This window comes from Zosterops lateralis (genome assembly GCF_965231275.1).
Source record: "Zosterops lateralis genome assembly, chromosome: 5".
Taxonomy (NCBI): Eukaryota; Metazoa; Chordata; class Aves; order Passeriformes; family Zosteropidae; genus Zosterops; species Zosterops lateralis.
The window spans coordinates 24,997,940-25,142,118 of NC_139766.1; the positions used below are offsets into that span (position 1 = coordinate 24,997,940).

General features: G+C 37.4%; 3 protein-coding genes across 7 annotated transcripts; 1 reads left to right on the forward strand and 2 right to left on the reverse strand.

Annotated features, from left to right (window-relative positions):
* Positions 1-5,664: 5,664 nt before the first annotated feature.
* On the reverse strand, positions 5,665-19,887 carry YIPF7 (Yip1 domain family member 7). 2 transcript variants are annotated; one of them, XM_083860720.1, is made up of 7 exons: positions 19,795-19,887; positions 18,209-18,325; positions 17,425-17,591; positions 15,361-15,506; positions 10,743-10,924; positions 8,413-8,510; positions 6,568-6,665 (listed from the first exon to the last, which is right to left on the reverse strand). In XM_083860720.1, the coding sequence occupies exons 2-6, from the start codon at positions 18,322-18,324 to the stop codon at positions 8,429-8,431; spliced, it is 693 nt and encodes a 230-aa protein (XP_083716846.1). In that variant the 5' UTR covers position 18,325; positions 19,795-19,887; the 3' UTR covers positions 6,568-6,665; positions 8,413-8,428. The 2 variants fall into 2 exon arrangements, with proteins under 2 accessions (XP_083716845.1, XP_083716846.1); XM_083860719.1 differs by lacking the exon at positions 8,413-8,510 and having other exon boundaries at positions 5,665-6,665.
* Positions 19,888-38,434: 18,547 nt separating this feature from the next.
* On the forward strand, positions 38,435-58,001 carry GUF1 (GTP binding elongation factor GUF1). Of its 2 annotated transcripts, XM_083861241.1 has the most exons (17): positions 38,435-38,593; positions 39,779-39,890; positions 40,796-40,944; positions 41,131-41,211; positions 42,753-42,830; positions 43,643-43,726; positions 44,163-44,227; positions 45,856-46,059; positions 47,510-47,649; positions 48,833-48,956; positions 49,336-49,468; positions 50,831-50,974; positions 51,945-52,078; positions 53,561-53,662; positions 55,650-55,769; positions 56,635-56,671; positions 57,673-58,001. In XM_083861241.1, the coding sequence occupies exons 1-17, from the start codon at positions 38,450-38,452 to the stop codon at positions 57,808-57,810; spliced, it is 1,989 nt and encodes a 662-aa protein (XP_083717367.1). In that variant the 5' UTR covers positions 38,435-38,449; the 3' UTR covers positions 57,811-58,001. The 2 variants fall into 2 exon arrangements, with proteins under 2 accessions (XP_083717367.1, XP_083717368.1); XM_083861242.1 differs by lacking the exons at positions 38,435-38,593; positions 39,779-39,890; positions 40,796-40,944; ... (2 more) ...; positions 43,643-43,726; positions 44,163-44,227 and adding an exon at positions 46,402-46,547 and having other exon boundaries at positions 45,951-46,059; positions 57,673-57,997.
* A 1,636-nt stretch (positions 58,002-59,637) lies between these two features.
* Positions 59,638-67,270, reverse strand: GNPDA2 (glucosamine-6-phosphate deaminase 2). Of its 3 annotated transcripts, none has more exons than XM_083861245.1 (7): positions 67,125-67,270; positions 65,621-65,788; positions 65,226-65,323; positions 64,578-64,760; positions 64,081-64,265; positions 63,819-63,993; positions 59,659-60,635 (listed from the first exon to the last, which is right to left on the reverse strand). In XM_083861245.1, exons 2-7 carry the CDS (start codon positions 65,746-65,748, stop codon positions 60,577-60,579), a joined length of 828 nt encoding a protein of 275 aa, XP_083717371.1. In that variant the 5' UTR covers positions 65,749-65,788; positions 67,125-67,270; the 3' UTR covers positions 59,659-60,576. The 3 variants fall into 3 exon arrangements, with proteins under 3 accessions (XP_083717369.1, XP_083717371.1, XP_083717370.1); XM_083861244.1 differs by having other exon boundaries at positions 59,665-60,635; positions 65,226-65,327; positions 65,625-65,788; XM_083861243.1 differs by having other exon boundaries at positions 59,638-60,635; positions 63,819-64,265.
* Between the last annotated feature and the right edge of the window lie 76,909 nt (positions 67,271-144,179).

Here is a 144,179-nt window from a genome sequence, read left to right on the forward strand (position 1 = left end):
CAAGCAATAAATCAGACTGGTGCGCTGGAATAAGAGAATTTAAGTATATAGGCAGGGATGGTGGTGAAGGAAACTGCAAAGTGCTCCATTAAACATATCACCTCAATGTCTGCCCTCAGAAATTCACATCTCCAGGGTGATCTTCTCTTTTGAGAAGTGTTCCTTTTTATAAGGCAGGAAGAATTAGGTATGCTCATATCTCAGTCAAAGAGTTTCCTATGCCGCGCCAACAGTTATTCAGCAGTACTCATTATGCAGGTGAACTACATCACAGTGCTGCTACTCTGCAACACTCTGCAGATCTCTATGCACCATGTGCACAATGTCTGAAATACAAGCAAATTTATGCTGCACTCATCCTTTTTGTGGTTATTAGTGTCACTTAGTATCATCTTCCTCCAGCAAATTGACTCACCAAGCAAAATGCACAAGTGCACTTTAAAGCGGATCACATTAGCATGCCTACTTCTGAAGAGCCAAGTGTCATTACTACTTTTCACAAGGAATAACTGCCTAAACTGTTTCACATTCTGCAGTGCATCAACAGTGCTCTTCCTCCACTCAGTTTGCAGTTTAGAAGAGTGATGGAATAGTAATGCATGTCCATCCCATTGTTCTACATGGACAGATAAAATCTAGTGCTCACTTTATGCCTCTTTAAAAGTTAGGGTATTTGTTTCTGGACTCTTGTCATCAAGATATGCAGTTGTATATCACCTCTAAGGCCCTGATCATATTTCAGGTGTCAACAAGGTATTTGCATTAAAATTACTCTGTTTACTCAAAAAGGCTATTAGAAGTTTCTCTCTCAAGAGTACTGATTAGATGACATATCCCAACTGCAGAGTCAGGTGTAGACAAAAAGGACTAACGATGGCTAAGTGCTAATTTTACTTCCAAAATATTTTCACATTATTCACTAGCACTTTTTCTTCCTCTTAGTGTATTTTCTAGAAGGTAGATGGAGCATCAAAGGATGTAGGGTGCAGACTGTTAAATAGAAAGATTATGACTAAAACCATGAACTTGGAACCAGAAACCAGGAGATAAAATATCAGAAAGAAGAATTTTGGCTTAGAAACAGAGCAAGAAGAGATGCTACAGGTCAGAATTGAGAACAACCACCAATTTACTAAGCTGAAGAGCAAAGCCAGAACCCAGCAAAACTCCATATTATGCATTTAAAGCTGAGATGAGAAGCTGCCAGTGCTTGAGCTAGACAAATTATGGCCAGTCAATGTCCAGAGATGAGGGTTAAATAAACTAGAAAATAATCAAAGGAATAAAATTGTAGCCAGAGTTTACGTTATGCAACCACACATTGAGAGGTCTTCTTATGCTTGATTGGTACCACTGTATATACCCAGAATCTTACGTGGGCGAACAGCCTTCTGGGACACTGCCTGTGGTAGCCTGGTGGCTTTTTTGCACTTCGCACAAGCTCAGGAGTGCTTGTCAAGAGGTTGTCAGGAAAACAAACAAAATAGACATTGAGCTCAGACCTCAGTGGCTTTTGTTGGGATAGACTGAACTTTGTGCTCTTAAAAATCTCTGCAAAGTGGTGGCTTCCCACGTGGTCTGTTATGTTTACAACTATGAGTGTTTGGTGTTTTGTGACCTCTTCTCACTCATTACCACTTCACTTAATGTCCTGGCAAAGGAAGGGTAATGATTCTTTTTTTTTTGCAATTGTAACTGAAATGTTACCAGAGCAGAGAGTACATGTTGGCCAAGGTCTTCATTATGCAACTGTATGCAGATCACTGTGAATTGCATCGTCCATCTAGTTCAGTGATGCAGCACCAAGGTCACTGGGCAGCTTTAAGCTAATGATGCGACCATAAGTCTAATAAATGTGCTTGGTAATCACAGCAAATGTATTGTCATTGTCGCAGATGTTATTCTTTCAAAAGCACTTGGCAAACAACTAAAACACAGCCCTTGCGTTTGCTGTGACCTCTCCTAAGAATGCACCATCAGGAACGTTGAGGAGATGAGACTGTTTAAGAAGACAAGACAAGGCCAACAGCTACAGAAGGGGTACTGCTCATAGCACATAGCATAGTTTGCTTAGAATAAACAGGCAAGAGGCTAACACAACATGAATCAGTGAAATTTGGATAGAGAGTAGATTTTGGAAAGGAACTCATATCCCTGAGTGATAGCAACACAGGTAGAGATCAATTTCTTATTTCAATGATCTAGGCAGGTTGACATTAATTATGCAGTTGATTTTTTTAGCCATCATGCTTCAGTAACCCATTACTTGCTGATGCAGTAGCCTTTTGTTATCTTTCAGGAAATACATTAGCCAGTAAATGCATTCTGTCACCATGAGCTTTGTCATTACGTGCAGTGATTCCCCACAGGGCTTATCAAATGCTGCAATTGCTGTTTCTTTGGAAGGATATACATCATCTCACAGCCTGAGTTCAACAGATGGTTGATACAACGCCCTGAAAAGTGGAAATCTACTGTTCATAACTTGTTGCAGCTCCAGTGTCTTGCACCCTATCATATATATGCATATCTCTATTTTTACATATGTATGTGGATATTATATATTCTTTTGTACTTCATGTATTATTTTCTGCCAGGCATGAAGAAGCCCACAATGGTCTGACCACTAAATACGCTCTTGAAAATAAGGGGGGAAAAGGAACTTTAAAACTGGCACAGTTTCTTGAATTCTTGCTTCTTTTATATCGATGGTTGATAGAAATAAAGATGAGTAATTCAGCCTTACTGTAAAATTCACTTAAGATCATTCAGTGAACAGAAAATGCCAATATGTGAAGATGGCTCTTTAGCAAGGCACTGAAATGAAATGGTGGCAAGAGAGGTCTGAGTCAAGACACAGAGCTGTCTTTTCTCATTCTCAAATGACATAAACAACACAGTCATGAAATGAGGTCACTGTTTTGTAAATAAGCCTTCTGTGGCTTGTAAGCTAAAAACACTGGAAAAATATTACCCTTTGCTAATGGAACTTTTCAACAAGAAGCACAACACGTTCCCAATTCAATGTGTCAGCAGCTTTCTGCCCTCAATTCAGCTTACCAACAGTTAAACCATTCAAGGTCATATTATACCCTATTAGAGATGACATGTGACAAAATGATTTTTGATAAAGAGAGGAACTTTGGTACTACAGAAGTGGCCAGAGAGAGGAGGTCTCCGGATGCAACCTGACATTTTGTCAGCAGCTGCTAGTCAGATATAAAACTATTTTATTGCCCTTGCACAGTCAGCCATATGCTATAGTTTCCTCTCACCTGGAATAAGTTCACTTTCATACCCCCCTGCATTTAGTTGCAATAGAACAGCAAAATGTTTATATTACAGCAGAATGCTGCATGCTTTTTTCTGTGGATGACCTTGAGTATGCCTAGCATACAAGAAGTGCAGTGCAAGGCAGGCAAACACTTTTTCTCCTACACCTGTGCCATACTGCCTGCATCCAACACTTATATCATCCTTTGAATTAAAAGAAAGGGCCTATGTAAATGCCCATTTTTGTGTGTGAATGCACATTCAGAATATTTAATGTGCATGAAATGAAGAACAAGAAACCAAAGACAGATTAGAAAACGTCATTCTCCAAAACCAAATTATTTTTCCCTTTATTTTCTGAAAGTTATTGGTAAGTCTCATGATTTTTTTTAACTCTTTGGGATGGGAAGCCTGAATTAAAAATCAGTATGTGACCATTACTATTTTGTAATCCTCTCTTTTCCAAGTTGAAAGCAACAGTTTGTCAACCTTGTATTTAAAATATCATGGAAAAAGAGGAGGCAATTAAATATGAGGGCCCAAGCAAGAGAAAATTCAAGAAAACTAGATGGTGTTGGGAAAGTCTGTCCAGAAAGTCAGAACAAGAGCTTATTACTAAATATACATGTTTTAAAGTGATCTTAGATCAAAATTACATTTATTTTTTGATGAACTAACAGTTTGTGATAGTGACCATAATATTTTTAGATTTAGGAAGTACACACAAGACTAACATGGTCAAAACGATCACCATGGCTATGCTGACCTTCAGAAAGGAGAGCTGGGTAATAATGAGGAATCTTATTTCAAAGAAGTAGGAGGACATCTAAGACAGTTAAACCCTCCCAGTCAGCATAGAGACTCCTGAAGGACACCATATGGGAGCACAGCACCAGCATGTACCACTTACTGGAAATCCCTTGGGAACAGTTAAAAGGAAATTGGCACAGAAAAACAGTAAAGCAAGGGAAGTTACTGGAATTAAGATCTTAGCATTCAAAGTTATGAAGATGTGTCTCAGTGAAGAAAAGAAAGAAGTTACAAATTCTAAGATAATAAACATAAAACTATAATTAGACTACCATTTGCTTTGCAAATGTTGTGGCAAAATTTCAAGGTGTTCATTTTTCCCATAAATAGTTTGACTTGTCTATGACATCAAAAGAGAAATTGATGACTCAATTCACTGCTTCTCCTGTCACGCAGATCAGTATGAAAACGAACATAAAGTGCTGCAGAATAGAGCTATTTTATACTTGTTTTAGACAGTATGAATGATAATGGGAAGTGTATGACAAAAATGGATCTAAATGTTTCTAAACCATCTTTTCTCAACTCTACAACTAGTGCGACCATATGAATCTGTCCCCATTCAGACATGAGAATGCCATTAACATATGGTAAATCAAAGTGCCTGATCTTTATATCCATACCCTGCAGTCACTTGACATGTTTATCTGTGCCTTATTACTGTCAGATTTATTCCCTGATACAGCAGGGCCAAATTTGTCATGTTTACAATTGCTGATCTTCCAAATTCACACAATTCCTGCTTACATGCAACTAGATCCTGCCTAGTTATAGCCACAATCTGCTCCAGGGTCATGCCTCCAATTTGGCCTCTCTGTTCCCATTTGCATAGCCTTGCAGTAAAGAAATGGATAAATGCAGAATTTTTTTTTTTTCCATAAATGAGTTGTGATTTTTTAAGGAATTAGCTAAGTATATGTTACCTTTTGTTTACTCCTCATGACCTCTACTCTGAACTAGTTCCACTGGAATTCAGTAAAATGAATTCCAGAATGGCTTGCATTAGAGTTCTTAAAAAAACCCCAAATATGACAGCAATGGGAGATATTTTTACCAAAGGCTCTTGCAATTCAGAAAGAGAGTCACTAACTTGAGGACAAACTGGTCATCTAATTTACCTCTGACCTGAAAAGGATTAGGAATACAATTACTTTTATGTATCCTTGAGCAGCTTTGCCATATTAAGCTTCTGCCAATGTACTTGCAGCATCAGGACCCTCTGTCCCAGAATCACTGGCCCTCTGTCTAGGAAGAAATTATTTTGTAAACAATTCACCAAAGAGTTCAAAACAATCAATCGAGGATAATCAAAATCATAAGAATACGCATCAAAAAGACAGACACCATAAGACACTTCATTATAAGAAACAATCTACTACCATTTATTTCCCTCAATTTTCCATTTATTTGATCTATTTACTTTTCCTAGCTCGTTCTGCATCTACCTTCATTTTCTCTTCTACTTCAGACTTAGACTTTTTCTTGTTGTGACTGCACCCATCTCCAATTCCTCTTGATGGCTCAGTATTTCTAATATTATATTTTATAATATCATCTTGTACATTCTGTCCTTTATTTCCATTATATAAATGTTTGGTTCCCCTAAAAATAAAAAAAAAATCTAAGAGATTTTTGAGGGGCAGATAAAATTATGGAGATTTTTGTTTTGCCTGTTCAAATACAATTCTGTCTTTCAGGATACATTTTTATGGATTGCCTTTACTTTGTGTGGTGCTTTCCTGCAGTTACAGCAGGCAGTGTTTTAGTGAAAATTTTAAAATATAACATTACTGTGCATTAAAAACAGTACAATGGTGTTTTGGACACCACCACCTCTTAAAAAAAAAAGAAAAAAGAAAAAACAAGACATCATTTCTAGGTTCCCTCTGCTGTATCAGAGTCAATTCTTCAATGTCACAAAAGAGGGTCATTCAGTCTTCTGTCACAAAAAAATCCCAAACCCAAAAATATAAATTCTGGATATTAATTAGTAATTATATGAGATGGCAAGCTGTTTTTTTTTTTTAACAAATAAATATGCATTTTCACTTGATTTACTATGTCCATTAAATATTTACATAATTGCCTCCTAGTTACTCTCAAGCATATGTATTATAATATAAATACTCAGGACAGGATTTTTTATTTTAATTATCATTTATTTCTTTTTTTTCACTTTTACTGCCTTCTCAATACAATTTCTTTTCTTTAAGCTGCAAGACTGTCAAAACACCATTATTTTAAGGCCATCTACCTGTTAGCTTGATTTTTTTATTTCATTATCAGCCATTAGAAAAAAAAACAGTGAGTCATCGAATCTAATTTTGTTAATGGAACTTAACACAACTCTAGGCAATCTGAAAATAAGTAAATAAGCCCTTGTCCCTCCAACAATGATAAACAGACTGTAAGAAGACTATCAGAAAACTGTTAGAAGTGCAAAAAGTCCATAAAGTAAAGCACATGGGTATGCAATCAGGAGCTGCTGTCCTTCCATAGCCAATGCAGACGTAAAAATTTTGGAGGCTGATAAACTGCACCATCCAATAATAAACAGAGCTAGCACAGTTCCTGGGATCCCCCTAGGAGAAAACAAAAAACACAAAAGAAATGTGACGGAATCCACCTCTTATTAAATGTAACATCAAATCTTACCAAACCCAAGTTCATGTCTGGCACCATGTCTTTGATAGGTAACACCCAATGGAAGAACCAAAAACTAGAACTAACTGAACTAATGAAAGTCAAGCATGAAAGCAAATTAAAATTGTAACCATAAACCAAAAAGTAATATGTTCAGCATGGATAAAAGCTTCATCAGAACTATTGCTAAAAGGACTATATATTTACAAATAAATCTTCTGGGTCTCCAGCAGATGCAGCTGCTAAAGCTTAATATTACTTTTAGCCAAGTTCCTATTTTAGCCAAAATCATCTTACAGGAATTGCTAGGTTCTAAAACGACACTACAGACCTATCTGATGATCTGGAGGAGTTGCATTTTTGTAACAGAGAGAACAGATTTTAACAGTGCCTTAGATACTCAGAGAGGCTCTGAAAGACTCACACCAGCTGGATGGGCAAAAAGGTCTCCCAGGAAAAAGCTTGACTGGCCTTTTAAAAAAGGGAGCACACTGAGCATAAAGTAAGGAGCAAGAAAAGAACCACCAAGGAAAATATTTTGCTTGTCTTGGCATCCTTCTCTGAACACTGAAAGGACTGTGGCTTTCCACCTTACTTCTTAGTGACAGCTGAGCCCTTTTGAAGTTATACTGTACTCCCTTTCAAGAGCAGGGAGGCCTGGAGAACTGATGATTACGGGACTACAGTTAAAAGCCCACTGAAATACTCCTGCAGATTATAGAGGGCTTACTATTAAACCCTGTGGGAACAAAATCTTGCCAATAAATAATGTTTCACATATGCTTTATTTGCACTCCATTTGCAGCCTGCTTCTGTAAAATGCATGAGATCATGTGCATAATACACTGCTGAAGTACATAATAAGATAGTACTTTACACACTTTTTGCTGTGTCAGTCTCAAGGACTTTGAGAAAGAATAAACCTCTGCCACTTCCTAAAGGCCTTCCTGGTGCCCCACTCTTCCAAAGCACCAGCATAATAGAAGCAGAAGGGAAAAACAGACTATGCATACATACTCAGGTAGTCCTTTTATCAGATATTATCTCTACTAATATAATTATTGCATCTAAACCATGATAAATAAAGCTGTCCTCATATAATTGACTTAGTTTACTTAATGCATTTCCATCACATAAAATAGTTGATTTCTTAGCAATCCAGTCACCAGGCCGATAAGGTACTTGGGTCAGCTCTTGGGCCTTTAAGGGAGGAAGGAAAGAAGTGATTTTATGGTGACTCAGCACCACATTGCAACTTCAACAAGTTAAAAATAAAACATTATAGACCATGTGATTTAATATTTTAAATTTAAGTGTTATTTAAACCTATATAGTGATATTTAGGAAAATCTACTGGGCTTTGCAAAGCAAATTCCTGGCCTCTCCTCCAAGAAGAGATGCTAAGTTGCTCACCTAAACAGACCCAGAAATTCAGAGCTGGTATGGATGGCTCTTTGAGCAGGTGCCCATGCTGGCAGAGGCATGGGATGCAATAGGAACATACTGTGCAATGACAATTTTCAGCTAACATAATGACTCTTTAGGGGGCTATCACGATGTGGCAAAACTCAGAGCTGTGGCTGCTCTGCCTTGCACTGAAGTCCAACGGCCTCTCATGGTTTGTTTCACGACTGGCAGAGAGCAGGATGGAAAGGTGGCATAAAATAGGAATCGCTGTGCACTTACAAATTCAGTCTTCCATCTAACGATGTGTTACTGCTAAAAAGAATGGTTTGGCAGAGAGCTTTGTGTCTGGCATGTCCATGAGGGTCAAATCCTCTAGCCTGGGAGAAGGGCAAAAAGCACATGTCATGCTTACAGTGACCAAGAGGATTGAGGCTGTATTGGTGTAAGTTTGAGATGAAGGGACACGTGAGCGGACCCTTTCCACTTCTCTTTCTCTCACATCCTGCAGATGCTGTCACCAAATGAGTCCTTTGATTCACCTGGGTCTAAGAATTTCTTCCTTCATGCTTACATTCATTTCCTTCACTCTTTAGTTAAGGAAGTAGCTTTACCACCCTATTTGGTAATTTCATATTAAAGAATTGTTGCTTTCTGCAGGAAAAAAGTCTATTGAAGTTTCTCCCAGAAAGATGGCCTAATAAACTTAGGCTCACACATGATAACAGCATAGATGGGCACAAACAAATCTAGTTCCATGCAAATTTGAGTAAGAGAACTGATTTTCTCCTTGGTACTATTCAGTAGCCCAAATGTCCCATATTTTGCTTTATTTAGTTACAGGGAAATAGATAATCATGGTAATTGAAAATCATTAGATTACTATGTATCTTTGCCATAGATAAGTGCATTATCTTATGTATATTTTTAGTGAAAAAATTTCAGATTATTTCTTTGAACTTTGAAAGAGAAGTAATGTTTTTCATAAATATTTTTTTAAATTGTGAATGTATTGCTCTTTCTTTTATAATTTAAAAATTAATTTAAAAAAATAAAATGTATGTTGGATTTAAAAGTTGCCACATTTTTAATAGCATGTTTGCAATAATTAACCTTGGTACTTTCTGTGTTCAAGAAGTTTCATATACCAAATGAAAAAGGACTGCAGATCCCTGTCAATAGGTACTTAAAGTTATCAATTCATTTTAAAAACACCAGTTCAATTTTGTAAATCTATCACATTTTAGCATTTATAGATTTTCAAAAGATGTGCTTTCTGTAAATTCACAGCATTTTACAAATGTGTAGTGTATGCTTGAGAATTCCATGTAACAGAAAACCGTACCCTGCGCAGTAGTAACAGCTGGTTTGGAATTCATCCATCTGTCTCATGATTATGTATCTGCACATTTTATTAGGCTGGATTATTAAACAGGTTAATCAAAAAAATATGGGAAGTGTAGAAGAACAAAGAATAAGCAGCTCCTTCAGTGTCACTATCATCCATCTTATCAAGGACAGCTCAGAAACACTTTAATACATGGAATACGGTCAGGCTAAGCCATCATAGCTTCACAGAAACATGCAATAAGAATTTTGTCAAAACTTCATTCCACCACATGATTTCCTTTTAAGAAACCCTATCTATCTATCTATCTATCTATCTATCTATCTATCTATCTATCTATCTATATGGAAGAATTATGTTTTTCCAAAGAAAACAAACAGGGGCATTTTCTCGTTCATCAGCTGCTAGGTTCCATATGTTACAGATTGGAGAGTTTAAAATATGAGAGAACAAAAAAGACTAAGGAGAGAAAGCATCATTAATAACATGTCAACAATAGGTAAAAGCACTGCTCAGGGCCTTCAGGCAAGATCTGGAACTTGCTTGTACTTTGCTGTGTGTGAACAGGGAGATAAACACTGTGTCTCAAAGAGCTTACTGAATGAGGAGGAATGAGAGGTTTGCCAAAAACGTTTCCTATTCAGAGAATATGACTGAACAACCCCCTACATATGCACAGATAAATACACCACTACACATTTGGTTTTTCACAGTATTCAGTTATTTTCAGTGGTGCAATTGCACCAGAACTATACCTCAAAATATACAAGTCTACTGTATCTTAAACACTTGTCCTGATTCTCCACATCATTAAGGGTTACTTGGCTATTTCAATCTGTACCATAGAAGTCAGTAGGAAAAGAAACATAAAGATAGGAGGGCCTGATGCTATGAACAAAAAAGAAACAAGAGAACCAGCTGTATCAACCCAAAGTTTAGCAGTTGCTTTCCAAATTGATACCTGAGTTTGGCCACTGTTGCCTCTGTAAAACAAAAGTCACAACTGAGGCTGCTGCAAAAATCAACAGCACTCTCAGTCCAAGTGTAGAGCACTGGAATTAAAGTCTTGAATCAAATTAATGTATGCCAGCCCTCTCAAATACAGTCCAGTTTTGTCTATTTCCACCTATACATACAAACAAAATGGTGTTACAGTTTCAGAAGCCAAAATTTACTATGTGACCATTTATAAAATGTTTTGCACAACCAGTCAACTGACTTACTGTCCTTCATAGGACTCCTGTTGCCATAGAGTGGTACTTACTGTAGTGAGAAGACAACTGCAGAAGAGGACAGGATGACCATGGGCAGCAGGCAGTAGCCCAGGACACTTGCAACGCAGCCGTGCGAGACTCCCGAGGTGCTCATCAGGTTCAGCAGGGCGTGCATGGCCAGGCACCCGATGGCACTCATCCCATACACGTAGCCAAAATGAACTTTTCCTGCCTGGAATAAATACAAGGAAGCATGAGGTGACAGGAAGTGAGCAATGATCACGAAGTGCTAGCAGAAGACAGATTTAGGTTTAGGTTTATTTCTTGTTATCGACATTCTCTCTGCTTCACCTACCTCAGTTCAGTTGTGAACCACAGATGATACTTTTGGGTGATTTTTGCATAAAAATAATTCCAAGGAGCAATTGACAAATGTGCTTGTTGGTAACTTTTAAGTCTTACTGTCATTGGGCTCTGAACACAACTGGAATTGGTTGGGAGACTTGGGAAAGTTTAACAGGCAACAAACTAAGAAGACATTATGGAAAGAATATTTTAGTCATTAAAAATCAGTTTAGGCTCAGGAAATATCTTTTCAATAAGTGTATATGGGGTTGTAAAAGAGTGTCCTAAGTAATATGATGACCCAGATTACCTGATATGCTTCACATTTTATTACAAACCTTCAGCTTTAAGCAGGTCTGCAAAAAATCTGGAAAAATTTGTTTAAATTATGGTGGTTTTCAGGGCAAATGTGACTGTTCTTCCTCATGACTACTATGAGAAAAAAACATCTCTGTGCATAGACCAATGCAACATGTTCATTTCAACATAAAACTCAGTAGTAACTGTCAGCTTGTGTTCTTTTTTTGTTCTAATGAATAAAAAAAATCCCACATTTTTTTCCTTCTAGGTTTTATTCCTTTGTTTGAATTTATTGCCTATGAAAGGTACCAGCCTGGCAGCCTGGAGCTTGATGTTTTCTAATTTATACACAAAGCTAGTAAAACAGGCAACTGTGGCCACAGCACCACCAATTCCTTCATCTCCTGCCATCATTTTGAAGGATCACCTCCAGGCATAAGGGCATTGTTCACTCCCCAAAATAAACAGTCACAAAAGACTTAAATATGTTTTTGTCTCTCTTCGAGCTCCTAACAAATTAAATACTGAATTTTGGCTATGCAATACTGTCATTTCACATCTGTACATCAGAAAAACATTCATAAATCAGAAACCTGGTTTTTTTTTCTTGGAACTTTGTATCCTAATTGTAAAATGCACCCGTGAAGGAGAAATTTCAGACCTGGAACTTGACCATTAACTCAGAATCATGGAGTAAACTTCTCAAATGAGGGGCGACTATGCATCACCTTCATGATACATAATAAGGTATATGTACATGCATAAAACACAAGTGTGTTTGTTCATACACACACACACACACAGAATCTATATGTTGCATACACACTATATTATATAAATATATATATTTCATATGATAAACCACATAAGACTCAAAACTAATAGATAGTCTCAGTTTCCTAATAATGTTGGAGCTTACGGTTGGACTCTGTTTTTTGGGATTAGACAGAAATTTTGTTGAAGCTTTTACCATGTTTTGTGATACTTGCTAGTTTATCTCCCATGAGGGCTAAGGAGGATTGAGAACACCTCTGACTTTACTTATCCATACATTTTAATGAAATCTGGGGCAAATCACCTTTGAGGACCCATCTCTGCCCTCTCTTCCTGTATCTGTGCATGTTGAAATTGATCAGTGGATGCCAGCAGTATTTCAGTTGGACAGACATAAAGCAACACTACAGGGATGGCCTCACCTAGTGATAACACAGCTTGAAAGTCCTGATGCTGCAGGTTGGTGGCAACTCACCAACTCTCATTGGAGAGCAGTGCATGAATGTGAAAGGCAACCTGAGTGAGTAAGGCCTGACTTTACATCAGCAACATTATCTTGCTGCAGACTGACCTGGCTCACTGCTGAGCTCTCCTCTGGTCCCCATCCCCAAGGTTGCGCCAGGTACAGTCAGGTTGCCTATATCCTTCCAGCATTCTGGCCTTTTCCCCATTACTGTCTTCTACCATAAAGAATAATCTATTCCTGAAATAACAGGATAAGAAATCTTCCTATTTAAGTACAGACTTCTTTTGCTGGCATTTGCATAGTAGTGGTATAAAATAATCAGGAAAAAATTGCTTGAACAAATAAAATTAATGATAGCTAGAGATAGTGTGGGACAGCAAGACTATCTCAGATGATTACCAACTAGAATTTCTATCATTAAGGATATGTATTAAGTTTAACATCCATAATGGTTTGGGGCAGCCTTTGCTATGTACCAACTAAGTAAAGTTCTGTCTCAAAACAGATGCATCAACTACAAGCTATATTTTAGACTGTTTCAGTGTATTTAACTGTTCTACAGCACTATTTCTTTATTAGCTTAGTTTAAGATTAAAAAATTCCTGAGCCAGAGATAAAGGGGGAACTAGCACCAGCAGCTAGCTGAGAATTATGGTTGGTGAAATATTGGATTTGTGGTGCAAGGATACGAGAGAAGAAGAAGAAGAAAAAAGGCAGCTGAACACGTTGGTTCTGATTTTAAGTCTTACTTAACATATGTAAATATATTGACTCACACACACAGGAATACTTCCAGTTCACAGCGTTGAAAGTAAAAACCAGAATCAGGCTTGATTAGTCTGACAGGCTTTGATGAATGGAAAGAGCTAAATTTGTCCTGCAGAAGGAGCAAGGTTAGGAGAAAATCAGACTTTGCATTCTTGTTTGCACCTGCTTGGAGTGAGTACCACTACCTTTAGCTGAAGTGGATGAGGAAGTCTGATTTCATACAAATGACAGTGTAAAATGCAAAGTAGGTGAGACTTGGGCTTCTGCTAAATTTTGTTCTGCCATTGTTTCTCTATCTATAGAGCTGCCCTGTTTTATACTAACATGAGGAAGAACAAGTCCTGCTGCCAGCCTAGCAGCCCTTTCCTCTTTTTCTCTGAAAGAACTGCTACCCTTTGAAGAATATCTTTGCATAATTTTCCATAGCTAAAAGGCTGAAACTAAAGAAAATGTATACATTATTTTTAGAAACAAGCTCTCAACCAAATTATGTTCTTGGTACTTTCAGAAGATACTTATTTAAGTAGAGAAGGATATCATAGTTTACACAGCTGAAGAGACACATTATTTAAATACATCTGAGATAAAATGGTAGCCTGAATTTCTAAGATAAACCCATAGACTTACTGCAGTGAAGTTATGAGCAAAATCTCTGGATTGTATCAGAGGTGTTCTGCTGCTCTAAAACTGGAGCATTGAAAATACTTGGTTTTCTAATGACATCTAAAATGTGTAATATCTCAGAAAACGTATGATAATTAAAGTAATTTATTTCAATAATAAGAGTTTATTATTCGTTATAATTGTTTTCTCCCTGTTTCTCAGGGAGAAAAATCAACAGGAAACATTTTTACCATTCTTTCTTTTGGCTTTCCTTTCATTTTATTGATTATAATTAATTCAACTTTCTCTTCTTACTTCCCTCATACATTTATTTCTCCAGGTGGAAAATAGACTGTCTTCTCTAGCTTGCCACCTTCTTTTCCTTTTATTCCCTCTCCTTCTGCTCCTTCCACCCTTTTAAAAGATTTTTATTTTTATAGGAACATAAATAATAATACTACTTGCCATTTATATTGCAGTTTGCACATTCAAGGTACTGCACTGACATTAAAAATTGAGTAAGATCTTTCAAAAATCTTCTGATTCAGCACTATTTGTCACAGAGGAAATGGAGAATTAGAGCCCCTTTCCTCTCACCTCAGTTGCAGGGCAGTAAAGCCCTTCCCAGAATGGTCCCACCTTATCTCTGTCTGATGAATTGCTGTCGGCAGTCAGAGCTGTACTTCAGCAACACTGGAGAGCCCCTGTTGCCAGTGATATATGGATGAATTTGGAGCTCTGTACAACCCTGTTAAACTTTCCTCCTGAAGGAAAGCTATGTTCATAAAGAAGAAGGAGGTCAAATACAGGCTATTATATTTTGTTAAGCAGACAACATGGAACAAAGAATACAAAATAAGAAAGTACTAGCAACATTTATAGGAAGGTATTGCAAATTTAAGGGGGTGCGGGGAAAAAGACTGTTTCCATCTCTTTTCTCTAATTATTCCAGTTGTGTAAAGATTTTTTTTTAAGTCTATGTGTCTCTTCACTCTCTAAAATAACATTGAAAGAAGCTAATTTCAAAAAAGTAAACAAGAGTGTTAGGAACACAGGGCTAGCCTGCTATTCCTTTTTATTCCCTCCTTTAAAGCCTGTTCAGAGCCTCTCCAGATTATATATGGCGCAGATCTGCCCTTTTGTTCATATTAAATCCCACCCCAAAAATGGTGTGATCTCTTCTTTCCACTGGAATCAATACATCACTTTATCTGTGTCACCTTTACATTACATTCAAATTTTATGCAGGTACTTACAAAGTAGGAAGAATTTTTAATACATAATCCCAGAACAACTGGCAGCAAATTACTTTTTTTATGCCAGTACTACATCTTCTGCAACTTCACACTCATTATCACCTAGGCAAGAGCTTGTCAGAAAACAAATCACTGAAGATTTCTACAACATCCTACCATCAGCAATGTTGCTCCAAGGGCCAAACAGAAAACCATAGGTCCGGTGAGGTCTGTCTCATTCATAATGCTGCCATCTGCAGGCTTCATTGGGTTTAGAACTGTTAATGTTTTTTGCCATATATGCTCAAAATTGATCCCAAGTTCTGCAAAAAGAAATTTCAGGAGTTTGTGAATTCTCACAAGAAAATGCTTTTACAAAAACCCATTAGAAACCACAAAACTACAAACAAATGCTTCGATGAATATAATATTGTAGGATGACATATTCTGTAGTAGGAACATAATGTCCCTGCTATATACTGAGATATATTTGAGAGTCAGTTCTCACACTAAATTGGAATATTAATTTATTAAATCTGATTTTAGGCAATGAAAGAAAAAATGGCCTCATTATTTTTGAGTTATTATTTGCTTTTCCTATATTTAAAACACACGTATCTAATGCCACATGCCACACCAGCTTAGATGTTGGAAACCACGTTAATTAACAGTAACTGCAGAATTTAAGATACTCTGCAACACTGAGGACAGATACGTATGCTTTAATTCTGGAAAATCTGACAAGAAATGTGTCTTAAGCTTGCACTGCCAAAAGCACTTAAAAATTACATTTGTCCCTGCAAGGCAAGTTCACACTACTTTTTATGGTGCTTTATAAGTTTGGGTGGGGTATTTTGTTTGTTTGTTTGGGGTGGGGTTTTTTTTGTTGTGTGGTTTTTGTGGGGTTTTATTTGTTTGGTTGGGTTTTTTTGGTTTTTTGGTGGGGTTGATTTGGTTTTTTCTTTGTGTGGGTGTTGTTGTTTTTTTGGGTTTTTTGGTTTTTTTTTTTTTTTGTTTGGGTTTTTTGGGGGCTTTTTTTTGTTTGTTTTTTTTTGGAGGGGGAATATTTGGATTTAAAAAGTAATTAGTGAAATCCCTGAAAACAGAACAAAATTCTGTCCCATTAAATGTGATGGGAATCCTGCCATTAACTTTGATCGGACGAAGCTTTATCTTATAACTTCTGGAGAAACACTTCGGCCTGCACGAGTAATCTTCTTCCCTGAGATTCTGCAGTAAGGGCAAAGTTAGGTTCAGATTTGCTGCCAGAGGGAATGAGACTGACAATGTGCTAGATCTGTTTGGAAATTCAAGTCTTTATCTTGTTCCACCTCTCTATCATCTTGACCTCAACCAAAATATTGTAAATAAAAAGCCATTCTGCATTAAGATGTGGGGTTTTGGTCAGATTTATGTGGTACACAGATAGGAATATCTCTGAAGCCTTGCAGATCACAAGCAGTAGTATTACAACATCCTTTTCCCAGGGTGAAAACTTCCCACATGGGGAGTTAAATGGTTGGAGGTCTTAGAGGTAGAGATCTAGCAGTTATCTATATCAAACAGAATGATCTTGCTGGCCTTAAGCAGTAGTAGTTGCTTTTGGGTAGTAAAAATTCCAGCTGCCTTCTCGTATGCCAAACTAGCAGGCTAAATATGCTCGTTTTACATCATGCTGAAATAATTACAGACAAATTCTCTTTTTTTTTTTTTCCCCTAATGTAGCACAAGTATTTTGCTAGCGACAAAATCAGCCACTAGCATTAGAATGGTCAATCATCATAAAGAATGACATTGCTCATATAGTTAAATGATCAACTAATTGAAAGTGAAAGCAGCTTTCTCAATTCCTTTCCCACTGAAACAAGAGACTTAGCATCTGCAAAATACTAAATCTATTACTAGATATGCAAAAAAAGAGATGATTATCCATCTTTATTAATCATAGATTTTCCAATATATATGCAGGATAAACACGAGAGGAAACAAATTTGGCAAGGCGAATGCAAAGCTATTGCTGTGCTGCCATCTAGCGGTAGCACGGTGTGCCTGCTCTGCGCCGCAAGGCTGGGTCAATCCGTGGACAATTCGGAGGAGAAAATAAATGCAGGTTTGGGGGCCAGGAGTTTGGCGAGGCTTGGCAGCTCTGCTGCAGTTTCCCCAGTGAGTTACACTAGCTAAAACAGAAAAGTTAGAGGCGCCCCCAGGAATCACGCATGTCGTCTGTGGGATTAGTTTTACCTTCTAGCAAAGGAGGTTCCTCGTCAAGGCCGTCAGTATAACCAAGCTGAGAAGGGGTGTCGGGACTGTACGCTGGCTGCAAAATCTGCCCCGTGTAGCTCTGAGGGGACGGAACCATGTCTGGTGGGACAAAAGCCCCACCTGCAGGTTGCTTTTCTGTCTGGCTCCTGGGACAAGAAGCAAAGCACAGCCAAACTCGTAACTACAACAAGAAACCTCTCAGAGTTACTCACCACGTACCACCTACACGTATCTGTTTTCAGTTTGGGGAACCTGAGGGTTTTCTGGGTACAATCCTCACTGTGGGTAATGAGCTGCTGACCGTGCCCTGCTCTCCATCACTGCAGAGCTCCTTGCCATCCTGCCAGAGCCCTGCAGCCCGCGCACCCACTGCCACAGTCAGGCATTCCGACCTTCTGCCCAGCAGTCTGCTGTCAGCCCTCACATAAATCCATACTGCTAGTGAAAGAACCACACATTCAGATTTTTTCTCGAATCTCAGAAGGATCCTAAAGAATTTCCTGTAATACGCATCCTAAATTTCACATTAATGACATGAAGCTCGGTTAGCCCTGTCAGGTAAACAACCAACCTGTAACACCTATACTAATAAAAGTAGCACAAAAATCAGATCCTTTAAAAAGAAAAATTCACTTACAAATGTCCTGCCTTTCTGAAAGTCTAGATGATATCTTGAACCTCTTTCCTGCCCCTGCAAGCCCCAAAGCCACCCCTACAACCATCATCTGTTGAAGAGGGAAGCTGAAACAACACCCACACTTACCTTCTCCTGTCACAGAGGTTTTTATCTGAGCCATAGCTGTTGTAACCTTCTTCCTGGTCCTCTATGGTATAATTAGACTGGTAAAAATCGAGGTGAAACTGCTCAAAATTTGACATTCTGGGTGGAAAAATTATTGCAAATATCAATAAAAAGCCCTTACAACAAGTCAAAATCTATTTTGAACTGTCCTAAACTTATATTAAAATCGCAAACTGTAAAGCCACAAGCTCCAGAGAGTCTTTCTGTAGAAGCTCATGATAATTTGAAAGAGAAAAAAAAAAAAGACCATTTACTTCCTTTACCTGAAACAAGAAGAATTAATCTGCTGTTACTGTAAATGACAATCTATAATAATTTAAAAGTGGTGTACAAGACTTCCTTTCTTGTTACTGTGACCAAAAATAATGCATTTTGGAAAGAAATGTATCGATAAACTATTGTTTTAAACAGTTCATTTTCCTACTTTCAATAAAAAAAATAGTAACCATATCTCACTGTTTAGAAATTAAAGTTTTAGCTATTTATGTTTTACAATATTATATCTGGCTCTCATAAAACAATAGAAAAAAGCCAGACATGTTCACAAAACCTGTGATTTCTGTTCAAGGGCACAGCTGGCACATCAGTGGTAGCAGAGAAAGATTCTTACTGGCTAGCAACATGACTGGTAAAAGACAGCATACTGGATGATTGAATTGGATTGATGATTGGATGATTCCTTGGTGAAAGAAAACATGTTAAAGAGTATCTTTCCTTCCTACTGCGTGTGTTTCACCACTTGGCTCAGGTAGTTAAACCCTTAAAACCCTTAAAACTTACCACTTGGGTAGTTAAACCCTTAAAACACACAGAGAAGTTATATAACCTGACTGATAACCATAGCCATATCCACTTTACTTAGATTTTCATGTGAGATATTAATCTCGCATAATATTTCCCATTTTTAAACTTTTGTCCTCATTTCCAACTTTCCAAATGCCATTGGCAAAATATGCAGTTGGACCTCGCAGTTATTCTTAGAGTTATATCAATATTTATCAAGCATACTCTACTTATTGGAAAGATCTTTGCAAATCTCTTTGTAAGATAAAAGTGATAAAGATTAGTATTTCATCAGGGACCTTGAAATGCTGCAAATTAGAGTTTCTGATTTTTTTCCCGTGATCAGACTAATCTTTCGGGACCTATTTCCAGATTTTACTTAGAGTTCAAAGTAGAAATTTCTCTTATATTATTTTCTTAATTGCTGATCAGTTGTGTAGGTTATCCAAATTTAGAAGAGAAACAATTTTTACATTTTGAATATGAATTAATAGAAATTAATTGTACCAAGCCATTTACTGTGCCTTTATTTTGAATTGCACACCACTTAGGCATTCGTTCAATGAAGATTTCACACGGAGCATGTTTGAAGAAACTTTAGTTGGTAGCTCTACTTCAATACTTCAGTTCCAGTAAGTATTTAACGTCCTTTGCTGTCACTATACAGAATGAAATAATTGTTTAATCAGGTATGGTTAACTCTGTATAACAGAGTTCAGAAAAGATAAATATTTTCCAAAAAAATTGGAATTAAGGTTACTTACTTTTTAAGATATTTGGTGAAAACTCCAGTCTGTTGAATTTACATGTTGGAGAAGACCTAAAATATCCTCTTGCTTCAACAGGGATGAGCTTAGTGCTATTTATAAGGTTCTAAATTTGATATTTGAACAGATGCACATGAAGGAAAAAACCTCACAACCTGTCAATATCACGGCTAGCATTTAACAAGAGCTAACAACAGTGGGCAGAGAAGGGTAGGAGCCTTCAAGGAAAACTGAAGAAAATGAACAAATATTGTTCCATATATTACAACTGAGTAATCTATATTCCTCCTTAAGTAGGTATTTATGAAGGTCTTGGTGGAGCACTCATTAGCTGACCTGTTAGACACTAAAAACTTTTAACAATGTGTAAAATCACCTGTTAAATTGGTGAGGGTAAGGGTGTATTTCCAGCACTCAGAGCCCCAGAACTGCTGTGGGATGCTCCCTGGGAACACCACGGCAGAGGGAGGGAGGGAGGCTGATGCCCTGCTGGCCCAAGTCCCCCTGCTGGTTCAGTGCCAGGGCCCTGTTCTCCAGGCATATCCCCCTGCCCCATTGCTCCTCCAGGAGCTCTTGTCCATTTCCAAAGCTGTCTCCTGAAGGGCAGTACCCACCATGCAGGACTGTTCCATAGTCCCGGCTACCAGGAAACAGTAGCACAGTACTGATTTTTAAATAGATTTTAAACTTCAAAGATGACTTTTCAATTTACACCTGCTTTTGTTTGACATACTTAACTAGCCACAACAAAGGCTGCTTTTTCCACTTCTTTATTTATTGGATAGTTTCCCAATAAACACTTGGGCTGTTAAATTTAAGGAATGGGACATGAAGTTACATGTATTATCAGGTAATAAATCTATGCCTCAGGTGCATATTCAATTCTGTGATGTTGAAGACCAAATAATTCCATTTCATTAGCAGAACAATGATGCGTTGTTAGCACATGACTTACAATGTTATAGAAGAGTTATAACATACGTGCATTTTAAAATAACTTAAAATGAACTTTACCAAGTTTTTGCTCAGTAAGTATGCCCAAGAAAGAGTACAGAAGTAAAGAATGGTGAGAAGAAAAATGTAACATTTGATTCTGCAAATTAAAGGTAATCTAACTACAGTATATATCACAGTTATTGTTAAATCTACCTCATTTACCTATTTCTAGAGTAACAGTTCATGCTGCTATTTCCACCAAGGTGATTTTCATTTTCAACTCTTAGCAAACTGCTAATCTCTATAATGTCTAATCATCTCTATTTAGATAATATGGCTTCATCCTTTTTATACTGAATCAGTGGGGTCAATGATACAGGATTAACTTCTGTCCCTCAGGAAGATAATTCAAAAATTTCTTTTCAGGAACAGAAAAATCCTGATTTGCTAGGTTTTTGCCTGTTTATTTAAACCATAAAAGTTATTTGATTACTTTTCCTGCTTTCTGTTAGAAATATAAATATATATTGTATTTCTGTACAAAAACTGGGAATAAATATCAGATAAAAAACTTCAGGGAAGGAATTTAAATAGAAAAAAATACAATGAATAGTAGTGGAACATGGTGGAATAATACTTTAATAGCCATTCAGTATACCACAGTTAGGCAAGAAAGCCACCTGTAAATTAAAACAAAAATAAAAAATGAAACTTAAAATTGAGCCAATATAAATTTCTGTCCTTTTAAAAAGAGTATTATATACCTTATGATACATATTATACATAAATTATACACATATATTACATTACTATCATTATGTATATACACATATAAATGGTAAAATACAAAAATGGAAAATAGTTTTAGTTGGAAATGAGAAGTAGATGATTAAAAAATAAAAAGAAGGTAAGTTTAAGTAGTCAATAGGAAAGTGACTGATAGAAATATGGACTGCCCAAGTGCATTAAAAGCAGATGAAATGTTAGTGGTACTGCCATGCTACCATCAGACGTAAAAACAAAAGTATCAATAAAATAAAAACCAGAAGGATTTAATTAGAAATACTAAAATCACCTTTTTAAAACTTTCCATCTAAAACTTTTAGAAGAAATGGTTAAAAACTTTCTATTTTGTTGAGTAACAAAACAACAGGAGTTTGAGAAGATCAAAACTAAGTAAATATGCTATCTTGTAAAAGGTTAAATAAGATGCCTTGAGTAATTATTGGCCTGTCCCCGTGAGATTGCTCCTAGCAAATTATGTGCTCAAATAATAACTAACTGCATTGATGAATCCAATCAACCTGGGCTTTTGGAAACTAGCTCATTTCAAAGTAATTAATTTCCTAACAAGATTTGTAGTTGGGAAAGGTAACCATCAATGACCCATATTTATACAAGGCCTTTAACTTTATTTTGCTTCAATAGATATAAAATCATCACTGCTTGGTGTGACACCCGTTATACTGATTAAATAAGTGCTACCTGATGTGTCCCAAATGTAATTCTGAAAGAGGGGAGGATTTCCACTGATGCCTTACAGGACAGAAGCTTTTCAAAGATCATCTAGCAGACACCACAGATCCGTCACAGGTACCTGATGCTCAGCCCATCACTGAGAGACCACACCAGACAAGGCTGTCACAGATGCATTAATGTAAAGAAAAATAAATAATTGCATTTGATAGTTTTGGAACAGTTTGAATATAACTTTACTTTCTTTGAATGGCAGGTACAAAGGATGCTAATAATATATGGGGAAGATAGTTTGGATGAGGTGTAATCCTCAAAAATGAAAATAAGAATCAAAGCTAGGGAATGCAAAAGAAATGAAAAAAAATTAATGAAAACTGAGAATTTCTACAAGAATTCAAAACTTTTCCTTAAAGTTAACTCCTAGGTTTTCATTTACCTACTTTTTTTCCATCTTTCCTGCAAAGGAAAATAGATGCAGTGAAAAGTGAAATGTCATCAGTTTTCATAAGCTTCATACATTTTCATCTTCAGGTTTTTTTTTTTATGAAATGGGATGATACTTCAACTTTTTTAAACTTTTGTGTGAGCATTTAAAAAAAAATTAAATGAGATTAAATAGGAAAAGATAGAAAATACTATAGAACTCTGGCTTTAGACTCAGCTATGTAACCCTACATTTATTATTCAAAGTAAACTGATGAGTATGGCAAATCCATTATAATAATTAGTCAATTATTCTATAGTTTTTTGAAATGTAAAATTTGATCTTATTAAGGATTAATTCAGCAAGCCTTAACCTTAATTACTTACATTTACAGGTCCCATTAATAATTTTTAAGTGGATTATTAAAATATGCTCCTAAATAAGAGAGGAAAATTTAATTGCAAAGAAATATACCATTTACTATGAAATAGGGTTTTTTAACCAAATTAATTACTTGCATTATATAAAGTGGCTGCTTAGTGAATTTTATGTCTAAGACACGTCTATTGGAAGAGATTAATTCTCTCCTGTAACCAGTCTTCAGAGGGTGGATAAGATGCAAAAAAAAAAAAAAAAAAAAAAGTGAAATCCAAAGCTATTAGTGTTTTCTTTTTTATGCTTAACAAGTTTGCTAGACTTGAACAAACAAGTGAGAAGTTACAGGTTCCTGCATGAATAATTGTACCTATCAATACCCATTACAAATCAAACACATGATTCTCCTGCTAGTTATTATTGGGAAAAGACAGCAAAACAGAGGCATCATTATATCTATGTATCTGTGATTCACTGACAAGTTGAATATTGTAAGCAGTTCTAGCTGTGCTCCATCAGAAAGTGTTTGGGAGGATGGTGACATGCTGAGAGAAGACCAGGGGGTTGTGTGTGGAATAGGCTCCATGTAACAGCAACCAGGTCAGATCCTCGGGCTGGAGAAGCAATGATTATATTGGAGTTTATGAAACCGTGGGACAGGGACTGGTGGGGAGGGAAAGGCTGTTGTCTCTTTCTTCTGTAGGACAAAAAAATTCATAAAGTCTTCAAAACTAGGATAAAAAGGGTTCATGGGTGACAGACTGGTAGAAATCCATGTCAAAGGAAGTTAGGCATGTTAAATATCTATATGGATCTGGAAAAAGTCCATGAAAGTTAAAACAACCAAGAATAACTGAATGCACAGAAACAGTACGCAGCTCAAGAAGCCAATAAACAAGAATTAGTAGAAGACTAGAAAAATATTCATGGAAAGAATTCATGGTCATCCTTATGTATTCAGTCATTGTCATTGTTAAACAGGGACTTCCTCTTTTGACTTATATGACAATTCAAATCCTTTATGTTTGTGAAGGAGGAATGCAACGCTAAAGATTACACATTCAAATCTAAGAAAAGGGAAGAAACTCACTACATAGGACCATAACATCCTTAATGCTACATGGGCTGGATTTCTTGACTTCCAACAATTACCAAAAGACAGCTTTGTATGACTTCAGTGACACCTTTCCTTCCACTCAGTTTTTACTTCTGATTGGAGCCCTTGTTCTCCCACCTCTGTTGTGAGTTAACTGACTTCCAGCTTCGGATTCATAATATATATCTTCCCCATTCAGACTTTTTTTCTGTCTGAAGCATAAAAAAAAAAACCCAAAACTGAAACCAAACCAAACAATCAACCAACAAAACCAGAAAAAAACCCAAAACAAGCCTAAAAAAACCCACCAAAAAATCTCCTTCAGATGAAGGTTTTTTGATGTATGAACCACACATAATAGCTGGTTCTCAGGTTGATTGTTTGGTGTCAGATAAGCATGAGTGATGTTTTCATGTTTTGCTCAGTGTAGGTACTTACACGATTTCTTACCTCCTAGTAGTTGCCTATTTTCATGAAATGTGTAGAAACCTTATTAGCATTAAAAGCTCTCCCTCTCTGTTCAACATATTCAAAATTACCCACCAAATTCAAAATTATTGTGGAGAATGCCAAAACAGGTAGATAAGGGGCATGATGCAGCAATATTTTGTCCTTAAGAAATTAAGGTTTGTATGTAATAGAAAAGATAGAAATAAATAAATAAATAAATCTTTTTTCTCCTTTTTTCTTTGCTTATATCCTTTCTGTTGCATCACTCTAGCACAGTTTCAAATCTTCCTTTTCTTGTGAGGAATCAAATTATACAGGCATATAAAGTACAGTATGTATTTACTTTGCAAGAGAACTCAATATGAAAAAAAATACTATTAAGGATATAGAATAGAAAATTTGTTTCTTGAGGTACACTTGTTTGAAGTGAAAGTATCTAATTATATTGGCTTATCCTTGCATCAAATAAATTTTCAGCAATACTGAGCCAACAGTCAATGTACAGAAAATGATTTTTTTTAACAAAATTGTTGTTGCTGTTGTTGTAGGACTTTTGCTCAATAGAATGTGAAGGGTTTTATGTAGGAAGTAGGTATCACTGGTATACAACTGAAAACAGAGCTTAGGCAACCTTATTAACTATTTATTTAAACATTCACAATAAAGATATTCAGCATTTCAGAAACGTGTTGCATGTCTGTTTTTCATGGGCCTCTTGAAGTAACAAAACTGCAACACTGCATCCTGCAAAAGCATATTTATTATTCCAAAACTGAACTGGGAACAGGAGATATGGCAACATTTAAGAAAAACAGTTTCTTCTCTGTGGAGGTCACAAAGCTTCTAAGGATAACTGTAATTATTTCTTTAGAACAAGCAGATACGAACTGTGTAAGCTATAAAGGTTTCAAAAGTGCAGTTACAGCACTTTGTGTCAATAATCGATGGATCACAAATTGCCTTAGGGGAGTGTTAATTCCACAAAGTGAGTTTTACTTTTTTGTAAAAAACACATAAATGAATTTGGCATCCTTAAACGGCTTCTCAGGCAAAATTTCAGCTTCTTGTCTGTGCCCAGAGTAATTATGTACATACCAATATAGCCAGGCTTGGGGCCAGATGAAGAGCAGAAAAAAGATGTTGGTCATTTGTAAAATCTGCAGTAGACCTGTGGATATATATGCTGCTTTGTATGATTTTACCTACGAAGTGGTCTCATAGGACAGAAATGTTAAACTAAGAGAAACCCATAGATTAAAACCCTATGTTACCTGTTTCTGTTTTGTTCTGACAGAAGAGGAAGAAAGGAAGAAGGAAATAAATCCAAATCTTGGAAATAAACCTATATCAACAGGGAAACATTTACTATTAACTAAACTGGGCATCCTGATGAATTTCTATTTGGCTGAATATATTTTGACCTTGCCCAGACATCAGACAGATGCCACACATATCCCACAGGCTACTGCTAGGAAGGAAGGGGATAGAGGCACAGGGTCTATTCCCTTGAGTGGCCAAATCTGTCATAGCAGGCAGATTTCCTGGGCCCAGCCCAATTTGAACAGGAAAAAAATATAGGAGCCACATTTGTTTAGAACCAAATTCCACAAACTCTTAGAATGCTGGATGCCAAAATGGAGTGGCAGGGATCTGTGAAGCCAGGATTCATCCCAGCCAAGGTCATCCAGGGTGCAGGCTTGCTATGACACACAGTGTACACTCAGTTGTAATCCAAGCCAGGGATTAGTGCCACAGTCCACACTGTAATTAAAGGCCTAATATAAGGACCTTGCTGTTTATAAATTTGCAAAGTCTTAAGTATCTGGGATGAGACTCCCCATATGTTTTATTTTCAAGGTGAATTAAATTTGTTCTAAAAAATGCTTGCTGTTTTTTTAGAAACATTTTAGAAATAACAAAAAAATATGGTTTATAAAATTAAAAGTATTTGATCAAGAAAGAAAATGAATGAGCAGTATAATTCAAATTATATTTGTACGTAGGATCTCACTCCTAATGTTTTCAGACTTCATAGATAGCATTTCCTTAGCCCCAGTTTTATGTGTTGTTATTCTATATCGCAGTAGCCATTGTAAGATACAGATGCAGAAACAAGGAAAAATTTAGTGGCTAAAAGCCAACAGCAGACATTACACCAACAGGGAGGCAAAGTAATTTTTTTTCCTCTCAACATAGAAAAGATTGTCAGTGGAACAAATAAAAGAAAGTAAATACTACAACTATACTACAACTATAGGTGTAGAAACATGAGAGTCGAAATTCGAAAAAGTGAATTGTTTTTGAAAATGCTTATTAAAATGATCGCTCTCTACTGTTATCTTTATTTTAGCATTATGATAATTAAGAGAAAAAAAATCCTAAAAAACAGTTCTGCTGAGATAACTAAGAAAGGAAAAAATGCAAAAGTTGATAAGATTTACTAAAGTGCTTGCTGCATTCCATTTTACTCCTTTTAAAATTCCTTTCTGGAAGATAAAAACAAAAAGACTCTTATGTATTGTACTATTAAGCAATTCTTATTTATTGATACAGAAATATATAACGTAATTTTGAAACAGAGACAACAATTTATTGGGCTGGACAAGTCATAGAATATAGATACTGCTAGTGCACAGGAAACTAATATAGACCAAAAAGGTAAGCACAATGGTTCAGAAGATGTGTATCCTTCTATTGCCATTGAAAATAAAAAGCAGGAATACGATTATCATTCAAAAGATACTGTGTTTTGAAAATCAAATCCTCAAAGCTGTCCTTTTGGAATACCTTAAATACATAGGTCCAATATGAACAATCCTATCTCTTCTACTCAGAAATATTTTCTTTACTTGCAACTCTTTTCAGGCAATAACCATCAAAAAGATTTTAATTGTCCTTTTTCTACAGCTGGATGGATCTAGTTTCTAACACAGTCAAGTTAATGAGAGAGAAAAGCAATTAAAATTGGGATTAATGACCTTGGCCTGATCTATGTCTGGAGGGAAATGAATCACAGCAAGGTACATGGATTGTGTTCCTCCAGACATGGTTCACACGCCTAAATGAACTCTGTTGTCATCCTCAGGACTGTCCCGGTCATTGGGACCTCATTTTTAAACAATGAAGTGCTAAATTATCTTTTCTGTTTCCAAAACTAAGTTCTTAAGAAGAGATGGCAAGCAAGCAGAATTAAAGAGGATGTAATGAATGTCAAGAATAATGCTGAAAAGGATGGAGGTTGGAATTCATGCTGGAAAAAAAGAAAGGAGATATGATTGAAGGCAAGAGGAATGCACTGGAGGCTTTGCCCAAGCCTGTGTGTTCCCAGTAAGTAGCACCCCATGCTTTAGTGCTGAAGGAAATATACTGTTCTAGGCAAAGCATTCATCTCATCCAGAAAGGCATTTTCTTATGCTCTTACTGTTTTCAGCTACAGTTGCAAGTTATCCTAAAGTATACATTTAATCAGTGGAAAGATAGAGGTGAGTCAGGTCTGATGAGTTTTGTAAGGTTTTTTTCTATTATACCTATGTAGAAATTGAAGTGAGGCTATTTTTTAATGGATAATGAAATTACTCATATTAAGTTGTATATACCATCTTTGATTTTTTTTGACTTTAAGAAAGGCTGGTATTCCATCAATCTCCATTCTCCTGCTACCCCTGCACAATGTATTGCAAAGTATGCATTGGGCTGCCAGAGGTGACCAATGCTTCCTTGAGAGAAAGCTTAAGACTAGCAGCTCCCAGCCCACTGAAGTGCTGAGAGCTATGATATAGTTGTGAGGGCAGCTGGGATGGTAGGAAGTTGATGATGGAACATGGCTTTTGCCCTGTGCAAGCCCATCAGATATGGGTTCTGCATAGGCAACTACATTGCTAAGTACACAGGTCACACAGTCACAGGCTGGCTAACTTTCCTTTTTCTAGGACATTAGAAACTTTTAACATTTTGTTTATGTGTTTTGTCTATTTTGTAAATGTCTTTTAACATTTTGGAAAATTTATTCTCTAAATACCCTAGTTTTATTGTCCCTATACTCTGGAGTTCCTATATTTAGTCAGAAACTTCTTGAAGCTGGCTGCACCAAACCATACACTAGCTTTAAGACAATGTTATTTTTTTGCTAGGCTATGACTCAGTACTCAGTAAGTACAGAATCCCTGAGACACTCATACTGAGAGAAGCAGAATGATTGCAGTATTGCATTCCCACAAATATTCCCAGTTAATACAATTGTTTCATAACTACGAAATGTAAAGAAAGGGTTAACCTCAGGTAGAAGATGGGCAGGAAAATGGAATGGATCCAACCACAGAAGAGGAAAGACGTGAGGGTGGGGCAAAAGGTGGACATGACATTATGCTAAAGCATGCCATACTTCATGTGGCACACAAGACATTTTGTTACAGCACAAAGTCAAGGAAAACATAAAATGAGTACAGACAGCAGACATCTGCCTTGGAAGGAAGCCAAATGGACTAGATACTGCAGCAGACAGTGACTGACTTATTTACAGCAACAACAAAGGAAATACCTATTTCCTTGAAGTGCTTAGAAGCAGGATTTCTTCAGACTTCAAACAAATCAGGCCAAAAGGCCTAGGTCTTAAAAGAACCTAAGAGATGTCAAATGTTCAACAGGCTGGAGTCGTTCAGAAATTGTCTTTCAAAGGTGGAGCTGGACCAGGGCCACTTCACAGGATTGCTGTCAATATAAACTCTAAATACACGAGCTCATGGAAACAGGGGGAGTAAGTTCCCCACCTGCTTTCAAACCTGAGATTGGGAATCATTGCTTTTGATAATGTAGCTGCAGCGTCTTATAAGAAGCTGGGATTGTCAAAAACCTTGCTGAAGTTGAAAGCTGTATCCTTTGGTTTTTTTTCTTCTGTATTCATCAGGTCAACTAGTCTGTAAAAAGACAGTTTTCTAACCTGAAATAACTTTTTCCATGAATCCACCTTTTTTTTTTTTTTTTTTTTTTTTTTTTTTAATGAGCATTATAAATTAAATCATTAGCACTAATGTTTTTCTGACTACCAAACTGAGTGACTACTGGGGCTTCCTTTTCTTGCTGTTAGGTCTGTCCTTCTCTAAGGAGAACTGCCTGTCTTCTGTGACATCTCAAGGACAAGTAATAATGCAAATGAGCTATGTTCCCCGTAGACTCTCATCCTTCATAACCTTACTCTTTCAATGCCATGGGAAAGGAATGGGTAAAATGGCTTGACCAATACATCACTGAGCAGACCTCTGGCATCCTGAAAACGCATCTCCAGCCCTCATATAGAATAGACAAGGCAAACAGCATATTATGGTTTAGCAGCAATCTTTATTCTCACTGAAGCAGAGGTAATTAAAATAACCGCATGTACAGAGGCACTTGCAATTTTATATCAAAGGCAAACTTAGGACACACATACCCCTTCCCACTCCAGATTTAGTATGAAATAAGATAAAAATGTGGAAATAATTATCACTTTGATGCTGCAGGCGCTGTATTGCTCAAAACATCTATAACTAGTAGGTAGTCATTCTCATGTACTGCTGGTAATTTTTTTTTGCTGCTTTCTAATTATCATTGAATCACTTGATTTCCAGTCACCTGTTGTGATGATGTAGACATAAAATAGGTTTCATACAAAGAACTGAATTTTGTTCAAGTTAGCTCACACTGAGTTAAGTTTTAAAAGTCCCCATGAAAAAGCAGATTCAGAGCCACTAATCTGGGAAAATTCAGGTCCATTGTAAGTAGTCTAAAAAAGTAATAGACTTCGTCAACCTGGAGGATGTGTAAGTGGTGGATGATAAGTAAAATATGTGAACTATGAAAAAGATAGTATTTTTTAATGTTTATGAGCCCCATTCTTAAAAAGGTTTTTATAATTCTTTAAAAGTTTAAGCAGCATATTTATTAAATGATTAAAAAAACCACTGGTGATAGACCAAGGCACATTTTTATGTTCTATAAACCAGGTATCCATGCACAGAAAATCATTTTTTTATAGTAACAAGTCAATCTCTTGCCTTTCAAGCTCTGTTTACTCATCCTTAATTACAGAATGTCTCTTGCAGTATTCCTATTAAATATTTACTCAGATAAATAATGGCTGTACCATAGAAAGAGCACAACATTAACTGAAACAGAATATATTTAACAAAGGGAAAGAGGAGAAATGGTTCTATACTAAATAAGTTACAAAAGTGGTCAGTATCATATAGAAGGAAGAAAATACAAGGTAAATATAATATTCAATAATTGTTTTGTCACTTACCTAGTCAAGACTGCCTAAACCATAACAATTACTCATCTGCCTGCTAGGATTTTTAACTAGTTTTATTCCACTATACCTGCAGATTATGTAACTCATACATATGGCCTTACAACTATTAATGGCTTTTTAAAAACAAAACAAAGTGTAGAGATGATGTTTTCATGAGGCATTTTTAGATGTTCTTGAAAAGTACTTTGCTGACATTAATCTACTTATACTAACAGAGGACAGAACTACAAAGTTAATCAAACTATGTCTTTTTCAGCATGACTCAATTACTAATGGTCCACATGGTGAATCTGGGTTCATTAATTCTGTCATACCACTTATGTTTTGCTAGACGAAAAAGAAAATGGCTTTAGGGGAAACAAAAAGTCTTTTTATACCTTTTTGGAAAGGATGGGGAAATGAACAAATGCAGAGTAGCATTCTACAGCTGGGATTCCTTGGAGAATGGCTAGGGCTGGGCTGCCTTGACATGGCAATTCCATACATTTGATTTGTTTTTGAGAGAATAAGACAACTGTTAGTATTTTAAAACAAAAGTAACTTGTAGTGTGCTATGCCTTTAATTCCTCTAAAAACCAAAGGACAGAAGCATGGCCTAGGATACAAAGCTTCAACTTGAGTCCAGAACACTGTCAAGAGCAGTGCCCAAAGAGCCACAGGGCACTCAGCGAAGACAGAGGCCACACTGGTTCAACAAACTATTAATCTTAGAAAGTAAGAAGAGGTATCAGAAAAAAAATGAACAAGAAATTAAAGAAGGTGTAAGGTGACAAGAATTACTGTAAATAAGGAGATGAGAACTACAGATCCTTGGTAAGAAAGTTTTTTAGGAAATTTAAAGTTGATTCATTGCTGACTCCAATATTTTCAGGGAACAAAATCCATTCCTCTGGAGAAACAACCTCCAATCATATTTATGCATTGGGTGATTCACTTTTTAGAAGAAAAATAGTATTTTTTTAGAGAACACTTACCTTTTGTCAAAATCCTCTCCCACAATCTTTATATATGTATGTCACACAATAGGGAGGGTTAATTTTGTTACATTCTAATAGCAGTATCAGGAAACTGTGCAGTTCAACTTTAAAATAGCTGTATCCCGATAATTTGCATACAAAACTTTTAATACTGCTGCCCGACAAGCTCTGTGAACCATTAACATGACTTTCCAGCAACTCTTGAAGCACTCAGTTCATGAACAGTGACAGAGGGGAAATGTGTTTCAGTTTTTAAAGACAGCAATTACAGACCTGTCAGCTACATGCCAGTCATATGCAAAATAATGGAACGGATGCTACAGAACTATAATCAAGAATTAAAGAAGGATAACATTATTGCCAGTCAGCTTGGATATGTGAAAAATATAACTGCATCAAAATAATTTGATTTCTTGTTTAAAATAAGGTTACAAGTTAAGTTGACAGCAGTGGTAAATAGCACTCTCAGTACAAAATATGTAGATTTCTATTTAGTATGTAACATTAATAACATGCTAATTTTTATTATAAAATTGCAACAAAACTTTTAAACTGAACATCAAATGGATTGGTGTACTTGCTAGGTCTCAAAGGTTTGGTGAGAGGAAATGACCATCATGTACTTATGTGTCTACCGAAGTCTAGGAGAGCTTTTCTTTGCTTATAAACTTTTTAACAATTTTGTTTATTATTTCTAGGAAAATAATTTATAATACAATTAAAACTAACACAAAGATTGAGGATTATTTAGATAATGAGAAGCACAAGTCACTGATACAAAGCAATCTGAATTGTACTGTAGGATGGGCATTATCAAACCTGGCATTTGTAACGGGGCCAAATGTAGTTACCCATCTTGGTACAAAGAAAGTGGTTTCTGTTTCTATGGCAGCAGCTTCAGCTTCAGAAATTTTGTGGCAACAAAATTACCCTTGAACACATAAATAGTTCAAAAATGAGAAAGGGAAAGCTATGCTACTAGCCTTTTCTCATTAAAAAATCATTAGTAGAGAACAGTACATATGTGATTGGAAAATCAGTTAACCAGGAAATAAAGGAAAACAATAAAAGAAATGTAATTCCTTCAATCAAAACCTTAAGGAACTTAGTCTGACTTACAAAAAAGACCTTAAGGAGGGATTCCTAATCAGGTAAGAGCTTTTGTAAGAGAGAATCTTTCCTGATGGTCTTTTCAGTCCTGGAACAGGCAGCTGAGTAATTCAGAATAGAAAAAAAATTCCACTTTTTTAAAGTGGATTTAAAACTAGGCAGCTATTAGAGTAATCCAATGTTAAGTATTCTACATCGCTAACTGCCTTCTAAATTAAGACTCTTCAGTTTTTATTAATAATTGTATTATAGTGCAAAGAAGAATTAAATCCAGAAAGTACTAGAAACTCTCATTATGTGCAGGCGAAACATGAAGGACGTTTTTTTTCCTTCTTTGTCCAGATATATATGATGCTTTTTGAATATTTTGAAATGCCTAGAATGAACTTTGAATGAGTTCAATTTACTTAATTAACTTAATGCTTTTTCTATTCACAATGCTCTAATATATCCCTCATGAAGTATCCTCTAAGATTCAGAAGATTCTCAACAAAACTGGATAATAGAAGGGTAAAAACATATTTTAAAGTGCTGCATTTCTATGAAAATGCTATTTCATTTGGAAAAAAAGAAACAAACCAAACCAGTTTTCTCAACATGTAGTTTGCTAAAATAATGAAATCATGGAATAGTTTGCATTGGAAAGGACCTCTGAAGGTCATCTACTCCAATCCTCCTACAATAAGCAGTGACATCTTCAACTAGATCTGGTTGCTCAGAGCCTTGTTGAACCTGACCTTGAATCTTTCCAAGGATGGGGCATCTACCATCTCTCTGGCTGACCTGTTCCAGTGTTTCACCACCCTTACTGTTAAAAACTTCTAATCTATGTTGGCCCTCTTCAAATTTAACATAACTACCCTGATAAAAAGAAGTTTGTCTTCGGTCTTTGTTCAAGACCCCGTTTGAGTACTGAAAGACCACACTGAGGTCTCCCTGGAGCCTTCTTTTCTCCAGGCTGAAAAATCACAGCTCACTCAGTCTTTCCTCATAGGAGAGGTGCTCCAGCCCTCTCATCATCTTCATGGCCTTTCTCTGGACCCCTCTCCAATAGGTCCATGTCCTTCCTGTGCTGGGACCCCAGAGCTGGATGCAGCCCTGCAGGTGCAGAGCAGAGCAGAGGGGCAGAATCCCCTCCCTGGCCCTCCTGCCCACAGGGCTCTGGATGCAGCCCAGGACACGTTTGGCTCTCTGGGCTGTGAGTGCCCATGGCTGGGTCATGTCCAGCCTCTCAGCTCGCAGCACCTCCACGTCCTTCTCAGCAGGGCTGCTCTCAAACTGTTCATCCCCAATCTTGTATCAACAGGGATTAACCTATTAAATATGTTCAAACTATTTTGTAAACAAAAATCAAGCTAATAGGAACCCATCTAATATTAATCAAGCCTTCCAAGAAAATCTTAAAATATGCAATTTTCCGTTAGACTGGTAAAGGCATGCAAAGCTCTGAATACTAATAATATAATATAGAGGATAGGAAAGGAAAGAAACTTTCCTAATCACTGCTTATTAAAAAATATGCTCAAATTACAAGCCAAAAGAAGTAAATAGAATGTAATTCTAAAATATTGTCTTTCTGGTAAGTAGAATATAGACGATACATGTTTAAAGTAAAAAAAGTTTCCAATTGCAAGAAAAATAGTGATTATTCTGTTATGTATTTCACTATAAACTATTCTTCCTCTGTAGGCCATGGCCTAGAAACATGCAATTTGTCATTATTTATAGAAACAAGGATAAACGCATTTCTTTTCTTTTTATTAGACAAACATGAATAATCTCAGATGCTTTCTTTCACAGACTAAGACACTGCCGTTTCCCCCAGCTTCTGCTGTGACTTTTGAAGATTAGACAGGAAGATGCTAACTACCTTTTCTGCTTATTTTTAAGACAAAAATTATATATGTCTGCTACTTTTGTCAGCTTGGCTATAACAGAAGTATTTGTCCATCAGCATCACGAAGTGCCAAAAAATAAAATATAAAACTGCCTTTTCAAGCACAACTGGAGAAAAACTTGATATATTGCAGCAACCTGACAGATCAGTGTCAAGGAAAGGCTCCAAAATGGAAATTTGTCCCAAGAGGCAAAATATTAACTCCAGTCATTGCTGCCCCTTTGTCCATCATTACTTTGGTTAAGAAAGGTGTAGAGCAGATACAACGGCAAGTGTGAACATTGCACAGGACACTTTTTCATGACAAAAAAAAGGAAGAATAGAAGAAAAGATAAGGAATTGCTAGGTTTTGTCCTCCCAAGAACAAGGGCCTGTCAAACTGAAATACTCTGAGGAAAACCAGGTGACCACTCCAGTTAAAAATCTGGCAGACCATGTTAGTTAATTAAGGTGTCTGTTCAAGCACCTTACTCTGCCACATAGACAGTCACTTAGAAGACAAATGTTAGTGACCTGTCCTCATGTGTTTAGTTTTGAGACTTTAGGTTTTTTTCAGGGTACACTTTGTCCTTTTAATTCAGGTCATTACTATGTAATATAAAGTCTCTGAATTTGGCTTAGGAGAATGTATTTTACAGATGTGGAAGTTTCTGCCAACATTATCTTTTAGGTAGTAATTCACTTTTAGCAGCTGCTGGCAGCATTGCTTCCCAGTGACAAGAAAGGCTTTTGTCACGCCTGTATTTGCACAGTAAGTACTTGTGGAGAATATAAATCTGTTACAGAAATCCTCAACAATGAAATAAAGAAATATTCTCTTTCTTTTTACTACAGCTATTGAATGTTGCTTTGTTCTTATTTCTGCTTTTCCACAATCTCACAATGCCACCAAAGATTGCTTCCAAATGAGGTTCACATCAGTGTAGAAAGATTGAGTAGAAAGTGGTGCAGTGTCTGCTGTGTTTCACAGCTACCACTGATTATGGATCTGTTTGGCCTTCTGCATGCATATACACTGCACTATGAAATCCTAGTTGCATTTTATCAGCTCATGCTTTACTATCAGGGAAATGCTTCTTTACCTTTTATATTATTCCTTGTATTAGGGCGTGCTATTTCACCCTGTGTGACTGTCACAGAAGTTTAGCAGATGACTCTGATCCCTGACTGGGTAAAGGCTTAATTTTGCCATCTTTTCACTTAAAGGGAAAACACAATTCCTGTTAAAACTCAGGCTATGAAACCATGTCAATTAGGGAGCGTATTTGTTTCTATTGAATACAACTGCCAGGAAATAACACATAACACAGACTGCTTTGCATTTATGGCAATCCCATTATGTCTTCAACTTAAATGATTACTGATAGGACATTCAACACCTGCATTCAAATGTAGCTGAAACAAGATACTTGGGAATCAGACAAGAAATTCATGCTTTTTTTTTTTGTTTTCACCTTTTCAGTCATGAATCTGTAAATATCTGAATTTATCATACGGTTGGCTTCAGTATTAGGAAATGCAGCAAGTCACAGGTACATTTAATTTACCCTCATTACAATAAATGGCTTTTAAAGTCCAGGAAATATGTGCATCCATCCATCATATTTTGACATGTAAATGATCACTTGAAAATTAATCTTTCTTGCTTCTGGCTTGCTGTCCCATAAATAATTTAATATTTATTATTCTGCTGAACTGTACATCTTTCTTTAATATTTCCAGTGAACGTGTTCTATTGCATGTAGAGCTCAAATTGATCAAAAATTTTAATATTTGATGCATATATTTATCTGAACTGAAAAGTGAAAATAAAGACAGATGACAGTAATTCTTACTGTGCTCTATCCTGGCTCATGATGGACCTCCAATATGTACTTCTAGTTAATATATTTTGCTCATATGATCAGGAGTCATGCTTGAAATGCAGCTCTGTTCCTGCTTTTCTTCATTTCTCTCAGAACTCTAAAACACATGGACCTGCAAATAGCTTTACATTAGGGACTGCTGTCGCTCTGCATGGACCAGCAGTCACTCCACAGATATTCACTCAATGACAAATGGACAAGAACAAGTTCCAGGATGAAGGTGCAGCACATGAGCTCATTCAGTTACTCCAGCACAGCTCCTTGAATCCAGCCAGTTGAGTGTGCATGTGGTGCATGCACACTAAAGTGTAGATATGGACTGCAGGTGCAACCTATTTTGTTTGAATTATGCTTTTTCCGTTATTTTTGAACTGCGTGATTTTGCATTTCCCTACATGTCCTGCTAGTGTGACTATGTGGTTTAGCTACCGCTGCTGCTGCTCTTCTGGAATTGCTGAAATATGACATCTATATAAATTGCTCAATGCAAGAGAGTGCTCTCTCTTTAATACAGTATATAAAGCATATTAGTTTAATTCCTCCTAATAGAGCACTTTCCTAGATTTTTTGATGTTCATGTACCTTAGGACAGTAAAGACAATTATCCCTTTAGGAATGACAGGATTGCTATGTGTTTGTGTTCTCTGCTATTGCACACAGCTAAGTCAATACCTACAGTGCAACAAACTTTATCTGTGTGTAGCAGGGACAATGTTTTTTCTCCAAATACAACTGCTATACTCATACACCTGCTCTGGATCATTGCTTTGGATTCTTGGTTCCTGTTGCATTCATTCACCATCAAGGACATACTTCTTCTCTACACATTTTCATGAGTTTGCCAAAGGATTCTCTTTGTCCATTACTACCCAAATTCCATGGGATCAGCTCAGCAGTGAACTACGTCAGCAAATTCATTACTGCACAATCCCAAGTCATTTTAAATGGAACTCATACTGTCTGCACTACCCATCACTTTTATGCAGCCGTTTGAGAGCAAACCCTTCTTACTTAAAAAGGAGTATGAATTTCATGCTGATGTCCCAAAATTAAACCTCCTTTAAATGATTTTACCCTCAAAGTTTACTGTCTTCCTTTATTTGGCACATGTCTAGATTGTAAATCTGATTAAATGTTTGCAGTTTTCTTAGCTAAGTGCTCTGCTGGCATTTCTGAAATATTTAACATAGCTACAGCTGAAATCTTATTTCGGTTGAGCAAAAGAGAAAGGAGCCAGTATATGTAAACAGAACATCCTTGCCCGCATGTTTCCGCAGGTCCGGGAAACCTTAATGCAAAAATGTCAAGAAAAAAAAAACAAACAGAGGAACACGCGGCCACTAATAAACACCAAACCAGGAAAGATACAAGCTAGAAAAGTATCTGAAAAACCCGCAAAGGCTGTGATGAAAAGGAATACACGAAAAACGTATCTGAGAATACCACATTCGTCTGCTTCTAGAATTTACCAAAGCACAGCTGTGAGGGCCACAGCAGCCCTATGCCAGCAGAGCGGCGGGCAGGCCGTGCAGCAGACCCCTCTGCAAGGCCAGGCCAGCAGCACTTGGCGGCCCCGCAGCGCTTCCGCCGCGTCACGGCGCGGCCGCCGCCTCCTTCCCTTCCCTTCGCCCCGCTTCCCTTCCGGGGCGCTGTGCCCGCTCTGTGCGGCGTGCCCGGCCTGCCCGAGGGCAGCGGGGCATGGCGGGCTGGGTTGGGCTGAGCTGAGCAGGGCTGAGCTGGGCTGAGCAGCTGCCAGCGGCATGGGCATGGCCCTGTCCGGCAGGGCGGCGCTGCGCTGGGGGGCACGGCTGCCCGGCCCTGGCCCCTGCCCCTGGGCCGCCCCGCTCTGCCGTCCGGCCGGGCGGCCCGCGCCGAGCCAGCGGCCCTACAGCGCCCGCGGCAAGGTGAGTCCGGCCCTGCCCCCGGGCCCTGCCCCCGGGCCCTGCCCCCGGGCCCTGCCCCCGGGCCCTGCCCCCGGGCCCTGCCCCGGCCCCGGCCCCTGCCCCGGGCCCTGCCCCTGGGCCTCGCCGGGCAGCCCTCGCTGCCGTCCGGGAGTGGGAGGGGACTCGTTACTCCTGGTAGAATTGCCTTGCCGAGTTTCGGGCTTGACGTGTTTCAGTGATCTCAGTTCTAGGAGAGGTTAACAAAGCTTGGAGAGGGGATGTGCTGTGAGTAGTGGACACAAAGAATGCAGAATTCACGGGCCAGAAGGGTATCTGACAGAACTCCCAGGATAAGGAAGGAACTAACAAAGGCAACTCAGCAAGTGTGCTGAAATCGGCTCTAGCTGAGTAAAAAGATAATTCTGGCAGGGCAAAAAGGTAATTCTGGCAGGGCGAGATCACGACCACAGACCCCAGCAACCCACCGACTCAAGAGAAAAATTCCGTGCTGGCTAACTAGCATGAGACGTGAGGGAATCATTCAACCAATAGAGTACTAGTTAAAAGACAACTATGCAACTTTTAGGCAGGGGATATTAATGCCTTTGTTTGCTAAAATGTGTAAATAGTATAAAGTTATGATAGTTGTTTACTGGCTTTGCAGATTTTCCACTAAGTGTCCCTTTCTGCACAGAACTGTAAATAAATAAAATACTTTGACTTTTTTGTGTGGATTGGCTTCTTGCACACTCTAGCATCCTTTTCCACTGCCTGCTTTCTCCTTATGATAGCTGAGTCTCTAGGTAATGGCTCTGTATCCACATCATGCTTGTGAAGAATTATGTCATTAATGCCCCCCTGTATCCAGTTCTCTTAATCCCTAAGTCTAGTAGTTTCACAAATGTGAAACTGTAGAACAAAGTTTTCCAGCTCCCTATACACATAGTAAGAACCTAGTACCTTTCACACACTTTCCAGCATAGTTCATGATTGTTTAGTGATAAAAAATGTGTCTTATGTCTATATGGCTAAAGTGAAATAGTGACATTTTAAGCAATGGTGACAATTCAAATTTTTATATCACTGTTCAACCTGTGCTTCTTTTGGAGAAAAATTATTAAAATAATAAATTTTTTTTAAAGGTCAGGTCATATGGTACATAGAGACTGCAACCTTGATTTATGAAAAGAAATTTCTGTTTTTCAGGAAAAATTAGATATGTCGACATATCCTGTTGAAAGCATTAGAAACTTCAGTATTATAGCTCATGTAGATCATGGCAAAAGTACACTAGCAGACAGATTGCTGGAAATTACAGGTAAGCGTTCTCATTTTATACTACCTTTCCTTGACATGGAAGGTGGCATCTAAAGTTTCTATACCTTTAATTATTACTAAAATTTCTAATATTTTTTGCTCTTTTAGTGTTACTTGTGCTTTTAGGTTCTCAGTTGTGTAGTGTTACAGATATATGGGCTTTGTGGTTGAGATCTGCCTATGCATAGACATAGGGAAGTAGGCATAATTAATTTAAAGAAATACATACTTTGGAAAGAGACTGAAAAGGAGTTTACTGCATTGTTCAAGCTGTCATTCCAATCAGTCATCCATTAAATCAGTACATGGCAAGTTTATGATCTTTACTGCCAGTGGTTAAAGTGGACTGAAGGGGTGGGACTGTCATGACCTGGGAGTTCTGGACTCTCATTTAAGGATGAGTGAAACAAAACTGAGGAGAGAAACTTCTGATCAAAGTTATTTTTTATGATTACCTCCCATGAATCACTATGAGCATTTTTGCCTGATGCCTGTGACAGAATGGAATTTTGAATTCAGATCTGTTGCTCTATGCTAATGCTCATCTGGCGCTCGAGATTGGATATAGAGCTGTGGGCTGCTCCTCTCCAGTGATAGGAGGGGAAATTTCCTTAAGTATCACAATTATTTACAGTTCAAGGGAATTTTTGCTTCTTCTTAATCTCTTAGATGATGTTTTTTATCCTGCTTATTCAGGATAGGATTTTATATAACTTTATCGTGTAAACTTTATTTGACAAATGTAAAGAATTGATGCACAGTTTTGTTTTTGGTTGAAAATCTTACTTTAGCTTAATTGTATGGGAAAGCTTAATTAGCTCTTGGTTAGCTCTTGGTTAATGGCATTTTCAAGATTTATGTAGTAAATTAGTTAATAAAGTGCTTTTTTTTTTTCTTTTTTTGTAGGAACAATTTCTAAAACTGACCATAATAAACAAGTGCTGGATAAACTACAAGTGGAACGTGAAAGAGGAATTACAGTTAAAGCCCAATCTGCATCTCTCTTTTACAATCATGAAGGCATTAACTATCTCTTAAATCTTATTGACACACCTGTAAGTTAAATATAAACAATTCTGAATGTCTTTATAGTTAAAAGTAGGAGATTTCTGGCTTCTTGTGGTTATTCAATTCCTCTTTTATAAGAATGTGAACATATACACAAATGAAAACATAGTACAGAAATCTTTGCAAAAGACTCTAGAAATACTTGAAATTGCAAACATTTGTTTTCTCCACAGGGCCATGTAGATTTCAGCTATGAAGTATCACGGTCACTATCTGCCTGTCAAGGTGTCATACTTGTAGTAGATGCAAATGAGGTATCGTACTTAATTCTTGTTTTCTCTCTAGTATTTTAGTATTTCCTTAAGCTAGAGGGAAACTAGGTGGTGGGTTTTTTTCAGTTTTTCCACTAATGTCTTTGCTTCTGGTCTGTCTCCATAGAAGTATTAGGTTGCAGAAAAAGAGTAATGGGAGTTTAAAAAATATCTAGAGACAGATACCAGAGTTCCATGACATAGCAATAACAGCACAGAATCTATTAGTGAAGAATCAGACCCTATTTTTTAGGGAGTATGAATTCTGCAAATGGCAGCCTGGTGGACTTCTAGCTATTGTACTGACACTCATTTGAGTATCTTCACTTAACAGACTAGAATATGAGGATTATTAAATCGTGATTTTAAAGGTGGGCACATTATCATCAAAATACTTTGTGAGAATTTTTTCTATGGCATACTTATGATTGTATTGTACAAGGGTCAAATGAGTGCTACTGTTTCCCTTGTTATATCAAAAAAACCCAAACCAAACTAAGTAACTTTTAGTGATGATGAACATTTGCTCCTTCTTAGCTTGAGGGACAAGTGGACTTCCTAAGTAAGCCTCAGTAATAAATATGTTTCCTAAATGTACTGGGGTTTGGTGGTTTTTTTGTTGTAGCTTTTATGTCACATTTAAATATTACGTGATCACTTGGTAGTCTGTATTAGTCCTTCAGTCAGAATGCTTACAAACTCAATATTCTCATTATAATTTTTTTAATAAATATTCTTTGCTGCTACTTTATATTGCCAAAAATGTTAGGTCTGTATATTTGTAGTGACTATCCCCATATAAATAATCTTCCACTTGATCTGTTCTGACCAAAGGCAAGACAAGAAGTAGCTTCTGTTTTCCCCTCCTCTAACTCCCCTATGTCCATTTCTGCCCTCTCTGATCTAGTTGTGATATTACTGCTTTATAGTCTCGTTCATTAGCATCTTTATCTCTTTGTTTTCCCCTGTTTGGTACTTGGATCTGGAAAGGAATCTTTCTTTCTTCTAATCAGAGCTATTGGTTTTGCCATCCTTTTGGAAGAAATGTAAGGAACAAAATTTCTAATTTGTTTTCTTTTATAAAAATGACTGTATGGTAAGTTGAAGGTACGTTCCTGCTCTGTGGAGTAACTATAGTCTTATCACCATCTTTTTCTTTGTCAGAGTCCATTTGTAAGCAGTTTATTGGGAACTAAAAAGTCTGTTATTTATTTTGAATAGCCACAATCATAGAATGCAGAAAAATATGTACTTGGCGCATAATGTGAGCATACTGTGTTACCTATAAATAATTCCATGAAAGTGGTCACAGATACAATATTTTTGCTTTGTTTCATTATTTTCAAATTACAAGAAATTATAATTAGGAAAGCTATTTCCTTTCTTAGCAGTTGCATATAATCAATCACCTTTTATTTATCTGTCTCCTAAATAAAAGAGTTGATAGAATAGCAAAAATCATATAGTATGCCTAAAAATACTCCCTAAAACTACACCAAAACTGAGGAGGTTTCTGTGTTAAACTTTATAATGTTATTTTCTAGGGTATTCAGGCTCAGACAGTGGCAAACTTCTATCTTGCCTTTGAAGCACAGCTTTCAATAATTCCTGTCATAAATAAGGTAATAAAGGTTTTGGCGTTTTCTGTTAAATCATTGGGTTGTTTAAATGTGTATAGGGCTGATCAGAAATGTAGCCTCAAAGAGAAGTATATAACAAAGAGAGTTATTTGTTATAATATTTATAGGATTTAGATATAACATTACTAGAATGTAATAGGAATTTTCTGTATTTGCTGTCTGTGTAAAATTTTTCAGTAACTGCTGTGAATTTTTTTATTTCATGACATTTAGGTATTTAAAAAATGTAACACTTAAGGACAGGCTTATTGGTGAACTTTGCAGTGCTGGATTTATGGTTGGAATTGGTGATGTTAAAAGTTCATTAATATTGAGAAAATGGTATGAATAGGACTCAATATTTAAAAAGCAGATTCTTAGTTTTAAATGAAATTCAAGTGTTATTTTCTGTACAATTTTGAGGGCTATGTTATTGGAATCACAAGATTAATTACTAGTCAGTTTATGTTCATTGCTTTTTGTAGATTTATATTGTACTTAATATGTGATCCTATAAACAGTGTAGGTAGCACGTAATGATTTCAAATTACTTTGTAAACTAAAGATTTTTACCAACTCTTGGACAAAGGTGTTTTCCCTAATGAAACAAGCCAAAACTAGACTGGTTGCAGAGGGGATCCTTCCTGAAGTCAAGGGAGAAAGACTTTATAAAATGAATGTTGATTTTTTCCTAAAGATGGAGAGTATTTACTCATGAACACATAAAGGTTCTCTGTTGTACTTTTGAAAGCTACAGTACTGGATGATGTGGGAGATGGGATTGTTTGTATATTTAGCAGTTTGTTGTTTTACAGATTGACTTGAAAAATGCAAACCCTGAAAGAGTTGAAAAACAAATTGAGAAGCTGTTTGATATACCTAGAGACGAATGTATAAGGGTAAGTTCTCTAAGTGTTGTAACATGGGTGATAATATAACTTTGTAACTAATTAATTACATATGCATGTTGTAAATTAAGAGCGTGCTATCTGTCTGCCTGTTCTTGTCTGACATAAGAATTTCTTTAAAGTTTTTCTCCTGTAAGAGTGGAGAAAATAACTTCCAGCTAAAAATTCTAGTATTTTTTAGGGAATGGAATACAAGATTTTAAATTACTTCTCACTGTCAATCCATGAATAGTTTTCGTTTCTATCATAAAAATAATTGCCACTCACAAAAGAAAAAACAGTATTTCTTAGTAATAGAATTCTAGAGTGTCCTTTTGAGTGCTTTTATGGGTAGTAGTATCTGTGGCCACCCAAACTGTCCAAGTAAACATGACACTAATTAATAAGTGTAAGACGTCTTACAAAATTGTTGTTGGATTTGTTTTAGATTTCTGCTAAACAAGGAACAAATGTTGAAAAAGTTCTTCAAAGGGTCATTGAGAAGATCCCATCGTAAGTCTGTATTTAATGATGTATCTAATTAATCTTATAAAGTAATTAGAAAACCATGAGTTGCATTGATATGGTATTGGCAGTAGTTCTACACTTGATACACATCTGATTTAGAGAAAATACTTTATAGAGAGATGTAGGAGAAACAGAAGGAAAATAGTGACTTGCACTTAAACAGGAGAGCTGAATGGGTCACAAATGGGGCTGAAAAGCAGAGGTTTTCTTGACCTCTGTCTTTACCAGCACTGTTGGGCTTTAGGCCTGGGGAGCAGAAATGCAGGTTGATGCACAGACCCACTGTCAGCAAAGAAGGAGTTGGTATGTAAACTATTAGAGGAGCCTGACTCATACACGTGCATGGGCCCTGATAGTGTCCACCTGAGGATTGTAGGAGAGCTGGCTGTGTCTGGTCAGAGCTGCTTTTTGTAAACTTTGGGAAGTCATGGAGATCAGGGGACATCTCAGAAGACTGGAAGAATGCAAATGTCCAGTTTACAAGAAGAGTTTAAAGGATCCAGGAATTTATAGGCCCATCTGTCTTACCACAGTCCCTGGAAATAGTATGGAGCAAATCCTCCTGGGGGCTGTCACAAATCGGATGATTGGGAAAAGCGAGCAGGGGTTCGCCAAGGGCGTATTGTGCTTGACAAACCTGATCACCTTCTACAGCAGAGTGACCTGCTGTGTAATGTGCATGGTGGGCACTGGCTGCCTGGATTTCTCTCTACCTGGATGTTTAAGGTTTTTGATAAGGTTTCTTACAGACTCTTGGAGAAACCACTGTGTTATAGTCTGGAGTGTTGTGGATGGGGAAACAGTGACAGGCTGTACCCAGAGGGTGGCGGTAAATAGCTCCTTTTCAGACTGGCCACAGGTAGGGTCTGCTGGGGTTCAACATTGGGCTCAGTGCTGTTTTCATATCATCATAAGTGATCTGGAAGTTGGGATGTGTACCCTGGTGAAGTCTGCCCAGTGATACCAAATTGAGAGGGGAAGTAGACATTTAAGAAAGGGGGCAGGAAATGTAGAAATGGACCTGGAGGTTTTTGTGAACAAAGTCAATATGAGTGAGCACTGTGCTGCAGCAGCAAAGAAGGACAACAGCATGCTGGGTTGCCTCAACAAGGACATCACCAGCAGAGATGAAGTCATTATTCCACCCTACACAGTGGATCAGTTCACACCTGGAATACTGTGTTCAGTTTTGGTTCCTGCTATGGAGAATATGTGGACAGGCTGAAGAGGGTCCACAGAGCTGATTGAAAGACTGGGCAGCCTGCCCTTTGAGGAAAGGCTGAGAAAAATGGACTTGTTCAGCCTTGAGAAAAGAAGGCTTAAGGGAGACCTTTTGCCATGTTCTGGTATTTAAACAGTAGCTACAAAGAGCCATTGGAATAATCTCCCCAGGAAAGTGGTGGATTCCCTGTCATTGGACACTGATTTGTTTGGGCTGGGCCATCTTGTTAAGCCTGTGTTTTTGCCAAAAAAAGTTGGATCAGGTGATACTAAAAATCTCCTCTAACCTTATATGATTGTGTGGAAGTGTTTGGGGTAGGTTTTCTTGCTCATTCAATATTGAATGAAAACACACTGCATAATACCTTGTTTTAATTTTTTTTTGGTGACAGACCCCAATGCAATACTGCTGATCCATTGAAAGCCTTAGTATTTGACTCTACCTTTGACCACTACCGAGGTGTCATAGCTAACATTGCGCTCTTTGGTGGAGAGATTGCAAAAGGACAGAAAATTGTGTCTGCACACACAAAGAAAAGATATGAAGTTAATGAAGTTGGAATTCTGACTCCAAATGAACAGCCAACACATAAGCTGTAAGTAAAAACTTCTTACAGTGGAACAAATCATTTACTGGGGTAAACTACAATATCCTGCATTTCTGTTTGATTTGTGCTTTGAGAGGTAAAGACTGGAAGATGTCTAGGTTTTTGTTCTTGTTCTTTGGTGGTGGATTTTTTATAAATATTATTTGCAATTTAATGCTCTGTGTGATTTTTTACTTTGGGTACGCTGAGGCAGAAAGTTTTAGGGAGTGTCTTTTGGGCATTGCTGTGGGAGGAATCCATTGTCTTCTGTAGTACATGGAACAGCTGGACAGCTAGGTGTCTAAAGGCTAGTGTTCGATATTCTTATTTAGCTGTCCAATTTATTTCTAGGAACTGCCATGTTTGAGAGTTGAAGGGAATGGGGCTTCATCTTAGTAATTGCTGCAGCATATTTTGAGGGTGGAAAACTTAAAAACCATGAATGCAACAGCTTCCAGAAAATGGCTTCTCAATGGCAGCAGTGGGAAGAAAATCAGGTACTTAGAATTAGTGGAGAAGTTTTACTGGTTTGCATCCAAATACATATTGATTTAATTTATTGGAGCATTCTCAGGTTACATGACTGTGTCTGGTGGGTTGAACCCAGCTGGCAACTCAGTCAGCCTCTGCTCACTCCCCTAGCAGGATGAGAATTTAGGAGGTACTTGTGGATTGAGATAGAGACAGTTTAATAAATGAAGGAGGAAAAAAAGGAAATAAAAACAAGTGATGCAAAGACAGTCCATTATTCACCACCTCCCACAAGAAGACTGATGTCCTGCTAGTCTACAAGTAAAAGCTACCTTGGAAAGACTGCACTTCTTTTTTATTGCTGAGCATGACATTCTGTGGTATGGAACGCCCTTTTGGCCAGTTTGGCTGTGTCACCTCCCAGTCTCTTGCCTACCCCCAGTCTTCTTGCTTGCAGGGGCACAGTGAGAAACCGAGAGGGCCTGTTCAGCAATACCTAAACATTGGTATATTATCAACACTTGTTTTAGTCACAGTTCCAAAACACAGCTGCATGCAGGGCCGCTTTGAAGAAAGTTACTCCATCCCAGCCAAAACCAGCACACTGTGCTTTAGTCAGTATTTACTATGTATCCCCTCTTATTAGCATAATGTGCTGATGGAAAGTGCTGGCAGCTGGGAACTGTTCTGGTTTCTTTGTCTTAGGAGATTCTCAGGAGTCTAGCTCCAGCTTTTAAACTGGGAGCAACACAGTGTTCAAAATTCAGGATCAGGAACAATGTACTGTTCAGCTGTAACAGAAAAAGGACGAGTTGAAACTGTTCACAACTCAGAGGTGAAACAACTTAAATCTCACTTCTGGACTTTGGATGTGGGCTTTTAAGGGGGTGATTTACTTGAATGTCTGGTTGGACTAAATCAAGTAGGAAAATAGTAGAAATACTGCTAATGCCAACAATCATGTCCATATAATAACAATTTTATTTAGCTATGCAGGGCAGGTGGGGTACCTGATTGCTGGAATGAAAGAAGTAACGGAAGCCCAAATAGGAGACACACTGTTTTTGTATAAACAGCCAGTGGAGCCTTTGCCTGGCTTTAAGTCAGCGAAGCCAATGGTTTTTGCAGGTGAGGAGTAAATCAATATAAAGTGGAGTTAATTTTTCCCAGTGACAAGAGTAAGAGCTGTTAGAGCTGGTAAGAGATGACATGTATATTAAGAGTTGGGAGGATTAGAATTTTAGCTGAGGTGCATCACTTACGTAAATTTGTGTGTTTTTCCTCTGACTTGACAGGATTAGTAATAAATGCTGACTGGTTTTATATGAATACAAAACAACCATGTATTTTTGCCTGTGATTATTGTTTCTAATGCCAGTAAACTCTTAATACCTGTAAAAGAAGGGTTGAAATAAAAATAAAAAAAAAAGGAGGGAATTCTTTGTCTTGATAATCAGGTTTCTGTAATTATTGTATTGGTTTTTCTTCTTTTAAAACTTAGCAGCTGTTTAATTTTTGTTAAACATGGTAAACTGCCAGAGCTAATACTCAGAACGATCCTGTAAAATATTTGACTTTTTGAGCTTGAATAATTCCATTGAGCTGTTGCCACTAGCTTCAGTAACTACTACAAATGCTATAAAAGGTGGCTTTAGAAAAAAAATTCTGTAAATAATTTTCTAGACTTGTGCAGCAGTGTGTAAAACTCACTTCAGCTGTCTCATGGAGACTAGGCAGTCTCTCATGAGTGTTGAAAAGTGTAATCTTGTAAATAATGTTTTTGTGTGCCTGTGTGTTGCTTCTTGATGTAAAATGACATTTTCTGAACATACAAGGATATGAAAAGTGGTAGAGTAGAATCTGTTTCAGGCAGTAGTTATACAAACATATGTTTTTATTAATTTCAAAAGAATAGAGAAATATTTGCTACTTTGAAATGATGCTTTTTATTTTTCACTCACTCTTAGCTTTGAGGGAACATCTCAGTGAAGTCTATACATTTACACTGCAAAACAGTGGTTATGCTCAACTGTGAATCTTCTGCAAATGTGAAGGATTAGATGAGTGCAGTGATCCTACCATTATGGTTTAGATGTTAATTCTGAGGTAATCTGAAACATTTTTATGTTTTGACTTTTTCTTTGAGGAATAAAGAATCCCCAGGTTGTTTTTCACATTTAAAACCAGATGGAGCAGAAAGTAACTATTCCGATTTTATTACTTTCTTAACTGTTAGTGGTGTATTTGAAAGCCAGGTACACAGTAGCTAAAGCTCTCTGACACATCACTTCTATTTAATATATTTTGACAGGAATGTATCCTATAGATCAAACAGAATATAATAATCTCAAAAGTGCTTTGGAAAGGCTGACATTGAATGACTCCAGTGTAACTGTTCATCGTGACAGTAGCCTTGCCTTAGGAGCTGGATGGAGGTGAGGTTTTTGTGCTGCTTTCATTTTTGAAACTGTTCATAAATTGAGAATGCATGTTTAAGTAAACTGAAGGTAGAATTAAACTTAATTCAGAGTTAGGAGCTGTAATTCAAATTAATGATAGATAAAGATCGAAAGCATTTGATTTTCTTACATTCTTTGCATAGAGAATGAAAATTTTTGCAATTATTAGTTTTTGCTCTCCAAGACTCATAGTATTCAATTTATTAATCCCAAGGATTATTTGGTCTCTTGGAGGTTGTTTGCTCTGCCTGATATTGCCATACTAGCACTGTAAACATGCTGGAGGGTGAAAAAGACCACTGTGAAATTCCAGGGATACACAGATACTTTTACTGACAGGGTATTTATTTTACAGATTGGGTTTCCTTGGTCTTCTACACATGGAAGTCTTTAATCAACGTTTGGAGCAAGAGTATAACATGTCTGTTATTTTGACTGCACCTACAGTTCCATATAAAGCTGTTCTTTCCTCAGCAAAGTTGATAAAGGTATGTTAAATTAATTTAAAATTATATAAATAGCAGTTTAAAAGCCTCCTATAATAAACATCAAGATGTCTTTTTAAATGTAGGCTAGTACTGTATTTTATAGAAAGCATTAGAAACATCAGTATATTACTTAAATAGTTTTAATTTTTTAAGGATGCTAACTGTCCTTTCCCCTTTCATTTCAAGTACTCTCTTTTTATGTCTTACACTTTTCCTTAAAAATGGGAGTATAGGACAAATATCTTGCTGTATTCTTTTAAGTGCTTACTGACTGGACTGTGTTAAAAGCAGATGAAATAATCTTCCAAGTTTTATCAGTCAGAAAACACAAATGTTTCTAAGAATAGCTTGCAATGATACTGTAGATTGGCAGGGGCTGGTGAAAGAAAGTGAGATTTTTTGATCACAATTAAACAGGCATGTGCAAACTTCATTAAACTGAGTGCAAGTAGAATTACTGTGTTTGAGTTCTAGAGAGAGGAGATAGACTTAGAACACCTGATGACAGAGGAGGCTGCAAGCTGACTGGCTGATTATTCTGTAAAATTCTAAAAACTTGTATTAGAAACGTTGTTGTACTTGCAAGGTGCGAGGCATGGACCTGTTATCTCTCTGGTTGTTTGGTTTCTTAGTCAGGCAGAATAGCAGCTATGAATGAAGTAGTTAACACCTTTGGTGTGTAAGTGATTCTGGACTGTTGATGTGGGATTCTTTTCAAACAATGCTGGACGTTGGGTCCCTGTCAGTGGAAATGATGTAATCACTTGCTTTGGAGGAGAGGGAAGTTGCATTTATGCAATAAGCAGCATAACGAAAGGTAACTCTAGCCCTTATTGGGATGTTGGACTGGAATAAGTAGGTAATGAGAGCACTTAAACAGGAGTTAAGAACTTCATTTCTAAATCCACTTCAGCATGTGAGGGAGCCTGAACCCAAAGTTCTACTTAGAGAAGAAAGTCCTCACCACTTCTCTAAAGTATTTAGAGCTGGTCTTCTCTTGAAGCTGTGTAATACTAACTTAGAGGATCAGGATGAAGTAAGAAGGAAAGTCCTCAGTTTACAGGGGAGAGAGAGACCTGGAAAGATGGATAGAAAGGTCTTTTGTATTTCTACAATTTCCCAAGTAAAAAGCTAATTTCTGTATAATGATATTTAAGGATATGCTGATAAGGGATTTCTGTATGTGTTACAGAAATCTTTTCTAAAATCATCCCTGTTTGAAACTTTGGTTGCATAATGCACCAATGTTTTCAGGCAATTGAAACATTTTTTCACATTTTTTCAATACTGTATTTGTCTTATTTGCTGTTCACTTTACTTACTTCTAAAATTACAATATCTGGTTTATTTGTTTGTTTTCAGGAGTATGGAAAAGACCAGATTACTATTATCAACCCTGCTCAGTTTCCTGATAAACTTTCAGTATCAGAATATTTGGAGCCAACTGTTCTTGGTACTATTGTAACACCTCCTGAATATATTGGGAAAATAATTACCTTGTGTCAGGTTGGTTTTAGTTTTAATTTTTTTTTTAAATTTAGTTTTAATTTTGTCTTTTGCATTTTTAAACTCTTCATCTCATACTAAAAGTGATTACACTAGATAGTATGATAATAGATATTAGTACTTAAATAGTATCTTTGAAGTAATTATTTAATACTTTTGAAAGCAAAAATTGTTTTTAACCTTTTATTTGTAAAATTCTGTACTACAGAATCCATATATTGAAAGTTAATGATGAAACTCAGTGACAACAAAGTGCTTGATCTGTACTAGACTAATTCATAGCTAGTTTTGTTCTCCTGAACGAATGGAGTCTGCAGCAGGGGAGTAAAATATATTGGGTTTTTAGAAGTATATTCATGGAAATAAAACTTCTGCCAACACTTCTGACTAAGTGTCCATGTATTTTTTTTTAGTTCTACACTGAAAGTAAATTTAGGATAGTGATGGCCAAATATATTTGCCTAACTGTATTTGGAATAATTCTAATTGAAAATGTTTTAACTGCCATGCATGTTGTGTTTATATTTTTTCTTCGCAATATTTTTCTTAGCTTATAACATTTCAAAATGCATGCATAACACAGAGCAGTACTTGTATGTTAATACAGTGAAGAATAAAATTATTAAAAATAATTCCTAAAATAACATTTAAGAACACGGTCTGGGAGGAAAGAAGATGAGCCTGCAAGATGTGCTGTGGCAACGGTAAGCAGAAGCTGTCAAGGATTTCAGAACTTCAGCATTTAGAGAGGAAAGGCTTGAATTGTATGTCTAGTTAAGTTATAACCACTTCATTTGTTACAGTTTGTGCTGCAGTTTGTCCTGGGACTTCAAACTACCAGTGAGAAAGTTACTTTGGGGCTTAAATACAGGAATTCTCTTGTGTAGCTTGATTGCTGTTCATTTTAATTTGCTTTGTAATTTTTTCTAGAAAATTTCAAAGGAAACTGAAACAATTTTCATTTGTCTAGGATCGTCGGGCAGTCCAGAAGGATATGTTGTACATTGATGAAAACAGGGTTATGCTAAAATACCTCTTTCCACTGAATGAAATTGTGGTGGATTTTTATGATGCTCTTAAGTCTCTGTCTTCTGGCTATGCAAGGTAACTACCTCCCCTGTTCCCCCTTCTCCTCCCCGCACCCTGGACCCTGAAGAGGGTTGGCATGGTGAAAAAAGGCCTGAGGAACAGCTGTGGAAGGGCATGAGTGAAGAATATTTCTTTCTGCTGCAAATCTAGTCTCTCTTCACCTTGAATGGATTAGATTCACTGTGAAAACGGATGGAAGTAAGTCTGAAAAACAGGAAAAGTGTGTTACTACTTAATAATCCTTGCCTTTGGCAATGTGTGTATTTTTTAAGGGCACCCTCTGGAGTGGCACTGGCTCATCTATATGAGTAAGACCTAAATGGTCTGTCATTGTCTGAAGTGGCACTGTGCATTTTTTTTCAAAAGGAATCACTGCAACTGTGCTGCTTATGAACTGTCTCTTGGTGGAAAAAGGAAAATAACCACATTGATTATTTAAAGCTAGTAAAAACAATGTGGTATTTAAAACAAACAGTACTTACTTTACATACATGCTTCATTATGTGAGAAAAGAAAATCATGTGTATTTTGAGACAAAATTTTCTGTTGTGGGTGGCTGCTGTGAATCCAGAGTCTAGTACACTGCTCAGATGTTTGTGAAGAGCCTTTGTGAGTTTAATGGAAGGGAAAATGTTGCATGGCAATGAGCTTGTGCCCCAGGAGGCTCAATAGCTCTTCACAAACCTGGTTTGTGAACTAAACTCTTTAATACAGCTTGTGTATGTAGTGCACTCAGTAACCATATTTCTGTTACATGGATCCATTCCCACATCTGTGGTTATTAAGCTAACTAAGATAGAAGTACTTTGAAATAATCTGATTTTTCCGTCCCCTCCTCTGGTATTTCAGATTTGACCCAATTACAGTGATATTGATGATCCTCCACAATTATAGTTACACACAAGATCAATCTATTGCTTTCTCTATCTAATCTATCATCTATCTATTGCATACATCACCTCTGCATCTCTTGCATTTTAAGAATTTTTGCAAACTAACACACAGACAGCAAGTCCCACAGCTACCAAAGAAGAAATCTGGTTTGGAAACTAAATGAAAAACTTAGTTGTCAGAGACAGTGATAATAGGGGTCACCTAAAAAGTTTGTCAAATGAGAGGGTGAGAAGAAGACAGTCCTGGATTAGTGTTTGATTCCTGTGACATACAGGACATTGACTGTTCAAAAGCTATGTTGAAGGGTTCTTTAAGACTGCATTAAGCATGCAGATTTCTAATTGCTCACTAGGTTGGAAAGACATCCTCGAAGTCAAGATGACATCTTCCTGCATTGGAGGGGACATTATGTGCAGTATATTTCTAGTCTGAAGATGTACTGAGAAACTATTAAAAACAGTACTCCCATTTTATTTAAAAGTTCAAGTGTTTTATTAAGAAATGTGTCTATAAAATTTATGGAACAAATAATGCAAAATATAATTTATACAATATTGTGACTAATTTTTTGAATTGGTTGTATTTTTTTTTTTTTTTTTTTAGTTTTGATTATGAAGATGCAGGTTACCAGTCAGCAGACCTAATCAAAATGGATATTCTTCTAAATGGAAATCCAGTTGAAGAACTGGCAACTATCATACACAAGTAGGTTGATTGGATTCCTTATTCAAAAGGAATAAGACTTCTTATTATTAGTCAATGAAAACATCTTCTATTAATAGGACTTGATGATCTTAAGGTCTTTTCTGACCTAAATGATTATATGACTCTAAATGACTCTAGGTATATATGTTACTCTTAATGTAGCAAATGTGTATGAGTATTGAAGATTTTTCCATATGACCACCTTCATTACCATTGAAAGAAGCATTTTGTAGTATGAAAATTAGGAAATATGTACCTTAATTAATAGTAATTTTTCACTACCCTTTCTCAGCTTAAGTACTGATTATCATATTTTTGTGGAAAATGTAGGGCAGAGAGAAAGAAATGCAGAATGCCAATCTTCTAAAGGGCTGGAAAAACTTACGTATGGACCAATCTAGGAGATGCCAGATGCATAATTTCTGGTGCTTTACACTGACAAAAAATGGTTTTGTTCTCCCAGTAATTCCTGTTCCATAGAAGTTTGTTGTTACCTTGTTTGGGGACAGAGTACCAGGAGAATGTAAATATTTACTGAATGCAATTACCTCAGAATTTTTTTGCATCATCTAAAATGCTTCAATTTCTATGAGTATCTCAGGCATTAGAGGTGAGAATAATGCCTTTCCTGTTTCCAGCCTGTCCCCTATCTTCTCACAAAGTTTTTACAAGGCTCCCTTCTGTAACTTCAGCATCCCTTTCCAGTAATCCAGATAAACTTTTGTGGGTTTTTTGGTTTTCCTTCTTAAAATACTATTTTTTTTGTTGCTAAATATTTGTTAATTTACATAACTGCAATCTTGAAATCCTTGGAATTCTGTAACTCCAGAAGGCTGATATAGGACAATAAACCCCTTGCCTCGTTGAGAAGGATTATGGGGCTGAAGGGGAGTAACTGCTTTGCACACAATGGCCAGTTAACGCATTTCTCATAAGCATGAAGTGTTTAGTAATCTACCTGCATCTCCTACTCTGAAAGGATGCAAAATGGAGTGGGCCACCTTGCACGAGTTAGTTATTGCTTTAATGTATTTTTTTTGGATCAATTTAGTCCAGACCCTGAACTGTTAAACTCACTAAAACTAACAACTTTTCTTTTGGCTTTAGATTTCAGCTGTTTTGGTTTTTTTTTTAATTTGTAGTTCTATTCATACATTCTGCTCTTGCTGCAGGTGTTCTCAGTCTTACCACTGTAAAAACTGTATCTGTAATAATTATGCTGAATTTATAGAGAAAGCATTACAGAGATTACTGTAAGCTCAGTATTAAGATAGTCATCATTTGTTCTTACTGTACAAGTAAATATATATACCTCTTAAAACTGTTAACACTCAATGAACATGACTTAAGTACTTAATGTTTCAACTGTTTGCTCTATACACGTAGCAAGGAGTCACATTGTCCCTACCTGAAAATGCGTGTTGATAAAAAAAAAAAAAAAAAGTGTGGTAAATATGGTTATTTTTATAGAGAACAGACCCATTCTAATGGCTTATAAAAGTATTTGTTAGTAGCTCCTTTTATACCTTTTGTTGTTTTCTCTTTCCAAAACCTGAAGCATATGCAGATGCTGAATATAGTTGGATAATGTTTATTAGCAGATGACAAGAGTATGTTAATTTTTTTTTCTTGTGATATAAAACCAGACTTTGAAAGCATTCTATAATATGTTTATTTTGACTGCGTGGGCCTCTGATCACTGAAAATTCTCCTTGACCTAGTTTAAATTTCACTTGAAGCTGTGGCAGTATTCAAAATGTCTTCAGTGTGATGGATTATCAGGGTGGTTTTTATAAATACTTTATATGATGTTATATACTGAGGTTAATACAGTCTTACCACCTGTTAGTATGAAACAGGTGACATTCAGAGATCACTTATTAGATGTAAAATTTTATCTGATCAGCTTATCTTCTGAGTTAGGAAGAGGAAAACCTCTACTAAGATCTATGGATATATTTTTAATGCTGCTGACCTTTTTTTTCAGTGATAAAGCTTATGCTGCTGGTAAACTCCTGTGTGAACGTTTAAAAGAGACTATTCCCAGACAGTTGTTTGAAATAGCCATCCAGGCTGCCATTGGCAAGAAAATCATTGCAAGAGAAACGTAAGTGAAGCCCTTCTATTCCTCTTCTTCTTTTTATGATATGTAAAATACAGACTTGCAAAGTCTTACCTGTTTTTATACATTACAGGACTTTGATTTTGCTATAAAGTTGTATTTGTCTTATATATGCTACTTGGAAGAAAAAAACCACATTTGAGCAGTGACTATTGACTAAACATTTTGAATTAAATTTATAAAAAGAATTTGTATTTTTATTTTAGACTGCTTGTAGTCAGAGTTGCACTTAGTAGATAAAGTGTAACTTGCAACACCCATGTGTCCACTTCCTCTTTGGCAGTGAAAAAAGTTTGTTACTACTGAAAAAAAGTAGCTATTTGTGGAATATTTTCTTGTGAGAGTCAGCAAAAAAATGACTGATTTCTGCTGTTCCAAAGGAAATATGTTGCAGTTGAACACAAAATCATTTACCTAACATATGCTTCTTTAAAGAAAACCATTTCCTTGATGTTGTGTTTCTCATCACATTTTTCTGTTGCTGTTTAAATAGGATTTAAATTGTGGTAAAATAATTAAAGGTCAGAATTCAGGCAGAGGTGCTGTAAGAATTTGTTTATAGATGTATATACACATGGATGTAACACTTCCTGTGAGGCACAGCAGAAATTCCAGTTAAAAAGGCAAGACTGCGATTTCTTTATGTACATATTATACACCCTAAAGAATGTTTCTAGAATTGAAAACTGTGAATTACATCTTCTATTTAAAACTTCATCTTTTGTATACAAAACCCCAAAATATTACAATGCTAAAGCATCTTACAAAACTAGTAGAAACAACTCAAGTACTTAGCTTCACATACAGATGTTCTAATATTGTAAGGTGTATGTGTTATTTTATTTTGCAGGCTGAAAGCTTACAGAAAAAATGTTGTGGCAAAATGCGTAGGTATTTTTTTTTCTTTTCTTTATGTTTCTGACATTTGTAAACCTTAGAGTCCTGCTAAGATGATAGGCTCATCTCTTCCTAGAAACCCAGCAAAGATGTATTCTGCTTGTGCTCCTAAATGTCTGTGGAATTTTAACAGATACTTTTAAGCTTTTGTTTTAAAATCCAGCTCTTGTAACCTCTTGCTGCAGCTTGTAGAGTGGATCAGATACGTAATGGCTTTTTCAGTCACACACTTTGAGTGTGTCTGTTCATCCCCTCATCATTTTCTAATAGCTGTAGACACACAGTAAATGTGTGTGTGCACAGGCATATAGGTAACTTCATGTTTCTAAATTGGTTTTCAGATGATAGAAGAAAATATAAATGTTTCTTTAGAGACTTAATTATGATTAGACTTCTCCTTAGGTTTTCAGTAATACATTGTGATAAAGCTTTAAATGTGCAATAGTTGACTATGGACAAGACTCAACAAAGCTGTTGGAAAATTGTGATGCCTCTTACTTAGCTTGGATTTAACTCTCTGAAGTGAACATATTGGAAAATATTAAACAAGTGTCCCTTTCTCACAACTGCAATAGAATTCTTCTGCTAAGCACAGCTGTTGGATGGTGTTTGTTCAACACTGTTACAAGGGTTTACTTCATTTTTCTAGATGTAAGCACCTAATACTAGTTCAAGATGCCTCAGTGTATCATCTGAGCTGGCATCCTGCTGCTAATCCAAGAGCATTTGGATCTAATGTGTTGTCTGGTGTCGGCCAGGCTTACAGGAATGTATGTATTCAGGTGACAGGGTTCAACAGTCACTTGTCCAAATTTATGTGCTTATTTGCTTTAAGCCAAACTATTTGGAGTATAAAATAATCTTTTTGTCAAAATATAACCACCCTTTCTGACTATTTTTAAACCGTTGAGTTTTGTGTGGTTGCAATGTACTGTAGCTGCAGTTGTAGTTCAGGCTTCAAGCTTAGTATTGTTTTGGGTTTTTTTTACAGTATGGTGGAGACATTACAAGAAGAATGAAGCTTTTAAAAAGACAAGCAGAAGGCAAGAGGTTGATGAGAAAAATTGGCAACGTTGAGGTTCCAAGAGATGCCTTTATACGAGTTCTGAAGAGAGAAACTGACAAATAGAGATCACTGACATCTGATCATTCAGATCATGTCAGCTTTTTGCAGACAATAGCCGAGTGAGCTAATACTTGATTTATCACTGTGAGAGGGAACGTACTTGACTTCAAATGGTATGAATTTAGTATGTGGCAGAGGATGAACTGGAAGGACTTAAAAATGTACATATATTTGTAGATTATTATGAAAATAAAGTTGGACTGCATCTAAAAATTCACACTGTATTGTTTTTCATTTTATTCTACTGTTTTCATACTTTTAACACTTTAAATTAACATAACTTTGGGGGTATTTTGCTTACTAAGTCTCTGTATGAGAGGAACCATATGGAAAAAGGTTATAAAAATAATTTAAAGGTATGTATAGACAAACAATACTGTGTTGGTTTGGTTTTTTTTTTTATTTTAAAGTTTAAACTGTTGGCACAAAAGTAGCAAGCTGTTTCCTGTTTTACTTTCTCTAAAGCTGCTGTTGTCAGGAAATTGTGATGCTAGGAAACCACATCAGACAAAAAACTCAAAACTTTATTTATTTACCACACAGTTGAAGTGTGCAAATTTACCATTACTTCATCCTAGCTATGCTCATCTCCATGGAAATGGTAAGTTTTAATATATTAAAATACAGGATCTGTAACCTTCACTAGTAAGACCAATTCAGGCCTTAAAAAAATTATTTAACATGAAGGTTTGGTTACAGCATATCTTGGTGTAGTTGGTGAAGTTTTATTTATATTGTTTACATACTAAAGCTTCTCAGTGTGTCCCCAGTTCAATGCTGCAGTGTAGTGTGCATAACGTAAGGTGTTACTGTTGGAAGTACACACAAAGCAATTATAAACATAAGCTAATGACCCTACTATATACTGTATTTACAGCTGTTTACCCACCTCCAAAAGCTTTTGAGCTGCATTAATTTTTTTGATCTTCAGGGACTAGTTTCACTCTTCACAGATCTTAATATATTGTTATTAAATATATTTTAGAGAACAAACTGCTAGTCATGCCTACTGAAGTAGTCAATCACCAGGAAAGTCTGCCCTCAAATTTAGGCTTGTACCTACACTTTAATCACAAGAATATTGTTTCAACAGAATTCTCTATTTTGCCATGTGAAGGATGATGATCATCAAGATAAAAGCATGATTCACAATTGCTTTAATAATAACCTAAATTCATGACTACTTTTAGTTTCATGCTTTTTGTAATAGAATTGTTTATAAACTTGCTTAGCTGTAAAAGCTAATGGCAAACAATACTGCATTTTCAGTCATACATTACCTGGAACAGCATTCTCCTGAAAGGCAGTCTTTTCAACTTTTTTCCCCACAATGTTGCATTATGCTTCAAAAATACATCTGCATAAACTGAGCATTAAAGCCTGTTTTAAATGTGTGGATGTTCAATGTACTGTTGAGAACTGAAACACCAGGCCTGGCTTCCTACACTGCTACAGACAGATTCTTCCATGCTTTTGTAATTTTACAGAATCAGAGAACAGTCCAGATTTGAAAGAACCCTGTAAGACCATTTAAGAGAAAGGTGAGCCTAGATGAGACTCTGCCACAGCCCTGGGGAGATAATGTGATTTTGTAATAAAGACTACATGCCTGTCATTTAGGTGAGAAGTTAAATTGTCCAAGTTACACTTAGTTGCACTTTCTTGCAGTATTTTACAAAAGGGCTTTCCCCCCAAAAAAATCTTCATCAGTAAACTCCTGTCTTTCTCTTTTGATGCCTAAATCACTCCCTGAAATTCTGAAATATTTACTCATGACAATTTATATTAGAAATAAAACAATTTTGAAATTAAGAGATTTATATTTAAGTTTTACTTATATTCAAAGTAGGAAATAACATTCCTTGTAACAGCACAATGTTGATAATGATACAATGAAAACCTGATTAACAGCTGGCTTTAAATGATCATTTGCAGACATTATAGTCCTGTAAATTACCCTCTTTTCAGGTATTTAATTGTAACAGCAATTATATAATTGACCAGGTACCTTCAGGAAGGAATGCTGAGATTCTTCCTTTTGTATAAAGCTTGATTACCAAAAATATAAAAATCCTAAAGTAATTTGAAGTACATGAGAGGAAAAAGTGCTATTGTAGAAGTTTAATATTTTTATCCATGGAGCAAGTTGTAACTTCGAAGAATTTGGTGCATTTTTAGGCACTGTTTCTGTATCTTCATTTGCCCAAAATATACAGCAGGACTTGAGATGCCCAAAAACTGTTTAAGACAAATTTAAGGCAACCAAGTGCAAAAGCTCAGTGTACATTAGATATATGTAAACAGAACATTTCATAGTAGAAATTGTACAACTATTACAAGTCCATAGTATTAACAAAGGCTAAAAACATTCTGCCTAGAGACACAAATGGTAGTTACACTAACCAAGCCAAAAATTAAGAATTCTGGAAAATGAAGTGTCATCATCTCTAACATGAGGCAGATGCAACACATTACTCTGCTAGAGTAAGTGCTCTGCTTTTCCCCTCTACGTAACATGCAGTCTCTCTCATGTTTGTTCTGTTCCATTTAGTGATGTACCAGCCAACAGCAGAGCTCCAAATGTTAAAGCAAAATGCACAACACAGCAAACAGATGGAATGTGAATGTACAGATATTGGACCTTTTTAAAAATACAGTACCTAGGATTTCCCATTTAAAACAGTTTTCAGCATATTGCATAGCAGTGAACTCATCTGCTACCTAAAACTGTTGCTGCTGACCCACATGGAGTTCCTCTTCAATCTTCTTTCAGTTTTCTTTCATACTGTACAGTGGGTCCACAAGCTTATTGTGCACATGCATTAAACCTTGGGGGGAAAGCAACAACGCCAGCTTTACATTAGTTATATTTTGTTAACATGTCCTTCTATCCACATTTTTATTTGGAATTTGCTTCAAAGTATACATTTTAAATAGGTCATTGAAGAGAAAAACAATGGCTATTTAAAGTAGTTCAGAATCAGTGACAGCATATATATTCCTGTATCACTTGCATACTAATGACATATTTCAGTATCAGCTGAGCAGGGACCAGACAGTTCTCTGGTAACAGACCCAAAGAGCATATCTGGAATACTTTCAAATGAGCTGAATACATCTTTTTTTTTCTATATTGCGACTGTGTAACAACAACATAATTCCCTCACAACACAATTTGCCGTAAAAATCCGATGCACACATAGTGGACTTAAACAGCTTGAGTTCTTTTGCCAAGTTCTAGCATTATGGTAATACTGTCTTTGTAATAATCATGTACTTGTGGTCCTAGACAGGAAAAATCAAATTAAATTATCCAGACTCTTAGTGCAGACTTAATTTCAGCAGTTCAACTGTTTTCTGTTCTAGCTGGGCTTTTTTTTTTTTTTTTTTTTGGTCATATACAAGTCCTCCACAGCTATGATTAGAGGGTTATTTTTTTCCGCTTCAACTACTTTAATTCTTAAAAATACCAAAGTGCAATTAATAAAAAAGATGCTTCCTTCTTAAATTTCCTATAACTTAGTAAAATTGTTACATACATCTAGGTATGTATGACGTTGGATCACTGGCAGGTTTTTAACCTCGTTTTACCTTGAGGACTAATAACAGTAATGATCAGTGGTCACAATCCACAAAGTAAAAGTCCATTTTAGTATTGAACTAAAGATTTAGCTTCTAAAATTAAAATATGCAACACTAAAAGTAATTTTCTTAAAAACCGTGAAAGAAATCTTGCAGTACTGCATATTTTAGTGATTATCTATGGCAAAAAATAGTCAAATATCTTTGCTACATGATGCAGCTGGTGGCAACCTTAGTGTCACTGCAGCAACATGAAATTTGAGTTAACTATACAATCTAAGGTCATTACTGTAGGTGACTATAAAAAAGGCATCTTATGCAGCATCTATTAATAATCACTATGTGATTATTTAATATAAAATACAGATGTTAGATCTAACTTTTTTTAGTTTAACAGTGACAAAAAACTTAAGTATATATTTGACATAAAAGTAATTTGTCCAGAAAGAGTAACAGCTGCATACACTACGCAAACTAGAAACACGTTTTGAACTTTAAAACATTTAACTTCCTACCAATATTTTCCTCTTCTAAAAAGGGAAAATGAAAAGGAAATAATTACCCATTTCCTAGATGCATGAAAAATGGTTACAAAGTATAGCTTCTCTCATACTTAATGAAGAATATTTAATCCTGTTAGTGAAAGTGTTACAGGAAAAACAGTGAGAAACAAAAGATTTTTTAAAGGAATGCACCCGACTTGGTAGATGCCAAACCAATTATTTCAAAAGAAAGTCCCACTGTATATTCAAGTATGCTTTGAATAAACAGATTTCTTCACACAGTTTTAAGAGGAGCATGCATAAGTATGGAAAAAACTATCCTGAACCAGCTCATTTGCAGACAAATTAGTAAATTCAAAATTCATTTTCTGTTTCATTCTTCAAGAAAGTTATTTTCCCTTTTACAGTAAGACCATAAGCACACTTGATAATTTTAGCTTATTACAGGTTTTCAGAAAGTTAGAAAAAATGTAATATGTTAATTTACTTACCAGCTAGTGTGGTACTTAAATATAAAACAAAAAAGTTGCAGTTTCATATTGAAAGTTTTAAGTGGTGAAAGATCTCCATAAATCACTACCATAAATAACAGTATTAGAACTACCTAGCTTCCCTAAGAAGTGTAACCTGAAGATCAGGATTCAGAAATAATTCCAGATTTGACCCACACTGATTTCTCCTCCATCTTACAAGGGTAAAAAATCTCACTGATTTGAGAGTAGATAAAATTAAGCAAGTTTAAAGCAAACCATCTTTTTAAAAGTTCTATTGCTGTGTATTACAGGGTAATTAAATATAATGACACAATAGCACACATTCATAAATTGTAGCCCTTGACGTTCTTTAAAGCAATGTTAAGTGTCATTTATACCTAGTGATTCTACATTAGGATTGTATTTCCCAAGCATAGTCTCTGCTTATATAAAATACAGGATAATGTTTAAAACTTATCCAAGCAGTTACAGAAGTTTATCTTTGAAAACAACAGTAAGTACTATCTAGCAGTGTGGCACACGAAAAGACTAACCCTCCCTCCTGCCCCATAAATACATAGCAGAAAATAGCATACTGAAAAATCCAAAATTAACAAGCTGGCCACAACAGGTATCAGGATGAATATCACAGACATGTCCAAATTGCAATCTAATACATATATGAGCACTGGTATAATGCTCTAAAAAAGAATTTAATAAATTAAAATCTTGATCTCTGATACCTCAGCTACTACAGGTACCCATGCTAGTGAGAAAAATAACTGAGTCACACAATTGCATGTGCTGTACTAATACAGTCAGGAGAAAACTAAACTACTTTTCTCAGCTTCTGTTGTCTAAGTAAAACAGAATTCAGTCTAGAAAGTCTCAATTACTATCAAATATCCTGACTTTCTTCAAGTTTGTCCCAATATACCTATTACAAATATGAGAAACACACACAGTAAAAGGGTGCAATGTTTTCAAAGGATTGTTATGCTAATTGCACATGAAAAATGTCCTCAGGTGGCTTCAAGTCTGTATCACAGTTTACTAGACATCACATTACAGCACATAGCAAAAGCAGCATGGAAATATATCGGGATTAATAAATGCATTAAGATTTTTTTAAGCTAAACTGTCCAGTATACTTAAGACCTGTATTCTGGAACACCAGATTGCTGTTGTTTGAAGTTAAAGATTACTAAACTATTGTTTCAAACTGGAAGCAAAGGAAATACTCTTCCCAAGTAGATTTGTTTGGAATGTAGGTAGCACAAGTTATACCTCCTGGCAATTTTCCAAACACAAGAAATAAACTACTATTAAATATTTTGACTATATAACATTATACATTAGTGACTGCAAAGTGTTGGAAGGCTCAGATTTAAATCAATATTATTTCAAAGCTGTCAGTTTTGTGTAAACACGTGACCTCTGATTCAGTGCTCACCTTTAAAGTACTTCACAGTTTTAACTCTTAGTTCTAAAGTAGCATCTTCATCACACACAAAGATAGTGCGAGGGTGTTGCTGGAAAGCAGAAACTGTCCACATATGATTGACTCCTTCTTCAATTGCTTTGTACAATGCAAAAGCCTTGTGCGCACCTGTTATAAGAATCATCACCTGCAAAAGAAAGGTCTCTTTACTTTCAGTATCAATACCAACTAATCTTGAAAACACACATGCAGCCAGAACTAAATGAGTTCTTACTTCTCTAGCATCCATGACTGTACCCACACCAACTGTTAGTGCCATAGTTGGTACTTTGGATAAGTCTCCATCAAAGTATTTAGCATTTGCCAAAATGGTGTCCATTGCTAAAGTCTTTAATCTTGTTCTTGAAGACAAACTTGATCCGGGTTCATTGAATGCAATGTGGCCATCTGGACCAATGCCTTTTCAAAGTTAAAAAAAAAAAATCATTCCAGACCTGAGAGTCAACACATTTCCTCAGACATTGTAAATTAATAAAAAAGGCCTCATTCTTTTCCCTTTGGTTTCTCACTTTCAATAAAAACTTACTTAAGTCATTAGAAACCTGGACACCAATCATTCTGTTTTGGAATTAAGACTGGTTCTTTGTTAGTCACAGAACTTTCTTACACAATAATTGAAAAATCTGGGGTTTAGTCAAGTTATAAAAATAATGATTAAAGAATTGGTGTACATGCTTGAATTATAACTAATGATAGAGCATTTCCTCATACCTCCAACAAACAGATCAATCCCCCCTGCTTCTTCAATTTTCTTTTCAAATGCATCACATTCCGCCTGTAAGTCTGGTGCATTCCCATCAAGGATATGAGCGTTATTTGGATCTATGTCAATATGCTTAAAGAAGTTATTCCACATATAGGAGTGATAGCTCTCTGGATGATTTCTGGGAAGCCCTGAAATAATTTAGAGTGAAATTACCACATGACAAGATTTAACCAAACAGCCTTAATTCTAGTCTGTATGTAACTGATGTGAGGCATGCAAGGCAAACCTGAGTCAAATGAAGAAAGATTTGAAACTACATCAAGATTTCCTGTTGGCACGTACAAGGTAAGTGGTTTACATTCCCTCCACAAACATCTTATCCCAGAGTGTTAAATCTTCATCAGAAATGCAGTCTCATTATTACATGAGAATAGAATTTCTACAGAAGTACTGTGAAACACTGAATTTAGCCCAGCGTTTATTTTTGCTTTTTTATAGATAAAGGAATAGAGAAAAACGCTTGGACACCAGTCTAATATAGGAATACAAACATACTAGACTACCCTGGTACTTTGACAAAGCATTTAATAGTTTTAAAATGAGAAAAAAAACCCCAGCAGTACAGTATATTCACAAATAATAGCACATCTTACCTACATATTCATCCATGTTGAAAGTCTTTACATATTTGAAAGAGAGATCTCCATTTTTGTGATATTCTATCAGCTTTTTGTAGCATCCCAAAGGTGTACTCCCTGTTAAATAAAATTTTTCTACTGTTCTGTGTATCTGTACAACATTTTCATTCTTAAAAGTCAAATTTTGCTACCATGCTTTTCAACATACAAGCAATCTGCTTTTTCTTATTTAGTATTTTTCAGTTTTTCAAACTATCACAGTTTTTCCACAGAAATCAAATCCATAATTAAAAAAAAAAAGTTAGAGCATTGCCAAAAATAATACTTATGTTCTTTTACATACTGTATCTGCTAGCAGTGATACAAACATTGTTCTAGGTTTAGTAATTTACAAAGACTTTGAATAAAACTTGCCTGTTGGTAGACCAAGCGTGAAATATCTTCCGTGACTTGGCTTGAACTGGATAATACGATTACAGATGTATTTGGCTGCCCATTCACTAGCCTGATCATAATCTTCAAGAATTACTAGCCTCATTATGGCAGTGAGGAACTTGTATGATAAAACAAACTTAAACCTGGAGAAAATGTTGAAGTTTTAAAAATAAGCACCACATGAGTAGTTGTGAAACTCCTGGATTACAGAGAAGATAAAAAAATCATCCTTCATACCAATGACTTGCATTAGCATACCACACTCTTGCAGTCCTAGTTCAAGCTGGACAATCAGGAGAAAAGCTACAGAATCCAAATGATAGATTACAGTCTAAATATTTATTAAAATCCATAGACTAATTTAAAGCAATTAATAGGAGAAAGCTAAAACGAGATGTCAACAAGCTATTTTAAACTTCAATATTTCAGTCAAGTGTTAGCATCAGAAAAGAGGAAATACTTAAATACCAAGAGTAATATCTGTTTCTTATGACCAGCTGAATGCCTACAACTTCAAAAACCAAGACGCAATTTAATCCCATGTTTCTACAGTCAAAATACCTAACTGGGCCCAAATAATTAAAGCTCCTTTCCACCCCCATTCTAGCTCCTTAACAATGGTTCAGTAAGTTTATTAATCTGCAGAAAAAATGTTAAAGCATTAGAGATATTTCAAATGTTTACAATTCATAGGAAAAAATATGAGGTCACTTTTTTTTATTTTTTGCCACATTAAATTTAAACAAACGTAAAAGGCTTTGAGTGCAACTGTACCAACTTTTAAGATGAATTTCCAGAAAACAAGCTTGGTTGCTAGAAGTATACAAGCATCTCCTGCATTCAAGCGAAACTCATTTTCCCATGAATTTCTGTTTAACAGAATCCAGTAATTACTCCAGAAAGACTGAGCCTCTTTCACCAGTTTGAGATGTGTTACTCTTCCCAGATCTGGGTGTGCTCGGCATTAGCCAGAACACAACAGCTCAGGGCCACACTACTTTTAGCTGGCCCAAAACGAGCGGCTGGTTTCAAAACAGCCATGAATAAAGTACTTAACAGGGCACCGTGTTTGTCCCACTAAAGAAGGGAGAAAGTAATCATCAATCACCGTGTGCTGCCTTTGCCGAGGAAACGCTATTCCACACATACCCAAACGAGTTAACACACATCCCCGAGGAGGAAAGGATGCCAGCAGGAATACACTCCGCGGTTTTAGGGCGGGTTCATAAAATTCCAGCAATTTTACGCCGGGAACACGGCGATGCTCTCCAAGATTAGGGATCCACAGACAGCAGCAGAACCACCGCGAATTTTCGGCTAAGGGCACTTTTCTTTTGGTTTTGTTTGGAGACGGGGCGGGAGATAATCCTACACTATCAGAGGAAGAGACCTCGGCCGGAGCGCCGCCGGCACAGCAGCCCCGGGCCCCGCGGCCTCCCCGTCCCGCCCGCACACCGCGCCCTGCCCGGCCCCGCTCACCCGGCACGGCCCGCCGCGGCCACGAGCGGCACCAGGACGACGAGGAGGAAGATGAAGAAATGAAGGAGGAGGAGGAGGAGGACGGGAACCGCCGCCCGCCCCGCAGCTCCCGCCCCGCCGCCTCCAGCGGAACCCGGCGCACAACCCGGAAGCGGCCGGCGGGGACGGGAAATGGATCCTTTTCCCGGTCCCATTTCCGGCAGTGTGTGTCCGGGACGGGGCCGCGGTGAGGGAGCCCCCGGCCGGCCCCAGCACAGGGGTGCGGGGCGCTCCAGCCTGGAGCACGGCTCGCTCCTCTGGGAGCCGCTCTGCTGCGGAGCACATTGAGTGAGATTTTAATGGAAAAAGGTTCCCCTACAACATAAAGGTTTACATGATGCAGCTGCAAAAGAAGCCGTGCGTAGTTACTGGAAAGAATTAATGAGGTGAAGCATCAACGTCTTGGTGAATCACAGGCTGACCATAACTCGGCAGTGCCCTTGTGGCCGGGAAAGCCAGTGGTGTCCTGGGGAACAGTGTGGCCAGCGGGTCGGGAGGGGTGTTCCTGCCCCTCTGCTCATCCCTGGCGAGGCACATCTGGAGTGCTGCGTGCAGCTCTGGGCTCCTCAGCACTAGACAGGCAAGGAGCCACTGCAGAGAGTGCAGTGGAGGCCACACAGGTGATGAGAGGTCTGGAGCATCTCTTGAGGAGAGACTGCAGGAGCTGGGCCTTTTAATCTAGAGAAGATTGGGAGGGAGTCTCATGAGTGCATATAAATATCTCAAAGGCGGGTGTCAGGGGATGGTGCCAAACCCGTGGTGGTGGTGCACAGTGACAGGACGAGCAGTAATGGCCATCAACTAAAACAAGAAGCTCCACCTTGACATGAAGAACTTCTTTATCTTGAGAGAGAGTGGCAGAGCACTGGAACAGGCTGCCCAGGGACATCATGAAGTTTCCCCTTTCTGGAGATGAAAAACCCACCTGGACACATTCCTGTGTCCCCTGCTCCAGGTGACCCTTGCCTCAGCACGGGGGTTGGACCAGATGATTTCCAGAGGCCCCTTACAACCCTAACAATTCTGTGATTCTCTTTATGCTTTAAAAGCAATCAAGTAATTCCATAGCCTTAGCTAAGCTATAATTAAATAGGTGTGGGGTGATAGATCTTGAAGTGTGGAAAAGACTTATAGTCTGAAAGGTGCTTCAGAATGGAGTGGAGAAAGGGGGGTAGAGGGATAAGCAGGCAACATAATGCTGAATATGTGTGTGTGCATACTGTAGGCTTCACTGAGGCCTTACCATAATAGAAGACCAGGATAAATCTGCTACTGGGCAGGAGCATGATTGTCTGAGAAAAAACATGATTGAAAGGTAAAACAAGGAAAGCTAATAAAGGGGAGTGTGTATTTAAAAAAAAAAATAATAGGATCATACTTTTTTTTTTTTTTTTTTTTTTTTTTTTGCAAGACTGAGTTCAGCTCAGTTTGTTAGAGCATGATACTAATAATGCCAAGGTTTTAATGTGGGTTTGATCCCCAATAGGTCATTCATTTAAGACCCATCCTTGCAGGTCCCTTCCAACTCAGTGTATTCTGCGATTCCGTCAGCCTGTCTAGCCAGGTTTAGAAAGATTGAGAAATACTTTGCCAAGGGCATGAAAGATGTGTTTGCAAGATTGTGAGGGAAAATATGTCTTTCTGAGGTCTCTGGGGTTTAGCAGGCAACCGGTAAAAATACCTTTGTTTCAAAACCAGCCTTTAAAACGATTTCAATTCATGCATGTTTTTCTGATAAAGTCTTTTATCTCAGAAATTTTACCAGGTCCTAAAGAATAATGTTTTGCACCATTTCTTGAGTCATGCTCTGAGCCTCTGCTGCTCTCATTGTTTCGTAGTATACTTGCAGTGGAAGCGATTTTCAGATTCTATCTAACAATCTAAGTTTTGCCTTTAGATTTCAGTTCTGCTTTTTTCCTACCTCTGTGGACTGTGTGTAACACCTTAGTGGTAAACTACAGCATGCAGCAGAGTAGTTAACACATTTCTTTGGTATTACCACACACCTAGGTACCTACAGACCTGAAATCACACACCCTCCCCCAAAAGCTCTGTTGGTTTCCACAACTTGAATTTTTTTTTTTAATCACTACAGAAAAACTTAAAATTCAGGTGTTTCATATTCTCAAGGGGGGTTGAGAATATGTGTTGTACTGTTCTACACTCAGTGGAACTTGTCCATATTCCTACTGCCTCTAAATTTGGAACAGCAGCTGGTTTGTTGCCTTTTAGCAAACTTTGCAATGCTATCAATGGCTTCTGTTAGACAGACAAATTCCTTGTTTTTCATAAACGTATTCAATTCTAACTCTCATTGTTTGTGTGCTAATACCTGGGGTATGATTTTCCATGTCATTCTTCAGATTTTCCTTTCTAATTAGTGGCAGATGAAAAATGCTCTTATGCACTGAATGTTGTAGCTAATGATTACTAATTAAGATGCTGCTAAAAAAAAAATCTTAATTCCTTACTGCATTTCATCGAGTAGCATAACTAGAGATTTCAAAGTCTCACAGTTATTTATTAAAAGTATCTGTTGCTTTTGGAAACGGTCTTTCTGTGATTTTTTTTTCTTTTATTTTCTAAATGGCCCTTTCTTTTAAGTATTAGAGTAGTTTACTTATGGTGATCTGATTTGTATACATTTACTATGATCAGTTTGGTTTTTTAAAATCTGTGCTTAAGTAACCATGAATTTAAACTGGTTGTACTTCAACAGTACCCAAACTAGTTTTGAGTTTTACCTGAGGAGAACCACCTCAACTTCAGCTGAATCCAGACTTTTAACAAGGTAGCTGTTCCTTCAGATTCCCTCTGATTTAGTTGGAGGAACAAAGGGTCCTGCACAAAGCTGGGACCTATGAAGGAAAATTACTCCAGTGGGTGTTGACAAGTAGGAAAGACTCTGAGAACAGAACAAAAGGTTTCAATGAGAAAACTTGCCTAGGCATTAAATATAGAGATTGAGAAAAAAGTAATTGCTGAAAAGACTTTTTAAAAATGACACACTCTTACTACCTTGCTGAATTAAACACTTTTATTGAGTCTGGCTGAGGTGGGATGATTTTCCCATAGCATCTCTCACAGTGCTGTGTTTTGCATTGGTAGCTAGAAGGGCGTCAATAACACTCCTGTGTTTTGGCTGCTGCTGGGTAGCCCTCCACAGCACCAAGGCTGTCTCTCCAACATTCCCCCTGACCAGGAGCCTGGGGTGGGCAAGGTCTTGGGAGGGGACACAGCCAGGACAGCTGACTACTGACATGGGGATAGTCCATAATGTAACATATCTGCTCAGATACGACATTTAAGAGAAGGCTGGAGAGGGAAGGGTGTGGGGAGGAGAGAGCTAGGCATTTGTTACTATGTTGTCTTCGAAAGCAGCTGGTACCCAAACTGGAGCCCTGATTCCCGGGAAATAGCTGGACATCGCCTGCTGATGGGAAGTAGAGAATAAACCTTGTGTTTTCATTTGCTTCCATGCATAGCCTTTTTTTAATCAAACTGCCTTTATCTTGATCCATGAGGATTTTGTCCATCTTATTTTCTCCCACACTGTCCTGCTGAGGAGGGGAGCGATAGAGTGGCTTGGTCAGCACCTGGTTTCCAGCCAGGGTCAACCCCCCACAATTGTGCTCTGCAACACTTGTGCAAGGAAGCATAAGGATACAAAATAACAAGAGCTGAGGCCTTTTAGAGAATGATAACTGTGTGGGGAGAAGGGGGAAAACTGCAGTGAAGTTTTTGGTGGTTTTTTTTCCTAATTTTCAGAACTCTGAAAGAATGTGAAAACAGTGGTTGTTACCCTTGGTACTTAATTTAATGCCACAGGATCAATAGCCTGCTGTTTTCCTGCCATTAAAACAGACTGAGTTTCTGGTAACTTCATTTCTCTTCTGGACATAAGCCTGAGGGGACCAAATCCACTTAGCAGCTTTGCTTATTTCTCACAAAGACTGAAGATAGTTTCACACATGCATTACATCCCTGGACTTGTCACAGCTTTCTTCAAAACTTTCCTGGTTAGATCTCACCACATTTATATCAGCTGGGGGGTACATGGCATGTGATGTGTTTTGGGTTATGTTTTATGCAACCAGCCCAGGGGAATAATTGTCCAGTGAAATAGGAAACATGAGATTCTGTTATGACAGTACTGTCAGCAGAGACATAAATGAAGCAGCTAGTTAATATTTAGCACCATCTTAATTTTTACAGGCAAAGCTTTGAGTCAGTTTGCGAAGCTCTACACAGTAACAAATAAGTACCCTATGCTTTTGTTTTCCTTTTTATTTTTTTTCTTGCAATGTGTTGGTGCTTCCTGCATGGATTCTGGTGGAGTCTGTACCAAAACAGGCACTCAGTACCAACTGGTTCTGAATGTAAGAGTTGGTCAAGAGTTACTTTACAGAGTAAACAGTAAAGATGATGAGAAGAATATTTATTGTACTATCACCCTGTTACGTTTTCCTGGTGAACTCTTCAGTTCTTCTGGGAGTAGGGCTTCAGTGTGGGAGTGTGCTACTTGGTTTTGCCATGTAGAGAGATCTGGTGCTGATCATTTTTCTGTGCTCTTGAAGTACCAAGATCTTTCTCCACAAGTCTCTCTGCCAGGGCAAGCAGGCAGAAGTGCCTGCTACATTCCCTCCAGATCAGATCTTTCCCTTTTAGTGATGTGTCAGCTGCATCATAAATATGGGTGCACTTATCGATGGTTGGCTGTGCCCCTGCAGTGTGGAACATTCTTGATGTACCAAGGGGTGTTGAGAGAAATTTCTGATATTGCTCTCAGCTGCTGCTAAAGCCTGTTCCTTTCAGACTACACAGTTTAAACTGGGCACAGAAATATACAGGATGTGTTTAATACTCCATGCCAGGCCATTCTATGCCAGTCAGCTGGGTGCTTAGCCATGTTTCTGAGTATATGTTATTTATGAGTATGAAGAAACTTCATGAATTCTTAATGCTCATGAAAATATTCTCGTTTGACTATGTTTGTGCAAAACTAAACCAGGATTTAAAGTTTCATGCTAGGTATTCGCAGGTGCTGGGAGTTAACCAGAGAAGTCAGTAACTGTCAATAAGTGTTTTTTATTAGTACTTGAAAAGAAGATAATATTGCATCCCATTAAAGATTGTTGTTTTTTTGTGCAATGGACTTTGCCTTTTGCATTTTTTAAAATAAAATCTTGGAGAGATCAGAGTTATAAAACATGTTCAAGAAATGTAATTAGACCTATTATCAGTGTATTGCGTAACCTTTTCATACATCAGCTTTGGGTTTGGGGTTTTTTTACTCCCCGGGTGCCGCTGTTGGGGCAGGGTGAGTGCTGGGGCTGCCCGGCGCGGTGGCGCGGCGCGGCCGCCAGGGGGCAGCAGCGGCCCGCCTGGAACTCCTGGTGCTCCTCGCTGCGGCAGCTGCCCTCCAACACAGAATCACCTTTACACTCCTTGAAAACATGAGTAAAATCGTATCTATATGTCTGCAAAATACTCCAGTAAAGTGGGATTCATATCTTGGTTTTTTACAGGTAATTTCTGTCACACACATAGAAATTTATTTTTAGGAACTCTGCTGGTGTTTTTTCTGACTAGGCTGAGGCATGGCTCAAGCGGATCAGAAATGTATTTACACGCAGTTTGCAGAATGTGCAGCAAACTGCTGATGGGCGTTTATCTGGACTCACTTGGTGTTTTCTGTGCTACCATTTTAACTAGACACTTTTTCAGTCTACTCACACTTGTCTGCAGCACCCCACTACCAAGTAGAGCTTAGAAAATGGTTATTGTACTGTGCAGCTGCTGAAGCGTGGGTCCTGCCTGGGTCACTTTCCTGAAAGGGAAGATAATGCCCAACCTGGGGATGTTGAGAACATCAACTTTTGTTTGTTGAGAACAAAAGAACTGAGAAAACAGAAGGCTTAAACAAATTCTTCTCCCAGGAGAATTCCTTTTTTTGTAATCCTTAGACCAGCTGCCTGTCACCAGAGGGTGGGCTGTTCTCTGCTGGCTGTAGCATTTGAGGTTGTGTATGTACCTATCAGAGTTTCAGAGACAAAACAGCTGATCTCCAGGTGACTCCCATTACAAACCCTTCTTCTCTCTCAGTGCATGACTGACTGCTTTTTTGGTGTGATTTTTGTGCTTGTATGAGGATTTAGGGATCTCCTATAGGAATGCAGGTGTATTGCTGTTCCCACCCATTCTACTCCTATGCTGGGACCAGTCAAAACTTCCGTGAGACTTTGGCATTGGAAAGCACTCATCATTCTCATCAACTTTTTCAGTATAATTTTGAACTTTGAGAGAGATAAATTGTAATAACGTTAAATATTCCCTTTAGGAATGTTTTATTTATATGTTTAAAAACTACCTTAGCTTTTGGCAATTATGATAAAATGTGGGATGACAGACTATTTGGACATGACGAAGCCTCCAGAAAGTATATTTTGTTGTACCAAACTAATTGTTTGGCATATATCTACAGATATATGTATATATATATGTGTGTGTGTGACTGTAAAATAGTTTGTTATTTTATTTGGCTTGTCAGGTCTCTGTTGCCATCTCTCAAGCCAAGAGGGTGGTGATCAGCAGCAGAGGAGGTGAAAGACCTGAGGCCAGACTTGTCCCTGGCTCTCTAACATTGTATCCTATATTTCTTTAACAAGGTCCGTGTAGAGTCAGGCTTTCCAAATATGTATTCCTTTTTAAAGATCTAAAAATATATGAAATGCAACCCATTTACTTCAAAACCTATAAAATCTATTCATACTCTACAGGGGGATAATACTGGCACAGAATTTTAAAAAATGTACATGACTTAATTCACCTCAAGGTTCATGCAGTTTATGAAAGGAAATACATTTTTGGTTGACATTACCTTTGGTTTTAAGTGTTGTTTGTAGCAGACACTCGGGCAAGCTTGAAACTGTGCCAGGATCTGACTTATGCAGGCAGAGCAGGCAGAAAGTATCCACCACTCCTGCATCTCCCTGGAGCCCAGGGGGACAAATCAAATAGTCACAAAGTAGAAAAAGCTGGATAGCACAGGGAAATATTTAGGATGGCTACTGTTTGCTGAGCTTTTCTGACTCTTGGAGTTGCAGCTGCAGACAATTTAACAAAAGGAGTAATCTCTCTCCCTGTGGGCGTGGATGTAAGGGTGGCACAGGCAATCCAACTCTCCCAAGCAAGGAGTTGGGATGTCACTGCTCTTTGATTAAGGGTTTGCACACAAGGCTTTATGAGTTTGCCTCTCCATGCTCAGTGTGCCATCCTTAAACATCACACTCTTTCAACCTTCCTCTCATAGTCTTTCCCTGCCAAGGCTTTACAGTGTCCTTCTCTGGCAGGAAGAATGGGGCCTCTGCTGTTCTTGGTTTGAAGGATGTAGACAGAAGCTAAAGACAGTTTTCAGTGAGTAATTTGCTTAGCTGTATATAAAACTAGTCTTTTTCATAGGCAATGTTTATGACAGTGGCCCATTTCAGTTAATTTTTATGTTATCAGTGATACAAATGTTTTGTCTGTTAGTGGAAAGCATGTACTTTGTGCCTAACTCCTTTGAGAATTTTCAGATTAGTTGCTGCCTCTGTGTAGTGGGACAACAGCCAATGCTGGGGAGCTGTTTTCTTCAGGCTGCCCTAGTACTCCCCCATGTTTAGATAATGCAGAAAACAGGCTACATATTACCTGCTGTGGCTTTCCCTAGGGAAGAAGGGGTACTCTGAGAGAGTACAGGATATACTCTGGGAGCTGGGATGTCCAGTGTGTTTGTGAAGCGTTTGAAGAATTTGCAGACCTGAGCCTGACTTGTGATGCAGTGTGAGCTGTGGTAAAACTCACTCTGCTGTGTTGAGCCTGCTCTCACCTTAGGGGCTTTTACCTTGGAAGGACAGGGGACTCTGCTTGTGGCCATAAGATTGATTGGAAAACAAGGTGGGGCAGGCTCAGGACGGTCTTATCATGAGGCAGACAGGTGTGTACTGATTATTTGCATAAGATATTTGGCATTTTCAAGATGTTTTCCTCTTTTCACCTATCCACAGCAGAGATGTGAATTATAAGGGGTGCACATTTGTGAGTGATAGTAGCAAAAACTTTCAGAAACATTACTTGGCTTCATTTTGTTATAAACGAAATATCCAGATTAATAATCCAAAAAATAAATTTTATTTCACTACAAACAGCAGTTGCGGAAAGCCACAATAAAAGTACAACACCAATCCCAGGATCAGTATTGGATGAGTCTGCTGTCGGCCTCTATCACATCGGACCTTCCCCGTTCACAAATCCGGCCGCTGAGGGGCCAGTTTATATACAGGTTATTTCCCCTAAGGCAGGGTTCTTTGTCCACTTTTGCTCAGTTCGCATATTCATGTGTCTTCTTTTAGGACTTCTGTTCTCTGGGACTGCTTTCAGGGACTAGAGCTTGATTAGATTTCCAAGAAGTTGGCATTGGGATGCACACTCATGATGACTCTGATTGTCTTATCCCAGCTGCATATCAGATATCAATCACCCGGGTGCAGACCGGCCCAGTGACTCATCTGACTCATCTCCGTCTGCAGCAGTTCTTTTCTGTTGTAAATTTGTATTTCGTCCTCGGAGCCACCCGTGCTTCTCAGTTGGAAATCAGCTTTCCCTGGTCTACCCTTGCAAACCTCCAATTTTAGATTCTTTAATTTCTAAGCACGAATTACTTTATACAGATATTGCATATAACAATTTTCTTAAAAATTCAATATATTAAAAGGAAGTCTTCTTGTTCGATTATTCTCTAAATTTTATTAGCTTTATTCCTAGAATGACCGTCCTCCTGCAAAAGCAACGAGCCTATGTCTCTGATTGCTTGTTGTCGCATCTCCACCTCTACTTCTCATACTGGTGAGGTTAAAAAGCTTTAATAGGAAAAAAATAAATTAATGCTGTGATATGTTTGTGATTCCATGAGGCAGATGAAAGTAGGGTTTGCTCTGAATATGAATGATGGTTGCAAATTGTGATTTTTAGGTGGTGGTCTGATTTGTGGCTGGACCTGTTGGAACTTGCACACGGCACCTTGGGCTGCTTGCACTCTGAAATTCAGTCGCATGCCTGTGTTGTTACAACTGACATCTGTTTCAGTAACCTGCAGCCAATGTTCCCCATGAGCTCCTGTAATTGCTGTTGGCAACTGACACAGCCAGATTATGTCTAGGAGTAGGTGCTCCTGCTGATTTCAATTTAGGCAAGGCATGAATCCACAAACAAGAAGCCACAAACGGTTGGAAGGAGTCAGCTCATAACTGATTCACTGATGTGTGGTAGGGGTGTACTGACAACAAATCACATGGATGGTTTTTTGCATACAGATTGCTGCTTGCTTAAAGAAGGCCTTCTCTGTTCATTCTGGAGATACATCAAATGCTCTTTGGCTAAGAATAAGGGACAGTTGCTTCCATCCTTTTTGCTGCTTCCAATTCAAAACCAAGTAGCACCCACAATGCCAAATTCCTCTTTCCATTATAGGACCTACTGGGCTAGATGGACCTTTGCTTTGATCCATTACAGCTGTTCTTGTATTGTTATAAAATATTTAACAATAAAATTAAAACCTAATTATAAATATTACTATATAAATAAATATTGTATTTTATTATATAGAATTAGTATGATTCTATGAAGTAAAAAATTAATTAAGAAATTAAATTTGGTTACCGTAGAGTTTATCTGCAGATGAGGAATATTCCTTACACAGAAGAAGCCAGCTGAGAAGAACATACTGTTGGTTAATGCTGTGGAAAAGCAGTGTAAGCTGGAAATACAAACAAAATATGAGAGAACCTAAGAGAAAAGTAAAGATGGACTTGTGAGAGAGATACAAAGAGATACAGAGAAGGTGATACAGTGAAAAAGTATGGTTCTATTGCCTCCAAAACAGAGGCCCCCATCTTGCATTAGTTGGGTGTAATTTCTGGGCACAGTGGTAAAAAAAAAAAAAAAAAAAAATAATTGTGTCATTATTTAAGTTACTCCTTGCAGGTTTTCAGTCATGCACATGCATTTAATTTGCAAAGTCTTTTACCTGTACAGTTTAAGTATGCTCCTTGAACTACCCCATCTCATTTAATGAATTTACCCACAAGAACTCCTCTTTTTCAAGTTCACCCTTCTGTTTCCCCATCAAAGCCCAAAATGCTGTGATTTCCTTTTCTTCCCCAAGCCCCAGTTTAAAGGGCCTCATACCTCTGCCTCTCCAAATTCATAGGCCAGCAGGTCTGCATGGCTTTTGAGGCAGTGGGTGTATGCTTCAGGGAGGGGCAATTGGTTGGGCAAGAGACCTTCCAAATCTGAAACTCCTCACTTGAGTCCCAACTGCTGGCACCCTAGTAAAGCAATGGATTTAGGGCAAGCAGCACCTAAACAGTTACATATTTCACTGCATTGTTCTGAGGTTATTCTGAATGGCACTGGCTTTTCTGCATATCTCCCAGGCTGGGAGACACCAAACTTTTGGCTTGGAAATTCCTCTGATGATCCTCCAGTGCATAGGATCACAAAGATATGTTATGCTGTGCTGTTTAAGTGTGTGAGTTTAATTTGGACAATAATTGTTAAATTCTGAATCAGTGGAAGTATTTTTAAATAATTTGTAATTTATATTGCCTACCCTACATTTTGAATTTATCCATATTGTTTATCTGGAAGAAAAGGAGAAAAAAAAAACCCAACCAAGGAAACTTTGCTGGTTTTTACCTTATTTATTTATTTATTTATTTATTTATTTATTTTAACCTAATTATTGTTATCTGGGGAAAATTTGCATTTTTCTTTGTAGTGAAGAGAGAAATTTCTTGTGCATCTTACTTTTCTGATTTCTTAATTCTGTCACTTGATGACCTGAAATATATTCCATGAAGGACTATTTTACTCACAGAATCATAGGATCATTAAGGTTAGAAAAGAGCTCTAAGATCATCAAGTCCAAGCATTAACTTGACACTGTCAAGTCCACCACCAAACCATGTCTCTAAGCACTACATTTATATGTCTTTTGAACACTTCTAGGGGTAGTGGTTTCACCACTTTCCTGGGAAGCCTGTTTCAATGCTTGGAAAGCCTTTCAATTAAGAAATTTTTCCTGATATCTAATCTGAACCTGCCAGGCATGACTTGAACCTGTATTATCATATTATCACTTTTTACCTGTAAGTAATCTCTTTTCAGGTAGTTGTGGAAAGTGATAAGGTCCCCTCTGAGCCACCTTTTCTCTAGGCTCAACAACCCTCACTCCCTCAGCAATTACTTGTAAGATTTATGTTCCAGGATGTTCACCAGCTCCATTGCCCTTCTCTGGACTTGCTTCAACACCTCAATGTCCTTGTAGTTGAGGGGCCCAGAACTGAACACAGGCTTCAAGATGTGACCTCCACAGTGTCGGGGCCTACCATTGCCCTTATCCTGCTGGCCACACTATTTCTGATACAAGCCAGGTGCCATTGGCCTTTTGGCCACTTGAGCACAGCAAACTCATGTTAAGCCAGCTGTCAACCAGAATCTCCGGGTCCTTTTCTGCTGAACAGCTTTACTGCTACTCTTCCCCAAGTCAGTCAGTAGTGCTGCAGGGGGTTGTCACCCAAATATTGGACCTGGCACTTCACCTTGTTGAACCTCATACAACTTGCTTCAGCCCATCAATCCAGCCTTTTCAGATCCCTGTGTAGACCCTTCCTACCTTCCAGCAGATCAAGCCTCTCACCCAATTTGGTGTCATCTGCAAACTGACTGAGGATGCCCTTGAGACCCCCATCCAGATCATTGGTGAAGATATTGAACAGGACTGGCCCCACCACTGAGCCCTGGGGAAGATCTCTCATGATTGGCTGCCAGCTGGATTTAACTCCATTCACCACCAGCTCTGGCCCAGCCATCCAGATAGTTTTTACCTGGTGAACAGTGCAGCCAGTGAAGCTGTGAGCAGTTTCTCCAGGAGAATGCTGTGGGAAATGGTGTCAGAGGGTTTACTAAAATCCAGGTAGACAGCATCTACAGCCTTTCCTCATCCACTGACATGTCACCCTGTCATAGAAGGAGATCAGGTTGGTCAAGTAGAACCTGCCTTTCATGAGCTCGTGCTGGCTGGACCTGATCCATCAGTTGTCTGGTATGTGCCGTGTGATCTCTTGTAGCCTCTTGCAGCAGTCAGCTGCTGTGTCCTGACACTTGTACAGAAGGAACTTTTTGAAAACTTCTCAAAATCTGTCATTTTCTTTCCCTCTTCTTACTTGTTTAACTCTTCAGCTAGTAAGGTATATAATACCTATCAAACCAAATACATTTGATTCACCATCTGAGGATGCATGGTGTTTTTTGCAACTGAAACATCCCCGTCATTTCTTTAGGAGTTTGAAGGCTTCAGGGAGCACATGTATTTGCCTACAGGAGGAAAACATTCTTTGTCATCAGATGTATAATGTACTACACTGTCAAGAACTAGGATTAAAGGGTTTGCCCTACCATCTGTCAGATTGTCATTTTCAATAAATGCTATGTCACTGTGATATTACTGTGGCAGAGACACTGCCATAGCAATATCACAGTGACACAGTATCTATGTATTATCACAGTAAAAGTAGGATGTGCACATCATCCTCGGAGGATATTTCTGAAGTAAAAAGAAAAGGAAAAGTATAGCAATAAAAAAAAAAAGAGTGGGTTCTTGTTTGTTTGTTTGTTTATTTTGTTTTTTACAGCTGTTGGAGAGAAAAATCACCAGAACCTGAGAATCTCTGTGGAAGCCAAATACTGGACAATGAGGAAAAAACTTTCTTCTTGACCCACTTACATATCATACACAATATGTCAGTCATTTGAGTCTATCACATATAACATAATTGATCCAAGCCTTGACCTTTTTTCCATGTTTACCTGTATTCCTAGCTGGGAAGGCCACGGCCCAGTGAAAACAGGCATGTAATCACACAGCACTGTTCCTGCTGCTTTGCAGGTAGGAAGGCAATAGCATTCCAGACATTGTTGCTGGAGGGTTATTTCTCATGGGAACTTACTCAGACTCCTTGAAGTTATGGGCAAGTTCATATTGATGTATTTGGCTGTGTGTTGGAGATGCAGCAGAAATTCTAAGATATGGTCTGTAATTGATAAAGTAATTTTTTTTCCATTGGAGAATATCCAGAAGGAAATTACAGAGGCTGTTGTGGGTAGTTCTCAAACTGTCCAGTGAGCTGTGCAAGGCAGTTCAGGATTTTCACCAAGACTTGACCTGCTGTGCCCACATTTCTCTGTCTCCCAGTAACACACATGGTCTGGGATAATCTCTCAACAATATCCTCTGCTCCTTTCTACAGCTGGGTAAAATTATAGCACCTTTATCCAAGATAATCCCTTTGTTGTTGGCCTCAAAAGAAGCCAAGTAGGCTTTTCTGTATATTAATGCTGGTCAAGAGTCCATCAGCAATGCAAAATGCAGACAGATGTCTGCCCAGCAATTGGGTACTTAGGAGATACATCTTCTGCTTGCTGACTCTCTGGTTCCAGCCAGAAAATACACACCAAGGCATTAGAGAGCTGTGCTTGGCAGTTCCGGAGAACCAAGGCAAGAATTCCAGAGATTCATGTTGCTCTTGTGAATATAGGGAGTTTTGTTTTCCTAAAATGCTTTTTCTACCTACTGTTTTTTTGTGCAATCTCAGTGCATGAAAGCTGTGCATTTCTCTTTCAGAGTTTTTTAGTTCAATGTTTTCTGCTGCTAGTGCTAGCTTACATAACTTGCAGCATGATAAGGATCCCTTCATGGACAACAGCAACTCAACCATGAAATCAAGATCTTTTGATCATGTTTAAAGGAAAAGCTTGTTTTTCTTCTTTTGCCATTGTATTGGGCTGTCCTTTCTCTTCTGGTGTCATTGAAGTTAGGCAGTCATAAGTACAGTTGCATAATATAGGAGATTAAACACTTGTATAATCATTAATAAAATGACTAAATTGTTGACAGTTCTGCTGCCGTCTCTGCCAATTACCTCATTTCCATTCTAGGAACAATTTTGGACCACTTTGGGCTAAATGAGACATTCTGCAAAACATGATGGTAAGTCTTTATCCCAAAAGAACACAGCAGACTGTAAAAAACTGCAGGTGCTACAGGTGAGCAGCAAGAGGAAGGTTGCTTGCTGGTACCTCCAGATGCAAAACATGGATCAAGGTTTTACTCTTACATTTTGGATCAGGAGGAAAAATTTCAGTATCTTTTATTTTATTATAAAATATAGATTAATCAATTCTTTGTGTTTAGTTTTATTTCCAGGGAATAGTTCAGGACATGAATAGGCCATAAGTCTATAGGGAATCACCAAGTCATTAAAAAGCACTGGTTTATAGGAGCACATTTAGTCCCTTATTCAGCTTCAATTGTAGCCATATCTTTCCAGGCTATTTCTTGTCTATACTGTTTCTTAAAACCTTCTCTAGTGGTTATTTCATAGTCTCCTCCAGTGCTCAATTATCCTTGATATTGTAACGTCTGTTCTGATGTCTAACCTAAATTTCCAGCTTGTGTAAGTTGATGCAATTACATTTTCTTCTTACGCAGAGGTCATGGCATCAAGGATTCCTTTTGTTGTTGCAGACACCTTTCTTCTTTCTGAAGACCACTCTGATGTTTCCTCTCAGTTCTCCCATCCCTAGACAAAACAGCCCACACTCTTTCAGTCTCGATAGACCTTTTTTCTCCTTACTTCTGTGTAAGAGAAGAAAACAACTTGCTTTTCCCATTTTTCTGACTAACTGCATGTTTAGAATATTAATCATGTTTCACCTTTTCTATTCATTAATCATTTGGTATAATTTTCTGAGTGGGTCTGAAACCCATCTAACAAAGACAGGATAGAGGCAGAAACTGCACAAAAGTCGTAGTAAAAGAAAGTAGAACATACAAGCTTTGGATGTAGGGTTTAATTTAACATCTAAGAAGGAGTTGTGTGTGAAATGAAGTGCATGGATATCTCAGAGGGAGATAACTACAGCCTCAGCACTCAGGTTCTCTTCCCCATCCCTCCCCTGTCTTCTGTGGGAACCATTCTGGTTCTTGCAACATTTCTGCAAGAGTTATGATTAAACTACAGAAAGTTACAGTCACAAAATTAGTTGCAGATCTCTTATAAAGAATAGGAGAAATTTAGGGCTTCTGACCTTGTAATGGAAAACCACAATGTTTTTTCTTCCTCTCCAACTGTTGAAGAGTTAATAAGTGTCAAAAAGACAACAAAGCTGGGGTGGAGGGGGAAGGAAGGGAAGTAAGCTTTAGTGCCACTTCCTGGCACAAAGAATTTTCTGTGAGTGCAGTGGTCCAGTGTGTCTCTCGGGACCCGTGTCCCGTGTCCTGGCCAGCCCTGGCACCGGAGCTGCAGTGAAGGTTCTGTATTCTGTGATACCTCCCCAATCCTGTGGGTCCTTTTGTGCTCCACAGAAGTGTCAACAGTGGCCAAGGAATAAAAGGAGAGACTCTGGTGGGGAACTTCAGCTGGGTTTTATTAAGTCCATGCAGGACTTCTTCACACCAGAGAGTCAGCCCTCCAAAGCTGGGTTTCCTCTCTGTACAGCACCTTAAGTATGGGGATGGGGAAATGGGAAGGGGACAGCTTGGAACCAATCCAAAGGGTGAAGGGAGTGACCCTGAACATAAATGACAGTCAATAGAACAAATCCATAAATCAAGGGAGGGGAGAACAGGGAACCCTGCCAATCACTCGACATCCTCACCAGAACCTTCTAGACATCAAGGCAAAGTTGTGAAGTGATGGACAGGGACCCATAATTATGATTGACACCTGACAATCATGCGGGGGAAACCAAGAAGGGGTTAACATGGGAGTAGATGGGACAAACCACTATAACTTATATAAAACAGTATAAAACAAAGAACAAATGCATACAGAAAACTGGTAAAACAAAAAATGCACCACCACATGTGAGTTACAAACAGATAGAAAAGTTGTTTTTGCAAGCTTTGTAACAGCAAGTGTCAGTGCAAGTCTGTTTAAATTTGATCCTTCAAAGCATTTCGATTTCTCTAATTTTGGTGAGAGCACAGAATAGAAGAAAATGATTCAGGATAGCTACAAAGCTAGGGAAAGTAATGGGTGATGCTCAGATAAGACAAAATCACTCTTTTGCACCATCAAAAAAGGAAGTGGAACTCTTTTTCAGGCCTTTCCATTTCACTAGCAGTGAAGATGAAGATGATTGTAGTTGAGTACTGAAAAGATGGAACAAGTGTTTTATTTCTACACATATATCAGAGTGCATTTTCATCAACTGTGTTGTTCTGAAGGGCAGAGAGCTGAGGTTTCTGATGGAAGCCTTTGCCTTTTAGTTGCCCTTTTCTAACAAAACTGCATTGAACTAAGTGTAAGGTCTATCTAGAAATAAGCAAATGATAGTACTTCTAGTATATTGATAGAAATGAATAATCCTTGAAAACTTAAAATGTGAATTGCCTGTACATATTGGAGAACTGGCCAGGGATTTGTCCTAAAATACAAAATTGGTAGACCATTTACTACTGAAAAAAATAAAGTAATATGTGCCAGTTTTTTCTACAAATCTACCAATCCTTTTCTCTCAGCTTGCATATCTAAAAAAAGAAATTGAAGAATAAACTCTTCTGTGCCTTAGAAATGATGGATTGAATGCAAGCTGCACTGGATGAAACTTCTGTTCCTTCTGATGGATGTACTTCAACTTGTACTTCTAGTGAAGTCCTTTCTGTTTTACAAAACATCCAAAAATCCAATATTTAAAGTAAGAGTAGTGTACCCAACAGTTGGCAGTGTGTCGCAGAGGATGCATTAGGCAATGGAATGACCTGTGTTATGTGAGAATTGTTTTGATCTAGAGACTTTATGTTCTCCTTACACATTTTTCAGCAATGAAGGTTGTGCCAGCAGCTGCCCTGGGTGCATACCATGTGTTTCCATGTTAGAAGCAATGCAGAGCAGTCATCTGTGTGCCTTGCTCAGAGGCAGTCAGCCTCTGACTCATGTCTCTCCAGCCAGAGCTTGTTTTCCTTTCTGGTGTGTTCTGCAGTCTGTTCAGTCTCTTGAGCATTAGGAAAACTCACCTTTTCTGTCTTCCTCACTCTGATCTTGCTATGTAGATATTTAATTGCTCCCATGTGCTCAGGACAGTGCTGTGACTGGAGAGTAATCCTTGAGACTCAGAACTCTGTTTTAGGAACACTGGCAAGAGTTTTTAATCAAGTGTCATGAATAATATTATGGCTTTATGCAAACTTATGTCTTCTAGCGAGGACTCCATATGGTTTGAATATATGGCCATACAGCTTGCTTAATCTCATGTGAACAGAAAAATCGGGGCCAGAGCTTCCAATCTGTGCAGATATGCTTAGGGCAGGAGGTGGAGAGCACCAGCTCCAGGATTCAGAATGAGAGGGTAATGCATGTTGTCAGGACAGTCTGCTTAGTGACAACACCTGCATATCCACGTGCATGCTGGATGGTGAGGCTATACTTGGACAGTGGGAGACTCTTTGCAGCCATTTGACAGTGTCTCTCCATCATGATGCCCCAAGGTGCAGCATAAATTTCTCAAGCTATCAGCAGCAGGGAGCTACCTAAAGATTGTTGAGAGGCCAATGGACAGGGACTTTTGACAAGGGTGTGTAGTGATACAACAAGGAGTAATGGCTTTAAAATGAAAGAGAGTAGGTTTACATTAGATATTAGGAAGGAAATATTTACTGTGAGAGTGGTGGGACACTGGAACAGGTTCCCCAGAGAAGTTGCTAATTCCCCATCCCTGGAAATGTTCAAGGCCAGGTTGTATGGGTTGCTGAGCAGCTTGGTCAAGTGAAAGGTGTCCTTGCCCATATCAGTGGGGCTGGAATGACACCGCTAAGGTCTCTTCTAACCCAGGCCATTCTATGATTTGGTTTTGGTTTAAGTTCAATGAGCTACTACCTGATCATGACAAAGGATGATACATTGTACCAATCTCTTTTTTATAAGTCAAAGCCATTAAACAAGCAACTGGACAATATTAAAGCCTGAAATAGAAGCCAGAAATCTTTATTAAGGCACTATTTTTACTACCTTTTTTCCAGGAAAACCTCCTGTATTCTGAAAGAAAAAAAAACAACCAAAGTAAATTGAAAGCTTCTGAGATCAGTGGAAGATTCAGCACTGGTGTGTCATCATCTCTAGATGCAGGGGTCATACTAATGTGTTGAGCAGAGAATTCCTCAGGAATGGCCACCCTGTGGTAGTGATTCAGTGCCAGCCCCGGATATGGCTGGGGGAAATCCAATCTGAATGTAACATTGCTGTACAAAAGCATAATTACTTGGCTGCTCACATCAACAAAGTTGTGTGTGGGAAGAAACCCAAGCATGGTGTATCTGCAAGATACCAAGGTAATCTGGGGTAAACCAACAAGGCTCACCTTCCTTGGGTCCTACTCTGTGAATATTTCTGGTGCCAAGGGGCTTAATAATTTACACTTTTCAGCATTTTAAATGTCAATTTTTGCTTTTGAAAGCTTAAATAAGAACCAAACAAGGACAGAGTATGCCAGAAACTTTACCATTAGTCTCTAATGAAATCCAGTTGTGACTTACAATAGGAACTGAAGCACTGCACTAAATCAACTGAAGAATGAAATAATACATTATGTGGCTGGCGGTTTGTGCAGAGCAGGAAAGAAAGCAAAGGAACAAATGAGATTAAGAATGCGGGGGTCAACTCTGGAAGTCTGATCCCAGTGCAGCACCTACATGGCAACAGCAGTTTAGAAGGAATGGAAGGGTAGCAAAATAAAACTTCAGAAAATTTTTGAGAAAGAGGATTTTTGAGAAGTAAAAAACCTGAAGTTTTTTTACTTACAGGGACTGCATACAATGAGGAACTAAGAAAAAATATTGTATAGCTGCTGTTACACTTTCTGTCTGTCAGCTATGCCAATCCTAAATTATAGTTCAGTTAGCATGGGGGAAGCACTGTACACACTCACACTCTCCCCAGAGTTATTCAGGTTACATCTTAACTTCAGGCCTTACTATCTCTACCTTGCTGGAGATATCATGCCATAGACCCCATTTCATATTACTTAGTTTGCAGCTTCAGTACAAAGTGATTCATGCAGTTACTGAGATTCTTCCTCTCTGAATTCATTAGACTTTCTGGCACTTGAACGAAGTGTATTCCTCAGCCAGACACCTGAGTTCAGCTCACAGGCATTTCTACACTCTTTCATCCCATACTGAAGAAGAAAACTGCATAGAAATATTTTGCATTATGAAGGACCTTTAGAGAGCAGCTTGCCATTTCATGTGGTCTTTTAGGGTTATTGCTGTGTAAAGCTCACATTTTTACAGCATAGGGTGAGCAGTGTTGTGTTCCATGCAAAACTGGGCTCCCTGACCTCTTTTGGTAGCCAGGTTGTGATCTGGGCTCACCTGAAAATAATGGCCTATAAATAGTAATGTCATGAATGAAGATGACTGGGAACTGTTAATCACAGGTTAGGCACAACATACATATTCTGAGTGAAAGGGGGGATTGTGAAATATGATCAAAAAGAATCTCCATCTCCAGGTGCAGGTCCTAAGAGGGTGGCAGTAATGTGAGGGAAAGGAGTGCAGACCAGCTCTAGCTGCCTAAGTTAGGCAGCTGTATCCTTGTCACTTGGGGTCTGCAGAGGGGCAAATCCACACCAAAATATATGATAATACTGCTTTTTAGCAGGAAATAAGAGAATTTTAAGGTTCTTATGAGATTGTTCAGGTTAATCTTATGGTATACACAGCAGAACAAACAGAAGACATTTACAGACTTCTGGGAGATGTCATTCTGCTACAAGAATATGTACATTCAAATCTCAAAATAGGAATTGTTCAATTTGTTACTCTGCATTTTTTCCACCTCTCATCTTTGCATGTAGAGGTAGATAATATTAAAGTTAAAAAGTAGTGATTTCTTTAGTATTAGCTTTCTTACTTGCTTCACTTAATGCCATCTGTATGCCTAAGTCACCCTAGGACATCTGTGCTACTAGTTCCCCTTAGAGAACTTATTTGCATGCCCAACTGCTCTTTGAAATGTAATTTACAGGGATCAGTGAGTGACTTACACACATCTACAAAGACATAATAAAGCTCTATGAATATAAATTACTGTTTTATCCATGTTTTTTTGTCCAAGGTACTGTTTCATTCTGTGTTACAGGAGCATTAAAGAAACTGCAGATCCATGTTACAATCCTTTTGGTGACCAACCTAGTTTAAGAAGTTCCAAAGCCTTTTTCATCATCACTCCTGAGAGGGTATCAGTTTCCTCAATTGGGCTGATTCAAGTCTTTGATTGTACCCAGATTACTAAATAATCAATTTAGAAAGTGAAAAAAACCCACATTACTCCTTCCTGGCTCACTCACTCTTTTAACCGGTTTCATTAACAGTACTGCAAGAGAATCATTCCCATAAAAATTACGGATCTGCTGCATAAATCAGGAATGAATGATGGGGATGAAAGGTCTTAACTTGTATCTAGTGCTAAGAAAATAATACGAGGTTTAGTGTGGAAATTGTCCTTAAAGGGCAAGACTTCAGGTATGTTTTTTAGGTCTTTGCTTCAGAGAACAGCCCTGGTACTCTGCAGATCTCCATTAGATCAGTAAAGACAACAGACCTTCAATACTTGAAAAAAATAATCCCAAGGTATGTGGGCATAGATGTGAGTCCAGGCCTGACTGGGAGCTCAGAGCAGTTGCAGCAGTGTGGTCCTGATGCTGTCTTCCCTTCTCTACTGTTGAGCACAGAGAAAAGCAGGGCTGACATGGAGCCTCCCTGCCTGCTCTCATGGGCACAGTTTGGGCAGCATCTGCTTGCCCATCTCCCCTCCACCTGCCTGCAGCAGGGGCAGGACAGGGAACTTGGCAGTGGCTGCAGTTGAGGGGCAGCAACTGTTTGTGTGGAGGGCAGGTATACAATGCAGAAAGAAAGTGATTTAGAGCTCAGGTCCAGTCTCCTCAGCTGCCAGGCTCAGATAATCTTAAAGTCCTTCTTCAAAATTGTTATTGCCTGGTACTTTACACAGTGGTGCAACTTTATTTTAGAAACTCAAACTGCAAGAGTGCTTTGGCATCTAGAAGAGACTTTTTTCTTATTTTCCATCAATCAGGTGATACATAGGAACTCTATAATCCTAAATTTGTTAGACCTCTCCATTTTAGGCCTAAAAATACATGAAGCTGAGTAGCCAAGCTCCCAGCCAGGTCCTGTTGAAATCTTTATGGAATTTGGATGTGGGGCTGTTGTAGCAGCCCTCTTGTTAGACAGTAGATATGCGCACAGACTCCTTGTTTATCACAGCATAAGAAGGTCCTGGTTTATTCTTTACAGCTCAGCCATCCTGATTCCAACTATTCACTGACTCTGGCTGCAGCAAGCTCCTACTGTAGGTTTCCCTTACTGTCCCTGACTGCTGGTTATTTCCTGCTAAACTGTGACTGCATGTATTAGTTTGCAGACTCTGACTGCAGACCCAGACTGACCTCACAGCAGTAATTCTCTCTCCAGGATCCTTCTTTTTCATGGTTCCCCTCACCAGCTAACCCACTCCCTTTTATAACACTTATCTTTATTGGCTATATCTGTGACTCATCAGGGGCAAGGCTGAATTGGGTAATTAACACAGCTGTTACTTATCAGGGACAGGGTCACCTGTATTCCCTTTTCCTATATGGGGCTATTTGGTGCAAATGCCCACGAACACCTTATATAAGGATTACATCAGAAAACTGCTAATGAAACTGATACATGCTCCTTTAGTTTTAACAGCAGCCAGACAAACAACAATTGTAGAGATCCATTTGTCCTGCCTGCTATAGTACCTTCTGCAGTACCCACTCAGTTTTTTTGCAGACAGAAAACCTCAATTCACCATGTCTATAATAAATGGAGCCCAAATTATACTCCCAAGGTTAATTCTCAGGGTTTCCCTCCCTGGCTATGTTGGCTGAATACATTCAATATAAATAGAAATTTAAAGTCTCCCATATGCTACTTGAGTGAAATCCTAAAAATGGTACTGTCCCACTAGTATTTTAAGTATCACACATGTATGGCTCTGCTTTCTTTGTCACAAGTATTATGTGACATCTGAGGCTTTTCTTATTCACACTATTGCAGGCTATCTTTTTTTTTTTTTTTTTTTTTTTTTTTTTTTTTTTTTTTTTTTAGTTCTCGAGACTTCTAGAAATACTGTCACTACTCGAGAATTCCTTTACTGGATGAAGTTAGAAGGGGATGACTTCTCTTCTTCCCCTGCAGCCTTAAATTTATTTATATAGTTTTATTCTGATAGCATCAGCATTAAAAATGGCAACAAAAATCTATGATTTTTAAAATGGTTTGTTAGAAAACAGTAAGCTGCTGAATTCTGACCAATGCACAGTAGGGCAGTATATACTTTTTTATGTCAGCAGAATCCAGAGATTCCAATTAGCACTGTATCCATTAGAGGCTTAAGTGAATATTGTAACAGCACTCTGCTCTTGCAGAGTCACAGAATGGGTCAGGCTGGGAGGGACCGCAGTAGTCATCAGATCCCACCCCCTGCTCAAGCAGTGTCTTCCTAGAGCACAGGGCACAGGACTGTGCTCACAGGGTTCCTATATGTCTCCTGTGATGGAGACTCCACAGCCCCTCTGGGCAACCTGTTCCAGTGTTCAGTCACCTGCACAGTAAAGAAGTTCTTCCTTATACTCAGGTGGAACTTCCTGTGCATTAGTTTCTGTCCATTACCTCTTTCCTACTGCTTGGCAGTGCTGCAAGAGCCTGGACCCATCCTTGACATCCTCTCTTGAGGTACTTCTGCATATTGGTGAGGTCCTTCCTGTCTTTTCTAGACTGCAGGCCCAGCTGCCTCAACCTTTCCTTGTAAGAGAGATTCTCAAGTTACACTAGACACCTCCAGGCAAGAGCTGCTCTTATATCTGAACTTCAGTTTGGAAAATGAGATGTTCTCATTTTTTGAGTTCTTTGCAATTCAAGACTAAAAAATGTGACATACAAAAGGAGAATGGAATATCTAATTTATTATCAATGTAATCATAAGTATTGAGATATTACCAATGTAAAATTTCAAGGCCTGGTAATGTATGTATTGATAAAGTTAGGAATAGTTTCAGAATATTTGTATACATGTATATGTGTGCAAAACAATGATTTGTTTCTAATTTTATCACCTTTATATTTTGATATAAGTACTGATTTTGTGGATGGCTTTAATCCCGTTTTTAGGGTTTTTTGGGTTTTTTTAATCAGTATTATATCTCTTTTAAACCTGAGCGGGCATGTTGTTATGCCAGTTGGCAGGGAAAGAAATCAAATCACTCAAAAAATTATACCAAATCTGTGAAGGAAGAGTCATCTAAGAAGTTATAAAACATAGGTTAATCCCCTCATGAGTGAGCATGAAGAAGCACTTTGGAGAACTTGGAAGTGATTTGAACAATAAGAATTCAACCTGCATCACCAAGACAAGAAAGTTCCAGGAGGGAATGGACCCCTGCTTCCCTGCACTGTGTCACTGTCAAAATTCCTGGAAGTCAAGCATTGATTTATGCTGTTGATTTTGAGAATAGGGTAATGCTCTTTCATCTTAATTTTGGAATGAACTTGACTAAGCAATCTCTAGGTGTACCTGTAGGTAGCCTTGGACATTCTGGTAAGTGCTTGCTCTAATGACTTGCATGGGCTTTCTCTAGCACTGGTAATTAGCTTATTATTGATTAGCTTATTATTGATCACCACAGAGAAATGGTTTAGAAATTGATATCCTTTTATAATGTATTGCTTTAAAAGCAAAACTGGTTTCTTTTTCTCTTAAGTTCATACAAGATCTACACTCCTGCATAGCTTGGTTGTATATGAACAATCCAGAATATAAATTCAGTTGTTTATAGCAAGAGTTCAGATGCTGTCTAGAAGAAGACAGTATGTCTTCCCTTAGTCTTTCAGTGCCAATATTTTTATTGCCATTCATAGTCTAGCAATGTATGCTTTTAATTCAGCTGGTAAATCTATTACAGCCTGTGAAATAAGAAATTACTATGCCCATTAGAGGAGTTGAAAAATGAAACATTTCATTTGGGAACCATAACAATTCAATGCCACTTGATTCACTTCCTGGATTTTCAACTTAACAGATTTGATTTATCGAGACAGAACTATGATTTATTTATTTATTTATTTATTTATTTTTTTTTTTTTTTTTTTTTTTTTTTTTTTTTTTTTTTTAGTGTGATGGCTTGAGTGAATGATGTGACATGACATGGTTCACATACTAATGGCAACAGTTAGGGAAAGCTGATGTTGTCTCATGCAGTACTTGGAACAGATGCACATGGTGTCTGTTTCTGACTGTTGGCTAGACAAAACGAGACAGTAGTTGCTTGGCAGCACTTAGAAATTGTTTGACAGATAATGGATTGTAAGAACTTGGTCTCTGTAGAGCAAGAGGGTTTGGAGGTTATCCCTGCTATCAAATTACTTCAGGTTTAAAAAAAATGCTTCTACAGCAAATAATTTAGCCCTTCCACACAACAAAAAAAGGGATGGTTGAAGCAGTGGAAGAAGATTAACTTACACCAAATCTGATCTTATTAAGATATATTTAGATTGCTAAATTCTCAAGATTTTTTGTAAAGGACAAACCATTCCAAAAGATTTCACACTTTCTCTGTGTTTGAAAGCATTACATTTTAAATTATGTAGGTTCTACTGCTTTTCCCCAAATCATAGATGAAAACAATGGACAGGTTGGTGCCCAGCATTCTTTGCTCTGTTCTATTAGAGTACATAAATTGCGAATTGCTTGAGTGACTGTGTTAATTTTTAAAAAAACAATCAATCAAACAAAAAAAAAAAAAACCCAGATCCTGAAGCTCATGGTTTTTTATGTGGATAATTACATTGTTTGGGTCAAATTAAAAGTTGCAGCTTTCTGGGATTCTAAAGGGGCAGTTTGCCTCAGATCATCAGTGTTAGAAGACCCATATAGAAATTGCCATGGGATCACATACAGATGTGCTTCAGCTTTGAAGGATGACTGCTGGAGGACTGAAAATGTGTGAGCTCAGGGTCATCCTAACCTGATTTTACTGCACATGGGTGTGCCCTTAATTGTGCTGTCAAGGGCAGAGCATTCACAAGTCTCTCTCACAGCCACATCCAACAGGGAAACTTCTTATCTCTCCTGAGTATTTGACTGAATGGGGGTAATGTGGATAATGTAGCTCTGCCCTTGAAAAACCAGCCTGCATTCTGCCTTCTGAAAGTGTTTTGGACATTCAGAACCTCGCTACTGCCTAGTTAGTATCAGCTTTCTGCATCATAATTGTCTTCTTGAAAACAAGTTTAAAAAAACCCCCAAAAAATCAACTGCATACAGTGATGACATTGCTAATTCATTTCTACAGAAGAGGTTAGAGAAAAGCTAAGCAATTGCAGCTTAACCAGCTCAGAAGGTGGCCCATGAAACTGTACACAAAGGCACAGTTCAGATTATGAGACAGGTCAGTGTCTAGAAGAGAGAATGATCTTGCTTGTTAAAGAATTTATAGCATACCTCAACTCCTTGAGACCTTTTCTGCAACCAAGGACAGATCACAGTGCTGACACATTTCTTTTAGTACTAGAGAATTAACTGCACAATCATACTTGTTCTCAGAAATGGAAAATGTTCTGGAGGAACCAAATGGACACTTGATAAAAATGTGTATTTTTTCTGGAAAGGAATGCCGTCTTCAGTCTGTAGAGCACCTTTTATCTTAGCATTGCCAGCAATAAAGAGAAGAAACAAATCTGAAAATGCTGATGCTTCTGAGAAGATCATCTAGACAGACATTCTCTTCCTCACTGTATGGCAAGAGATTGCCATACAGTGATATGGCAATGTTTTATCAGACAACTACCTAAAATGCTAACCTTCTTCTTTCCTCCTTCATAAAGCATCAGTTCCAAATAACTAACAGAATTGTTGCAGAAACTGTGAGGTGTGAAACTACCCAAATGGACCCCCTCATTGATCTCTGACACATGATCAGTCTGCTTATAATGAGGACAAAAGGATTTATGCCATTTCTGCAAAACTTGGATGATGCATGGAGCTCTTTGCTAGACTGATCACTGCCTTTTGAAATACAGGCTATCCATCACCTTCTCTCCATATGCCCAGACATCCATCTATCAGGGAGGCTGATGTCAGCAAATTCAAAAAAGGGGCTGTTATGTAGCCTAGCCTTGAGGGTGGCATTAGTGAAAGACTGGGCAAAAGATTTTGGTCTGTTTGATTCTGCAGTTGTGCCCTAAACACTCATACTAATTCATTACCAGTAAAGAGGAGGTCAGGTATATCCTTTACACACTTGCTTTTAGTATTGTAGTCACTGTATTTTTCACTGCTCCATTAAAAACCTCTGAAGAGAAATTTTACAAGACCTTGTATACTGTGATTTCGTAAGATATCAAAAGAAAGATTTGACTAAAGAGAGTCAAATATATCTAAGATAAACCCCATATTTTCTTTTATTTCTAACTTCATGGCATTAAAAATCCCTTTACTATGCTTTTAGTGACATTTATGTTTTACTGTCTTCAGTGCAGAGCTACCCAGGCATTCCTCATGCACCCAGAAGATGTTGTTGCTAATGCAGCTGAGAAGAAACCCTTTTCAGCCAGTGTTCCTTGTGCAGCTACAGAAGCTGCAAAAGAAGATCTAGCTGTAAAGAAGTGATGTTTCCAGTGATTGCATTTTCCTTCATTGTTTACCCAAACTTTCAGTAAATTGCGAGGCTCTCCATGTCTGAATGTTTCTATTGCACCTACGTATAAGGTAAAAAGTAACATTTCACATGACAATTATTATGACGTCTTGTTTATCTGCACTTAGAAACTGGAAGGCTCAGATCAGCCTATGTTATGCTGTCTAAACATTTATTTTGCAGACATAGTTATAAGAGCACCCTGGCCTCCTCCTAAAACATACCAACCCCCTCCCAGTACCTGGAAGGTGACTTTAGATACAGATATTAGCAAGGGAATTCATTGGAGAGCACTACACCCTTTAAGAGGCAAACAGTGAGAAAAGGTAACTCAACAAAGCTCAGTAAACCTCAGGTAACTATTAGAAATTTTTGTACTTGGTCAAATAAGATGTAAGGCTAACACTGAACTCTCAATCAATGTGTCATCTTCTCCACAGCTATGCTTGCACACAATAAATAGATGCCTTATCCTCGTTTTGGGGCTGAGGAATAGCCCTCACCTCAGACCCAGGCAGCAGCAGGCCTTGGCAGACTTGGGTAGCTATGAAATGCCCACCAGCCCTGGGCACAGCTGGTCAAACACCAAAGCTGTGGCAGGGATTGCACTGTTCAGTGTGCTGGCAGACTGCTTCTGTCCTTGCTGAAAGGCAGCCTTCTGTGCCAGCTCTGAAGTGAACAATAAATGGTGGGAAAGGGGAGACGGAATGGATGGTGAGGGTGGTCTTCTTGAGCTGTCAGCTGAAGCAACTGCCCACTTACCAGAAGCAAGTCCTGCTCATTTTTTGAGTTCTATCTGTACTCAGGTGACAGAGAGGACAGCCAGCAGAAGTCATGATTGATGTTACTCTAAAGAAATGGCTTTTCAATGAGGTGACAATGAGGTGATTGATATTTAAATAGAGAGTATCTGGATTATATCCTATTAATTTCTGGAGAAATTAATAACAAGGCAGGTATTGAAGTCAAATATGTTACATTGAGTTGATGTCTGTTTTGAAAGGATCATATTCTAAAGTTGTTCTTCTAATAAATTTTGAAATATCTGGAAAAGTTGGAGAATAATTACAATTTTAAGCAGAAAACACCAGTCCCTATGCTAGAGGCAATGGAGTTAAATTTAATTAAAGGCATGTGAGCAAGAAGATCTTAGAATGATGAAGCACCCAGGTTGGAAGAAACCTCAAAAAATCATCCATTCCAACATTTGTGGGCAAAGGAGTCAAGATGATTATCTAGCACCCTATCCAGTTGAAAATCTTTGTTGATGGAGACTCCACCATATCCCTGGGGAAGTTGTTCAGTGAATAGTTGTTCTAACTGTAAAAAATATCTGTATTACATCAAAATGAAACTTCTTCTGAGGCTGGGTGTAGATATATGAACAATAAGAAGAAAGGTTGAATATAGCTGTGGTGTGTAGCAGTAGAATATGTTCAATAATCCTTAGTTTGGGGTTTGGTTTTTTTTTTTTAAGTTAACTTAGGATCTACTGAGTTCTTCACAGTGACAGAGCAAGGTATTTGTACCTTAAAGACCATCTGTGCAAGTGAAATTGCTTCTTTCTCTACACACCTCCATGAATTTTACATATTGGTAATCTACTGGTGTATTATCTAATTGCGTGTCTTTGTTGGGTCTTTCTGAAATTTACTCCATATCTCTGCTAACTGGTTTGTATCACTTCTCTGCTTGGTCTCTCTTCCCAGAGTGTGAACAAAAAAGTCCTTCAGGCTTATGAGGAAAAACCTGCTCTTTGCAGGCCTGTGCTCTTGCTGTTTATATAGCAGTTGTCTGCCTTGTGTTTCCAGATAAATTCCCTTAACATTTGGTCTGTTCCTTTTGCCAGTACTGATGTCAAACTAGGCAGTAATGTTAATAGACTTTGGCCATTTTTATTACAGAATGATACCATATTTGGCCTCTTGGGTTTTTTTGTTCCTAATTAATTTTAGATAAGTATGTGCTAAAAGTACCTTTGCTTCTCTGACAGTTCTGAAAAACCCAGCAGAGGTGTGACCTTGCTGCCTTGTGATACATCATCTTGAGCAGAGGAAAGGTACACTGGTCTGAGGGGTAAGCAATCCCTTTCAGGGACTGATGGCTCCTCAGGACATGTCAGCTAACATCCTTGGATACAATCTTTGCTCCATTTATTTTACAAACATAGACATAAAATCCTTTCACCTCAGAACATAATGGCCACATCCAAACAGAAATCTGGATGCTGGCAAGGTGCCCAAGTCCTTTGCCATATGCCATGCTCCTGAAATCCTGAATTTCTAAATTTTGTTTTGCTTTAAACATAGTATCCCAAATAGGCCCCAGAGGGTACCTAGGGGCTCAGTCTGGATTTTGTGTTGTATGTCTTCCAGCTGGCAGTTATATATTGCCAGCAGTCAGTTACTTGTATTCATAGTGGGAAAGATGTGGAAGAAACTAGCAAACACTTTAGAGGAAGCAAATTCACTACCAGCTGGCAAAATGATGGAAGGAAAATCCATTTTAAAGTTTAGCCTCTTATATTTACTTTTGTGTTTTAGCAGTCTTCTGAAAGTATATCTTCAAAAACATCAAACTCAACACAAGACGAAAATCACAGTTACCATTAGCAACAAATAAACAGATGACATGTCTTGAAAACTTCAAGCTCGTTTAAAAAATCTTCAGAAACTACTTAGCATCTGTATTTCTCTCCTTAATAATTCATGCTTTGAACAAATATTGTGCTTTACAGTGGTGGTTGTATTTTATCTGAGAATTGGCCTGTCAGATTAAATCTACTCTTAATTCCAAACTGACAGCATTTTCCTTCTTTCTAATTGCCACTATGAAAAATTAACTCTTTTCTTTTTCTCACCTTTGTTTTATATTTATAGCTTCATTACCTTCCTCGCCTGCATTTTTCTTTCTTATTAATTTTCTCCATTTATTTATGTTTCAGCATTATTCCCCTTCTGCATCACATTGCTCCTTCATTCCAGGTACTTTTTGTCAAAACGTAATGATGTCTCCCAGGAGAAAACTGCATTAAGCTGAAGAGTTTGTGCTGCTATATGATAACTCAGATAAATATCCGAAAGAATTAATAATTGTATCCAACCCGAAAGACTGTTTATCTGTCTTCCTCAGGCACAGTTAACTGTCTTGGATACAGAAAGATGTTGCACATAGATGAGAATTAGGGATGTATTTTGTAAGTCTTCACTAAACTTCATCGTTTGATACCTGGAAAAATTTTATCGATCTGTTGTGTTTGCTTTATGGGACATTCACATATTTGTGAAATAAATTTATTTCCTCACAGATGTGAGGACTGATGGTAACAGCAAAAGCCATGTTTACTGGATTTGAGTCTTTATCATCTCTGGAGTAAATGCATGACTGCTGCTCACCCTAGAGTCTTTCTGGTCCAGACAAAGAAGGCAAGTGGGCGTTTGAACTAATACTGTTCTTTATGAGCCAGAAAATGTTATTTAGAGAAGAACCACAGATTGATTAATAGAAAAGAAGATATAAGTCTCTTATTTTCTTAGTGGCACTGGACTTAACATTGCAGAGGGATATTAATAAAATATTGAAAAACATACTGTATAAATCCTCATAATTTTTTGATCAGAGCTTACAGATTTTTTTGTAGCCTCTTTAAGTCATAAAGTACTAGTGACGTATTGGTGCAACCCATCCACGTATACCTACAGATCTTTTTACCCAATCAACAGAAAAGCTACAGAGACCTTGAGGAGTATCAAGTGAGATGGATGCCTTCATAGATGACATACAGTGAACTGGGTATTTTTGAAACAGGTCCTATTAGATAAGGATATTTTGTTTGGAATGCATGTCTTTTAAACTCATTAGACTTCAAAACATAATATGAAAAGCAAAAGAAAAAAAAAATGAGCCTCAGTGAGCTGGATTACTGAGTTATCTCATTGGTTCCTTTAGATTGTAAATACCTCAGGTGATTATCCATATCCATTGTTTCTTTTCTGAAGACCATCTGTACAACACTACTACCGACATTTAACATCTTCACAAGAATACTGTATTCCAGAAATTGTGTCTTCTGCACTTAGCTAAGATATTTCACCTTGGTACAAAAGTCAGTGGGTTGGATACTGAGGTCAAGAAGCAAATGTCACCTGAAAAGTGCACATCTACTGGTCCTGTCAAAAGCATGTACCTGGTTTGATCTATTGCTTACAATGTTTCCAGTTCTTGAAATTAAGGCTAAGGCAGGCCATCAGCTAGATATTTTAAAGTGTTTGCTATATACACTGCATTTCAACTCCATGGTATCAAGATTACAATTTTTATTATGGCTGTTCTCCAAGCCTTTCCAACACGCTTTCCATTTCCTTTGCCTCCTACCAGTTACATAGGACATCTGTTTTCCCAGTGAAAATTAAAAAGCCAATATATGAAAAGCATACACTCCTTTTAAAATAACTTTCCCACTGTTTTGTATTCATGTAATTTCATAATGATCAGACTCTGTTTCTTGTTGCTTTCTCCTAGTGCAGGCAAGTTTTGTTAGCTATCAAGGGTGTTGTTGTTTAGTAAATGTTGTTTGAGGTTTTCCCTTCAAGTGCAGCTCTCTGAGAAGACATCAGTTGGAACAATCTGGTGTTCTTTCATGAAGATTTTCTCTCTAGTTTGAAAGTGACATATGTGTAGGATGAAAATTGCATATTTCTTCAAGAGTATGTGCTATTTTTGGCTATTGTGATCTGTACATTCTGTTCATGTTCCATAAAAGATGAATGTAAAAGGCTTTTCTTTCTTTTTTGAAGTTCTTGGAGGAAGTCTGCACTATTGGCTCTGATATTACAGAAAGAAATTCTGTCCCAGAAATATATTAAAAAGTAATATGGAGCAGATTCTGTTGTGCAAGAGAAATAATAGATATATCCCAGCTGGGTTCTCGTACTCCCTTAATTTTCATTTACTTTCATCCGATCAATTCTTTGCAGTTCTGTCTGGTAGCTGATACAGTACATCAGGGAAATTACAGCTGATTCTAAAACCTATTTCATGGAATGCATTGAATGAAACTAAAGACTCAGCACAGAAGCGAGAGAAAGAGATAGCTTTCCTACTCCCTCATCTATAAAGGCTGTACTGCAAATCACTATAAATGCTCCCTTCCTTAATTACTGAAGGGATATTCCTTAAATAATCACCTTGAAAGCAGGGGATTAGGAAAGATTTTTTTCTCAAGTTTTTGATACAACCAACATAACCCTTAAAATTCTAAACCTCATAAAAAATAGATGAAATACCTTCTAAGGCTCTTGTATCAGATCTTGTGCCCAAAAGTACAATTACTCTTATGAAGATGTTGATGACAATTTCACATTCCTTTCATATACATATAGAAAGGCACATTATAAGGGGTTAGCTAATCTATAGAAAGATGTGGATGCTAATCTCTATGCCAGCAGTGAGAAATTAAAGGAAATTAATCTGAAAAATCCACTCTCATTCCATCACTGACTTCTGAAGTGGAAGTTAATGACTCCCCCAAGTTTTATATTTTTTGAAGACAAGAATAAACTCCTCATTTCAGTAAAATAGATCACACTACTTATGAAAGAGATGTAAAATTCAGATAATCAGAGTATAAGATCCCTCTTCTCAGTTTTTCCTATATTTCACACAATTCCCCGATAAAGCAAACCAACCATTTGGAATAAGGTTTCTCCAGTGATAGTTAATCAGTTTCCAAATGGCAGTCATACAGAAATTTTTATTGTTGCTGTACATTATAGCAGTTGGTATCCTAAACAGCATGAATTGACTTATTGCAGGATACAGACAACACATGAATAATTAACCTTTAACACCAGAAAAAATGTTAGTAACACTATCCATTACATAAAGAAATTTTTGCCTCTAGTTTCCAGCTTAAACCAGTATTCATGCAACGGGGAAAAAATATTCAAGATTGAATGAAACTAACCAAACTCGTGGACAGGTTTTTAAAATATAGAATTATAGGCATAATGGGTGAAGTGAACAAAATAAAATTGCTTTCCATGGAGAGCAACAGGTCCTTCACCAAACCTCAGGGAACAGCAGCCTATGATGCTGGTTCTCAATACCATCTGTTCTTTGGGTATGAAATGATGTATGGGAATTGTTCATGTTTTCCTGTTGACAGTTGCTGATTGTTGTCAGCAGTATATGCTCACGCAACAAATGAAAGTCGAAGCAAATATATACTACCACTAAAATTTACTCTCCTGAAAAATTATAAAATATGTTGAATATAGAAGCCTGTATCAATAAATGTTATTCATCTTAGTATATAAACACATTGAAAAGAAGATACTAGTCCTCCTTGCTTCCATCTCACCAGAGACTTTGGGTAGATATTAAAAGTAGTCACTTAAATTGTTTTAATATTACTGAAAAAATACATCAATCTTCATGGGAATAAGACTGAGCTAACAGTGGGTAGTTGTTAATATTTCTGCTCTCACATTTCTTGAAATTCTTGTCTAGAAAAATGTCTCATGTCATCCAATTATATGATACTAGGCTCTCCAGTATTGTTTAAACATGTTTTTTATGCTGTTTGAGGATGGTTTTGCATTCAGAATGACTACTGTTTTCAATCTTGGATGTTACTTTCTTAACTCAAGTTTGGAGCATGCCCTTTCATTTTCATGTATTCCATGCCACTGGCATATAGACAGGTCTTGCTTGAGATGCTAGGTACCAATAGGGCTTTGTAGAAAAGAGTGAGTTAGTTTGGGATTATAGAATTAAATTTCCCATCCTGAATCTCTGTCCATCAGGGAAGAAGTGCTGAACAGTTGAATCAGGCCAGACAATGGCAATTCTACTTAGGATACACTTATGAAATTTCAGAGTTCACACTCATTTTGTGACAGATCAAAAGGCTTACAATAACTGTCACCAAGCTCAATACACCTGTCCTTTTGAAATAAAACTGCTGCTTCTTGGGTCCTGAGCCTCAGATCAACTACAGAAGTGTTTGCTCCACCTTCAGCCTGGTGACCTGACGTGAAACTCCTGCCTTTGGTTCCTTGCTGTAATGCATTTATAATGCATCCATCTCAATTCTTTCTAACTGAGGCAGTGAACAAATCTCAGCATGAGCTTCCCATACTGTCAACAGATTCTCAGTCATTTGGTTAGAGGATTCATAGGTTAGTGTTCTGGTGATGATTTTTTTTTTAATGATGATTTTTGGTGAAACTCCTATATCTACTTGAAATGACAACAATTGCAGTTGAATTTGGCTAAAAACACATTAATAAAACTTTGGTTCTATATTAACTCAAGGCAAATCTTCCTCAAATTAGTATAAATTTTCTTCATGAGAATAAAGGGCATAGTAAAAAACCCACTGATTTTTGTAATCCCATGGAAACTGTAGAAGACAGTTTCTCAGTGAAACTGGGAGATGAAAAAGCTGCATTTGTCTTTTAGGCTCCTCAGAGCCAGGAGGATGCAGCTAATGACATGGTGACAGTATGCTGCAGTCCTTAGGAAGAGGTTGATCATTGTCCACCATTTCAGCTTTTGCATCCAAACTTGCCAAGATCTATTTACAATTAAGATCTTAATTTCCTACCAAATCCAATGTGTGATCTGTGTACATTTCTCTCCTAAGCCAGTAACTTCATGAAAAGGACTATGATCCGCTTAATATTTCATTAATATGCCAGAGCTTTGTTGCTTTTCCTATTGTTTCCATTAGTTGGATCAATGCCAGCCTTGTCTGCCTCCTTTACAAATATTGAAAATCTGCTTTAGTCCCTCACTTCCATCATCCACTTCATTGTTGCTCCATTTCTGCATCTTTCACATCATGTCTTTTCTTCTTGCATCGACTTTTTTTTACTCAAGTATTCTGAAAAGAATACTCAGGGGGAAAAGAAAGCATTGAGAAAATTGAACAAAATAAAAAAAAATAATATGCCAATTACAAAAGCATGTTCTAATGTGTATATAACCATTAATAACAATCTAAATATAATCAAAACACCTACCTAAATCATGTAGCCATTTATGAGAGAAACAAAGTGATTAATGGAAACTAGCAGTTTCCATCAATATTCAAAATATGTCCAATTCTATAAAATATTAAATTTATAACTCTTCTGTATGGAGTAACAACTTGGTACATAGAAAGACTGTGGAATCATACCTTGGTAAAGCACAATTGCAAAATGCTTAGAAAATGTGAAGCACATTTGTAAGCATAATTATTTTGCAAGAAGTAGTAATCTCCTGGAACAGACAGATGGAATTTCATTGTATTGATATAAATCTATCCTTCAGTGAAAATCACAGATTCAAATCCTGTCTTCAGTAGTAGAGATTATTTAATGTGTTCCTACTTCACTTCACTATGAACTTCCTACCAATAACAGATAACTTTTAATCATGCTAGATATTTTTTTCTTAAACTTCAATTCCTTTTTGTTTTGTTTTCCATTAATATCTACTGGTTCTTTCTGGATGCCTGCATTAATCATATTTCTTATTTTCTTCTTACAATAGCAAGAATTTTTTTGACGTAGGTGGAAACAAATAGGAAAATACAAAACACATTTCTCAAAGTGAGAAGATTCTGAGTATTTACTGAAATAAAACCTAAACCCTCTCTAAATGTCTGATACCAATTTTATGCAATTGAAGAATGCAGAAGGAATTCTGTTTAAGTAACCATCCAACACACAGTGAAGCTTTTAAAATAAGAAAAGAATCTGATTCCAGTTAGAATTTAGCATGGCTCAAATCCTTAAATTTCTCGGCACACTTCAATTTAACAGGAAACACCTGTAGCAAGGCTCTTCACCATGTTGCAGTCTAATTCAAAGAGAAATCACCTGCTAAGTTTAGTACTCAGAACACCTGCTACCTTAAAACATATTCCTTTGAGACACTTTTATACTAAGCTTTCCTGCATCTTCAAAAGACTGAATAAAGCCATGGCTCTTTCAAGAGCTTTAATATTCCCCAAGATAAAAGTGGAAAATGCATAAATTGTTCTTTGTGAAAACAGGATGACAAATTTCACAACTTAGCACCTAAATCAGCTCTGTTTGGATGTGGAACTCGGTTGTACATCCTGCACAAAGAACACATAAATGTTTCACAGATTTTTTCAGGTGATGTTGGACAAAGCCAGAGTGCCTGATCTTAAAAATAATGAATCTTAATTTTTCTGCCATTCTTTTAAGAACTCTGATGTTCAAAACTGTCCCGAATTCAGCTGAGTATTTATTTTCCTAAGTCCTGCCCTGTGGACAGACAATGAGTAGTGATGGATATTTCAGTGGTGTTTTTCCATGCTTTTTTCTTCTCTCAGTGGTAATGGAATAACTTTGTGTAGGAGATGCAGCAGGGCAGCTGTCTCATTAGTTTTCCATTTTGCTGGACTCAACTGACTAGGAAATAATTTTTCAAGTGAATTGCCCCTCTTAGCAGCATTAAGATTTTTGGCAGAACAAGACATCGATGGCCCCTTTCAGCAATTCAGAAAATGTTGAACTGTAGAAAAATTATGGAGGAGACAGTCCCTAGAATCAAAGAATAGCACAGAGGCAGGCAAAGGGTGGAAGAACTGGGATCTAATGCCAGTAGTTGTAATAAATGCAAACTTAGAGGCAGAGACAGTGAGACTTTGAAGCTTTCTCTCTAGAGGACATGGCTGGAACATCAGTTCCTGGATGTGAACTGCCTGGATAGGAACAGACTCTGTGCTCAACCACCCATAAGCATTCCAGCACTTCCCAAGGGACAGCTGTGCAATCAGCAACCCTTGCACCTGGTCTGCAATTCAGCCTTCATATAAACAAATGTTGCTTCACAATCCTACCTTTTAAAAGCAAACGCTAAAGTATTCCATTCATCATTTTTAAAAACAGCAATAAGTGCATTGTTGTTTCTCTTTTGGGGAAAAAACAACCCAAATCACCCAAGCTCAAAATACCCCAAACAAACATAATGTTTCATATTATTGACTAGCATACCAAATACACAAGGGTAAAATTCAGTCCACAAGATGATAGAAATAGAGGGTAGAACTCATTTTGCGTCCTACCCTTTTTGTGCTTATGGTCAGACTTCAATACGCATGAAACTTCTTGGTCAGGAGCACGTATTGAAATCAAATAACAATCAGAGAATGTGTATAAACAGCTAAGATTTTTAATTAATGAAAATAAGGTATGGGAACTGGAGAAGAATTAATTTCTTAGCACCAATTCTTTATATTCTCTAAAAATTTTTTTAGAGTATATCCACTGCTTCTTTGGCTTTTCATTTTGCCATTAATAAATAATTTAAGCACGGTACAACATGTCAGCTTTACTGATCTTCACAGATGCTTTGTGCATCTGAAAATATTTGGGTTTGTATTGGGACTGTATGCCAGGAACAAGAGCCCGTGATTTTTCTCTGTGTAGTTGCATATATTACATGCTGCACTAATCACGGAGCATTATTATTTAAGTGATAGCTGTATATCTTCATTCTCCAAACACAGACTAGTCATTTGAAAACTAACACTGCAGATTAATGTGATTCTGCATAGCAAGGAAGGGCTTTTGTCTCTTCCAGCTCTTTGCTTACCCATTGGGGCTCCCATGCCAACTGCCAGAATCCCCACTCTTCCAGCAGTTACTCATTTCAGCTGCTCACTGCCTTCTGTCTCCTCTCATCCTTTCCAAAGCATGGAACTTGTTTCCTGAACGTTGTTTTTTTTTTAGTTTTTAATGAATTTCCATAGTTCATATAGGTTTTTCATAGTGTCTGTTGCTTATGTTTTTCCTCAGAAGATAAAGAGTGCCCTTTAAAGTTGTGTAAGTTCTTTTTCAGGATATTTGTTGCAGACAGTGACTGAGAGCCCAAGAGCTGGACAGAAGACAGAGACACAGATATATGTTCCACATGATGTGTGTCTGTCCAGACCCTATGTATGCTATCCAAGTCAAAAGATCAGCTTAGAGTTATAAGAATTTCTAGACAAAAATATTTTTAGACCCTGGCACAAAATAATACACTTAATAATAATAATAAATTGGTGTGGAAATATTGAAATCAGATTAACAAATATGCCATCAAGATTGGTTGTAAATGTTAGAAAGTGCTCCATGACTAGTTCTGTCTGTATGTTTCTGGAGGTTTTAATTTCTTTTCAGTCATGTTTTCCTATATGTTAGGGACCCAACTGCTAAATTGTTTCAGCAAAGTGTTTTCCTTAGCAAAGTGATGGTGGCTATGATAGATATGAAAAAAGAAAAATAATGCTGTGCTAATTAACAGAGGGAAAGAAAAAAAAAAAAAAAAAAGGTTAAGCCATAGCCACTATCTTCTGTTAAGAGAAAAGTGGGCTATGTGATACATGCACAGCCTTGAAGCACTGAACCGAGCCAATCAATATCTTCATTAAGAAGAACAAGTAAGCTAGTAAAAATCAGTATATCACCATCTCCCTTGGCTTCTCCTGCTCCTCAAAGCTTTGAAAGACAAACCTGTTTGTCTGCAGTTGCAGCAGAGATAGATAGAAGTTCTGAGATTTCTAATCTGTTTCCAGAATACATTTATTTGTTTCTAGAATATATTTATTTGTTTTCTCAGTATTTTGTGGAAATCTTTTTACTCTGTTCACCAGACCTGAGGATCTGAGGAACTAGTAAATTTATAAACAAAGTGTGAGAGAAGGGCTTCAAAGTGGTGTGAATTATGCTGCTTTTTAACTGCTTTAGCTCGATTTTCAGCAAAGTGCCATCTGTTACTTGAAATCATATGTAGTATACTACAAGGAAAAATTTAGAGGCTTTCCATCCACTGAGATTAACTGCTTTTGGAACCTTAAAAACTGCAACAATGAAAGTTTGAGTTTTAGTATTGTTCCTTCTAGGATCGCACCTTTTTAAAATGTGAGGTGATTTTCAATTTCCTGACTTTTGTTTGAAAATACTTCAATTTTCCCCATTCATTCTACCTTTAAAACCTACTAATCTATGTTGAACTGTTGAACTGTTAAAAGAAGTATATTTCCTTTGTTAAAGAAGCATGTAGAAGTCTTAAGATATTCCTTAAAGTATTTTTTACTGTACCGAATAAAATAGACTGATGAGAGGCAAAAATACATGACATTGCCCACTACCCCTAAAGATTCTGAATAAAAGTGAAAAATTTCACATTATCAGGATTAGTTTATATCATAACAGAAATATTATTAGAATATTATTGCATCAGCTCCAGCAATGCCATAGATTCACTATTGCTTATATCACACACTTGGAATCAGGAATCTGAGAGTCATTATTATTTATTTGGTTGCAGTCCTGCCATGGTTGTGGTTTGGTGAATGCTGCCTCACTAGTTTGCAAGTCTAACTGCTGTCATAAATAGCTGCTATTAGTTTTTATTTCACATAGCCAAATGGAGTTTGTTCCCCTCCCGCCATTAGTGTCATTCCTATAGAAAATTACTTATGGCTTTACAAATCTGAAATTTTTGAGCTTTTAATGCACTCTTCACAATCTGATGTTCCTGGTAATTTGCATATTAAAAACATGATTTATAAAGCAAATATATGCTATTCCTATCCAGAGGGAGAACATGGTTTAATTAATTTTTACTCTTTTTTGCCTTGACAACGTAAACTCGATTGCTTAGTATAAATTCTAATTATTGGAGAAAGATCACAGATTCAGGATGGAGAAGAGACAGAAGAAGCCAAAAGCAAAAGGCTATTCCCAGGATAAAGAAGCCATCAAAATGCTAATAAGCCCTGCTCCAAAAGGGTATTATTGTTTCTTTTTTCAGGTTTATTTATAAACACGAACATCTGAAGCAATGATTCCATCTGCACAGACTAAAATCTCTGTGTCCAAAATGCACATTGTTTCAGAACCTACAGAGAATAAAAAACCCTGCTCGGTTACTCAGCTTTCAGAAAATGACACTGGACTGGAAAATTAACAAAAGTCTCTAGAAATCTAAAGTTTAGGTAGAAAACCTGCTTTGCACACAAACTCTTTTGATCCAGCTAGAAAGGAGAGAACTGATTCTCTGTATGATCTCAGTCTGGTGGATGTTCCAATGAGGATAATTAGTAACCTAACATTAGCTTCTAGGAGTTCTCAGAAGGAAAGAGAATTGTCTGATTTACCTGATTATTTGACCAACAAGGTTGGGTTGTATTTTGGGAGAAGAGAACTGAGTCTGGGCAAGTTCTTGTTGTAACATCAGAGAACTTAAAAATTGTAAGGGAAACAGGAAAAAGGAATGGATAGGGCAAGAAAGAAAAACAAAACCATAAATAGCCCAAACTCAAGGAACATGAGGAAAGGATAACTCTCAAGTGAATACAGGACTGAGTTGAAAGAGCACTTCTAATTCTTGCCTCAAGGAACTTATCTTTAAATTTGGTTGCAGAGCTAAAAAGGCAGCAAGGTAGTCTCACTGTCACAGTGACAGGCTCATGGCAGAAGCAGAACCAACAGTCTGAATCTTACTTGTTCATTATACAGGTCAATATAACACATATTTATCAACACAAATCTTTAAAATAAAGAAAAAATAACTAACTGTACAAGTGAATATTTCAAGAGAGGGCTTAATGAAAAGTAGTTTTCTACATTTTTGTGTCAATAGTGGGGGCTTAAACTTTTTAAAAACATTTAACAGGATAAATAAAACTGGCATATGAGAATAGGGAGATGTGAGCAAGTGTTGTTTTTAGGTAAGTCACTTAAGTATACTGTGTCTTCTTGGAAAGGGGCAGAGACATTTAACTGAAGTGAACCAAGCTTGCGCCATTCTTCGAGGTATATCATATAGACATGATACACCTCAAGGAATAATTAGCATGGGTATATGTATAGATAGAGTATAGATAGCCTGCTTATAGCAGTCCTGCCAGTGTTTGTGGTGGGCAGGCATGACAGATTTCACTGCCTAAAGCAGCAGTAAGGAAATGTTTCAAGAGCTTGATCTTAGTCTAAGGCAAGAAAAAAATGATAATGGAATTTTCACTTTATTAAAATAGCGAGCCTATAATAATGAAAAACAATTTCTGCAATAAGATTGATCTGCAATGTATTTGTTACATTGAGGAAAAGCAAATTTCCCTTCAAGTTGTTAATATCTGTAGAATTGATGAAAATAAGTTGAGTTTTAATGTTTTAGAGAACAATTCCTTCACAAAAGAACCCGAATAAATCTTCTAGCAACCATAACATAATAAATGCTTCCAAAATTAAATTTCCTCTCTGATTAAGTTTGGCATATCTCTTTTTAAAGAAAGTATTTATTTTTATTTCTTGCCATCATCTTTCGCCTCTGTATTTTTTATTTTTTATATATATATATATAACACACACATATATATGTGCTACATATACATATATGTATATAAAACATATATGTATATATAGATATGTATGTGTATTTAGCTATGTATTTATTCTTCTATTATCTTCCCACAACCTCCACCATTGCTGTTGCTGTCTGGTAACTGCATATCATTTGAAACAGGGCAAGACATTCAAGCAGAAGAGATTTGACAACATATTCTGGTGTGTGTGGTGTTTTTTTTTTTTTTTTGGTTTTTTTTTTTTTTTTTTTTTTTTTTTTGTTTTGTTTTGTTTTGGTTTTTTTTGGTTTTTTTTTTGTTTTTTTTTTTATGTGTCTCTTTCTTTTTACTTTCAAAATATTAATCAGTGACATTTTTCATTTGTTGATTTAAATGATGAATTGTCAGAGTAGGAAAAAGATGTATGGAGCTTACAGTTGGCAATGGCACAGTTGCGAGCCTCTGGGTAAGAATCAAGAGACAAACAAATAATGGGGATATTGTCATGGGAGTCTGTTGTAGACCTCCTAGCCAGGATGATGATGCTGAGGAATGGTTCTTTGAGGAACTAAGAGGGGCTTCCAAGTCAACTGCCCTTGTCCTCATGGAGAACTTCAACTTGCCAGAAATCAACTGGGACCATTACACTGCTAGTAGAGGCCAGGCCAGAAGATTCTTAAAAAACTTGGATGACAGCTTCACTTTAAGGGAGCCAACTCAGAAAGATGGCCTCCTTGATCTACTGCTTGTCAAGAGAGGATTTTGTGAGTGAAGTAAAGACTGGAGGCCATCTAGGCCCCAGTGATCATGTGGCAATTCAGTTTAAAATCTCTGTTGGCAGGAGGAGAAGTGCCAGCAAAACTTCAACTCTGGAAATAAGGAGAGCAGACTTCTGGGTGCTCAGGCAATTAGGGAGTAAGGTCCCATGGAAAAACATTTTCGCAGGCACTATGGTCCATCAATACTGGTCAGGGGATTTATAAACATCCCCTCCAAAGGGCACAGGAGCAGCCAGTTCCTAATTGTTGGAAGTCAAGTAGACAAGGCAGAAGGTTGGCTTGGATGAACAGGGGTCTTCTCTTAAAAATAAGGCTAAAAAGTCTAAAAAGTCTATGCCCAGTGGAAACAAGGATAGAGAGCATAGGGAGAATACAGGGAGTCTGCTTGCCACTGTAGGAAGAAAATTCGCGTGGCCAAAGCTCAGCTGGAGTTGAAGCTGATCAGAAATATGTAGGACAATAAAAAGTTTTTGAAATCCATTAATGGAAAAAGGCAGTGTAAAAATAACATTGGCATGTTAGAGGATGAGAATGTTCACTTCACAAACAGGGACATGGAGAAGGCAGAGGTGTTTTACGCATTCTTTGCCTGTCTTCAACACAGATGACAGACCAAGGGAGTCTTGGTGCCCTGAGCTGGAGCACCACAACTGAGACCAATGAATTCCAAATCAAACCTGAAACTGTGGGGGGATCTGCTACTCCAACTGGATCCCTACAAATCTCTGGGGCCTGATGGGATCTCAAAACCTCTCTTGGTAAGTTTTGAGCAGTTTTGGGAATACAGAGAGGTCCCAGCTGACTGGAAGATGGCCACCATTGTCGAAATTTTGAAGGAGGGTGAGAAGGAGGACCCTGAAAGTGCATGACAGGGCAGCCATGTTCCTAATCAACAGAACATTTAGGTCTCTAGTCTAGTCTTCTGCTTACCTACTGACACATGAAAAATATCATGGAGGAATAGCAAAAGTGAGAGGAAGAGAAAATCTTCATTTGTTAAAGAAAATAGCACTCTGAGGTGAGGCATAAATGACTATTTAGCCCTATTGACTGCAAGGAGACAAAGATGCATAAGAGAATTCCAGTAATGCACCCTGGAATATGATGAAACCATATGCAAACTTCTGTTTCTTCAGCTTTTTAACTTCTTTTGTGTTTGCTTGTTAAGACAACATTTTGTGTACTTCTTCCTCCAGGTTGTTCTGTGCAGACCCTGAATTTCTTATGTTTACTGCCACATCATCCCTGAGCAATAGAAATTACTATGAAGTGCTCAGAAAGGTGGATTCTAAGAGCAGCTTGGGATTACCAGTACCAGCTGAACCACAGGACCGGGCTGTGAAAAGAGGTTGTGAATGTTGCAGGGGGGAATGTATTAACAGGCCAAAACTGACAACAGTGTTTGCCTGGTCCTAGAGCCATCAGGCTTGGAAGCACATAAGGCCTATAATTTGTATTTAACAAAGCTAATTGACTGTCCTTGCATGGACCTCTGCAGGAACTTAACACTCTCATGTAAATAAACTGAACAGTAAGGTATATATTATCTAGTTAAAAGAAAACACAACAGTGTGGGGACTAACACCCCTCTAGAGATGTTTGCCTCTCAGGAGAGCTGTCAACCTTACTTCTGAAGGAATTACTAAACATGATGAATTCTGGATGAATTATTTTCAGATGAAAACACCTGTGTTTTCTGTTCACTTTAGAAACTCCCAAGGCAAAGTATGTTCCAGCCAGTCCATCCGATGGAACTCGGCATTGTGTCACATCACATTCTGATAAAGTGTATATCCTTTGAAATGAAATGGTTATTTTCTGCTTTGTTTTACTCGTTCCTGTTTAACCAAGCATTACTGGGAGACCTAACAAATAATGGAGAAACTTTAAAACCTTCTTTTAAAGGCAAACTGCTGTATGCAGCCTACTTAGATTTTATATAGGGGTTTTGAAAGGAGAAGAATTGGAATTTTACTGTGGGAAAAAGTGTCTATCCTATTTAGGCTGCAGACCTGTAGTGAAGCTATCATCATGCTTTGAGAATTCCTTACTCTCACAGCCTTTTTTTTTCAGTGTATGTCTATAATATTTTCATGCATCTACATATTCAGATCCTGGGTATCCCATTCTGATCCTATTTTGGAGGATGAAATGTCCTCTGTATCACCCTATCTTATCCTGTGACTGAATGTAATGTAGTTAGAGCAAGATGATCTTCAGATACCTCATTTCCATTTAGTAAACACATCTTACAAGGGAGACCACAAAACTCTTTCAGTTTCTTATCTTCCATCTGAATGCATTTTTGTCACTAAGTATGTTTTAGTAGTAGTTTTACTACAATAGCTCCCAAGTACAAGGAATAAAAAATAGCACTGTAAGGTGCTTAGTTAGATATTGAGACAATGGAGATCAATATGAGACAACTGCCTGCTGCACTCCTTCCAGCTGAGCAGACCATTTTTGTCTGACGTTCCAGGGAAATTGCAGATTTCTCACCAGTGACTGATGTTCCTGAAGTGAATTATTTACTAGTGAATATGTGACACTGATATTTTTAGTCTCTTGCTATTAATTGTGGAGAAAAGAGTGCTTTTCCTTTCTTAAAATAAAATAAAAAAGGGCTTCTCTACAACAGCAGGTGACTTACAACAAAAAATATATATCTTATGCCCAATAGGAGGATATAGGAGCACACACATCTGTCAGGCCTGTTCCTACCTTCTCAGTAAAGGTCCTAATAGGGTGACTTTTCTGCAAGTGCTCCTATGGCCTCTGTAAAATGCATTGCAGGAGAGAAACATTTGCAAGGCTTTTCTTGCTTGAAAGTGCTTTCCAATGTCTATATTAAGAGTGACTTTGAATAATTTGATGAAGCAGTGCTTGAGATCTAAGTCTTCAAGTGCAGACTTACCCCAGCAGGGTCGAGTATTGTTGTAGACTATTGTCCCTTTAAGTGGAACCTCAAGTTGCCACATGGCTGTTCAGAAAGCTGCCTTTCTGTTGCTGCTTCCAGGCAATGGAGAAATTTTTTTCCAATGTCATACTCTAAAGACCTGAGGTGCAGTTAAAAAAAAAAAAAAAATCATAGAATTATATAATGTTGAGGGTTGGAAGGGGCCTTAAAGACAACCTAGTTCTAACCTTCCCCTGCCACAGGCAGGGGTACCTTTCAGTGGACCAGTTTATTCAGAGCTCCATCTGACCTATTTTTGGATACTTCCAGGAATGGGTATCCACCAGTTTTTCAGGCAGCCTGTTCCAGTGCCTCACCAATGAAAAGAGCTGCCAGCCTTGCTGGCTGCTGTCCTTCATGAAGGCATGAAGGTAGGGCAAGATTTTGCTCAGATTGCCAGTCAGAAGTCCTTCTGCTGATAAAAGGAAGAGGGTTAGCTTGTCTTGGTATAGGCAATCATGAGACTGCTCAGCATTATAAACACTGAAGTGCAACTGGAAGAATTCTGGAGAACTAGAAGATAAATTGACTGAAATGCTTTGAGAAGGAAACGTCCCTTAGGGCCAGACAGCAGCTGAGCTTGGAAGGTTGCAAAGTCCATGCAAGACTAATTGTAAATTCCCAGTTGCAGTTCCATTTGTGTCTGGTCCTTAGAGTCTAATTTTTTCTTGCCTTTTAAAGGATGTAGATCAAATCAGAAGAAGTTCAAAAAGCTGAATTTTACTCTATGCTATTACCTTTTATATTTTTCAGAATTATTTTGACTTTTTAACAATGTTTTTGTAAAATGTTGTTATCAGTGATATCTATACTGAGATAGATCCCTGTGCTTTTATTCTTCTAGATTTATATTAAAAGTTTTATGTATTAGCTCAAAAATATTTATGAATTCTCCTTTGGCCTACTTAATCTCTTTTTACTAACTGCACAGTGCCCTGCAGCTTTAATAATATACATTCACCTAAACTGAATACATATGAGCAAAAACATTATATTAGCATATTAATGCATCAGTAATTTGAACCTTAACTCAATCTCCCTGTCTCTCTTCACTGTCTAATGGAAGTGATTTTTTGTGTGCATATATTTGAATAGCTTCTTTGTTACTTAAGTATATTTTTCATTCTAAGTAGTTTTTCTGATTATTATACCTTTTGGAATATATTGTTAGCAGAAAATTCAGCACACTCAACAGGATGAGTAGTGACAGTAAAAAGGAAGACTGATAACAGGGTAGCTGCAGTTTGCTTCTGTCATTATCTGCAAAACCTGAAAAATAGTATTTCCCTACTTTTCAGTTGTGCATCCAAATCATGTAAGGATTAGAAAATGCACAGATGTTATGGTGATTATCATAAAGAGAACTGTACAAACAATATGTGTGATGACACAAAATCAAATGACTTATTGCAGAAAATGATTGCATACATCAATTACCTGCATGTCAAACAATACATTTTTATTGCACACAATTTTTGAAGGCAACAATGCAAATTAAAACCAAATCAAAGGGCAGAAGTCGGGCCAAGTTTACAGGGAGTTTTTTCCTTTTTTTTTTTTTTTTTTTTTCCACACTGCTGATTGCTTTTGTTATATATATATATATATACTTTAATGAAGAATTATATTACTTTAAAAAAATCCTTCACATACTCATTTTGTGTCTTAAGAGTGCTTACTTTGTGTAAAAGTGATAAGCTCCTGGAAGAAATGATCTGTGGTACTGTCACATAAATTTAGTTAACCTGCTAAGACATTCTCATAAGACACCAGAAAATTCCACTTATGCTTCCCTTTGACAATGATTCTTTAAGCAATCTAAATCACACATTTCTGACAAATTGGCGTAGCCAGCAGGATCCTAAATTAAGATTCCCCACATTGTATGGTAAATTATTATATAATTTTACAGTGTTAAAAATAGAATCAAGTTCTTGTAACTGAAATGTTTAAAATAACAAGTAACTCACCAGAAGAAGAAAACATATTTCTTCTAGATTTAGCATTTGGTTTCTGCACTGACAAGATTATGAAAGTATTTTTATCCTCTGTGATCCATAGGAATTGACATATTTTTGTATGTTGAAGAAATTAACCTTAGCTAGTGATGTGAAAGAAAAAGTTTTCTTACCACTTAGTCTGACAATTTTTTCCCACATCAGCCTTCACAGCTGCTCCAAGTACTTCAGTTTTTCAGATGATGTGTCTGATCATGGCAATTCAGCCTAATCCAGATATGTATCAGTCATGCAAGCAGATTGTTCTTCATTAAGGTTCACTCGAAAGGGCTGTGACTAGGAGTAGCATGATGAACAGAAGGTCAACAAGACTGAATGTTTGGTTTTTTTCCAGAACATTACTGAGAACACTCTGGAGGATCTCCAGGCTAAACCTTTGTTTCCCTAAATGGTATTAGGATAGTTGCTCTCACACAGCATGAGAGGGGAAGTTCCTTGAAAGGCAAATGGTGCCTCTGCAAATTGAACATGAAAAATAACTGTCAAGGAAAGAATTGGCAAAAGTAGGAAGCAGAGAGCAGATTAGCACTTAGCACAGGGAAGAAGAAAAGGGGGAGACCTATATACAACTAGAAGCAAAATTAAAGGGTAAAGAAAATAACCCAAATTTCTACCCAAGATTGTGTGGGCATGTTTCCTATTTCCTATATTTCCTATCAGGGCAGGATTCTTGTGTATCCATCTGTTAAAATGCTAGGAAATCATGAAAGCAATTTTCCTGCTGTATTCTATTATTAATCTGAATTCAAATTAATCATGCTCAGCTAGGAGATCATCTCCTATCAACCTTAGGATCTCAACCAAGCTTGCAGTGACTTGTGTCTTGTATACAATGCTTCAGACCAGTTTTGTTTTCTGTCACCCATGGACTGTCTTCTCATCAGCGGATCACAATGAAACCAACTCAGATGCCTTTAAGACATGTGAATAGTGCAAAACTACATACACTCATTACTGTGTAGGTTGTGTTTTTCATCCTCTGCTGCCACCATCATAAATGGATAATGGTGTGATTAAGCCACTTGAGCTTTGGCCCAGTTTCCCAACTCAAGGGTGTCACAGGCCTCTTTGTTTCTGTCTTTAGCTCTGCAGGAATCATCCAGTTTTCTCCTTCTCTTATAGCCATAAAATACTTATCTGTTTCTCTAGCACTTTCTCTCCTTTTCCTCTTTTTTTGGTTAATTTTTTTCATGCTGGATCTGTGATGATAGAAGCTGCCCTTGAATGAACTTTCAACTCATTATTTACAGGATCACCAGTTACTTTTCTCTATAAGAATAATTTTGTTCTGTGTGTGGAAGTATTATTCTGTCTTTCAGGAAGAACACTTTTACTTGTTCCTTCATTGACCATTATTGTCTTTGAAACATGTATTTATATACATATGCAAAGGAAGCAAGCAATCTTTACTTAAAAAAACTGTAAATCATTAACTTATTGTCAGTGTCCCTTGCCTGAAAACATGCTGCATCACCAAAAGATTGACTGTTTTGTCAACCTCTTCCTAAGGGTCCTGACTTTTCAGGTTCTGTGTAGATAATTAAGCTAAAGATATTTATTTAGAGACTTTTGAATTAAAAGGCCACCAGATGGCGGCAGAGGATAAATAGTAGGAATGATCCAGTACATTTTGCACGTGATGGTCTTTGAGTACTATTCTGGTATTAAAGAATTAGTCCAATTTTCTCTGTTTTTAATAATAGTTTTGTGGTTTTGATTTATGATTATAAGTCCTTGCAAACCTATTCTAAGAATTTACTTTTCTAATTTGGGTAGAAATAATTTTTCCCTGCTGTCTTGGCATGTCAATATAGGTTTAGGTCCGTATTTTAAATCACCTTATGCCATTTTATTTTGGTTTGGGTTTTTTTTTCTGAACCAATGTGTTTGTTACCATCATGGAGAGACACAAAACATAGACCTGAAGATATGCCAATGGACACCAGAAATGAGACAAGATTTTCATGGTTTCACTGAAGTCTTTAAAACGTCTAATTCTTAAATTATAGAAGGTCATGTTTCTCTCATCTCTTCCCTTCACTTTTTTTTTTATTCCTCTTACTCAAGTCTTCAGTGTAAGATATCCATTTGGTGTGCTGTTTGTTTGAGAACTGATGCTTCAAACCCATTTTGTGTGAAGTAGCTTCCTTGGAGAGCAGCAGAGACAGGAGGCTTCCAGGCAGAGGAGAATTTCTATGTGTGGAGCTCTCTCCAGTGAGCTGCTCTCTGCACACTCTCAGACAGCAGCACTCCCTGGCCAAAACCCATGTGAATACCGACACCAAGCTTTTAATTATCCTCAAGTTCTTCTCTCTAGGAACCATCTACCAGTGGCATTTTACAAAGCTTTGCAGCACAGATACTCGGAAAAACTGCCTGTGTGTTTGAAGACTTTGAGGAGTCAGAAGGTGCTCCTTCCATGCAGACTCTGGTATGTTCTGTAAGTCCTCACCGCAAGCTCCAACTGCTTTGTCTGCACTTAACCCCCAAAAGAGATGATGTGCTTACTGCTAAGTTAAAATGCATTAAATATGCCACTAGTATTTTTCCATGTTGGCAGTTACAGTAGTTGCCATGGGAATGTCAAATCATGTAAATGGGTGAAGAGGCAGCTAACAAAACAGTATAGATTAGAGATGTGGCCCACAGTATTAAAAACATGTACAAACTGTCTTCTGTACATAACCACAACATCTTCTGTCAGTAAGAGGCTTCAGGAAAACAAATTGATACTTCTCTAGACCTGTTTTATAAATTAGCATCTTAAATAAATAAAGCATTTAACTGTGATGAGTAATCTCAGTTCTTTAATAAAGGATGGAGTTATGCTAATTGAACAGCAAAGTTGTTTGTCAGGGCTGACAGATATCTGCATACTTCATTTATTCCATTAATTCATTTTCTGCAGCATATAATTATGATCCCTTGCACAAGTGACAGAATGACAGATAGCATTTCAGTGCAGGGCTCTATATATATTTTGTTATGATCTGTGGAGTATAGCAGTTATATCATTTTTATCAGGAGCATGCTGAGAATAACCAAAGGAGAATTCTAATGATTATGGACTTGTAAATATTCAATTTATTCATTAAGCAGCTTATGGGCAGACACAAATTTACTTTAAATTAATCTGACTTTTTTTCTTTTGTTAGTTCTCAGGAATTAAAATTCAGAGAAAGACTGGCACTAGGAACTATTAGAGGCATTAAACTCAATAATTCTTAAACAGTAAGGGAGATAGAAAGAACATCTTTGTAAAGAATGTAATTATGGATAAGGTATAACTGGTATTTTAGCTTATACCACAGAAAAAAAAAATTAAATTCAACACATGTTGACTTACATTTTTAGTTTCAATTTGGATTTTCTTGTCTCTAAAATGTTGCTTGTTTCATACCGAGATTTTTCTCTTACATATGAATGAATCATCTAAATTAGAGCAGCTGAATAGATGTCCGCCTCGCCCTAATCGCGGAATGTTCTTTCTCACATTCTGTAAACAAGCTCTGTTTCTCAATATTCTGCAGAACTTACTGCAAAATAGGACTTTGTTCCAGACAGGATGAGATTCATCCCTTAACACAGAATCTGAACATGACCTCTAGGTATCTTCCTATTACATCTGTGTGCAAGTCCACAGGAGGAAGGAATTAAACAGTGTGTGAACTTGGTAAAAGCTCAATATCATGTCCTTTGCCTATACATTTTGATTTCAGTAAACGATTACATGAGTTTAGCCAGAATTCGTGTGGTGTAGATATTATCAGATTCATATAGGTAAATTAAATGTAAAATTCATCAGCCTCAAGCATTAGACTTTCTAATAACAAGAATTGTTATTAGAAATCAGCTATTGTGTCTTGGAGAATACAAAAGGCTTATTTTTGCCAGATAAATATTTGGTAGAATTCTAAACAACTAATTTCAGACAAAAAAAAAAATCCATCTAGTTCTGCATGTAATAAACATTGTCACCAATTTTTATTAATGTCTGAAAATCTGCAGTCAAACTGAAGTGATACCTTTAGGTTAAAATATACTTTTAAATAAAGGGATGAATTTTTGCGGTAAAAATCATACACTATGTCGCAACTGCCCAATCATTTTATAGATATGAATCACTTATAAATGACAGAGAAAAATGTGTACCATATTTTCCATGCATCTAATATTATAATAACTGACTTCATTGGTATTTGGAAAAGAATGTTGTGTCTAGTGCAGCCAGGTGAGTGTCTTTAACATGCACAGAAAATACCCTCTGTGACAAGATTTGAAGAAATTTTATTCTAGAACCAGTGCAGAAATTTCCAACATTATATATTTTTGATGACCCCACATGAAGACCATCAAACGTCTTCAGAACTTATATACAAGATGAGCTGGCCTCTTCTGTGTCAGACTACAAGACAGGAAAGATGTTTCTTGCTGTTTGTTCTGCTCAGAGTATCAGTAAAATGACTTTCAGATTCTGCATTTGAAGGTAAAAGGCTGAACTGGGAGTGGATTTTTTAATACAAATTGGCCAAATGCATTACTTTGCTGAAACAATTCTGCCCCTGTTCATGTTTTGGAGGTATTTCTTTACCAGATTTAAATTTGTGAGCAGCTTTTAACCATGAACTGAAACACAGAAAATTGGAGGTTATGACCACTGACTCTGTGGCTTTTGATCATGAGTAAATCAGGTAGTTTCTTTGTGGCTTAGTTTATTGAGCAATATAATGAATACATAATATTAACTGTATAATTTCATGATAGGTTACAAGCTGTAACCTATCATAAAATTATATAGCTTGTTATGAAGTATTATGAAGACTTACAATGACTTCAAAACTTTTTTACATTTGATTATCCTCGGAAAATGTATTGAGATGGGGTACATATGTTCTAATTTTGCAATGAAGTAAGTAAAGAAATCTCAGTGTTAATAATGAAACATTCAATCATTAATCATTAGGAAATGACGAATTGTATAATATTAAAATTTGTGCTATTAGCCTCCTATAAGGACATTTTACTCTTTTAATCTGAATGACTTACAAGAGGCTGTTGTGGGTATTTTTCAGCAGAAATCATCTAATGGTTTGCAGCCCTGCATGGTAAACAGATGTGAAAGAAATTCTCAGCCACATATTTTTGGGTTGTGCCTTAATGTGGCAAAGGGTACCTTCTGAGGAAACCTTCACAGATGAAAAACTCATCAGAACCTCCTACTTTATTTTAAACAATACGATTAAAAGTAGAAAATCCTCCTTGCTGAATTATCAAATAAAAAATAGAATACTTGAAGATTCCCTTGCAGACATAATTTCATCTATTTTTTTATGTATTATAATTAGTGTTGATTGGATAGAACAATGAAATATCTTGATTTTACATAATTTCCAGTACTAAAAATAGCACATGGAAAAACCTTCCCAAGTGCTTTATGTTCAGTTATGTATATATTACATAAAAATATGCAATAAATGCCAACGATAGACATTTTGCACTATGCACAGATGTTCTTGCTGTTTTAATAGTTGTGTTACTAATTATATTACACTTGGGTACCAATTCAATGAATTTTGGTTTAGAATAAGAGTTCTCAATTACACAGGCAAAATAACATTCATGCTTCACTGGAACTGAAAGGCTAGGGAAAATGTAAAATGTACACAGGATCAATGGAAAAAGTTATTTTACATAGTTAAATTAATTTGATTTTACTGCAATATGTTAGGCAATTTTCTAGTGGCTAATATCAAAGGCAATAGATAACCATATGACTAGATATAGGACCATAGTCACTGCTCTTTTTAACCTAGTAGTAAGTGGCACAGACATCTTGAGGAACACCAGTTGTTAATAAACACTGTATTTTTTTGTTTTTTAAAATTTAATTACTCAAGAAATAAGAAGCTTCTGAAATTTGCAGAAAATAAACAAGCTACATTTTACAAGCAAGGTTATTTTGGTGACCCTCTCTGGATGTATTTTGAGTGCTTTTGAAATTTTAAGCATGTGTGAAGCTTCCTCTGCTGTGATATGATAATTCATAAAATTAGACATGTTCTTAAATTCTCTAGTGACTTGGGCCTGCATGTTGCGATCTCCTCTGGTGAACAGCTTAAGGCTACAGAAAATCATCAAAGAAATTACAAAATGAGCAGAATTTCTATTACTTTGATCAGGGAATAATAGGGGAAACCAGAACGAGAGCTGTAACATTTATTTGAAGTAGTGGGAGGACAACTGTAGATAATGTGTATTACATATTTATCACTAATGTTTTTCTCAGCTATGTTTATTTGAATTTTCATTTTTCATGTGTTTTTGTCATTCATAGGAATTTCAGGAAAAATATTTGTGGGACACAATGTCCCACATTTGTCCCACAGATTTTAAATGTCATTTATTCTTTGAAGATGTTACAGTTTCAGCTACATTTCTTAATTAAGCCTCTGCATGTTACTACATATATGAGAAAACATATTTTCCACATGTTTGAAGCTTTTTAATATTAGACAATTTCTTTGATTATATGTATAAAATTTGGTCAATTTTTAGTTTTAAATATTGACTACATATTTAATAAGTAAATCAAAATTTTAGGTAAAAAAAGGAGACAAATCAGGAGAGGAGTGGATGGGACCCTTCAACAGAACCCTTCATTTGCATAAACTTGTCAAACTGCTTCCTTCCTGTCCCCCTCATCCAATCTTCTCTAGGGCTGATGCCAGCTGGAACGTCTCTGTCCCCAGTGACACACAGCCACAGCCCAAGGAAAGGGGCAGGAATACACAGCAGAGCAGTAAGTCTGATATCAGCTTGCCCTTAGGCCGGATGAGGCTGCTTTGGAAGCAGCACTGTCCGTTGTGAGCAGAAGTGCTGAGCTGGCCGCCAAGCTTTCTCCCCTCTGCTAACTCTCCTCCTCCTTGGGGAGTGGGACAGGAAGTGAAGAAAGGTCAGGAGCAAGAGAACTCATGTGAAACCCCATTCCTTCACTCCAGGCTACTGTCCTTGCTCATTGCTGTCGCTACAGGTCACATTCCTTTCAGTGAGGCAACAACTAACATGGGTAAAGGCCATCAGGGTTGCCAAGAGGACAGAGGTTCCTCTCTGCCACTCCTTCTTCGTGCTTTCCCTCTCCTCCAGTGTGGGGACTCCATGGGCCACAGAGATTATCCATTGTGCCATGGACCTCTTCCCAGAAGTGCCACCAGCTTGGCTGAGTGGCTCAGCTGTGCACTGCAGTAGGCTCTTTGGAGCCAGCTGGAAGTGTCTGGAGCCAGCTGGAAGTGTCTGGAACCACCTGTGTCCAGCACAGGGCAGCCCCTGGCCTCTCCCCAGCCACACCTGCAGCCCATATTCTGCTGCTGCTGTACTGAAATATGCCTCAGACATTGCAGGTACAAGCAGAGCAGCCAGGATCTCAGTAGCTTTTAGTCTACAAAAAGTCTAAAATGCATTGAAGAAGTAAATTCTTGATTCATTTGCTGACTCAAAGTATGTGGGATTAATCGTGATAATCCCCATCTCAAAACACATTTAAAGTTTGTTGTGCAGTAGATTATACATAGCATGTGGATAAGGTTTTCGTGATTTTTTAACAGTGCCTCCTACTAGGAGGCTTTTTTCTCCCCTTTCTCCTCATGTCTTCGTCCTGCAGTGTGTCTGACTGGTAAGACTTCTCAGCCTGCATCCCTTGTCTTCTCTCAGACTCCAGTTGTCATGAAGCAGGGAGAAATCAGAGGCACAGCTGCAGAAGGCACAGGAATGGCTGATTTACAGCCATCACTAGTCCTTTCAGGGAGCTTGAATATTTTCCAAGACATTATATAAATGGGAATTTTTGACATTCAAAGCATCAATAACCACTGCAGAATTTAGATACTTTAATACCTGGCATGCTACCAGCTCTATAATTGCTTACTACTTTGATCTAATTGTTTTATAATATTGAATCTAGGAATGTAATCTGATAAAAGTGGTGAATAAGATACCTGGGAGAGGTGGTGCCATTGTGCAAGTGCTTTTAATGACAGTGCACGCTGTGGAACTTTTGTTGCTTATGAAAGTGAATTCTAAAAGTATAATATATACTCATGGAAAGCGCAACATTGAGAAATGTAGTTTTGTTGGAGTGCAACAGTGAGTTGCTTGCTCTAAACTGATAGTGACTTGTTCATTAAGTCTTGAGGCAGAGTTACTTAATCCCTCCAGTACCTATCCTGTCTGATCTTGATCTGCTTTTGACCCACTAAACTTCTTGCCTGAGCTGGGATATCTGCTGACACGTCCCACAGGAGTTGTGGAGGGGCACCAAAATCTCTTTTGATAAAGGAGTTTGGAAGATTTGACTTTGGGAATTAAGGAACAGCTGTTCGGTTCTACTGTAGTGAAAAGCTCTCCTGTCTTCGTAAACATCAGAATGCAAATAATAAGCAAACATACAGATTAATAGATGTCACAGGCATGAGATGAGCAGCTAATTTCATGCCCTACATATTAGCATAATTAGTTGTGATTTATTACAGGAGTCAAGCCCAAAGGTCCTTCCCTGTGTAGTAGAATAGTGTTTACTGTCTAAAAGACTCTGCTTAAGGTGCATGTTAAATACTCACAGCAGCAGTAGGTGCTCCTTCACTGGCTGTGCAGCAGGGATTGGTCTATAACCTTGGCTTTGACATCCATGTTTAAGATATTGCAAAACTCAGTAGAATGGTTTGAAAGTGATACAGACTTCTAAGAATATAAGGAAACCATAACGCCCTGGGTTTCATCTTTAATTCATTTAGGCTAAGGAAATAGAAAGGAACAACTTGTAAACAAAAAAACTAGGTGATGCAAAAGTGAGAAACACAAAAAGGGAAACATAACTGAGGCACACAAAAAGGGAAACATAACTGAGGCTTCCAAGAGGCATGTGTGAGAAAGTAAGTTTGACTGCAGGTAACACAGCGTCCATTTTCCCATTTCAAATTATAGGGTTTTAGCAACCAAAAAGGTACTAGATAAGTTGTTATACTCTGAGGTGGGTTCCTTTTCTGTTTCTGAACTGGTCTGCATTTGGACATTCCTATCTGCTGATGTTTTGAAATCTTGACTATTTCCTTCTAGAAAAGGTAACCGACTTTGGATTTCCTTTCTAGAGAGCTGTCCATCTGTTAGTGATTTCTAATTTTGAATTATCTTATGATCACTTATCTTCACATACAAACAAAAGATGTATTTGTTTCATATATAAATTTTTATGCTTTATTTGTAACACATTATTCTTCATTATTTGTGTCACCCATTTACATTTCTACATGAGGTACTTTTTGTTCTGCTACTGTAAAACCTGTTTGCTCAGAAGCTGTCCTTGAATCTCTCAGTTCTGAGTTCATGTCTGGGTATCAACAATGAACAGTCAGTTTTTGGCAGTCCTAGATGATGCCTTGTCTGAATCACTCAGCCACCACCTACATAGGTGACCTAGTAGTCATGCTGACTAAATAGAGCATCAAGCTGTGGGTGTTGTCAGCATGGCTCAGAGTAACTGTTGATGTCTGGGTGTAGATCAGGGAGCCTGTTGTCTTTTAATCTTAAATTATTCATACACTTGATCTGTATCAAGACTCAGAAATGTTTGCAGCTCACAAAGCAGAAACAGCTATCTCAAACTTCTCAACACTAAGATTTGTGGCTTTTTTTGTTCCTAGGTTTTTGGATGACTGTTTGTATTAAATTAGAACTAGCCTGATTTAAGTTCCTCATTTTAGGGGAGCACATGTTATTTGTTGTAAATTTTTAAAGGCAAAAATGCCAGAACCTTGTCACAAATAAAAGGCCTTTTCTCAGAAACAAATGCTGCTGGAAATTCAGGAGTAAGGTCATAGGTCTGTTGTAGTCTTTCACTAGTGAGAAAGTTATACAAACTGATATCTTGTCTGATGGAATGAAATCAGCAAAGCTAAGAGTGAAGGCAAAGCAGAAATGGCATATATATGGTGGGTTTTTTCAGTAGAAAGATTTTACTTTCTTTATTGTTCAAAAATCACTAGGTTCACATTAGGAAGATTATTTCTTGCTGCAGAGGAACCAAATATTCATATCACAGAGTGACTCTTGGATTGCCTCTATATGCTTATGTTCTTAAGGCCTTGGCCAAATCCCTGGACACAAATACTGAGTATAGGATGAACGCTGCTCTGACAATCATAAAATACTACCTAGCAAAACTATTGAAGGCAGGTCAGAGCAGCCATTTCCCACCTGCCCCAGCATGACCATTTGCACAAATGGAGAACTGCCAGTCCATACATTTGCAATGTGTCCACTGCCAAGCATCTACCATAAACATCATAACTACATCTTTCCAAACACATGTATAGACATGGAGCCATAATGTGGCTGACTGAGTAGCAGCTGGTTCATATCATGCAAGCTGCCTTCAACATCCTTGCTCTAATGGTTGTAATGCCTAACTTGCCTATAACAGACCACCCATTCAGACAGTGTTGTCTCTCTCTGAAAGCAAGGAGAGTGTTTAAATCAAAATACAGCTAACTATAAATACATAAATTCTTACAGCAGCAGTTTGCATTTCAAAGTTGTTAAATGTGCATACGTTCTTGTAGCTGCTCAGGTGCCACCATACAGCATTTGTGGTTAGGTCTTGATTTAGTTCTGTGTTGTTTTGTGGGCACTGCTTTTTTTACTTTCTATTTGCACCAGCCACTGAAATAACTGTGAGAATAATTCATTGTGTCATGCATTTGGTGAGGTGTCTTGTTTCTATTTTTCCATTTGTCAATTTTTCTAAGCTGGCAATTTTTATAAGCTTTGTGAAACTATTTGCCCATAACTCCTACAAATGATGCCTGGTTATATATGTCTTTGTTAGTTATGCTTTTTTTGTGTGTGTGTGTGTGTTCCAAATGCATGCTGTTTTGCTTTTGGTATATCGTATGCTAAGCCAGATTAGCATAACTAGCAGAATGAAGTTTTGCATGCAAATATGTTTCAGCTCAATTGATCTGGAAGCATTCCTGACAGCAAGCTCATTTCCTAGAACACAGAGAAGCACAATGAGAAAAAGTTGTTAAAATTATTTTTCTTTTAAATGTTTAGTATTACTAGAAAGTGCCTTTCAGAGTAAAACTTCCAGTCCACCACTCCGTCACTTCATTTTTCTGGTTTTCATTTTCTTTTCAGCACCATTCCAAGGCTTTGTCTTTAAGCTCTTAACACTGAAGCTAACCACGAGGCTCAAGTGATTACTATATGTGTCCCACCAACAAGCAGGAAATCCTTCTCCATGGAAAAATCTTTTTTTTCTAACAGCTCTTCCCTTTGGCAGTGCCTTTCAAACTCTGCGGAAAGAGTTTAAATTCCAGTCTTTGCTTCTCTCAGGCCTGATTCTCACCCAAATCCTGAGGCTTCAGCAGAGCTATAACCTGAGATTTGCCTATCTGCATGGAAAAGTTCTCAAGGCAGACAATATTTTGCAGCCCACTTCTTCCCTTGGCCACTTCTATCCAATTCCATTTCTGCTCCAGTCATAAGCTTTGGCTCCATTCTAACTTTATCCCTAATCCTAAACCTAGGGTGTGTGTTAGTCAATAGTTGCAGCTTTGGTCCAGGCGACAAGGTTGTCAGAGAAGAAAACTCTGTCCAGCCCATCACTTCATTTGGAAGCCTCTGATGAGTGCAGCCCTAGGTCTTGTGTCTTTCTGAACCTCAGCCCTAAAACTAAGCACTCTCCTGAGAAAGAGCCCACAGCCCTTTGGCATCCCCTTTCTAGCCCCACTTCAACTACAGCTCTAACCTTTCTGTCTCTCCTAAAGCTAGGTTAAGTCTTAAACTCATCCCTAACCTTAAACTTCAGCTTATTGTTTTTATCCAATACTTTCAGTGATGTCCACTTTAAATATTTCTCTCAGCAGACATTTCCCAGCTTCCTCAAAGGCTCTTCCTGTTGGTTTTTTTGTACGGTGATAGGTCCAGACATCCCTACTCCAACAATCACCTCTGAGACACTGGCCACCTACTAGAGAAATTGTATAGTGATCTCAGGTAACTCAGTGCCTGTTTGAAGCACAGAGAATATATGCAATTTTTAATTAATATGATCAAAACTTTGATAGTTGGAGAAGGCTGGGAAGGACCAAGAGGGGCTGAAGGACTTGAAAAAACTTGAGCCTTCAAGAGGTTAAAGCACCTTACTTTGAACATAAAATGTCTGATCAGTCATGTAGAAGGCCCACAAAGAGCAAAAATATTAAAAAATTAAATTAAATAAGCAAAAGTTTAGGACATAATATTAACTTTTACCACAATCTCTGCTTGTACTAACTGGACATGTGTTGTAGTGGCATAACAAATACAGCAATATTTTATAAAGATCTACATTGTATTTTCTGTTATTTTATGCAAGTTTCATTTTCTTCCCAAGGATAACTGAAGCATAAAGGAGAACATGTTTACTAGTTCTAGTAAATTAGACAACACTTCAGACAGAATTCCTGTGACTCCCAAATGCTCAGGGAAATATTGCAGTCGTTTATGCCCTTTTTAGGAATATAAAGTATATCTTTTACTAATGGAGCACTCTTTACCCAGATAACTCCCTCTCACTTTTTTTAGCCCAGAAATAGGCTGTGAAAAATTACTTCAGAAATTAGCAAGAGCTATTAATACTCAAGGGCAAGATGGAATTCCTTTTGCTGTGGCCATTTACTAGTTTAATAATATCCCTTACAAAAACATGGATTTCTGCAGTGACTGACAAAAGCTCTTACCTAGTCACATGCAAGATGGATAAAATCAATTAAATTTTTTCTTGGTTTTCTTCAATTTAATCAGAGAAAAAAACCCACTTGTGTTAGACTAAGAATAGGTAGCTTTAATTAGGCAGAAAGATAAGTCTGGTTTCGCCTACAGAAATGCTACTTTACCTGGTACTTTAAAGATCCCTCAGATATGTTTGGAATTTGACAAAAATCATCCTCAATGTAGATGAAAATGCCATTGATCTTTGCATTATAAATTTTTAGTTCAGTTTATAAGTTCTACAAAATCATGCTCTTGAAAACTGCTATTGCTTCCTTCTGGGGATTAATAGCTATTTAAATTTTCTTTCTTTCTAGCTTCCCACTAACATGCTAATAGTAAATCTGAACCATCTGCCGTGTAAACAGAGAAGTGGAAAAACTTTGACAGCATAGTCTTTCATTTAACCAATTTACATAAGTTATTATTTATAAAATTAAAGTTGTCCTTGAGATACTTAGAAATTTTGTTGTCATTTTTTTTTCCCAAATCATCTACTAGTTGGAATAAGGAGACCACACTGCAGTAGAACAGTGTATGTTTGTTACTAGTGGCAGAATGATATTCATCATTTAAGTAAATTAGGTAAGTAGGTTAGTTGCACAAATGCTGGGGAGAGTAATTTCTGAAGTTAGGGAACATATTTTTTTCTGGCCCATGAATGGTTAGCTGCTAAAGGCAACCCCAATATTATGTTGTTACTGAAATTATTACCAAAACACCCCTTTTTCTCTGTAACTCCATAAACTCATGTAATCTGTGAGTTAATGATTTTTATTTATTTCATGCAGATTCTTTAAAATTTATCTCAGTTTTTCTGAGGTTTTTGAGATCAAGATATAACAGTAGTCAGTTTGCTGTTTTTCTTCTGCCATTGCCATACTGCAGCTTTGACTGGACTCTAGAAATCCATCTTCAAAAGAAGTGTCTTGTCATCCAGCAGTACCTTTTCCCATTTATATGTCTCCACATTCGCATCAACTGCACAGTAACTGTAAATGTTTCTAACAATCCTATAATATTTTGGAAGGATATTTGTCAACAGCATGTTCCATGCTGCTCTCTTGTCAGATCACTTGTCAAAGGCCATTTGAAGAAGAGATTTTAGTTCAATTCTGTGCTGACAAGATTCAATTTCACAAAATAAGCAGCACCATTATAACTGGTCTTGGCTTTGTGAGGAAGAGAAGGTTTGAACTCTTCCCAGATTAATCAGCAGGATCCTGAAAGCCAGGATAATCTTCAGAAAAAAGGAAGTTTTTTCAGCACCACACTCACATTTGAGTCAATAAAATGATATTCTGAGACCTTTAGAAGAGAAGGTCATTGATTAAACACATAATAAAGTGTGCAGGTGGGTTTTTAATTTGAAGTGTCATTTAATTAAATTAAGAGGAAAATAGATCAAGACAAAGGAAAGGAGGTTACTTTTGATACAGCATATAAATAAGTTGTGGAGCTTCTTGCAGCAGGATGAATAAATTAAAAGTGACTATTGATGTTCATAGGAGAAAATCTATTAAAAACATATGCACTTGTACAATCTTGAGAAGTCTCTTAATGTCTTGCTGATGGAAACTATCAGAAAATTTCATCATATCCTTCTTGTCTTATTTCCTAGGGAAATGGTATTTGACATGCCTTGGAAGAACATACGTGATGACAGACCTTTAGTCTGACCTAAAACAGCTGGTTTTTTGGCCTTAAGATCGTAACAAACCTGAAAAAATAGTTGCTTAAATCAAGATATAACATTAATTCAATAATTTAGCTAAGTATAGTTAAATAATTGGCAGAAGATTTACTGCAATGGAGTTAGTTTCTAAAAATATAAACAAAAGTTATTTTTTTAAAAAAAATCATAAAACATCTTATTCAGGAATTTAAAAATTCATCCAAGTATGTACATTTACTAGAATTAGTATCTCCAAGTCAAACTAAGTTGTCCTTAAGCTGCAATTAACTTTTGTGGAGAGATTCACATACAATTCAGATACTGATCAGAAATCTAGTTATTTGCTATTTAGACGGAATATATCTGGGAGAACTGTCTCTCTTTTTATGCTCAATCTTTCACCCACTTGCTGAGAAACAGTTAGTACTCAGTTACAAATAAGAGGTACATATGAAAGAAAAATCACAGCTAATTTATTCAGTAAAACAAAGAGAAACATTATTTAATTTTGGTTTTTTGTTTCTTTGTTTTTCCTTAGAATTATCCTAACATCTTCATATATTTATTTTAAAAAATAATGATGAAATGACGGATCTCTCAAAATTAACAGAGCAGAGAAAAAGTGAACCTGGGAACAGCCAAGTGTAATGAGCAAGCAGGACTGTACTTTTCCTATAGATTAAAGCTGTTTCAAGACACATTTCATGTTATTTCTTGGGTACCTTTATATTCCTCTTTTCTGTGGACCAAAAGAATTGAATGCATTTTTCTCTAGTTGCTCAGTATCCTAAAGGCTCATATCTGAAACATTTAAGGTGGAAAGATCATTTTTGGGAGTCCTAAACTGAACAAGCACCTTGGGCAATAGTTAGAAGAAGGATGATATATGTTGAAGGCTATGTCTCGTGGGTGTAGAAAAAGAGCTTGTGAAACCCTTTCCACTTGTGAATTTGTTGGAAAGCCTAAGGATGTGAAAGGAACTTGCCTTAGTCTTTGGCTTTGAATGCATCGTGGCTATTCAGAACTGCGAAGGCCATAGCAGGATACGCAGGAGTTCAGGCAGATTTTGTCACCTGGGCAGTAATTGCAAACAGGGACTTAATTTCAGTTTTGTATCAAAATGGTGGTTTTCAGTTAAGAGAATTGAAGACTCATAGCACCTTAAAATAAGGTGATATTTGGAAATCAACCCCCAAAGTAAACTCATTGCCAGCCTATTGAATTTTTGTGCTACACAGGCACAGCTATAACCCGGCGTGGGTGTGTGTGAGACTTAGTGACACTGGTTTATTACTTCATCCCTTCATTATTCCATAATTATGCATTATTACTAGTTATGCATTACTACACATACTTGAAATATGCAAACTGAAAGGAATGTGTTGGAACTGTTCTGTCACACGTGTGGGTGTTCAACATGGTGTTACTTAGGGGTAGTTCATTCTTCATAGGGGGAAGTAAAACTTCTCTCTCTAATTGAAGGGAGTGTTTGTTTACTTCTTACTTGTGCTTTTGCCTTTCAGTATCTTTCAGGAGTACAATCAAGGCAATTACTCATTAAATGTCAGATACAATAATTGAAACTTTTCTTTTAAACCTGCTGAAGAATTTTAGCCTTAATATGAGTATAAGCTGGGACTAAACTCATCTATCTTTGTACAGCGTATGACATCTAAAAAGGAGCTAATTGTAATTTTCAACCCCTTCTTTCAAAATAGCTTCTGACTTTCTTAATTCTTTAGGGATTATTTTGACTGCAGATTGTATAACCTTTTGCTCTGGTCTCTTTTGTGTAGTGTTGCTTCCCCGCTGATACAAACATTTACCTCATGCCTTTTTAGGTCATGCCTGTCTGCCAGTACCATCAAATATCTGTTGCAAATGAAACAATTGCCCAAGAGCCAGTGAATTGTTGGACCTGTGAATGAATGGTAGGAACCTGATACAGCATCCAATGGGGATGCTATAGGGAAGCAAAATTACTCCTTCAGAGAGAGCACTGAAGTTCCTGGAATAGAACAAAAGCTCTATTAGCTGCTATCTAGTCAGACATTACAGCTTTACAGAGAGCAGAATCCAGAAGAATTTTTCTGTAGGCTCAGCAGGCAATGCTTAACACAAGCAAAAATTTTATGGAGACGTCAAGAGGTACATATGCATAGATAGATCCTTTCCTTGTTGGCCTGCTAAATTTTAAGGACTGCATCTGCAACTGGGAAGTAGTTTCCCAGTCTGAAACACCACAAAATGTAAAACCTAAAACCAGAAAATATCTTCAAACTATATTACAAGTGATGTAATTCTATATTGACATAATTTCCAGATGCAAAGAAAAGTTCTAAAGTGTTTAATATTTTCCCCATCTTTTCTCAAGCAGGAGTCACTGCAATTGAATCTTGCTTGAGGCACTGACTTATCTGTGTCCCTCCTAAGACATTAGATATCAATAAAAATACTTCCTCTAGATTTGTTATGCTACCTTTCAGATGTGGCAGGGTATTTGCTATGTCTTCTCCAGCTCTGTTGATTTCTAGTGATGTCTTTTTGGTGGTGTTTTATGACAGGATCATAAAGGCCTAAGTTTTCAGATATCCAAGTGTTGTACCTTTGGATTTGAGAGTTTGTGCTGAGGACATTGGCCTGTGAACAAATGGGTCAGGAGCATATCTTTTGCCCTCATACTTTTGTGAGGAAGCTGAAACAACAGAACCTAGTAGTAACAACACAGAAGGAAAACAGACAACTGGACTGGTAAAGTCATTTACTTTACTTCTTATGCTTTTTCTTTCTCATGGGTTAGGGAAAAGGATTGTGGAAACAAGACACTAGATTGTATCCCAGATTTTTAATGTTCTTTCTGTCTGTAACTAGTTAAATTCCTTTCTTTAAATAATACATGAAACACAGTAATAAGTGTACTTACCTTTACTAGTACCTGCACACATGACAAAACTATGTCTAGCAAACAGAGGGAGAAACTGCAGTGGAGAAATATTTTCTCCTTGGCTTAGAAGGGAAACAAGACCCTAAAGCAGCTTCAGACCCATTATTCTCAGAGCAGAGGATAAATAATAGAGAATACAGAAGTTAGTACAGTTTGAGAGCAGGCCAAGAAACACAGGTTCAGGCCAGGGACAGCCTTCAGCAATCAATCTGCAGTATGTGCTCATTTTGCTACTCAGGTTACTGCAGAGGTTATTGCAATTCTCTCCTGTGCACCCCCTCACCTGACTGCCTTGTCAGGGTCAGAGCTTACTGCTTGTGCCACAAAGGTCTGTCATGGATTTGAAAGGAAGATAAACTCTTCTCACTACCTTCTCCTGTCAACAGGACTTGAGGATTTAATTCCCCAAGAGTCATATAAGCTCTGTCCTCAACAATTCTTTTTCTATTTGTTAATACTGACAAATATTACATGTTGTTGTGGCTATCAAAGGTCTAGGAAATCACTGATTCTACCAAATGAGTAAATACATGATTTAATACTGACCTAAAGCAGCATTTTTATAGCTAGTAGGTGGAAAAGTGTTTCATTTGAAACAAACATTAAATTTGCCATGCTCCTCCTCCTTCCAGAATGGCAGTTCAGGTTTTTCCATCTCACACCTACAGCCATGAGACGACCTGATCATAGAGTTTCTTGTGTTCAAAAGACTCCTAAAATGCTGTAAATGAAACAGAAGCTATAATAAAATGCTTTTAATTAAATAGGAACTATGAAGAAAGTGGCTATATAAACATTGGAATGTATTTATGCAATAAATATAAATATTGAATAAAAATATTCAATTATAGTGCAATTTACAATATTTTATCCAGCTATGATCAAAGAGCAACAATATTCAGCTATACAGTCAATATTTAAAAAAGAAACTGAAAAGGAAAATAAGTGGGGTTTTTTTCAGCTTTGATGATAGTGAACATAAATACATCTTCAAATATCAATTTCACAGTCCTCGCTAAAAGAAATCTGTAGATTGGATCAAGTCATATACTGCTGTATAAGAACACAAAATGTCAGAGTGACAATATGTAATGGACTAGAGGAACAATATTGATAAACCAAAAAGATTTAGGATCAGAATCATAAAAATGTCATGTTGGACAACATGGAACTGATAGAGTGATCTGTCTTTGTTTATTAAACTCTCAGAGAGGCATCAATCTGGTAGGGTACAGCTAAAATATTCCCCAAAGTGTCAAAACTATGTGTAGTTAAAAGAGCAACAGGAGAGGTGTGTATGTGTGTGGACATAAATAGGTCTTCCCACTGACAAAACTGCTCTCCACTGGGTAGTCGTTTGTGCTGGATGGATTGCAAACTCTTCTTCCCTGGAGGATAATTAATCTGTCACAGTATGTGATGCTTCTTTCCTAGTAGGAACAAACCAGATATCTCTCCCCATACCTAAATCACGTCTTATACAAATAAATGTTTCTCTTTTTCTAGGAATATTTTTCTCAAAACAATTTTGTCCTAGTTCATAGAATGATTCCATAGAATGATTCCATAGAATGCTTAGGGTTGAAAGGACCTGTAGGTATAGAAGAAAGAACAAAAGGTGACCTTTCCCCTGATAAGTCGCAGTTGTACTAATTACCAAAGGAGAGGAACAGCCTGGCCCTTAATAGGTCACAGCTGTGAAAGATCTGCTGTGAGGTCAGTCTGGCTCTGATGGGGTTAGTGCCTGCTGTTGGAGCCTGCATTCATGGCTGAGCTAGGTAAAAGCTTGTGGTTAGAGGTGGCAAGGAAATACTTGCAATCATATTCTAGCAGTCAGAGTCTTTAGTTGGACCTTAAATATCATCTAGTTCCAGCACCCTAGCCCTGGACAGGAGTACCTTCCACTAGACCAGGCTGACAAAACTCTATCCAACCTGGCCTTGAATACTTCCAAGGATGGGTCAACCTCTTCCAGTGCCTCACCCCTCTCACAGTAAAGAATTTCTTCTTAAGATCTAAGTTAAACCTGCCCTGCTTCAGTCTGAAACCATTACCCCTTGTGCGGACAATGTCTGCTCATGTAAAAAGTTCTTCTCCCTCATTTTTATAAGCCCCCTTATGGTACTGGAAGGCCATAATGAAGTTTACCTGATTTTTATAAGTCCACTAAAGTACTGTAAGGGTGCAAAGAACGGCTCCTTGAAGTCTTCTCTTTTCCGGGCTGAACAACTCCAGCTCTCTCAGCCTGTCTTTGTAGGAGAGGAGCTCCAGCCCTCTGATCGTCTTTGCGGCCTCCTCTGCATGTCCTCTAATGAATCAACATCTTTCTTGTGCAGAGCTGGATGAAATATTTTTTTTTTTTAATTAAAAAAACCAAAACAAATCAAACCACAGCTAAATAATAATAAAATAAATAAATAATTTTTAAAAACTCCTCTGGGTGGAGTCCCACCAAAGCAGAACAGAGGGGGACAATCACCTCCCTTGGCCTGCTGGTCAGTCCACTTTTGATGCAGCCCAGGACCACCAATGCCAAGACAGAGCTCATAATTCTGAAAAACAAAAATATTTTCTGTTTGTGACATCTAATTTAACATATACCGTATTTTAAAAGGAGATTAATTTTTGTCTGGTACGTTGTAGGACTCATGCATACCTTCTGTATAATGTCAGGGTTTAGTCTTCTCTGTTGTAGAATCTGAATCTATACCTTTGTAAATGCTTTCTTCAATCTATGGTTTTCTGAAATAAAACATGCTTTATTAGTGAGGCAACTCAATGATGTATTTAAGTGCAAACTATCCACAAGGAATCGTGTATTTATAACTACTATAAGTGACAGAAACATTTAAATGATGTGCAATTTTTGACATACTTAATTCAGAGTATATTTCAAATTTTAAAATAGAAATCTTGATGGATCAAAGTATTACATATCTGAAGGGCAGTTCAAAGTCCCATGTGTGAAAGAATCGTTCATATTGTTAGCATGCAGGTCATGTTTGCAGCTAGAAACTTGTTTATGTTTTGTTGTATCTGGGTATTTTGTGGACTAAACCTGTCCTTTCCTGAGAGTCTTGCAATAGACTTATTAGAATTAAACTTAAAAAGAACACTTAGGTTTCTTTTTAAAAACACAGCTAAGCAGAGAATGAACATTAAAAATAGCTTAAGCATTTTGGCATATGTAAGCACATCACAACATGAGAAAAACATACATTTGGGAGACTAAAAATGTGTCTGTTAAATTGTATATTTTCTTATGAAAAAACCTGAGAGTGGTGTATTTGTCGTATGTATATATCTTGGTATGTATAATTAATGTAGCTATACTTTTCCATTTAATAAAATGTTAGATCTTCAGACATTGAGATTTAACTGAGTATGTAATCACTCTCATCTCAACAGGAATCAGAAAAAAAGCCAGAAATTTAACACTGAAGTCAAGGAGATATTGAACACTTGAGAGTATAAGGAAATCAGTCAAGTAGGAACTCCAGATGACTGTGAATTGGGACATTTCTTTGATGAGAAAGATATATCACTGTTACAGAAAAGAGGCATCAGATGATTCTTTAAACTTTGCTTTTGATGGGTTTCTAAAGCATTGTTTTGAAATAGGGTTAGCTTGAAATATCTTTTTGAGGAAAAAAAAAGATAATTAAAATAGATAAAGGCTCAGACAGGCTTATCTGCAACTGTTGAAACGAATGTTTAGTCATTGTTAGGTTGGCCCAACAGAATAGGAAGTATTATGGAAAATTTAGAATTTGTCTGTAAGATAATCAACAGTGGTTTGATTACTCAGTATTTCTCTTTAAGAAATAATGGCAATAGAATCAAAAAATTGTATGTGTTAATTCCTTTAAATGGTCTTTTTTCTGTTTTCAACTCCTCGCTTTATTTTCACTGCTGTGATATATGATGTCCACATTTATTTTTAGTATTCCTGAAGCATTTTATACTTCGTGTCTTGGCAAAACATCATGATTCTGACCAGTTTGGCTGTTCTCTTAAATCTCAGCTCACACCAGATGGTGAGCCTCAACTGCTGTGTGAAACAGGTAAAAAACCCCAAAGCTAAAATCCTATGAACCCTTAAAATATTGTTGGCAGTTTTATCAAAGATGCTCTTCAGACAACAGGTGTTCTTATCTTTATTTTTTTAGTATTTATGAATCTGCATATTGTTTAAAGCTAGTGGAAGTTGATTGCTGATATTAATGTTGTTATCCTTTTGATCTTTATGGATTTTAATTCTTGTTCCAACTATAGCCTCTGCAGCATATTGTACAACACCTTTTTGTAGCTTGGAGGGTTGCAAGAGAGTTTGTGTGGAGAACTGGGATTTTATTTTCTAAATAAACTAACAGATTAAATTTACATGTCTTATAGAATTTATTTGCAACTTATGGGACATGCAGGACTGGGACCAATGCGCCCAAGTAGGCTGGAGAGTTACCCAGCAGCAGATATAGTTTCAAGAGGTTTGTAAGCAGGACAGGGGTTTTGGGTGAGTGATATGCTTACCCCTGGTGCAACAGCAATTCTTGGACGTCTTGTTTGGAGACAGGCAGGTTCATATTTTTTTGTTCATATTTTTTAATGAGATGAAGTTGCTATATGTTTTATTCCTTGGTGATGCAGAAAAGAAATTCAAACCTTGATTGCTCTGATAGTGGTTGGATGTCTGAAGGAGCCATGACTAATTGTGAAGGAGTGGGATACATGGTGCAACAGTAGGGTGCATAGAGAGCTGCTGTTTGATGTTTTCACCCCTCCTAGCATCACAGCATGGGTTCTATAGAGACCTGATTTGTTCTCCTTACTGCATGTTCTTGCTTTTGCCACCTGTGCTCTTTATCTTTGTCCTTTCACAAATCTTCAGAATCTAGAAGTAAAAGTTACCAAATGGACTGATAGATAGTCACAGATAACTTTTTTTTTTTAAAGTTAGCATTAGGACTTTGAATCCTGTTACTTTTAGAAGCGTAGAGATGGAAAACTTGACTGTAAGCAGTCAGCTAGGATGTATTTCATCTGCTTTTTTTTTTTTTTTAATGTCATAATGGAACATTATGTCTAATTACACCTTCAAGTATGAAAAAAATTAGGTGGTTCATTTAATGAAAGCCCATTATGGAATTTTGGATCACGTTCAGCGGGACTGTATGAGAAAAATGTCAATATGTATTAACATTTCCAAAGCAGAAGTTTTGTTTAGAAAACGATCAGTTACCTGTTTCAGTTTACATATACTTTAAAGGAGGGAGTGAAATCTCCTTGGCAAAGCCGTTTCAAAATAAGTCACTGAAGTTTGAAAATAGTATAGTTCTAGTTTTCTGTCTGTACTCTCTGCAAGGTTCTTTGCTGAAAATCTTCAAAAGTACCTGAAGGGCTAAGAATTCTACTAATAAAACCAAAATGTTGCTAAAATTTGTGATTTTAGTAGAGTAAGTTATTTCTGGCCAGAAGTGACACTATACAGTCTGAAAGCAAATAATGCTGACTTAGTTAAAAAAAACCCAACACACTAAAAGCCCCAACAACAGCAAAACCCTCAAAATATCTTGGTCCTCTTTCATGAAAACACTTTTAACTGGTAACAGTTGGATCAATCATTCTCTTGTAGATATGGATAAATGAGTGGATTGTGTTACATTTCTTGCTGAATGCAAAATCTAAGTAGTACTTTGTTCCTTAGAGGCACATCAAACCATTCTTGATTAAACCATGGGAATACCAAGCAGGGCCTATTTGGATAGGTCCTTCATTAGCTTCTTAATGGTTTTCCTTTCAATAACTGTAATCATAATTTAGTAAAATGATACTTAAAACAACCTGAGTAGCAAAGCAACATGCCAAATAAAATCACCATTTTGTGGCAGACTCTGTGACTCATATGAATGCTGAGCTCTAGAGACAGTGTCAGACTGGGTAAATCTCATAAAGTTCATTGTGCTGTGGCCAATGTGTGCATGCACAAGCCAGGGGCATCTCCATGTGGCTGGGGATCTCTGTCACAGGGACCATCAGTCCCTACACAGAGCCACCTGCGGTTTGCATGGCCTATACTTTATTCAGCATCATAACATGGCCTAAAAAACACAACATAACACAGCAACCTAGCCTTGAACAAACACACCAGCTGTCACTGAGAACATTCTTTTCTGCTGTATGTGACTGTGATGACATCAACTAGCTCTGCTATAATCCTGACTGCAGTTGGGTAGGGTTTTTTGTAACAGCACTATGGAAAACAAAAAGATCAGCTACTGCCATCTTACATGAATATGATGAAACAAAGTGAACAGGCCAAGTCTCGAATGAATTAACATGCTCCCAGTGAATCTATTTCTGAGGCACAAGGATCTGAAAGTGAATCTAGCCTTTAGGAACACCATAAAATATTTATAGTATCTTGTTCTTTATTTATCAATGCCACCAGCAACAAAACACTGCTTCATTTTACAGAAACTCCATTAGCACTGCATAAGAGAAGCAAGAAAAAGTAAATGGACAAAGAAATAACCCTGACTTTTAAAATGGAATTTAAATTATGAAACAGAGAAATGCAGCTCTGAAAAACAATTCCAGTCTTTGAGTTGAATCTGTACATTATATGAGTATGTGTTTGTCACATATATCATGCTCTTACCTATTAGATACAAATCTGTGTATGGTACTCTTGGTTTGATGCCTTTGAGCTGCTTGTGTCAAATGAGTGACTTCAATTTGGCTAAATTATTTCACTATAAACCCTTCATGTAGGGAAAATTAATATTTAGAATTTCTGTCAGATCATGGTGGCTATGTGCAATTGCACATATCCAATCCCAATGGCTGACAATAAAGAGTTCATCTAGAAGCGTGAGGAGAAGGAAAAATGCCACTTCGGAAAATACTCAGTGTTGAGAAATTTGTGCATGCAAGCAATTTTTAATATAACATTTGCATTTCCATTAATTCATTTAAGCCGAGAATATGCACAATTAAGTCAAATAGGAAGAATTTTTGTGTGTTGTTTTAATATTTAATTTAACTATTTAAAAACAAAATAAAAGTGCAGCTGAAATTAACTTCAAACCATGGAATAACTGTTGTGGATGGCCTTTTATGTTCTTGCTCAGCAGAGAAAGGATTCGCTTCTGATTCCTTTGTACCTTTGCAGTACTGGCTGCATCAGTCACAGGCAGGCAGAGAACCCATTACCATCTATCATGTATAATTTATAAGAGGGAGCATTGAGAAGAAATAAAATTCTGAATAACCCTAAACCTAACCCTGACATTAATTCTTCTATCTGTAGGTTATTCTTTCTAAGGTGAACATGAGCTTACATTTTATATCAAACTGTCAGATCATACAGGACTGCAACATTCCTATGCTATTTATTTTGCTTCAAAAGGACAACAGGATGACTTCCAATAGAAAAGAAGAGCAAACTCTCATTGTGTTGTCATTTATGTATGTTTTGAAATGCCTACCATTATTTTAAGTATTTGTATATGTCTGTTTTTGTCTGGCCAAACAGCATTCATTGCCTGTTTTCATGGAAAGTTTTGATCAGTTAGAGAGAAAAGTACACAAATGGTTAGGAAAACTTTCTGGGAACTCCTTCCATGATAAAGAATTGGAGGATTATGATGCTGATTATTTATGCTGTGTTTTGCAGAATGGCTTATTTAAAATAAGGAAAAAATCCTGACATGGCTAAAACTTTACACAGTTCCCTGAGCTGCTTTTATACAGTCAGTGCCTTTTAAATACTGTTATATAAGATAGGTCTTATCCTATTTTAATAGTCAAGACTTTTGAAACAAGTTCTTTTGACAGTTCAAGATACATTTTAAAAAATCAGATCTTAGGAGGAAGTTTCTGCTATGTATGTTCAGGATACATTAGTTCAGTGGTCTTTTTTCCTATAAGACCGACTACCTTTTACCAATGTTAGTCCTAAAGAGGAAATCTTAGCTATTCATATTCTAGAGCAAATAACAATGATTTTGTTCTTTTGCAGATTGTATGTTCATCTGGTCTTTTCTAAGCTAGGAAAAAACTGCAGAACAGCAATGAAAGCATCTTTTGCTCCAGTTGTGAAGGAGAAAAAAAATCTCAAAGAGAAAATGAAATGAAGGCAAGGGCTTACATTATACTGGCTTCTTTTGTGTGTGTGTGCCTGGAAATAGCCTGTGTTCTTCCCCTCCTGTCGTCATAAGGAGAGATGAGAAGAAGAGGTCCCTCATCTCTTTTGAGAATAGTAGTGATGCAGTTTAAACTTAGCAGCTCTCTAGGTAACACTGTCAATTCTGCTTTGACAATTAGTGTTGAAGGAAACTGTCCTGAAGCAAGGGATGTTAACATTTCAGTAGGTGGCATGTCTCTGCTAAGTCAGTGTTGCTAGAGGGCATTTTGATGATGGTGTTTCAAAATGTAAAGCTGACATCCTGGTCCCTTATAGCTGTTGAGATAAAGGCACTGATATTTTTACAAAGATGAGTAATAATAGGAAAATCTACTTGTGATTTTCTTCATTGTCGCCGTGCGCCTATCTGATGCGGCTAGCCCAGGTGCACGTGACAGTACACCAAGCTTTGGGCTCTCCACCTAAGTCAGCTGTGACCTCGCTGCAATGGAGTTGGTGGTAACAGAGAGAGGACTCTCACAGAGTGGGTACAGGAAGGTTTATTCTCTGTCCCGGATCTCTGAGAGAGACCCCGAGACTGCTCAAGCGCCGGCTTAAATACAGACAGGTACGTGGGTGGAACAGGCTGCGGCAACCAATAACGGGGAACCAGAGAGTGGCATGCATGAGGGAGGATCCAATAGGGAGAGATCAGGGAAAGAGCGGGAAGGAACCCAGCCAATCCCCAGGCCCAGGCCTCACGGAGATTGACAGGGGGGGAGTAGGGTGATGGACAGGACTGGTGGCGGGAAGGAGCAGCCTATCAGGAGCTGTCTCCAGGGAAGGCAGGGTAGGGGTTACATAACTGGGGAGTAAACAACAAAATGGAGGATAGGGCACAAGAACCAGGGGAGCCATATTGAACAATAAGAAATACTGAGAACTGGGGTACAGAGAACTTTTTAACAGTACAGAAAACATAAGAAGAACACCCACACTTCATCTTCATTTAATGTAAAATGAGATGATCATGGGCTCCTAAATACCTTTACTCTTCACTCTTTTCAGTGATCTATGCACTGGCTGTGCAGGAGCTGCACTTAATTGACATTATTATTGAATTTATATCCTTAGGCTGATGGAGAACAATTCATATGAATCAGGAATTTTATCAGGATTTAAGTAAACAAAGGTCTAGACTGCAAAGAAAGGACTTTGGGAAGAAAAACAGTCTGCACAAGTGGCTGTTACTTGGCCCTTGTGAGGCCTCATTCTTAAAACCTTTTAGCTGGTCTCTCCTACCATAACTCCTGCCCTCTGAAGTTATTATCTGAGCAGTTTGTCAGTCTGTGTTGGAGAAATAGGAATTAACTTTACATTTACTCTCTCTTATGAAAATTGGTTTATATGTTCTCAGTGGGCTGAGGGGGAAAGTAACAACTCAGATTGTCATTCTGCAAAAGCAGCCTTAGTTTTTAAAAATCCCATCTATTTCTGTGTACAAAGAAGCAACTGACTGTAGTGTAACCATGGAGACCTGCAGGAGATTCAGCAGTTGATTTTAAGACTCATGTTTCAGACCAGAAAATGTTAGATGCTCTGCATCACAGAGGTGACAAAGTCAGTCTCAGTAGTGGGCTGCTGGTTGTACAGCATGCTAGAGACCCTCTGGAATAGCTGGATCCAGGTCTGTTCTCAGAAAGAATTTCACTGTGTCAACATCCATGCGTTCCAGGCAAAGTCTGGGACAAACCATAGAGTTTGAAGACTGAAAAATCTCTTATTCTATTATTTAATTTTCCAAACTACCTAGAATCCTGGCTGTGACCTGGAAATCCATATTTTATCTTCCCTTGCAAGAGACCTATCCCCTGCCATTCTTTCTAGTGAATAGGAGTGACTCATAGTTAGACTATAGAATTATATCTTGTATAAGATATCTTCTTTCTGGCCACAAAACTTTCCTTATTAATAGAATATGTCAGGAATTAACTCATCATGTGGTGTAAACTACTGATTTCAGTGTTGTTGCATTACAAGTACATTCGATCTAATGTAAATATGGTTTACACTGCGGCTCTATATCTTTTCCATATTCTTTCACAATATTCTCCCATCTTAGTAATTTTCATTAGAGAAACTTTACTTAGATCAGGTCATAAATGGGTAGCTGCTTGAAGTAATAGCTCCAATAGGATCTCTGGTAGTTATATTGTGGAAGAAATAACTTTTGGATATTCCTTGTGGGCCATGATCAGATTTAGGGATCAAACTTTAAACAATGACTTAGCATGAGAAACTGTGCAAAATCAAGGCTGTTTAAACATCAGAAAAACAGAGAAACAAGTCAGGAATTGAAAATAGTGTTATGTCTAGATGATGAGAATAAAATATAAGTATTTTGATAAGGGAAATAGAGTGCATGGAAATTATAGGATCTTTTCTTTACCAAAACTGACCCACAGTGTATATCAATCTCATGTCTCTATTTAAAGAAATGCTTTCAGCATTTCTTTCAGCAGAACTTTCAGCATTTGGTTTGTCTTATCAGTATCATCAGATATTCCAGTAGGTGATATATAGCTGTGTGCCTCTGAATAAAAGAGATGTATTGATACTTGTGGCTAACATTTCTTCTTTATATAAGAAAGCTGTATTACTGAACAGGACAAATGATTCTTTGGAATGTCATTGCCTAATTGAGTACACAACAACTGATGTTGAGAGGAAAAGGTTACTCTTGAAGATTAGGGTTTTATCTATGTAGCCACATTTAAGGTTTCAATCCCTGAACTCTAAGAAGACTACTTGGAGGATGTACGATATCTTTTTTGCCCTTCCTCTTTTATTTTTAGATCATTCTTCACCAGTGCCCAATCAAATATTTTCTTGCTCTCCACTACTGTCTGCACACAGGAAATCTATATTTTGTTTTATGTGGGTAGAAAAAAGCATCTGCACCCACTATTCTTCTCTGATTCTACTCATTGTAATACATTATACATGGAGGGAAGGGAGGGTTACTCTTTTTGATTTAACAGTGGGAGTGATTTAGAGCATTAAATGCTTTCTTTAGTAATAGGCTGGGAACATTTGTGAATACAACTAATCAGCAGGAATCTGAACTGAATCTGTCATGGCCTTTTCTGAAATAACAGCTTTTCCCTGCTCATTTCCAGCCCACCTCATTAGGTGCACATCCAGATTGTTGATGTAAGAGTGGTCCTCTCTGAGGATGAGGCGCTCTCAGACATCGTTCCTGCCCTGGGATACTTAAGGGCTGCGGATTTTGGCCTAGCCATGGATCCTGCATACATTAGATCCTTTCCTGAATGGCTGCCTTCTCTCTAATAACCCTCTGGCATGGATTGCTGCACAGGGTTATTACATCTCACATGTGTATTTTTCTTTGTCGAACTGCAGCAGATGTGTCAAAGAAAGAGAGGAAGATGACAAAAAAATTGCAAAAATTGGAGCTGAGGAATGAAAGCAAAGAAGAGATAAAAGAAAATGTTTTGGGAGGCAAAAGTAGTGGAAGATAAAAAATGGATTAAAAGGAAATTAAAAAACAAACATGCATTTTTATGGCTGTTGCACTTCTATATTGAAATTTTATTCTAGGAACATATCAGATCTAGGCAACAAGTGTAGAAAGCAGTTTCCATGATGTCTTTCTAATCTCACACTCTTCCTTATAACAGTGGGATTAAACAATGCCAAAATGTTTTTATGGTGCTGTGGGATTCTGCAGCTACTGCAAGTTCTCTGATGGAATCTGTCTAATGTAAAAGCATATTCATTAAGGTCATGCACTTTTCTGCTTCCAGCTCTGTGCAGCTGTGGCATTTTTCCATCTGTGTTTCTTGTTAAAGATTTGAATGACTCATCCTTGAATTTGCCTTTGAGGTACACAGCTTTACTATGGCAATGAAATCCAGCTGGTATACAAAAAAAAATGTCTATTGGTGTCAAGGAAGGATCGTTCTTCAAAAAGTTCAACTCAGTTTAAAATCTAGGATTTTAAAATTCATTCTTTAGTCTTATTTTAATGCTTTGAAGGTTTTTCTGTATAATAACATTTTAAAGGAGTAGACCAAATATTAAGCCCCCCATATATTATTAGTTAAACACTTCCTAGATATTTTCAAATAGTAGTAGGGAAAAGAATCTAAATCTTGCTGAACCTATTGGTATTTTCTACAGTTTAGTTGACTAATTGTACTTCAAAAACTGCAATATACTCTTTTCTATTAGGAAACACTTGTATTTTAGCTGTTTTTTAAAGTTTAGTGTTTATGAAAATCTTCCTAAATGTCTGAGGGTTATTAAACTCTCTTGCTTGCAGTTTTATTTTAGGCTCACCAATTAACTAATTCCTTTGCAAAATCATTAATTGGATTGATTCACAGGGGAGCTGAGGTTATGTACAATGTGATACTGACTGTTATGTGAATTCTGGAAGACTTAATCAAAATGAGGACTATTATATTTGTTACACTACATTTAAACAGTTTGAGAAAT

What these genes read in the sequence shown, in the direction of transcription:
- YIPF7 (XM_083860719.1), bottom strand. Translation starts at nt 18,324, where the DNA reads ATGTCAAATTTTGAGCAGTTTCACCTCGATTTTTACCAGTCTAATTAT. An exon ending in AACCTCTGTGACAGGAGAAG is followed by an intron (nt 17,592 to 18,208) that starts GTAAGTGTGGGT and finishes TTCTTGTCCCAG; the next exon opens with GAGCCAGACAGAAAAGCAAC. An exon ending in TTGGAGCAACATTGCTGATG is followed by an intron (nt 10,925 to 15,360) that starts GTAGGATGTTGT and finishes TATTTATTCCAG; the next exon opens with GCAGGAAAAGTTCATTTTGG.
- GUF1 (XM_083861241.1), top strand. Translation starts at nt 38,450, where the DNA reads ATGGGCATGGCCCTGTCCGGCAGGGCGGCGCTGCGCTGGGGGGCACGG. An exon ending in TTGTAGTAGATGCAAATGAG is followed by an intron (nt 41,212 to 42,752) that starts GTATCGTACTTA and finishes GTTATTTTCTAG; the next exon opens with GGTATTCAGGCTCAGACAGT. An exon ending in AAAATGTTGTGGCAAAATGC is followed by an intron (nt 56,672 to 57,672) that starts GTAGGTATTTTT and finishes TTTTTTTTACAG; the next exon opens with TATGGTGGAGACATTACAAG.
- GNPDA2 (XM_083861243.1), bottom strand. Translation starts at nt 65,748, where the DNA reads ATGAGGCTAGTAATTCTTGAAGATTATGATCAGGCTAGTGAATGGGCA. An exon ending in CTTGGTCTACCAACAGGCAA is followed by an intron (nt 65,324 to 65,620) that starts GTTTTATTCAAA and finishes TTTAACAGGGAG; the next exon opens with TACACCTTTGGGATGCTACA. An exon ending in CAACATGGATGAATATGTAG is followed by an intron (nt 64,761 to 65,225) that starts GTAAGATGTGCT and finishes AAATTATTTCAG; the next exon opens with GGCTTCCCAGAAATCATCCA.